Here is a 144,179-nt window from a genome sequence, read left to right as displayed (position 1 = left end):
GGTCTCAAAAATAGACCCGGTCATTGTTTCGGGTCGGGTCCGGGCCATAGTTTGGGTCACCCGAAATCGGCCCGGTGGCCCGGTCATCATACACAATTAATATTTTGTGTTATTAGTGATAGATCATGACTATTCTTATGTGGAATTTAAGTATTGTAAACCTTAATATTTTGTGTTATTAGTCATTATAAGACTATAAATTAATGTTTTATATTTAGAATGCATAAGACTTTAGACTAATACATAAGATTGTGTTATTTGTATTGATTTAAATATTTGGTATTATTAGACAATATTAGTATTGATTGTGGTTATGCTTTAATTTTGAAGAAGGGTTGGTTCTTGTTATATTTTTCTAAGTGAATTTTACCATGTTAACTAATAGTTGGAGTCTTGAAAATTTGAATTTTTTTACATGCTAGCTTATAAGAAGGTATCAACGTAATGTAATGTTAACGGCCCGGTTTTTATCCGGTTTTCACCTGGTATAATTGTGGCCCGAAAGTGTATTGGTTTCATCGGGTCTAGGGCTGGGTTCGGGTCTAATAAATAGACCCGGTGTATATTTCGGGTCGGGTCTGGGTCACATCAAACCCGACTTCACCCGGCCCATGTGCACCCCTAGCTCAATGTTTCAAATCCTGCTGTTCTTGACATTCCTGTTTGTAAATTGGGGGGTGGATATTGGAATTATATATTATTATACAGATTGCCTAAAGACTAGGTAATACCATTATGAAAACAAGTTTGTTAGGTACTCATAAAGATTTTTTATGCCTTTGATAGATTAATTTAAATTTTTAATTTAGTCAAAAGAAAAATACTGCAAAAGCATTATGTTATTCTTTTACATGTCGTCAGATAGGTATATCCATGATGAGGAAGGAAGTTGAGAACGATGAGTCTGTAAAAGTAATTCGTTTCCGTTGCTGTTTCCATATATATTTTTTAACTCAAAACAAATAAACAAAGGCCATACTTTTATATCAGCTGGATTTGATTTGAAGAAAATGATTTAGGTTTGGAAATATTTGAAAATTTTCTGTGGTCAATTATTTGAGCTGGAACCAACATACGGACTTAAGAAATTTTTGTTTAAAGGTTTTTGTTCTGATTTTTTGCAGGAATCTTCATCTCTTAGAAAAATACCAGTGGTATCTTTTGGCCGTGATCTTCAACTTCCTGCACATGGTAAAAGAAATTCAAAAAATATAGTCATATTGAATAAGCATACAAATTAGAAGTTTTTTACAATTGTTGTATTTGTGAGCAGGACACTATTAGGATTTCATTATTAGAAATTCAGAAAACGAGTAAAATTATAAAGAACTTTATTCATATTTTTAGAGTTTTAGAAATATACTAAACATGTTACCAATGAGATGTTATTCATAAGAAATCTTATTTGAATGGTTTTTACTCATTACAATATTGTGCAGTTAGTTGGAGATGATCTCTTGATGTCTAATGCAAAATGCATTGAGAGAGCAGTACTAGAGTATGCATGTAATGCTCTTCTTCTTAAGGTAAGTGATTTAAATGGACTTTGATGGGTTCTTTTGTTTAGTTCAAAATTGTTCTCACTTTTTCTTCATAAAATTAATCATATTTCGTTAATAGAGATGTTTGGATATCCAGAGTTTGAAAAAAGTTGCTTCTTTATGCAATACATTAGAAGATAGAGTTTATAAGTTTTTTACCCATATTAAAAAACTGTTGCATGAGCTATTTTTGATAAATTAATTTTTTTAATTGTTATTTTTCTATTTTTTATGTTGTTCTTCCTTTGCCATGGATTTCTATAGTATTTACTTATGCATTTTGTTTTTGTCTATCTTTAAACGTGCATAAATTTAATTTAATTTTTACAATAATTATAAATACAGAGCAAAGTCCAAAAACAGCCAATTAGACAGAATCCAGAAGTTACTCTTTGCTATGATGTACGCTGTAAGATTGTAGGAAGAAGTGAAGAACCCAATGTCTAGATAAGCAATGAACAAACCACTGCGGCTGCAACGCTTTCATTCATTCAAACTTCAATTTCATGGTAATAGCTACTACCTCTGTTGATAAGTTCATTTTTTAATTGATTTTTTGCTACTTTTTCTTTCTGTTCTTCCATTGCCGTTAAAAATCACGACATAGAAGTGCAAGTATGAACTTATTGTTTTGTTAAATTTACATATAATCTTTGATGCAATTTCTGATCCTCCTATAAGTTTGTGACTTAAAAAAATATATATTAAAAGGAGATTAGAACATGAAATTAAGAAAGAAAACAAAGCTCAAACAGATTGACCTTTGTTGTTTTTTTTTTCTTTTTTTATTCTCCATTGACCTTATTTTTATCAAGTCTATAGAGACTGAGATACATGCAATACCAGTCTTATGATAGTGATAATTGCTATGGTGACCAAAAGTACATATCGTAATATTCACTTCTAAAGCTCATGCATTTTATATACCCCATTGTAATGTAGATCAACCAAGTTGGAATTGTTATAGAGATCATTGAGGTGGTGAAGTAGGCAAAGGAAGTACATTGGGGAGTGGTAACTTTTCATAGATTTGGGAAAACTATAGACTCTTTCATTGTTGCCAATGGAATTAGGTAAATCAGACAGTTTGTATGATCTTCTATAAAATAATTCTTTTGTCTTCATATGTTTATATGTTATGACTTCATTCAAGTAAATTTTATTGAGAAAAAAGTTTACTATATTTGTAAATTGGTTTCTTGAAACTTATTACTCTTTAAAGGTATTGCATCTACCGTAGAATATTAATATTTGTTTCTCAGTATCTATTAATTGGACAAAAGCGCTTCTGTTTTTATGAATTTTTTTAGATTTTATATTTGATGGGTTGGTAGTGATTTGAGTAAGGTGTATGCAATTCTCACCAAGGCTTTTACTGGATTTTAACATTCTTTTAAGTCTAATGCATTTCTTTTGATTAAAATCTCAATTGCTGACATTTTTCTATCATTCAATAAACTTGAAAAATATATATTCCATAATTTAAAAGAATTGATAAGAACTAGATGAACATGGAGCAGTTTACTTTTTGTTTGCGGCTTAACCATATAATGCTTTGATGAGATGGTTTCATTGTGATTTTAGAGTTTGTATATTGAAAACTTTTAATCAATATGCATGCTCAGGAGAAATCGCTCGAACTGTTGTCGGCATCTTAGGTCTCGCTCACGTACTCTAATTAATTAGTTACTTCAATTGTATCTACTATATCATCATTGATCTTAATTACTTTCTTTTGTCTTGCTTAGGAAACATAATTTCTGCCTTCCTGTTCTTGTCCCCGGTGTAAGTTTGATATATTTCACCTTCATTCTTAACTATCCCTTTTTATGGGGCCATATTTTTGTCATTTTTTATTTGCATCTGATCTTCCTAGAATAAAAAGGAAACAAGTGTCTTAATTAGGATGATGCAAAACACTAATTTAGTATTGCTTGTGCTGTTCTATCATTGGGTTTTAAGGTTTAACGGGTTTCATTGATATTTAATTTGATTGTATGGTAATTAGCTAATTTTAGGTACTTAATTACTTTGGTTAGATAAAGATAACTCTTTAATTATTTAAGATTAATTATTAATTTAAGACAAAAATATTCATTTTTCTTTCGTGTTATTTCGATCTGTTTTTGCTTTCCTGGTTGAAGTGTGAAAAATTGTGTCTTGATTTCCATCTGGATTGTTGCAAGTTGCTATGATATTCCTTCCCTTTTTTATGATGTATTTTCTCTATTTTGTGTTTCAGAGAAATCCAAAATCCTGTGAATAACGCAATCCAATGTGCTCGAAGCCTACATCAGCCTTCAAAAAGTCGCGAAGTAACCCTTCTTTACCTACTTCCTTCATTTCTTTATTCTAATTTTTATCTCATTGAAAAGAGCTGGTTTGTTTCTTATAAAACTATTTAGTGTTCTTGTGGGGTCCATGTTGAATTTGCAGGTATCATTAACATTTTATTTCATCCCCCCAAAGATTTGGACACAAAGGAATTGAGAGGCAAATTTGGTTTTGTTGCCTTTTTTTTTTGTCAGTTACATGTTCTTCAATTGTGCAGCAGTTTTTGGGTTCAGAGATAAAATACTTTTGGGTAAGTTACGTTAAGACCACTACTTGCTTATTTTTTATATAAATTATTTTTTTGTTTTCTGTTGTGTGGGTTTATAAATTTTACCTTTTTATGATATGTGAAAGTTTATAGGTGTGTAAAAATAAGTTAATGTATTTAGAGGGTGCAATTGTATTCACTGGTTTATTGTTTTTTTTTTCTGGTTTTCTGATTTTATGGTATTTTATCTTCTTGATTATTTACTTTCTAAATACATATTTTGTTTGCCTCTCTTATGAAATAAAATTAGTAAGAAACTTATAGTTATTTGTTTCTCTCTTTTATTTATTTCTTTTTTCCTTGTCTGAATCTTTTTTTTCCCTTCTGTTTTCTTGGGTGTTGAACTAAATAATTAACAAGTGTTGCTGTTTTGTCTTTTTTTTTTTTTACCATTTACTTCAGATTGTAGCTATTTATCTCTTATATTTCTAAATGTTGAATTATGCCTTTTTATGCATTCAATTTTGAAAAACTATTGTGTTAAAACAGTGAAAAATTCTTTAAAAATCTGTATGGTGTAATTTCAACCACTGGGTTCCTTTATTTTATTCTGTTGTTTCTCTGATCTTTTGATTTTTATCTTCTTGGGTACTTATTTTATCAATGCATATTTTGTTTCCCTCTATTCTGACGTGTTATGAGTGATAGGCGTGATGGATGACGATTTGCTTTTGATGGTCCGCTCTGGTTTTGCAGTGGCGGCGGTGCCAGTGCTAAATATGACTCTTCATTCATATTACTTTGTTTTTTGTTATTTTTCATTTTATTTTTCACCTTTGTGCCTTATTATTTATATATAGGCGTGCATCACGATTTTTATTTGGAACCTGTTTAAAATACTCTCTCACTTTTTAGGAGGTCTTGGTTTTTCTCTTTTTTTTTTTTTAAATAGGCCAATAAGATTATAATAGATTAAGTCCTTTAAGCTATTGTGGAGCTAATGAAAATTAAATGTGATTATTATGCTGAAATTATGCCATTTAAATATTTTCTTTGGTTTAGACAATGTATCCATTCCTGCGGTGAAGAAAACAAAAGAAGTTTACTGAATGAGAAAAATAGTAGGCTTATAATAAGAATTGTTGGATATTAAGTTTGTTTTTCTAATTTCCTTTTGTTGTCACTCAAAGGGTACGAGATTGAAACCATTCTTTTTAGATGTCATCATATGTTGTTACTAGGATTTAGAATGTTGATTTATATAATTGGTTGATAGATATTTAGCATTGCATAAGGGATCAATTCATGTTACTACTTTGTATTGTAATTATGTCAATGTACTACTCATTTGATCAGAAAATGTCCATTGATTTGGGAAAAAAGAGATTTCTAGATTTTTTCTCATCTCATTAAACACCATAAAACGGTATATGGTATTCTTACTGAGTGTACTAATATAAGTTATGTTACGTATTTATCACATGCCATTACCAAATAGGCAAAATATGAAATTTATGGGGAGAAGGTAAGGTACATTATTTAGTTGTTCGAATAAATAAATTTTGTTCTGTGTTTATCACATACCATTTAGTTGTTTGAATTGGGTAGTACTTATTTAGTCACATGACATGCTTTCAAATTAAAGCCAATTCCTAACCAAATACATACCATGAATGCCTTTAAGCCAAGGGATGTTATTACAATTGAGTTAAAGAACTGAAATTTTATTTTGTTCGTTTTGATTTTTCATTTGTCTTTTGGAGGTTATTTGTGGAGCTGAAAATACTAAAATATCTCCAATTATATGATGAGCTTCCAAATTTTTTAATTTTATATTCTTTCCATTCCAAGATCTCAGATGTTTTTTTGTTCTTTGTTCTCAGTCTTGGTGTATTATTTGGAGCTTTTATTTTTTTTTCCGACTTCTTTATTTCTTTATTTAATTATACATGATTCTATGTGAATGATTTTTTTATACCAAGCATCTTCACTGTATTGTTATCTGTCTCGAGAGCTTTTCATTTCATTTTCTCCTTATACTATGTATCTTGACTGTTATTTTTTATTGGTTGGCAAGTATTCTATTGTGGACTTGTGGTAACTACTTCATCACTTGAAATTGTTTGTATATATTTTTAGTAGGCAGAATAATTCAGTTAGAGATGAGTGAATAAATACAGCGGCATACGGGGAGCAAATTGATAGGATTGCCAACTTACTTATTCTCAGGTTTGTGAATGTAGCTTTGGAGCTTAATTTGTTAAACATTTTTACATGAATCTCCCATTATTTCCTTTCCTGCTTCTTCTCCAAGTAATGCAGTAAAAATGTTTGTGAAAGTGGATCTGATAGGGTCAATGAATTTCATTTAAAAATGCAATGGTGGTGAAAAAAATCTAAAGTTGTTTCACAACTATAAGACTTCTTTTAATTTAAAAAATTACTAAAGTTTATAAACTAGGAAAGGATATGCTGTCTTTCAAAATTTTAAAATCACAAATTATTCATTTTATACAAAATTCATGCATATAAAGGGGAGGACTAATATGTTGGCTTTTATTTGATATCTTCTATTTCTTTATGGTTATTTCTTTGTTATATTTTGTGGGCCTTCCTCTCTTTTGTTTAGTTCTTTCTCTCTTGATTGAATCTTTTATTTTTTTTTTTTTAGTTTTTTATTTCTATTGGGGTAAATAATCGGGTTGTTATTTCTACATGATGTCCATGCTAATTTTATAGGTATCATAAATATTTTTTTTATTTTTGTTCTGAAATTTTGGACAGAAAAGATTTGAGAGTGAAATTTTGCTTTGTGCCTTTCTTATTTTTTTTCATATTAAAATTATTTGTTGTTAGTAACCAGATTTCATCTGTATAAAATTAGTAAGAATTTGAGATCCATGTTGATTTGACAAATATCATGAACATTTGATTTCATTTTTCTTTTTCTGAAATTTTGCACACACGAATTGATAGTCAATTTTAGTTTTTTTTATTTTTTTTTAAATTCTGATTAACGCTACGTGTCGTAGGTTAGTAACCATATTTGATTAGTATAATAAGCGCTGCTGTTGTGAATGTGGTAACTGACATACGCTTATATACATAATTGTACACCACTTAAATTTTACTTGGATACTATTATATACTTTTTTTCCTGACTCGCCTGTTCTTTAATTGTGGAGCAGCTCTTGGTTTGGGAGAAAAGGCTTTTTGGGCAAGTAAGTTATACTACTACTTACTTATTTTTATATGAAATTTAAGGCGTTAAATATTTATATTTGGGTGTCTCGTGCTATTTGATGATGTTTGTGTGTTGTCAGGTTTGCTGGGACTAAGAAAAGAATGAGTGTCTTCAAAGGCAATGAAAAAGATGGGAAGTGAAAAGTGTCAAAAGATCCTAATAAACCAAAGAGGCAACTGAGTGGTTTCTTCGTTTAGTCCGAAAGGGTAAATCATTCTTCAGTTTTTACTTTTTTTTTTTCGCTATAGCATGCTAATTCTAAATGCATCTTGCTGGTTGTCTTGTGCTTTATTGTGCATGATGCATCTTGCTTTGATTCTTTTAATTAAAAAAATTACCAAGGTTTAAAAACTAAGAAAGCATAAGCTGTTTTTCAGAATTTTAAAATCATAAATTAGTCATTTTGTACAGAATTCATGCATACACAGGAGAGGACTAATATCTTGGCCTTTATTTGATATCTTATGTATCTTTAGGGTTATTTCTGTATTATTTTTTGTGGGCCTTATTCTGTTTTGTTTACTTTTTCATTTCTTTATTGAATGATCTATTTTTTTGTTTTCTGTTTCTACGGGATAAATACTCGGAATTGTTATTAATATGAGTTCCATGTTGATTTTATAAGTATCATAAACATTTTTTTTTTCTGATTTTTGCAGTGAAAGGAATTCATACTTAGATTTATATTTTTGCCTTTTTATTTTTTTCTTTTAACTAAAATTTTGTTTTTTTAACTTAGTAATTATTTGTATAATTAACACTACTGTTGTGAATTTTATAACATGCTGGCTTTTATTTGATATCTTCTCTCTTTAGGGTTATTTCTTTGTTTTTTTTGTGTTGGCTTTACTCTCTTTTGTTTATTTTTTTATTTCTTGATTGAATGATCCATTTTCTTGTTTACTGTTTCTGTGGGAGTAAATGCTCGGGATTGTTAATATATGAGCTCCATGTTGGTTTTATAAGTATCATGAACATTTTTTTTCTGATTTTTTGTATTGAAAAGAATTTATAGTCAGGTTTAGATTTTTGCCTTTTTATTTTTTTTTCTTCTAATGAGGATTGTTATTTGTATGAGGTCTATATTGATTTTACAATTATCATCAACACTTTTGCCATTTTTCTTCTTTTGAAATTTTGTACACAAAGGAATTAAGAGTCAAATATAGTTTTCTTTCCTTTTTTTTTTAATTCTAATTAACGCTGATTATGTTTTTTTGTGTGTTTTTTAATGTTTATTTTTAGAGAATTTTTGAAACATTTTTACAAGTGATACATTTTTATGCATTTAATTTCAAAAAGCTCCTGTGTTAAAAAAGTGGAATATTCTATATTTCGTTGTCGTATTTTTTAAAATCAAATTAGTAAGAAGGTTATCCTTGTATGTTACTCTCTTTTGTTTATTTCTTTATTCCTTGATTGAATCTTTCATGTTTTTGTTTTCTGTTTCTGTAAGGGGTAAATAATAGGGGTTGTTATTTCTATATGATGCCCATGTTGATTTTATAGGTATCATAAACATTTTTTCAATACAACTACTTGCTTATTTTTATAAAATTATTTTTGTGTTCTTTTAAGTGGGTTTATAATCTTTATTTTTTCTAATATATGAAAGCTCATACGTGAGTAAAAAATAAGTTAATAAATTTATTTTTAGTTTTTTATATTCTTGATTAGTTACTTTATAAATACATATTTTGTTTCCCTCATTGTTGGAATAAAATTAGTAAGTAGTTTATCCTTATTTGTTACTCTCTTTTGTTTATCTCTTAATTTCTTGATTGTATATTTTATTGCTTTCCTTTTAGCATAATTTTCTAAGTTTATTGATGCCCTATCTCTTGAAAATTTAGTTAAATAAATAATTAGCTTGTGTGTATCTTCGTTGGAATATGATATATTTTTTTATTGAAAATCTAATTATATAGAAAGCCTACTAAAATCATGATATTTAAACAAAAAGGTGTGCTCATTACCTAAGTCTGTCATCCCCTAGATTTATGCATAGCAAAAAGGTGTGCTCATTACCTAAGCCTGTCATCCCCTAGATTTATGCATAGGCTTTTTTGTTTTGATTCTTGCTTTTATCGTTATATTGACATCGTGTTGTTTTTGTTCTCTTCCTCTTCTCTCTCTTCTCTCTCTTTATCTATGCATTAGGTTAGGGTTTAGAGGGAGCCGTGTTGATTTACGTGTTATTTTTCACACTTTTTTGCTGTATTTTTCTCCTAATATTAGGTTAGGATATAGGGTTCCAAGTCTGTCCTTCTCATTCTTCGATGTGAGCAGTTGTTCTATTTATATTTGCTGTATTTCTCTCCTAATATTAGGTTAGGGTATAGGATTTATAGCAGTTTCGCTATTTTATTCCATTTTGTCCCTTTTTTTGAGCCCGTTCAAATTCAAACTATTCTTATGTGCTATAATAGTGTCCTCTCAACAGAAAGTCTATTCATGCTGTGAGAGACAAGTTAAATGAATTAGATCATTCTAAAAATTCATGTGATGAAGTTGATGAAAGTTAGGAGGTGAGTAATGTTAAATTATTTTTCTGAAAGGGTATTGACTTTTATTTTTGGATTCTTTTGACTACGGCTATCTGTAATTATCTCTATAATTTGGTTTCAATTTTCATACATTTTTTTAAAATTAGGAGTATGTGGTTGATCTTAAACCAATGCTCTGTGGAGGAAAGAGAAGCATCTTCCCTTGGAAGAGGTTGAGAAGATCCTTGATGTTGGAATTTGATGAGTCTCATGGCTCTGGGGATGAGTCTGCGTGTTAAATGAGATGACTGCCCATGCCAGTTAACTAGAGCTACTGATTAGGACTAATAGGGCATTATATATTTTAGTTGTGTCCATGTAAGCATTTTATATTTTGAGTTGTGATGTAGAAGATGTGTGGATTAAGATGTTTTTATTTTCTGTATGGAATGCTTTGTGCATTTGTATTGGACTTATTTCTCATGTAATTAATAAAATGTTAGGGTGTGGAGTGTGGACACAATATCATTAGCCGCTAGGCAAATTAATTGTGTAGTCTTTTATGTTTGTAGTTCAATTATTTCTTTGAAATTCAATAAAGTGAAGTAGCTCCTTTATGATGTTAAAATCTTATTCCACATTTTAGGCTATTGCTTCATCTAATTGCTTTTGGCAAGTGAATATTTTATAGGATTTAGATGAATGCATGTGCATGCTTGAATTCTTATGCAATTTCTCTATGAAACAATTTGTAACTGATCCTTTGTTAACTGTCTTTTAGACGGATTTTCTTAGGTACATGTTGGCCAAATTAGTTAATTTAGCCTAAGTGACAAAATAGTATATTTTTTGTTTTAACTTTTTATATTGACACTTTTTTTTAATTTTACCATAACTCTGTGAAAAATGTTTGATTTCTGAAATGTTTATTCTGCTCGAATTTAGAGATTTTGACTTTATTTTTCATATGTTCCACTTTTGCTGTAAGACCCAGAAATTTTAGAAAAAATCATATTAAGAGCTAATTTTGATTTATTTATTCATTAAGTACCTTAACCTCAGAAATTATTTCATTAAAAATAAATTAAAGCAAATTTTGATTAATTGAGTTTAAAGTAACTTAAGGTTTTATCTGATTTTATAATTATCAAATTATTTTCTATATTTAGATAATAAAATTTAGCAAATGTAAAATAATAAGAATTTTATATGATTTGGTTTAAATAATTGAGCTTTCGAAATTTAATACTAATATTTTTATAAATAAAGAAAATTAATTATATTACCTTATAATCTCAATTAGAGTATTTGATTTCAAATCAATTAGTATTTTGATATAATAAATAATATTTTAGAGTAATTTTAGAGATTTAATTAGATTTCAGATTAACTCAAAAATCTCCAATTTTATCATAAAACCCTAAATCCCCAAAAGGCAACCCTGACCCTAATTTTCCTAGCCTTAACCGCTATACCCTTTTCCCAAAATAACCCAACCCACAGCTTCAGAAGACCAAAAAGAAAAAAAATGGAAAGGGAGAAAGGATGAAGAGGGATCCGCGGAAGAGGTGAAGGGGAGAAGGAAGACGACGCCGGCGGGCGTCACTGCCGCCGCCCCGTTGTGTCGCCACCAGGAGGGAAAAAAGAGAGAAAGCTGAGGAAGGAGAGGAGAAGAAGCCGCCATTGGCGCGCGTCTGTTGCCGTCTTCGCGGGGTCTCTGGCGCCGCCGTTGTCCTCGCCTTTTTGCCTTCGACGTTGAGCCCCGACCGCCGCCGAACCGAGTTGAAAAGAGAGACCAGATCTGGTGGTGCGAGAGAGCAACCCATGCGAGGGAGAGGAGGCGCCGTTGCTGCTGCTGCCTCGCCGTCGCCAATTCGATTGGAGGGGGGAAAACGCGTGACTGAGGGAAGCACCCAGGAGGGGCCACGGTCGCCGCCGACGATGGGAGGAAGAGAAGAGCCGCCGCGCTCTGCCGCAACCAGCACCATTGTTTCCTGCGCCGCCGCTGAGTCAAGACGTCGCCGCCGCTATTCGCCGTTCTGAGTTGCGCCGCCGCGACTGTGGTCGCTAGAAACAGTGCTGTGGCCGTCAGAATTGCTTGGGGATCCCCGCTGCCACCAAAAACCGCCGCTGATGTCTAGGTCTGCTTGGTAAACTCTAAACCTTGCTTCAGCTTCTTTGTCTATTAAGTCGATTTTCACCGTTAGAGTGGTTGCTGAGGTTGTCTGTGTCAGGGGTCACTGCGAGTTTCTCTGCCGCCGCAGAAAGTCCATCGCCATCTCGTTTCTGCCGCCGCCTGAACCACCGCCAAACTTTCTGCAGTTTGGTTCAGTCATTATTCCTTCATTACGGTAAGAGTTTACATTTTAGAACCTTTCAAAATCTGTTATGCTCCTAGTTTGTGCCACTATTCTGATTATTGTTGGCATCTCCGTTGCCTTAATCACATGGAGTGAGGCTAATGCTGCTAGGACGGGTGTCTAGGTCTGATTTCTGTTCTTCTGCTGCTGAGAGCCAACACCAGAGCTATTCCTAATGATTCTGGTCGGATATCTTTTTCAATTCTAGGCCATTTACATGTTTTACTATCTTTGTCATGCTTGTTCTGATTCGATTTTTGATACATGTCCTTTGTCTTGGGTTTCTTGAAACTGTTTCAGTCACTGTAATTGCAATTTATATTAACACGGCTGTTGTAAGAGGCGTCGGGGCTGTTGCTGTTCCCGTGGGGGTTATTGTTATCATTGTCGCCATGAATTGAAAGAAAAGGAAATTATCACGATTAGTTACGTGGACTCAGCTAACTGAGGTAGGGGTTTTCTTAAAATTCATTTTATAATTCAGAGTTGTGATAAATAGATATTGATGCAAAAAGATATATTTATGTGATTATATTTGTCTTGTGGATGTGATGGTTTGTTGGACTGGATTATTGGATGCTTGATTGCGTGAGTGATGTATGGTTGTTGATAAAAACCGGTTTGAAATGGTATTTGCTTGATTATTATGAAAAGTGGATTTTTTCTTGGTTTTGGAGTTTACTTAGTAAAATAAATGAATCGATTCTGGGGCCTGGTCTGATTTTATAAATGGATTACTATTTGAGCTGATTTGATTTTAAAAAGAGTTTTACTATTGGAATTGGTTTGATTTAAAAATAATTTGGTATCGGAACCGGCTCAACTCTGGAAAATGTTTGAGATTTGGAAATGGTTGAAAAAAGATTTGAGAAATGTTTGGATGGGACCCGAAAAGGGTGGCAGTATCCGAGTTTTAGAGGAGATGCTGCCGAAATTTTATAAAATTGGAAGTTCCACTTTAAGTATTATCTGAAAAGATTTGGTTTTAAACATTACATGTCTTAAGGTTAATTTATTTATCAAAGAAAGAAATATGTTTTGAATTGGGGTTGTCAATGAGCGGAATGGAGAGAAGGATGATAAAGATTTTCTTTGAAATATGATTTTTGAATGAATTTGAAAATGAGACATGGATTGGTAAATGATGATGATGTTAAGGATGTTGAGAATGTTGATATATGGATTGAGAATGTTACATGAAGGTGAATGCCATGGCTTGATAAATGATTATATACTGATTATGAGAATGAAATGGCTTATGAATGATGATATCTGAGATACGAGGTTCCCTGGATTAAGTTCCGTGGCTTGCCACCACGTGTACCAGGTTGAAAACTCGATACTCTGTTGACCCTACGATGTAAGTGTGACCGGGCACTATATAAATTCCCGGGAATGTTACCCCCATTGAGCAATATTGATTATTTGAGAAAAAGCTATACATAGACTCTTGGGGATGCACGTCGGGGGACAGTCTAAGTACAATTCAGACTTGTCGGGTTGGCTGGATAACCGACAGATGAGCCTCATCAGCCATAGGACAGGCATGCATCATATGCATTTGTATGCTTTGCTTGAGTTTGAACTTGTTTGGGTTTGCCTAATTGTTAAACTGTTCTTAACTGCTACTTGAACTATTTGCTGTAACTGCTATCTACTTGTGCTTTCCTTGTATGTCTTGTCTGTGTTTGTCCTGGCGTGCTACATTTGAGAATGAACTTTGGTGCTGAATTAATGATTGTGTTGTTTGGTTGCGTGGTTGATTTCTGATTGAGATTTTCTTATAGGAAAAGGAAGATTTTGGATTTCTGAAAGATTAAACTTTGTTTCATCGAAAAGGTTTTGAATGATTGCCTATTGTTTTTTTAAAATATTCATAAGGCAATGATAATCACTAAGCTTGAAAGCAGATTTCTTATTAGATATCTTCTTATGACAACTTTGAAACTTCGTGGTGAGACCGTGTGGTTAGGTTCTCACCCCCCTACAGCTTTACCTTTTCAGGAACCAGATGAAGAGGCATAAAGAAGAGTTATACTGAGTTTGGTTTATATGCTGTTGTGTTAATTAGATTATTTTCTTCCCTCGTCTTTGTTATTACAAGTTTGTAAGAGGGATAGGAGTTGTATGTTCTATATGTATATTATATTATGAGATATTATGTAAGGAGTCTTGTATATGAATCTATGCCTGCTTGCATTTTTCTTAAGATAAAGTATTTATTTTCGATTTTCAAAGAAATCAGCGATACAGTGTCGAGTCACAGGCTCTTATTTTAATAGTTAGTATGTAAAGTAGTCGTAATACCTCTTGCTATCAGAGTAGCGCAGCCGGAAACGTGACTTCTGATAGTGAGGGTGTTACATTTGCTCTCAATTTAAGATTGAATTCCTAATTTAAATATATACATCATATCTCAATTTTGTGATAGGAATATTATTGATATTTTAATTTTCTTTATCCCATGTTAGTAAAATTAAAATTTATTTTCTAAGATATTCTTAGGAAGGCAATACGAATACACTTCATGTTTATTTTATATATGTTTTATTATTATATTTCAATTTATGCCACAAACTAATGATTATAAACTTATAAAATTAGTTGTTAATTACGATGACTATATTTTTCATTTTTTATGTTTATTTAATATTTTATAGTTTTTTAAATTGAATTCATTAGTTTTTGAAACACATGATTATATATATGTTAAATATTATGTTGGCATAATTATACAAAAGAAAAAGATAATTTAAATTTTGAATTGGTATGATCATAAAAACAATAATCTTAATAATTAATTAGTTAAAAAAAATTCAATAGTTACTTTTATTTTTATATTACAATAAATGTATTTATTTGTTTTTAATTTTAGTTAAAATTTTTCTTAAAATTGTCAATTCAAAAAGATAATAAAAAGATACAAATTAATGTTGAATTATTTAAAGACATAGGTATTTTTTTTTTGTTATAATTTTTCGGGAGAACATATGACATATGGAAATAATCTAAATACATAACTAAAATGCGTTACTAATATTTTAGTTTCTATTTACAATAAAAATTTGTTTCAAGTCAACTGCATCATTGGCTTTAAGTCATGCCTTTTTTAAGAAAATTATTCAAACAACAATATTTTGGTAAGTGTCGAATTTTATCGTGTCTTTTATTAAAAATGATATAATTAAAATATTGTTTATTTTTTGTAAGTCAATATATATTACACATATTTTTTAATAAATAACAATAAAAGGATAATTCCCATTGTTCTATTGAAATGTCAGATTCCATCCATATGGGGGAAATCGTCGCAGAAGGAAGAATCCATTGATGATCCTGTATTGGAAGAATTATTGAGGCAGATAGAGAAAGATGCCATGGAATGTAATAAATCATATGGTAAATTGAAGGCATCTATTACTTATACTAATGAAGTACTAGCAATTTCGGATGAATATCTGCTGGAAGCAACGTATATGAGAGCACATGAAAATATGGAAAATGAAGTCATGTCAGAATGGGGAAGGTTAGAATTCGCATTATGTGACATGTTCAAATCAAGAATGCGAGGATCACAGTCTCGTTGGATGAAGCCCGTGACGACTCCTGGAGATAGAACCAAGAAGACGCTTTATGGGACAATAAGAGTGACAGACGAAGATCAAAACAGTCATCATGATAATAATCGAATGCAACATAAGCTGCGGCGGACCCAGCTTCCAGAGTCCTTTAGAAGGTCTTTTTTCTTATTTTTTTATTTTCTCTTACGGTCTTTTTATTATACTTTTTTGTTTTTTGTGCGGTGCTGTTCTTATACATTTTGGTGTACTATTTTGGTTCTTTTACCGTCTTTTTTGTCTATTTTTGTTTTTTTATTTACTCTTATTGTCATGCTATTTTCTTCTAATTTCTTTTTTATCTTGGATTGTGTTGTTTTATATTTTATTTTCTTTTGTCTAAGGTACTTCTTTTGGTAATTTGGTACGAGGTACTTTGGATGGTCTTAATAAGTTGGTGTATTTGGAAATGTAATCTTCACTGGGACTTTGAGCATTTTAGATCTCTCTACCCTCCTTCGGTTCTTCCCTCTTCCATTGGCACTAGAATTCTATCTTTCAAATCTTTAATACGGTTTAATAATATAAAATATCATCCATCAAAATCATTAATTTATTTTATACATTTTTTCCTAATATAATAAACTTTTTAACTGTTTATACAATTATGAAATTGGATAATGTAACAACTTCTGTTTAATAATAAAACATTTAACAATACGTAATAAGTTACCATGTAATATGAAATCCTTTTATTTTATAATAAATATTAAATAGTTGGTATATATTTTGTTTTTTTATTTAAAAAAAACTAACAATAAATAAATAAATTATTCCGTAATATATAACAGAAAGTGGAGACATCAAATTTGATCAATCTAATGTTGACACAAAAGTAGAGTTAAACTCTAAAATGGTCTCTGAAATTGGCATCATACACTAAAATTGTCTCTGAGATTTCAATTACACTAATTACGTCTCTGAGATTGACAAAAATGCACAACGTTAGTCCTTGACCAATTTTTCGTTAACGACGTGATGACATGGCATGATGACGTGGGCTGTTAGTGACACGGGTCACTCCATGATTTGACCACGTGTAATAGTATGATGATATGTTGACACGTGACATACTGACACGGATGGTTGTGCCATGTGTCATAGTACTATTTGGCCACATGTTTGTTTGTGCCACGTGTCGCAACAGTATTCGTCCACGTGTCATCCATTATGTTATCATTGTCGATGCACCAAATTAGTCTCTTACTTTGCGTTAAGTGACTCATTTTAGATTTTTAGTCCCTGAAATTGAATGCCGTGCATCAAATTAGTCCCTTCACCAATTTTTTCTCATTTTTTTAAATATTTAAAATTTTCAATATATTGGATGCACTAATTTCAATTTTATTTTTTCACATATCGTTTAATACAAGTGCTTTTACCAAAATTTTTAAGATTTTAATTTTAATTATATAATTTTGTAATACATAAGTATGTTATTATAAAAAAAGAATTATATAATTGATTAGACATATTTTTCATTAAAAAATGTGTTTTTAACAAGAAATTAAGAATTAAAATACACAATTTTTTTGTTCTTATGAAATACACGTTTTCGTTGTGTGTAAATGGGCTAGACTGAAGGCACTTCAAGCATCCTCACTACTATCTCCGACCTCTTCAGTCTAGACGAAAGAGGTCGGAGATGGTAGTGGAGGCGCTTGAAATATCTTCACGTCAACTCCAAGACGGCGGTTAGGGGTACTCGCAAGAAAAAAAATATTTTATAAAAGCACTTGTATTTAAATAACATATGAAAAAATAAAATTGAAATTAATGGATTCAAAGATATTGAGAATTTTGAATTTATTGAAAAAAGGGAGAAAAAATTGGTGAAGGGACTAATTTGGTATACGACATTCAATTTCAGAGACTAAAATGAGTCAGGACTAATTTGGTGCATCTATAATAATGACCTAATGGATGACACGTGGACGAATACTGTTGCGACACGTGACACAAACAGACACGTGGCCAAATAGTACTATGACACGTGGTACAACCATCCATGTCAGCATGCCACATGTTACTAGTCAACACATCATCATACCATTACACGTGGCCAAATCATAGAGTGACCCGTGTCACTAACAGCCCACGTCATCATGCCATGTCGTCACGTTGTTAATAGAAAATTGGTCAGGGACTAACGTGGTGCATTTTTGTCAATCTTAGAGACGTAATTAGTGCAATTGGAATCTCAGGGACGATTTTAGTGCACGACGCCAATCTCAGGACCATTTTGGGGTTTAACTCCACAAAAGTACCATATTATACTACATCCATGTTCAAACGCATCTCAAATGATTTCATTTTATTTCGTTCTTCCATACAAAAACATCAATCCTAAAAACTGATCTACAAGTTATATAAAAAATAAGGTTAGTACGATTTTGATCTATAAGGTAGGGGTTAAAATTTTGTTTCGTCCCTAACTTTTTTTATATTCAAATTCGTCTCTAAGGTTTAACTTGATTTGAAAATAGTCATTCGGACTAAAATACTCTTTTTCTTTCCCTTCTTTCTCAAAATCAACCAGAAGCAGAAGCAGAAGCAACAATGAAACAACAACAACCAAAAGTACAAAAACAACAATACCACCAGCAGTAACAATAATAAAATCTGAAGCAAAATCAATGTAATCAGAAACATAAACAGAATCAGAATAAAACAGAAGCATAAATAGAATCAGAATAAAATAAAAACAGAAGAACAATTAGAAGCAAAATAAATCAAAATCAGAAGAACAATGAAATCAAAGAACATAAAAAGTAGAAGCAGCAAGACTCTTCGAGGGATTTGTCCCTGAAAAATTAATTAGAGGGATTTGTTGCTAGATTTCATTGGTCCAATCCTGTCCTCTTGAACAACAATAACAAAAGCAACTAGAAGCAGAAGAACAACAACAATAAAAGAACAATAATAACCGACGAGGAGGACGAGGAGCAACGGCGACCGGTGACCAGCGAGGAGCAGCGACGACCGGCAAGCGAGCGAGGAGGAGAAGCAGAAACGGCAAGCGGTGAGCGATGTCCACCCTCGTGCAGCAGCGAGATCCAGCAATCGAACGAGGAGCCACGACAAGTACCAGTGACTAAACGACGACGGATTCTCTTCCCCACCTTCCCTTCTCCCTCTTCTTCCCTGAAAAATCCATCCCCTAGCATGATTCCTTTTCTCTGTTCTCCAACCCTTTAACTCTTTTTTATATATATATATTTTTTTAATTAGGAATAATTTGGTAATAAAAATTAAAATTTTGGTAAAAAGAATGATTTTAAAATTAAGTTAAATTTTGGAGATGATTTTGTAAACAAAAGAATATTAAAGACAAACAAAATTTTCAATCCGTACCTTAGGATCAAAATCGTACTTAACGCTCAAAAATACGAAGCCCAAAGTGATTCACGGGATCTTGAAAGTGCTAATTTAGTAGAATAAATGAAAACTCTTCCATTTTGGGATGGTGGAGGATGCTATTTTACAATTTGCATCAACCAGGTCATTCTTTAACCTTTTGGAACTCAGAACACTAACATGTTTTGTATCAAGAGGAATCATCAAATTAGACATCACCGGAATCTTCTGCATCTGAAACATCACCAGAATCAATCATCTTCTCAAGTGCATCCATACTGCCATGATCAGAGACGGTATGTATCCGGAGTTTATCGGCATCTTCACTGAGAAAAGAAAGGAAAACCAAGGAACAATATTAGATTATATTTAATAAGTGTTTCGAAGATTGGATACAGATTTAAACAGAAGTGGCAAACCTGTTTCAGAAGAAAACAAGGGTATGGTTAAAACCCAAATATTCTACTTACTGAAAAACAGCGATGTGGATTATATATTGATGAGTTTGGAAAACTCAAATTTAATTTTGATGATGAACAAACATTATTAAAATATTTAATTAACAAAATTATTAATTTGATTTTCATTTAACATATATTAATTAATAATTTTGAAATGCAAGTTTTAATTGGGCCGAAAACAAAAAATTCTGATGCAAGCCCAATTACATAAAAAATATTCAGCCTTTGGTTTGATACAAAAATATATGATGAATATGGCTGAGTTAATCATTATGTTACTTGGGTCAAATTAATCCATTATGGTTACAAGTCCAAGTTAAACATGCTTTCCTATTTGCTCAATGCATGATCCGAAAAAAGTTTTATCAGGAAAGCAAATGTTATTATTGGGCCAGATTAAATGTTGTTGCAACTAAATCCCAATTTTATATTTGATGAAAGTTTCTCATGCATGATCCGAAACCAATGAAGAAAGAAAGCAAAATTGCTTCCAACGGATCCAAGAATTCAAACATGTGATGGATTCCAAAATTCATTCAATTGCCATTTATTGCATGGGAACTATGAGAAAGAATTTGACAAGTTGACAGGATGGGGATTAGCATTGCTACACGCTACTCCACCTAAGGGAAGTAAAAGCAATTCACTTTAATTAATTTACTCAGATACACTCAATTGCTTTTCTTCATACTTTCTTCTCTCTCATCTCTTTCTCTGCTTCGGTCATTACCCAAGAAACCATGAAAGCAAGATGGAGCTACCGAAGTGAAGGAAGAACACTCTACAAGACCATCACAATGATGGCAAGAAAACATACCAAAATAAAAGTATGCTGTGGCTGAGATTTTCACCAAATATGGTTAGATTTGGTGAGGTATTCTCGAGCTCTTCATGCTCAAAAAGGAAGAAGAAGATTCGGCCAGCAAGGTGAAGATCCTTGGAGGGATGGCTTGTCTCTGATTCTGCTCAACCACTATAAAAGGTAGCTAGGGTGGCTACGTGATGGAAGAGGTAGAGATTGGAGCAGATGAAGCCATCATCATCATGAAGCATCAAGGGCCAGAATTTCATCTTGTAGAGCAAGCCAATGATGGAGTGCTTGGATTGATGTAGGATGATGACCAAGGAAGGACTAAAGGTATTTGCATGTTGGGTTTTATATGGGTTACCTCTTCTCTTTCTCTAGCCGAACCGGTTATGTGTGAAGGAAAAGAAGTTAAGCTTGGTTTTTGTTTCAATTGTGGAAGCTTCCCCCTTCTATAAAAAGGGTGAACAACCACGGTTTGATTCAAGGAGTTAGAAGTAAGCAGTGAGAGTGCAAGACACAGGATTCTCAGAGCTACCTAAGCTTACAGATTTTCTTCTCGTTCAATGTATTCAGTTTTGTATTTTTCTGTTTAATTTTGTCATGTCTTGAGTCTCATGGAAAAAGGCAAACAGTGAGGTTTGTATGAAAAAGCCATAGAGCGGAAAAAGGCAGAGAGTGCAAAATTAAAAGAAAAAGCCATAGATGTCCTTAGAGTTCCTTTGTTCATCTATGTTATATTTCATGATTCTGTGGGAATCCCCTTGTAAGTTAGATTAGCACTTTACAATTTGTAATCAGATTGATTATAGTGAAGTTCCATCATTGTTGTGATTGAGACTGGATGTAGGCTGCATGGCACTTAGCAGCTGAACCATGATATATCTGGGTGTAATCTTCTCTCTCTACTTTGCCATTTCTGTTTTCTACTGCACAGGAGCTAAAACCAAAAATAGCTCGTGCCAAGTGACGAGACAAAAGTAAAAGGTCTCGTGGCTAGGGACGAGATAAAAACAGAAAAGTCTCCTCAAAGCTCAGCAAGTGTTACCAAGACAAAAAGGGGGCTAAGATTCAACCCCCCTTCTCTTAGCCACTGAAACCATCAATTGGTATCAGAGCCTGGTTTCAAAGAGATCAAGCTTTGCAACTTGGAGAAAAGATCCAAATGGCAGAAAGCAGTGGCTCTAATCTGGTGTCCTACAATCTTACAGAAGGACAGTCAAGCAACAGACCGCCTCTTTTCAATGGGAAAAACTATACCTATTGGAAAGAGAGAATGAAGATCTTTGTGCAAGCAGTAGACTACAGACTTTGGAAGATCATCTTGGAAGGCCCTCAATTTCCAACTAACACAAGTGCTGAAGGAATAGTCACTCTCAAACCAGAAGCAAGCTGGGCCGAGGAAGATAGGAAGAAGTTGGAGTTAAATGCCAAGGCAATAAACCTGCTCAACTGTGCTATCAGCTTCGAGGAGTACCGACGGGTATCACAATGCACAACGGCAAAGGAAATCTGGGACAAATTGCAAATCACTCATGAAGGAACCACCATTGTAAAGAAGACTCGGACAGATATGTTGAACAGAAAGTATGAAATGTTTGCAATGAAGGAAGGAGAGTCTATTGATGAGCTGTTTGAACGATTCAACATCATCATTGTTGGCTTAGATGCTCTAGGAATTACATATCTTGATTCTGTGCTTGTGAGGAGAGTGCTGAGATGTCTCACAAAAGAGTGGGAAACAAAAGCTTTAATTATCTCTGAGGGCAGTAGCTTAGACTCCATGACTTGTGATGACTTGAGAGGAAATCTTCTTGCTTTTGAAAACACCTATTTGAAAAAAGATTCAAAAAAGAAAGGAATTACTTTTTCTTCTATGACTAACCCTCTGGATGATGAATCCAGTGATAACTCCTCTGAACATGAATTTGTGTTATTTGCCAAAAAATTCAGGAAAATGATGAAGCTCAAAGGCAAAGGCAGCAGCTCAAGGAAAGTAAAAAAAGACCTTAGCAAAGTAACCTGTTACAACTGCAAGGAAATGGGGTATTTCAAATCTGATTGTCCCAAGTTAAAGAAGGAGGAGAAGCCGAAAAGAGGAAAGAAGAAGGAACTGATGGCTTCATGGGAAGACTTGGAGAATGACTCAGATGATGATGATGAAGAAACCGAGACCAAGTCACAACCATGTCTTATGGCAGATCACATAGATCAGGTATGCCTAGCATCCAAAAGGAAGGAGAATATGTGGTATATGGACAGCGGATGTTCTAGGCATATGACCGGAAAGGCAACCTTCTTCATAAAGCTTGATGAGTATGATGGAGGACTTGTCACTTTTGGTGATGATGCAAAAGGAAAAATAGTGGCTGTTGGGAAAGTTGGTAAAAATTTTTTATCTTACATAAATGATGTTCTTCTTGTAAAATCCTATGAAGGAATGTTTGTTGGATATTCCACCACAAGCAAGGCCTATAGAGTTTATCTCAAAGAGTATAGAACTATAGAGGAATCCATACATGTTACTTTTTGTGATTCTAACTTAATTCCCAGTACTGTGATAGATAATGATTCAGATGGTGAAGAAGCTGGAACAAGCAAAGAAAATCCCACATCTGTTCAACATGAGGAATCTGTCAGCCCAGTTTTGTCTCGTCAGATTGGAGGAGACATTTCCATTTTGTCTCCTGAGTAGGCACAAGAAACTGAAACAGTGAGACCACCAGAAGTTCATCAAAGCTCAACACCTGTCCGAAAGCCTAGAGAATGGAAGTCTATGAGGGGTTATCCTCATGACTTCATCATTGGTGACCCCTCTCAAGGTGTAACAACAAGATCTTCCACCAAAAGGCAAACCGAACCTAACAACTTTGCTCTCTTGTCACAAATGGAGCCCAACAATGTCAAACAGGCTCTTGAAGATCCATCTTGGGTCAAGGCCATGCAAGAGGAGCTTGCTCAATTTGACAAGAATGAGCTTTGGACACTAGTACCTCATCCGGATAGTAAGAAGGTAACGGGTACTAAGTGGGTCTTTAAAAATAAACTTGGTGAGGATGGACAATTTGTTCGTAACAAGGCTAGATTAGTGGCCCAAGGTTACGATCAAGAAGAGGGTATAGATTTTGATGAGTCTTTTGCTCCGGTAGCTAGAATGGAAGCAATTAGATTGCTTCTTGCCTATGCTGCCCATAAGGGTTTCAAAATATTTTAAATGGATGTTAAATGTGCTTTTCTTAATGGCTTTATTGATAGAGAAGTGTATGTGGCTCAACCCCCCGGTTTTGAGGATAATGAGTTTCCAAATCATGTTTTCAAACTAACTAAGGCTCTTTATGGTCTTAGACAAGCTCCAAGAGCTTGGTATGAAAGGCTTAGTGCCTTCTTGTTGGAAAATCAATTTCAAAGGGGTACCACCGACACTACTTTATTTATTAAAACATCTAATGATGATATACTCCTTGTTCAAGTTTATGTTGATGACATTGTATTTGGATCGGCCAATGTTTCCTTGTGTGAAGAGTTTGGAAAACTCATGACTAGTGAGTTTGAGATGAGTTTAATGGGAGAGCTAACTTTCTTTCTTGGCCTCCAAATTAAACAAACTCCTAGTGGTACTTTTATTCACCAAGAAAAGTATGCAAAAGAACTTATCAAAAAGTTTGGCCTAGAAAATTCTAAATCAATGGGTACACCAATGCATCCTAACACAAAACTTGAAAAGGATGATGATGGCCAAGATGTGGATGAAACAAGGTATAGAGGAATGATAGGTTCACTCATGTACCTTACCTCCTCTAGACGAGATATTGTTCAAAGTGTGGGTGTATGTTCAAAGTTTCAATCTCACCCAAAAGAATCCCATCTTACGGCTGTTAAACGCATCATTAGATACATTAAGGGAACTTGTAATTATGGGTTATGGTATCCTAAATCTTATGACTTTTGTGCAGTAGGGTTTTGTGATGCAGATTATGCGGGAGATAGAGTGGATAGACGAAGCACATCCAGCATGTGTTGCTTCCTTGGAAGCTCACTCAACATGTGGTCAAGCAAGAAACAAGCCACAGTGGCTTTATCCACAGCTGAAGCAGAATACATTTCCGCATCTGCATGTTGCTCTCAATTAATTTGGTTAAAAACACAATTAGAAGATTATAAATTAAAGATCAATAGTATACCCTTATTTTGTGATAATATGAGTGCCATAAACATTTCAAAAAATCCTGTTTTGCACTCAAGAACCAAGCACATTGAGATAAAATATCATTTTATTAGAGAACATGTGCAAAAGGGTACTATTGATATTCAATTTGTAAAATCTGAAGACCAAATTGCTGATATTTTTACAAAACCCCTCTGTGAAGACAGATTCTGCACCTTAAGGAAAAGTTTGAAAATGTTTGATTTAAGTTTCATTGATAATTTGTGAAAAGTTGATTCTGTTCAGTTTTGTCTCGTAGGTTTGGACGAGATAAAAATGCGGATGAAGGCAGAGCTATGATCAAGGGGGAGGCAACGCAGATTTCAATTTCTATGGGCCCCACCTAATAATTTTTGAACCCACCTTGACAGTTTTGTTAGTTCCTCATTTTTTAAATAAATTCACAAAATCTCTTGGTTGTCTTATCAAATCTTGTTGGAAGAAGAAGAAGCGTGTTGTCAAATCAAATCTTTCCTTCCAACTAATCCCTTGATTCAAGGAAACTCCCTTTTCAGTTTTTGAAACTTCCTTTGGTTAATAACCGTGCCATAATGGTCATTAACTTCCCCATCATCTCTTTCCAATCAACATTTAATGCTCTCTAACCTCCCTCCACTCACCACACCTTCGGTCACCATTTCATCTTCCTTCCCCATTTTTTTCACCATGAAAAGAAAACGGCACTTAGAAGAAGTGGCCGAACTCCCATTCCAAAAAATCCACCTTTTTCATCACCTCCAACTCACACCCATATCCATCTTCACTCTACATCCTCTTCTACTCAAACACCCCCCTCCAAAAGGACCGAAACCATGCGCCGAAAGGTCGTTGCTCAGAAAACCTCAGGAAGAGGCAAGACTGGAAAGAACAAGCAACCCAGCGTTGAAGAAGATGAAGAAGAATCACATACCTCGCTCCCTCCATCACCACCGAAAAGATCTACTCCACATACAAAAAGCTCTCAGAAGAAGCAAAAAAGCTTTGTGTTACATGATACTAGAGAGCCTGCAAATTTGGAGTCACTCGAATTCAAGAACAAGTTTCACAAAGTTCACTCACATTTTGATCCCTCTCGGTTCTACTCATGTGCTTTCTACGAATTTCACAAAGATGTTTTGTTGAAACGTCATCTCTGCCCCTCATACTTGGTAAATCTTGAAAATCTGGCCACCAAAGGAATCAACTTCTCTTCTCTGTTCGATGCGCTGAAATGGACCCCATTGGTTCACAATCAAAAACTTGTTTACCCGGGGCTGGTCCGGAAATTCTATGCAAACATGCGGTTGATTGATGGCTCAATCCATTCTTACGTCAAGCGTGTTTACATGACTCTCAATCCTCAAACCATAGGCGCTGCTCTTGGGTATGAAGATGAAGGACCAAAGGTCTACATGATTGATAAGTGGGATGACCAAGTTGGAGTTGCACAACAAACTGTCTTGCAACACATCTGTGCAAATCTTTCTGGATTAGATGGATTAATCCCAACCCATAAAGCACTCGGCCCTGAGAACTCTCTATTGCACCGTATCATCACTCACATCCTCACTCCACAAAGTGGTTCTCACCATAGAGTAACAGTTTCTGACTTCATTATTCTCTTTGCTCTTATTACTTCTTCTCCAATTTCATTTGCTTATATTATGATACGTCATATGTGGGAAGCAGTTAAGAGTACTAAAAAGGCTAATCTTCCTTATGAAATGTTCCTCACATGTATCTTTGAGTATTTTAAGGTTGATTTATCTAATGAAAGTGTTGAGAACAAGGTTTCAATGATTAAAGGAGGAGAAGTTTCGGGTAAGAAAAGTAAGCGCTCCATTCCATCCGAACCGTCTCTCAGCGATCTTGAGAGTTGGCCCCCTGAATCCTCCAATGTGACTGCATCAATCAGGGAGGTTCTCAATGAATTTCGCAACATGTCAAAGTTGATGTTTAAATCTCACAAGGCTGCCCGGAAATTGGCATATGAAAATGAAAAGGCCTGGAAGAAATGTCACGAAAGGGTTGGCTTCATGATTCAAAGCTTTGAGGATGAGATGGGGACAGGGGATAACGAAGATGATTCCGGTTCAGAGTTCAATCTTTCTGATGATTGATGATTGTTTCTTTACTTTTATTTGATATTGGCTCCATTAGGCTCAATTTTTTTTGTAGAGCATGACTTGATACTCACTGCTCTATGACACTTTGATACACTCTTGTTACTTTGTTATGGATATTTTGTTATGCTATCAATACCTTTCTTTGCAGGTGCCCCTTGATGACAAAAGGGGGAGGAAAAATTGGTTCCAAAATTGAAACTGGAACAGGGGAAATTGAAACCGAAACAGGAGATGAAATTTTCAGTTGAAAATTCATAATCACCCTTATTAAATAGATGCATGATTAATATTGCATTTGTTTCACTAAGTTTACTGCTGCTGGAAATGCATTTGGCATTTGGTTATGATATATGTTTGGCAATACATTTGATTGTATGAATGTCTGGTTGTTGATGAATATGCATGTCATTTTGAAGATTCTGAATTATCTTGGTAAAATATGATTACTGTGCTTATAATACATTTTATTTACCTTGATAAATTGATTTATGTTGGATTTATTTTTGGCAGTTCCTTTAGTTCTTAATGTTAAAAATTGCTGTGTTTTGAAAAATTAAAATACTTTTCCTACCAAGTGTGCTCTGATTTATTGGAAAATATTTTTGAACAGCAAGTCTTCTGCCAAAAACATATTTTGTTTGATTATGGTGTGTTTGAGCAGACAATCAAATTATTGATAACAAATGAGTTTTGTATATCATTCAAATCTGCTCATAAATCAAGCATTTAGCATCATGTAATAAAAATGCTAAATAACATTGTTACTTGAAGCTTGATTAAACTGTTACAGATTAGTACTTCCCTTGGAAAAAATGGCATATATTAAGGGGGAGCCATGTGACAATTTGAAAGGGGAGAAATTCAAATTCAAAGGGAGTATTCTTTACTCAATCTTTTAATTTCTTTCCATTTCAATTTTAATAATGTTTGTCATCAAGGGGGAGATTGATGAGTTTGGAAAATTCAAATTTAATTTTGATGATGAACAAACATTATTAAAATATTTGATTAACAAAATTATTAATTTGATTCTCATTTAACATATGTTAATTAATAATTTTGAAATGCAGGTTTTAATTGGGCCGAAAACAAAAAATTCTGATGCAAGCCCAATTACATCAAAAATATTCAGCCTTTGGTTTGATACAAAAATATATGATGAATATGGCTGAGTTAATCATTATGTTACTTGGGTCAAATTAATCTATTATGGTTACAAGTCCAAGTTAAATATGCTTTTCTATTTGCTCAATGCATGATCTGAAAAAAGTTTTATCAGGAAAGCAAATGTTATTATTGGGCCAGATTAAATGTTGTTGTAACTAAAGCCCAATTTTATATTTGATGAAAGTTCTTCATGCATGATCCGAAACCAATGAAGAAAGAAAGCAAAATTGCTTCCAACGGATCCAAGAATTCAAACATGTGATGGATTCCAAAATTCATTCAATTGCCATTTATTGCATGGGAACTATGAGAGAGAATTTGACAAGTTAACATGATGGGATTAGCATTGCTACACGCTACTCCACCTAAGGAAAGTAAAAGTAATTCACTTTAATTAATTTACTCAGATACACTCAATTGCTTTTCTTCATACTTTCTTCTCTCTCATCTCTTTCTCTACTTCGGTCATTACCCAAGAAACCACGAAAGCAAGATGGAGCTACCGAAGTGAAGGAAGAACACTCTACAAGACCATCACAATGATGGCAAGAAAACATACCAAAATAAAAGTATGCTGTGGCTGAGATTTTCACCAAATATGGTTAGATTTGGTGAGGTATTCTCGAGCTCTTCATGCTCAAAAAGGAAGAAGAAGATTCGACCAGCAAGATGAAGATCCTTGGAGGGATAGCTTGTCTCTGATTCTGCTCAACCACCACAGAAGGTAGCTAGGGTGGCTACGTGATGGAAGAGGCAGAGATTGGAGCAGATGAAGCAATCATCATCATGAAGCATCAAGGGCCAGAATTTCATCTTGGACAGCAAGCCAATGATGGAGCGCTCGGATTGATGTAGGATGATGACCAAGGAAAAGGTATTTGCATGTTGGGTTTTACATGGGTTACCTCTTCTCTTTCTCTGGCCGAACCGGTTATGTGTGAAGGAAAAGAAGTTAAGCTTGGTTTTTATTTCAATTGTGGAAGCTTCCCCCTTCTATAAAAAGGGTGAACAACCACTGTTTGATTCAAGGAGTTAGAAGTAAGCAGTGAGAGTGCAAGGCACAGGATTCTCAGAGCTACCTAAGCTTACAGATTTTCTTCTCCTTCAATGTATTCAGTTTTGTATTTTTCTGTTTAATTTTGTCATGTCTTGAGTCTCATGGAAAAAGACAAACAGTGAGGTTTGTATGAAAAAGCCATAGAGCGGAAAAAGGCAGAGAGTGCAAAATTAAAAGAAAAAGCCATAGATGTCCTTAGAGTTCCTTTGTTCATCTATGTTGTATTTCATGATTCTGTAGGAATCCCCTTGTAAGTTGGGTTAGCACTTTACAGTTTGTAATCAGATTGATTATAGTGAAATTCCATCATTGTTGTGATGGAAACTGGATGTAGGCTGCATGGCACTTAGCAGCTGAACCAGGATATATCTGGGTGTAATCTTCTCTCTCTACTTTACCATTTCTGTTTTCTACTGCACAGGAGCTAAAACCAAAAATAGCTCGTGCCAAGTGACGAGACAAAAGTAAAAAGTCTCATGGCTAGGGACGAGATAAAAATAGAAAAGTCTACTCAAAGCTCAGCAAGTGTTACCAAGATAAAAAGGGGGCTAAGATTCAACCCCCTTCTCTTAGCCACTGAAACCATCATATATAACTGTAACTTCATATTAACAACTTTTTCAAATTGAAGTCAAGCTCATGCTTCAAAGAACCAGATAGCAAGGTTATAATAAAGGACGCAAAACGGAATACTAAAGCCACTACGAGTCTAAAACTAATTATCGAAACCTAGTTGCACTAAAGAATCACTTTACAGAACCAAATTGTGGTATGTTGAAAATTACACCCATGACAATTAATAAAGGGAATAAAAATAAAGGAAAATAAATTGTAATGCTTAAAGTGAACATAAACTGCAGACAGGTTTGACTGAGCAGGACTACCTCAGTTTGGCATAATAGAAAGCGATTCTTTTTTCATGATTCAAGCTTGGCTCACTCCAAGCTTATTACAATTTGCTTGAGCTCAATCAACCAAGTTTCACCAATTTAGACCTCTAGGCTCAATGACCTGAGCTCATTGACTCGTGATCTTAGTTGATTGAATAAGGGGTCATGAGGCAAGCCCCGAGCAACTCAATCACAAGCCAGTTGAACTCATTGAAATCCGCAGATTCAGTGAAGACTGATGCGAAAATTCAATGTGGTTTTGACTTAACCCTCAACCAGATTAAGCGTACCCAAATGCTCAGTGAATTAGTTATATTAAGAATAGTGATGGAATTTCTGGCCAAGAGGAAAGCTATTTAACTCTTGTATATCTAGGGAAGTGTATAATTTTTTACTCAAAAATCGGTCAGTTAATTCCTATTAAGAGCTATTCACATCTATGATATAAGAATTATCTTCAACAACAAAAAATTATAATTTTATTCAATAATGTTTATAAGTTTATGTTTATGCAGGAAAATGGGCTGGCTTGGAATCGGCCAAGGTTACGTGAGTTTATGCAAAGAGAAAAGATTCATCAAGGGATAAAGAGGGGAATAAAATGTATAAAGCAAGAGACTAAATAATGATGGAGGTGAAAGCCTTCATTCTCAATAGAAATTCACGTATATTTATCTTTATATAAAGTTGATAATTAAAAATTAGTAAATGACAAATTGTCAATAAATAATAACTCATATGGCATAGTCTCTTCATACTCAATTAAAAGGTTGCGAGTTTGAATCTCATATCTTTAATAAAAAAAATGACAATTTAATTAAATATATTAAATTATTTAATAATTTTTAATTATCAATTTCACCTAATAAAAATAACTCTACAAAAATTTCCACCTTAATCCTTGTGCTTAAATAAACTGGCCAGCCTGTTTCCTTTTTGCTCCCCCAAGTGTGGTAGTATGGTAGTAATTATGGTACTACATAGGTTTCAACTTTCAAGTCTTTAGGTAGTTGTTTTTTATGTGTTTATATGTCTCTTAAAAAATTTTCCATAAACCTATTTGTCCTATTATTCCCCGAAGTAAAAACACCCGCTCCGTCCAATGAACCTAATATATTTTAATTAAAAGAATATCTTCAAAAGACATAATTGTCATTTGATAAAGACAGTGATTATATATATATATATATATATATATATATATATATATTTTTTTTTGTTAGAAACTTTTAAGTATATCAGTACATCAATATTTCAGTAATTTTTAATTATTAATTTTAATTATATGTAAAAAATAAAATAAGATCTTTTATTTTAGAGGATAAAATAAGATCTTTTATCATTGAATATTTTTTTTATATTTTTTTTAATTTCACCTATAAAATAAATAGTGATAGATCATATTTTACTCTTTAAAGTAAAATTCAAAATTTTAAAAATCTAAATCCATATATATATATATATATATATATATATTGTTGAAAACCTTTTAAGTATATCAATACATCAATATTTCAGTAATTTTTAATTGTTAATCTTAATTATATGTATTATGTATATTTTTTCTGAGTTAAAGTTTTTCTAAAAAGTGTACCGCACACTTGAAAATTTTTCTGTATTTTGTTCCACTAGCGGCATGGTGGTTGGTGGATTATTAAACTAGTCTATAGTAGGTTTAGCTGTCTGAAAAGTGTCATGTGATATACTACGAACTATTAATAAGAAAAGAAGAACAATGAATAACCGGTGACTTTCATTTCCTAGTTAAGTCTTTTTAAATAATTGTTGGAAGACTCGGTGGTATTGTAGTACGAAGTTTCATTCCAATACCAAGTAATATATAACTAAGCAAACATTTGCTTTGCCATTGCAAAACCTAATAACGTTAGCTTCCTCAAACTCATTACCAAACTAGTGTGAATTTGTGATGGCGGCAAATGATGTATTCCTGAGTTTTAGAGGAGGGACGCGCTACCGATTCTCGGATCATCTCTATGGTGCTTTGCGGCGAAATGGAATCGACACGTTCAGAGATAATGAAAATCTGAGGGTAGGGGATGAACTGGAACCTATTCTCATGAAGGCAATCGAAAATTGCGAAATGGCAGTAGTGGTGCTGTGTGAGAACTACGCATCTTCGACATGGTGCCTTCGTGAACTAGTCAAGATCATTGACTGTCACGAAAAGCAAGGGAAGCAGGTTCTGCCAATTATTTACAGAGTGAATCCTTCAAATGTGTGGGATCAGAAGGGTTCCTATGAAACAGCCATGGCTAAACATGAGAGCAGAGAAGACCCTGAGAAAGTCAAAGCATGGCGATTAGCTTTGTCCAAAGTGGAAAAGCTAGGATGGATGCGCTGCACGGAGGACTTGTAAGTTCATTATCATTACATTCATTTTTTCTTTAAAATAGGTGCAGAAATTTATTTGCTCTATAAGTTAAATTATTGCATATTAGTTTTATCTTTCAATTTATTAATTATAATATAAAAAAATACAATATAAAGTGATAATTGATTTTTTAGGAACTAAAATAATACTTATTCTTGAACTATTAAAATGTTATTCAAAAGTTTATACCGTTAACAAAACTAAATTTTAAAAATACAAACAACAAATAAGTCCTAATTTAAAATATGACAAAAAAAAATTTTATATTTAACAAATGCTTTATTAATTTTGATCCAAATTTTCGTAACCATATTTGAATAACTATTTAAAAGGTGCAAACAAATAATTAAAGTAAAATTTGATCTCTAAATTTTTTTTTTAAATTTTGGTCATTTACCGTAAAAATTTTTTTAATAAAATTCACTTAATATAAAATTACTAAATTTTAAAAATAAAAAATTTTTATTCTTCTAAAATGCTTACAAAAAAAATTATATTAAAATTTAATATTTATTTTTTTTAAAATATATATTTAATATTTAATTATTTTGTCACATTTTTTAATTTTTTAAACATTTATTTATTATTTGTATTTTTTAAAATTATTTTTTATCTACGATATTAATTTTTTGAGTACTATTTTAATAGTTTACACTTTACATAAACTACGAGATTAAATATCACCAATGCTTAAGATTGCAATTGAATTTTGTGTGTAAGAGGAAAAGAGTAGACAGACAAATATATTTGTCTCTATTTTCAAAAATATAGAAAAATAAAAAACAAATTTGTTTTCAAGACCGAAAATTTTATATATATCAGTACGAGGAGTGCTATACATACAAGTCATTTTTGTTTACAAGTCTTACAAGTTGGGCCTAACACGCGCGTTACTGAACATCTTCGTGTGTTTTATCTTCGTTTCCTTTTTACGAAGAAGAAGAAGAAGGCGTGAATATAAATAACTTGTATGATTTGTATGAAAAAGCGTTATCTCTTTGCCTTCGATCTCCTTCTGTTTTTTTCGATTTTCATGGTTTCTGAAATCAAGTTTTGAAATTGTTTTGAAGATGATGGAACTTCAGAAATACACCCGAACGATTACAAAAATACACCCAAACGATTACAGAAATACATCCAAAGGATTACAGAAATACACCCAAACAGTTACAGAAATAAACCAAATGATTACATAAATACACCCAAAGGATTTAAGAAATACACCCAAAGGATTACAGAAATACACCCAAAATTCGTTGAAGTACAGCTTATGCATAATTCAGAACACTCTCTCTTTTTTTTCCTCATCTTCTGCTGCTTCTTCTTCTTCAAAAACGATTTCAGAGCTTAACGTCAAAAAACAATAGAAATCGAGAATAACGAAGAAAGAAAACAAAGAAAAAAGCACGTAAATGAAGAAGAAGAACAGGAAGAGGAAGAAGAACGTGCAGCAAGAAGAAGAAGGAGAAAGAGAAAGCAAGAAACGTACCTTGAATAATGTTTATTCGTTTTTTCTGGTGATTTTGATGAAGGAGAAAGAGAAAACGAAAAGAGGAGAAGAAATTTCAATAAAAAAAGAGGGAGGAAGAGAAGAAAAAGAGACACGGAGAAAGAAGAAAAAGAAGAAAAAGAAGAAGAGGAAGAGGAAGCACGGAAAAAGAAGAAGAAGAAAAAGAGGCACAAAAAAAAACATGAAACAGCGTGAATATAAATGACTTGTATGACTTGTATGAAAAATCACTCGTACGTGGAGAATTACTCCATCATCAGTATATCAGTGTCTTTAACACCAAATGAATTTGAATATTCACTAACATTTAATTACGTTTTTTTCAGATAATATCTTTATTAATTTTATTGCGATGTTAGTTATAGTGCACTTCATTTTTTGAAACCTTGTAGATATATCTTCATACCTAGTTCCTATTAAAAGTTTATGTTTAAGATTTTACTTATTGCTTACTTTTTTTTTTTGGTGGATTGCTTATATATTTGATAATTGTTGTTACTAATCTACCAAAAAAATTGTTGTTATTACTTATTACTAACTCTAAGGGTAATTTTTGTTATTTTATATATTTATTTTATGTAGCCACCAAAAAATATATTTATTTTATGTAATAATTAAATAAAATAATTAAAATGATAATTATTAATTAAATTATAATATTTTAATAAAAGTAGATAATGAATATATATACATATATATAAGTCAATTAATTTTTTATCCCATATATATATATATATATATATATATATATATATATATAAAACAGCACAACTATGATTAAATTTCTGTTCTGAACAAACTTGAGAGGGAATTATTTTTGTGGATAATAAATAGAGTACAAATTTCATGTGTAATTTAACAGATTATCATTATTGATACTTTAAAATTCATTAGTAATATTATATTAACTAATTATTGCTAGTAGTTTTTTCCATTTTTTAAAAACGAAACTCATCGGTCATATTTTTTTGTAGGGAAGATCATTTGATAAAATATCAGCGATGTTATTTTTAATAATTAATATATTTTGAGATATTGATAATATCTATACTCTACAGCAGCACTTAAGACTCATAGATACTACGCTCAATCCAGGTGGTGGCTTGTAATTGTAATTAACCTTGTGTCAGTTTTTGTTTAAAAATAGAGTATTCTAAATTAATTTTAGACATTAATTTGGGCCAGATTCAAATTTTATTCCCGTTAATATATAGTTGGAATGTTAAATTAACACTTAGGGTCTATTTGGGAATTTTAAAAATAATTTTTTTAAATTTTTAACTTATGAAAAATAGTAATATTAATGTTTTGTGTAATTTTTAAAACTAAATTGTGGCTTCCTAAAAAACTATTTAGGAGTTTATAGAGAAGTTAAAAAAATGACTTCTCTCATAATACTACTATTTTTTACTATATTTCTATAAAATAAGCACTTTTACATCTAAAAATCCAAACACAAACTAATTTATTTATAAGTTACTTTTAATATAATCATTTATTTTTTTTTTACCAAAGATAGGAGACTCGAACCCGCAACCTCTTAATTGAGTATGGGGAGACTATGCCATTTGAGAAAATTTGGAAAGATATGTGACTCGAACCCGCGACCTCTTAATTGAGTATGGGAAGTCTATACCATTTGAGCTATAACTCTGGCTAATATAATCATTTATTGTTTAAACTATTTTTTTTAAAAAAATTTAATTAAACTGTTTACCCAACTAGATCTTAATAATATACATCAATACAATTTAAATTTAAATGTCAGCTCAGGATGAATATGAATTTATGTTTTTTAATTTGAGGGATCAATTTGATCGTTTACAATAGTTAGAGATTTAATTTATTAATAAGTCTCGCACAGTTACTATGAGTGAAATAAAATTGATCCTAATGGTTGTTAATAGCAATGCCAAAAATAATCTTGAATTGATTTTTGTTTTTATTTCTCTGTTTTTCTATTTGTTTATTAGTTCTTTTGTACTTTTTGTTATTTCACCTAATTGTGTTGGGCTCCTCTCTTCAAAAAAAATTGATGCCCACTGAAAATTTTAAGAATCAAGTTAGACACTACTTCTAATATTAACTATGATGATTCAATCAAATTTCTCCCATAATCGTGAAACATGTTATAAAAGATAATAAATCCTTGTCAAGAGAGGGAATTGGGTAGAATTTATCATATATATATATATATATATATGGTGCAATATTGCTATAAGTAAATAAAGTATGAAAAAACATCATGTTTGTGCAGGCATGAACCGGAGTTTATCAAGGTTATTGTTAGAGACACCGCTGGAAGATTACCGTTGCCTGAACCAACTGATCATGTAGTTGGATTGGATACTCGCTGTGAAGAAGTAAAATCACGGCTAGATATTGAATCTAATGAAAATGTTTGCATGTTGGGAATTTATGGGCCTGGTGGAATAGGCAAAACCACATTGGCCAAATGTCTATTCGACAAGATCAAGCGGCAGTTCGAAGCTTCATGTTTTCTAGCCAATGTCAGAGAAAAATCTGAAAGTCGTGAAAGTTTAGAAAGTCTGCAAAAGACACTTTTAGATGACATGGGTGAGGAGACAATAACTGAGTTTGGAAGTGAATTTAAGGGAGGATCTGAAATCAAACGAAGGCTTCGCCACAAAAGAGTACTTCTAGTTCTTGATGATGTTAATTCAATAACGCAACTGGAATCACTGGCTGGAGGGCATGATTGGTTTGGTTCAGGCAGCAGAATCATTATAACAACAAGGGATACTGATGTGATAGACAAGCATGTGATGGGTGATGTTGTCACCAAGAAATACAAGATGGAGGAGCTAAATGATGATGATTCCTTGGAACTCTTTTCTTGGCATGCTTTTAACAGCAAAGAGCCTGCAGAGAACTTTGAAAATGTTTCAAGAAATGCAATAAGTTATGCAAAGGGCTTTCCACTGGCTTTAGAAGTAATAGGCTCCCATTTAGGGGGTTTTACAAGTGTGGATAGCTGGGAAGAGGAACTGCAAAAGTATAGAATTGATCCAAGTATTCAAGGAGTTCTTGAAAGAAGCTACGATAGCTTGTATGAACTTGACCAGAAAACTTTCTTGGACATTGCTTGTTTCTTCAAAGGAGAGAAATGGGAGTATGTTAAAAGGGTGTTGAAAGCTTGCGACTTCTACCCAGTTGTTCGAGTTTTCATTAGTAAATGTCTCGTCACTGTAAATCAAAATGGTTGCTTGGAAATGCATGATCTAGTGCAAGACATGGGCAAGGAGATTGTAATGAGTGACTCACCAACAAACCCTGGTGAACATAGTAGATTATGGTCTCATAAAGACATTCTTCAGGTTCTCAAAGATGACACAGTAAGAAATTCAATCAACCCCCTATTTTTTACACCTACAGATGTTATAATACTTGAGTAATTGTTGCTAATTCTCTGCATGTGTTTTACAGGGGAGTAGTTCAATTGAGGGAATAATGCTTCACCCCGCTACCCATGAAGAAGTAGATCATTGGATTACTACTGCTTTTGACAAGATGGAGAACCTTAGAATTCTAATTGTTCGGAATACAATATTTTCAACAGCGCCAAGTTGTCTTCCAAATAGTTTGCGACTATTGGAGTGGAAAGGATATCCATCAGAGTCATTCCCACTTGATTTTCATCCCAACAGAATTGTTGACCTCAAGCTACCTCACAGTGCTCTTAAATTGGAAAAGTCATTTCAGGTACACACCTCTCTAATTTGCACACCAAGGCACTTGTCAAGGAATTAGTAACATAAAAGTGGGTCTTTTTTTAATTCTTTGTTAAAGCAAGCATTGAATAAAACTTAGTATTATTGAACATGCTGATGATCAATTTATTCATCTTTCATTGCAGATATTTGAGGATTTGACATTTATCAATCTCTCCCAGTGTCAGTCCATTACACTAATTCCCAATGTGTCTGGAGCAAAAAGCTTGAGAGTCTTCACACTAGACAGATGCCATAAGTTGGTAAAGTTTGATGAATCTGTTGGGTTTCTGCCAAATCTTGTGTACTTAAGTGCCTCAGAATGCAGGGTGCTTCGTAGTTTTGTGCCAAGAATGTATTTGCCATCTCTCGAAGTGCTTTCATTTTACTTTTGTAAGAAACTTCAGAACTTCCCAGATGTCATGCAAAAGATGGATAAGCCCTTAAAGATTTACTTGGCAAATACTGCTATCAAAGAGTTCCCAGATTCCATTGGTAATCTTATAGGGCTTGAGCATATAGACATTTCAATATGCAGAGGACTCAAAGATCTACCAAGTAGCTTCTTCAAGTTGCCGAAACTTTTCACATTAACCGTTGAGGGATGTTATCATCTTAGAAGATCATTTAAGAGGTTCAAAGAGAGCCATTCCACATTAGATGACTGCCCAAATATAAAGAGACTGAACTTCACTGGTGCCAATCTATCAGATGAAGATCTTCATCCAACTATTCAGGTTCTTCAAAAGTTGGAAGACGTCAATGTATCACACAATGATTTTGTATCCCTCCCAAATTGCATCCAACGATCTTTGCACATAAAATGTCTTGATGTGAGTTATTGTAAGAATCTTAAGACAATTCCAGAACTGCCATCAAGCATTCAAAAAGTAGATGCAAGATATTGCTTATCCTTAACTTCAGAGTCCTCAACCGAACTGTGGTCTAAGGTATCTTTCCACTCCCCATAACCTATTCAGATGAATTTTTCAATGTGCAGTTCCTTTTAGACTGATTACTGGTTATATTTGTCTTCTGATATCACAGGTCTTACTAGAGACCGAAAGAATTCAAATTGTGATGCCAAAAAAGGAGATTCCCAATTTGTTTGACTGCGATTCCAGTGAAGGTATTCCTCTGTTTTGGGCTCGCGGAAAATTCCCTGTTGTTGCTTTAGCATTCATGTTTGGGAGATCCACTGTGAGAAACAGTGTTGCTGAGACAAGGACTGACATCCTGGGTTTCTTCCCTCAAATTGGTTCATCCATGTCCGCCATTGTTCGCCTTCACTTGTTCATAGGTGGCAAACAAATATTTCCGAAGGATTCCAAGTATTTCAGTGTTGGGGAAGATCACGTGCTACTTTTTGATCTACGAGCTTTGTTCAGTGACGAAGAGTGGCATGGTCTTGATGCGTATCTTGGAGTTGGAGACGATGGTTGGAAAGCCATTCAGGTTCAATGCGAATCACCATTAACTCTCAGCCATTGGGGTGTGTATGTGTATAAGCAAGACACAAACTCGGTTGATATTCAATTCAAGAATCCCAATCCGAATCCCAATCCCAAATCTCCGTTATCCGACTTGGTTCCAAAAAGAAGTCCGCATGAACCCCAGGAAAGTATGATGAGACAAGTGGCAGAAAATTTGAATCCAAGAGAATTACTTGGTGACTATTTGCCTCTTGTGGAGTTAACAGAAGTTCCCTCTTTTACATCGGCATTGCTGAGATCGTTGAGGACTGGTAAGGCTGAAACAACAAGGCCGGAATCTTCGGCCTATGGTGCAAGCTTAAAGCAGGAACATGAAGAATCTAATTGGAATGTTTCGAGGGTGATGGACCTGATAAAGGATGATGTGCCTAGACATATTGCTGATGCATACTCTAATGAAATACGAGAAGCACGGCGATTTGTAGAAGAACTGATGAGGGCACGCATGGAATTGTTGAAGGAAAAGGGCCAAGAGAGGATGGATATTGATATGGCAATCGTTTTAGAGCAACCGCGTTCTGGAAAACCTCCGTGCCGTCGTTATTGGGGAAGGCTGCACATAAAGCATGAAGAGATAACCGCCAAAGCAATTTTGAGGAAGACAACGCAACTAGCATGGGGATTTTGGAATCCCGGCAGAACAACGATAAAAGAGAAGGCAACCGCTGTTGTGTTGAAATGCCATGCTAGAGAGGAAGCTTCAACCTCTACGGGCCAAGGGGAATCGTCAGAAGAAGAAAATAATGATCCTGTGTTGGAAGAATTATTAAGCCAGATAGAGGAAGATGCTATGCGCTTCAATACGTCATATGGGAAGATGAAGGCATGTATTATCTTAACTGACGATGCTGATGATCTCATTTCTGAAGAATATACAGCAGAATTCATGCTTATCAGAGGAAAAGAAAATGCGGAAATGAGAGGGATGTCGCAATGGGGAGGGTTTGAATTGTTGCTATATGAAATGATGAGAGCATCAGGAACAAATATGTTTGGATCCGTAGAGTCCGAACCTCGCTTCGAGAAGACATCTTACGGGAAAATAAGGGTGGAGAACTAAGCTCAGTGGCTCAGTGCAGAAGCGAGATGATGTTCAAGCTTCACAGGTTGGTGTATTTATGAGTATTTCTGTTTTGGAGCATTATTTTTATACTTATATCAGCTGTTGTTGTCTTATTCGCTGGTTATAAGTGTGTATGTTGTGTGTTGTTTGCATGTTGAGTTTCTTTTATAACTATTTATTGAGTAGTGCTAGGGAGCCAATGGTCTAAGCGTACAATGTGTACAATGGGCTAAATCTTTGGTTTATGAATAAAAGAACTCTAATACCATATCCTGAAACAACACATCCCAAAAACGTAATCTGACAGGATAATGTAACACTAATAATCATATCTCTAATACTTTTTAAACCTTCATTATACACATTGTACGCTTAGATAATTGGCTCCCTATAGTTTCTCCTATTTATTTTGGTTATGCTCATTTGTGGATTTTAATGTTTTTCCATCAATGTAATGGACCTCGTGAAGACGTGTATCAAGTATGAACTTGGTCTCTTCTCTTTCTTTTAATCATTTTGGTCTCTTCTCTTTATTTGTTTATTTTTTGGATTTTCTTTCTGTAAATATATGTGTATGCATAAACTCAAATATTTTAGGTAGCGTTTGTTTTGAAGTATTGAGATAAATATAGAGAAACTGAGACTCAATATTATGTTTGTTAGTTAAAAGATGAGTACTAAAATTTCTATCTCTATCCCCAAAATTTCAGTATTTCAGTATCTCCAAAAAGTAAGGACACAAGGAACTAAAATTTTTAGAGATGGAGTCTAAAATTTTAATAATATTTCAATCTTTGTCTCTTAGTCTCAGTCTTTCTGTCTCAATCTTTTTATTTCTACCTCTCCACCAAATACTATCTAGAGGTATTTTGATAAACAACAATAACAGAAATTTGAGGATCATACAATAAAGGAAACAAAAATGTCAAAGTCTAGTAATATCATAAAGAGTTTAGTATATAAGACTCAGTTAATTCTTTTAAGAATTATAACTTAAGTATCTCTCATATAAGTGTTAGAATACTTTTTTTAAGTATAAGATTTCACAAAAATGTATTGAAAATTGATTCATAAACAAAAGTTTTGAAAAATACTGGTCTAAACGTTTTTAAAACATAGAGAATGTCAAAAGTAAAGGAAAGAATCGATTGTATATTTAGTGTTTATTTGGACATCATTAAATCGATAAAAAATATCTTTTTTTAATAAAAAAGATTTTTTTAGTATATTTGACAAATTTTTAATAATAAAATTAAAAGTACTAGAAAAATAAAAAAAAAACATTTTTTTAGAAGTTACAATTTACATTTTTTTTAAAAGATTTTTTTTCTAAAAAAAAGTTTTCTACATAATAAATAAAAAAAATACTTTTATCTTATTTTACCCAAACATAAATAATAAATAAAAAGATATTTTTTTATATGAAATATCTAAATATAAAATTACTTTTACTTTTGTAAAATATCTTTTAAAAACGACTAAAACCCCAAAGTGGTCCTTGAGATTGGGCGAGTTACCCATACTTGTCCTTGACTTTCAAAATTCCCTAACAACATCCCTGACATTCAGCTCCGGGACCCATAGTTGCCCTGCAACCCTTTCCGGCGCCAAGTCAGCAAACGGAGGGATGATCTGGCACCTCCAATGCCACGCTGGAGCCAGCAACGGCTAGCTGACGTGGCAAATCTGAATTTTGTACCCAATCTGGTCCCTGGTCCCATTAAAACCCTAAAAGCTAAGATCATCTTCTTCATCGCCTGAGCTTCAAACTGCTGCTGCTGATTCCTTCTCAGATCATCCTCTTCATCGCCTCCAGCTCCAGGTAATAACACATACAGATCACATGCCTTCCATTTCGATCTGCCATTTCTCTGTTTCCTGATTGCTAGCTGCTGCTACCATAATATGAATGTAACTTGGCTAAATTTCAGTTTCCTCTAAAACTGTAATCACTCAATACTAAAAACTATAAGCTGCCGCTGCTTTTGTCAGTTTGCAATTGTTTGATGTAGCATTGCATTGTGTTACTTACTGTAGACATGTGCTGCAAATGCAAATGAAAAAGGTGACAATGCTTCCTTGATTCCTCACTCCAGACGGCCTGCACTCCCCTCTCTGCAAATACCCCCATGGTCATTAGATGCCGCATTATCTTCTTTCGCAAAGATGGATGGTCCTTCCACATCCACCTACTTTAAGGACCCTCTCTCTTAATGGTAAAGGTTCATTCTCTCCATTGTCAAAGGTTGCCCACTCATTACCGGTTACTCCAATCGCATCTTTGGGTCAAGAAAGTGTACATGGCAAACATCTGGGATGTGCTTCTGATTTAAATGTATGTCTCTTTTCTTCAATCAAGGCAATTGTTTTCATACAACGCTTGCTAAAATTTTTTACATTTTGTATGTTAAACTGGTATATGATTTTAAACTATGCTGCATTGATGAATATTTCCATTCTTGTATAGACAATGGTTGTCAAGCAGCATATAACTCGATCACTTTCGGTTCCAGTTGATGCCAAAGCCAGCAAATTAAGGTGCACTCAGTCTAGGGTCTTGATTCGTATCATTTCAGCCAGGCGGCATCTTGCAACTGTTGATGGAACTTCAACTGGTGATTCTTCAGTCATGGAGATTAGTAATTGCTTGAAATATACGTAGAGCACATAATTTCTTGTAGGTTCCCATTTTACATTTCTTGATCAAGAATCACAATCTGAAATATTCAGTTATGAGTTCTGACTTTCAAGAACTATTAAATATTTGGCACTTAACCATATATAACATGATATTGGTAACGCTTTGCATCGTTTAATAGACATTATAGATGAAAGAAATTTGGTGGCTTCTAGGTGATATAATCTTTAGTGCGTCTCTCATAGACAATCTTAGAGACTATAGCCTTTTATAGCCCTTCCATGTCAATTGCTGACTAACTCTCGAAATTAAAGGCTAGCAAATTAAATAAACTTTACATTGAAGTTAACTTATTCATTTCTATTTTCAATCATCAAGTTTGTCAATTGCAGATTGTCTTTAAGTTAGGATTCCTAGGTATTTCAGACTATAGCCTTTTATAGCCCTTCCATGTCAATTGCTTACTAACTCTCCCCTTTCTAGCTATTGAGGATACTACAGCAGATATTCCAGAGGAAGAAGCAGTTTGTAGGATTTGTTTGGCAGAGCTCGGGGAAGGAGAAAATACTCTTAAGATGGAATGCAATTGTAAAGGTGATCTTGCACTTGCTCATCAAGACTGTGCAGCAAAGTGGTTTAGTATTAAGGGCAACAGGACTTGCGATGTCTGCAAGCAGGATGTTCAAAACCTCCCGGTAACACTATTGAAAATTTATGATCGCAAACTCCCTGCCAGACAGCCACCAAATGTGCCACAACCAAGGGAAATAGCTTATTACCAAATGGTTCCTGAAGGAGAGAAGAAGAGATACTAGTTATAATAACGATTCTTAGCTTTTAGGGTTTTAATGGGACCAGGGATCAAATTGGGTACAAAATTCAGATTTGCCACATCAGCTATCCGTTGCTGGCTCCAGCGTGGCATTGGAGGTGCCAGATCATCCCTCCATTTGCTGACTTGGTGCCAGAAAGGGTTGCAGGGCAACTATGGGTCTCGGAGCTGAATGTCAGGGATGCTGTTAGGGAATTTTGAAAGTCAAGGATAAGTATGGGTAACTCGCCCAATCTCAGGGACCACTTTGGGGTTTTAGTCTTTAAAAACATATCATTTAAAAATTTTTTTTTTTTAAAAATGACGTCTAAACAAGTGCTCATTAGTGAAAGAAGTGATTCTCTTTTGATTACAAAATGGGAATAAATTTTGTAAGCTTAAAGAATTGATTCTCCAAGTTAGAAAACGATTCTTAAGACTACGAAATCAATTATTAGATAAAAAAAAAGGTTTTAATTATTTATATAACAACTAATAATAAAGAAATCAATTGTTTGGTGAAAAATCAATTATTTTTGTTCGGGTTGGTAATAGTTCCAAAGTATTTTTTATTTTAGAGAAAATTAAGTTTGTCTCTTTTTTTCCAAAAAAGTTATACTTTCGCAAAAAATACAAAAAATGAGTACTTACAAAAGATATTCTAATACTGAAGTCAAAAATGTTTAAGAGGCATATAATAAAATGAATTCTATTATGACTATATACGGTGGCTATAATGACTATGCAAGTATTATTAAAATTAAACTCACACCTTTTTATACTTTGATAACACTTTTTTAAGTAACACTTTTTAAAAAGCGTTATTTAATAATAAAAAAAGTGTTTATTTTAATTTTAACAACATTTTTGAAACATCATAGCTATCGTAGTCACCGTAGCATAGTCATACTAGAATGACCCATATAATAATTCTATAAATATAGAATGTTAGATATGAAATAGAATTTATAAAGCTTATCATATCATCTTCTCCTTGAGATATAAAAATAAGTGTCTTTTTATAGGCATAGAATTGATGAATAAAATTGATATTATGACGGTTGGTCATTAAGTCGAAAATAATTATTATTAAGATCGTCCGTTACAAACTTAAAATTATGACAAATAAAACCAAGTTATGACTCATCATGTATAATAAAAATTGAGTTATAGTGTAACAGATCACAGTCCCAAGCTTTGTCCGTCGATCCAGGATAAGCTTAGAAAATAAAATGAGTTATAACTTGGTTTGATACGAGCTCTGTGGGACAAACTGAAAACTGTCATATGTCAATTGGTCCAATTATAAGAGTAACAACTAAGAGAATAAAAGAAAATTTTGCAAATATGGCTAAATCATTTGTTCAGGAGATGCATCAAGAATTGACCAAGACAATGGTTAACGATTATAGAAAGCCAAACACCTTACTATTTACAAATTACATTGAAAACTCTCGTTAGTCAAGTTTAATCATTTAGACATCACTTTATTAGTATTTATTTTAAGACTGTTAAATCTAGTAAACAATAATAATATTTTTGGTATCACAGACATGATTTTAGTTGGGTTGATAGTCCAAAAGTGCCCTTGATGAATTATTTAGTATTGCAAATTCAAGTCACTCTTCATTGGTGAAGTCCAAACAAAAAGAGCAATCAGCCCATTGTGTTGCTATTTGGACAAAATCATCAAGGCTCCTGACTAGTGGATCAAACCTATCTCCAACCATAACCGAATTCATTAGCATCATGAAAAACAAAAGGTAATAAGCTTCTGCTGATGCATAATTTGGGTAAATCAATGAAAGAAGAAAAGAGGTGCTTCACTTTTTCATTAAGCCCCAAATCAGAAGAAAGGAAAGCAAATTTTGGAAACTATATCAAATCAAATAGGAGCCGAAAGTAACTTGCTTAAGTTAAGATAAATAAGAAGAAAAAGGTATGATTGTAACACCCTACCACACTGAGCTTTACGCTTAAGTCGTAAAACAGAGGTGGTGTGGTATTACGACCTCTAAAATAAAATGTGTACATGTAATAGCAGAAAGATTATAATATACTAGGAGCCTTGAAGAATAGAGGAAATAAAAATCGCAAAATAAAAGCGCAACGCTCAAGAAACGAGTTAACTTGCGTGCTAAGAAAGCTATAGTTGTTAAGTGTAAAGTAACCCAAAACAGGAACAGAGAGTCAAAGATACAAAGTAACAAACTCCTAACTCAGCCTGCGAAGTCAAGACTGGCTGGAGAACACACACACACACAGATATATATATATACATACATATCCAAAACCCAAATGTACATAAACAAAATCCTGCCTCTCCATAAACCTCTAGGAGAATAAAAAAGAATGTGTTATGCGGAGAGAAAGCTAAGTACATATATATACATCTCTGTACAACAAAATAACCTAGTAACCACTTCACTTCAGGAGCCCAAACGCCTAACGAGATGCCTCTTGACCTGCATCTGAAAAATAACAACATAGTATGGAATGAGAACCGGAGGTTTTCAGTATGGTAAAGGTGCCGCACACATAATATATAAGGTCCTGGAAATGCCAGAGGCAATCCTAGAATACCGACACTCAGATTATAGAGCTTAAAGTATTAAAAAGAAGTCATAAGAGGTGGTTTTCTAAGAGTATCTAAGCCTAACCTAACTTAACCTTAAATCTAAGTCTCATTCTGCCATTCCTCCATACCTCCATCTCCGTCAGCATTTCACAGACAAATAAACATATAAAGGCAAGCACAAGAAGGTTACAAATACTGTAGGTAACAAATATACATTTAGCATGGCAAGTACACATAGGCACACCCAGTTAATGCACAAACAAGTAATTCAAGTAGTATACATATGATGCACGCTTGTCCTATGGCTGATGAAGCTCATCTGTCGGTTATCCAGCCAACCCGACAAGTCCGAAAACCTTAGACTGTCCCTCGACATGCATCCCAAAGAGTCTATGCATAGCTTTTTCTCAAATAATAAATATTGCTCAATGGGGGTTAACATTCCCAGGAATTTATAAGTGCTCGGTCACCCTTACGTCATAGGGTCAACAGAGTATCAAGTTTTCAACCTGGTACACATGGTGGCAAGCCACGGTACTTTACCCAGGAAATCTCGTATCTCAGATCATTTAATCATTCAAGCCAAGTATCATACATGATCATTCATTTAATTATCCAGCCAAGTATCATACATGATTATTCATAATATTTCATAATCAAATCATCACTTTTCAGCTTTACTTCATCTCCAAGTTATTCCCATTTCCTAACTTCATCTGATTATCAGGTTTAACACTATTATTTATGACTAAAGGAATGAAAATAGAGATTTAGATGTTTGAAATACAGTTTAAAATGTTAAAAATCATGTTTGCTGAAATAGGTGCCACGCGTACGCGTGGAAGTGTAAGAATTGCAACTCGCGCGTGCATCCTCTTGTCACGCATACGCGTGAACATGCTTATTGGTCCATCACGCGTACGCGTAGGGTTCCTCGCGCTCGCGCAGCCAAAATTTTATCCCATGCGTACGCGTGGACGTACGTTTCTTTAAAAAAAAAATTGACAGATCAACTAGAAAGCTACAAATCCATGGTAAATTAGCAGCAAAGTTACATATTCCACATCCAAACTTTCGACGGGCATAACTCAATCATTTTAAAACATTTTTTCTTCCGTTCTTCGAACGGCATAAACTTCACGAATTCAATTTTCATTTAAAACAAGTTAAAATCAATCTGGGGTTTCAGAAACCAAGTTATAGCCCGCCGAAGTTCGGCACAAAACCAAAATTTTGCAATTCTCTTCCAAAACTCATTTTCAATTCAAAGTTTCATTTTAAACACTTTCAAACCTTCCACTTCAACACCATATACCTTTCCTTATTACCATGACAATGACCACAATAATCATGTTTCAAATCATCAACAAATTCACCAAATCACCACTAATTCATCAAGCATCATCAACTATAAACTTACATTCTCAAATCCATAATCAACAAGCTATTCAATTCACACTTACACCAAACCAAACTAACTAATTTACAAGATGCTAAGCAATAATCATATACACATTCGTTCCAACCTATCCTATGGTCATCTAGCCTAAGTTTTCACAGAACATTATATATTAAATGCAAGAAACCTAAACCATACCTTGGTCGATTCCCACGTAACGATCAAGGCAATTTAATTAAAACAAACACAGCCCCTCGAAATCTAATAAACACTAGGCTCGGCTTCCTCCAAGTTCTAATATTCACAATTTTAAGCTCCAATTATTTATTCACAACCAAATACACATTCAAAACACATATATACCCAATTTAATATCCAAAACTCAAATTCAGTAAAATTAAAATAGAATTATGGTATCCTCACATTACCCAAGCTTCACATAAGCAAGAGTAAACGTTTTTCTCAAGCTAATTGGATCCTAAAACATCAAAGAGTAAAGAAATTCAATATCTCCACTTAATTTTCCAAAAATTGGGGAAGAAGAGGCTGAGGTGAAATAGCAGGCTACCTATGAAATTGTTCCAGTAGAAACATAGAACTCGACGCGGTGGTCGCGTGGCCGTAAACTGTAAGGCCCACATCGGTTGGGGAGGGGGAACGAAGCATGCCTTATAAGGGTGTGGATACCTCTCCCTAGCATGACGCATTTTGACGAGTGAGTGTGGGGGGCTTTGGCCATCATCCCTATCGTCAAAGGCAAAACCGTGAGGCCTTGTGTGCCAAAGCGGACAATATCGTGCTAGCGGGTGGTCTGGGCTGTTACAGATGGTATCAGAGCCAGAACCCAGATCGATGTGCCAGCGAGGGCGCTGGACTCCCTTAGGGGGGTGGATTGTAAGGCCCACATCGGTTGGGGAGGGGAACGAAGCATGCCTTATAAGGGTGTGGATACCTCTCCCTAGCATGACGCGTTTTGACGAGTAAGTGTGGGGGCTTTGGCCATCATCCCTATCGTCAAAGGCAAAACCGTGAGGCCTTGTGTGCCAAAGCAGACAATATCGTGCTAGCGGGTGGTCTGGGCTATTACATAAACGGTGCGGTGATCGGAGCTCGAACGGAGGAGTTACGGCGACTTGAATTTTGCCGTAGCGTTGGGGTTTCTTCCTTCTTCTCCCCTGCTGATGGCTTTCAGCATTTTGCTGAAATGGGGAAAAGAAAGGATTGTGCTCACTTAAATGAGATGAGCCAGTTGGGCCCACGGGCCCAGTTTGGATCCGGTTCAATCGGTTATGTCCGTTCGGTCCAATCTTGGTCCGTTTTCTTCGAAATTAGTGTCAAAATTCTCGTTTTGATGAGTTCTATCCTAATTTAATATAATATTCATATTTCTAGTCTTCTTTATTAAAGACTTATCTATTGACTAATTATTTACTAATTTAACGGGGTTTACAATGAGATTTTCTATTAACATACAAGTCAATTTCTTGGTGAATCCTATTTTTTTCTGCACATGCAATTTTGGTAACAAAAGGAAAATAGAGTTTACTTTCTTCTTTTATAAATCAATGGATAATAATAAAACTTGGGACTAAAGCATAAGATTAAGGATTTGAATTTGGCAAACTCATTAAGGAAGCAAGTTGCTGCTGCTCATCTCTCCTCTATTGTGTTTAACTTTGATATCTAATCCCTGATTTTCGGGTCTGATTGAAGAAAAAGAAAGGGGGACTTCAACTGGTTCAATATTCAAGGAGCTGACTTTGAAAAATAAGCCCTAGCTGTAGAAACAGTACTCAATACAAAAAGGAGAAATTAACTTCAATTTGGAAAGGAGAGTGAATAAAATATTTGAGTTTTATTGAGAGCTTCTCTACTGTTCTAGTTCAACGTTTTGGACAGTGTTTCTACATCAAAAGAATATTCTACAAAAATAAAGAGCTTCACATATACTACAAGAAAATAAGCTTTCTGCCACGCTTTAAAAGCGTGCCAAAAAGTGCAAAAAAGCGTGCCGATAGCTTTTCGCCACGCTTTTTGAGCTATCGGCATGCTTTTGAAAGGGTCACATCTGCCAGCGTGCCGGTTGCTCTATCGCCACGCTTTTGTGGATCTATCGGCACGCTTTTTTGTTGGCACGCTTTCATCTCTTGCCACGCTTAAAAAGCGTGGCCATAGGTCTTAACCTATAGGTATGCTTAAAAAGCGTACCAAAAAGTGCACATATCGCCATGCTTTTAAAACGTCCCAGAATGTTTACTTTAGGTACTCTTTAAAAGCGTGCCGATAGGAGAAGATATGGCTACACTTTTTAAACGTGCCAATAGGATAAACATATGGCTATGCTCCAAAAGTGTGGCTATTTATAAATACGAAAAGATACGGCTACGCTTAGAAAACGTGCCAATAGATGAGGATATGTGTACGCTTTTAAAGCGTGCCGGTTGCCAAGTTATGGCCACGCTTATTAAGCGTGCTTGTTGAGCCCAAAATTAAGATATAGCCACCCTTTTTAAGCGTGCCCATAAGTTTGGTCATAATTTTTTTTTCATTAATCTTCTTAATATTTCGTGCAAAATATATAATTTTAAAATCATTGACCAAAATAAAATTATTTATATTGAACTAATCCAACAAATATATAAACTTTTCCATAAAAAAAAGACATACATATAAAACTTGTCACCACAAAAGTAGGCTTTGATGACAAAGTACCAAAAAGTAAAGTCATAACAAGTAAATAAGAATTTCAATTCCAACAAGTGTCACATATCTACCTCTTTTATATACTTAGTTACAAAATATCAAATTTCATGAGTAGTGTGATCATCCATTATAAGCTTCATTGTTTTTATCACTGCCCTGCAGAATTTTAAATAATCTTGTGTTAGTGCATGTTATAAAGGCGACTTCAATTATGTCCAACAAATCCAATTCCAAATCCAAATTAATTAAACATGAAAATGGCAAGACAACTTTAATTAGGTCCCGCAATATTACATATTCAGCCATTAGAACAAAAAACACATATCAAATACAAAAGAAATAGTCCCTATACAAGGTCACAACCATATATGCTCCCCTTGGCACTTTTTTATCTAGCACCATTGATAACATACCTATATCCTAATTCAACAGATACTTTATTTGAATAGAAACTAAGAAAAATAGAAGGTCAACTCCTGCAATAAATTGAATTGAACACATATACTTATTTCATTCTATTTATCTACGAAAATTGAAAGAAATAGAAATAAGGTGGAAAACATGCCAAGGCCAACAAATAGCTGAGAAGATAAAGCATAGAAAACCACATCAACAAATAGATGAGAAGATAAAGCATAGAAACTTGCCAAGGCCATCAATGAGTAACATCCATATTAGCATATTGTTAGCCATGCATGTCATCCTCTTAAAAAAAATGAAGACTGTAGAACTAGAGCATATGTCACTCTAAAGATCAGGCTGAAGCTCGAGTAAATATTAGTGTTAGTTTCTTAAGTCCAGAAAAAGTGAAATTGTAATATATAGTAATTGCCTAGCCACAAGACAATATACGAAGAAGCTTCAAAATCACAGTTGGTAGCTTTTCACTTTTTTCTATTTCCAATTTCTAATGATCAAATCAAACAATTAACACAAGCTTCAACTAGACAAAAGCGGTGGTCTTCCTTCAATATACATACAATATCACATGATCACGTGGAAGTTATCAACTTATGGGTTGTGTAGTCTTTATAATAACTCAAGTGTTGTTGTAGCAATTCAAATCAGCTACCTTTAACAGCCTGGTGCAAGACACAACATTTTTATAATCATCCACTCATAGCTAAACATAAATCAACAGTACATATTCAGCCAGAAACATAAATTCAACATGAAAAATAAAATTCTATAATCTAAATCAAGGGAATGACAATCATACGAGGTTGGGATAGTTACTTACATCATCAGTTGGTAGAATGTGAGTTCCTTCGGAGGAGTGACAATAATACGAGGTTAGGACAATAATACTACTTGAGGCATCCAAAGGAGAATTTTGGGCTGCTTGTACTAAGGCTGCTACCTCTTCGTCACTCATTCCAGGATTATGTTGGTGCAACATCACCTTTAATAGACCACAAACACCGTCCATCTTCTTTTCTAATGATAAGATCTAATCATTGTATTCAACCTTCACTTGGCGAATCTTCTCATCCTTTCTAAGAGAGCTTCTTGTAACTGAAGTCCTATAACAACGAACTCGATCTGGTTGGTCCTTTCCTAGCACTGCTACAAATGCATCCTCATAATTTTCTCCTGCCTCTATGCGGCTTTGAAGTTCATTCTACCAAAAGTAACAACAACAAAAAAATTACAAAGTCACATTAACTTAATATAAATACAAATCTATCTAGCATTTATATTGTACAAATCCAAATACAAATACAAAACAACTCACAATTGTTGTTTGTGTTTTAGCATAAATTTTTTTTTCCATTTTTACTGGTGCGAGTTGCTGCGAAAACTTCAACCCTTGATGGATCTTCATTGTTCTCTTTAGAGTCACGCTAGAGTATGAAGAGAAAAATTTACAGGAAACATACTAACTAGACAATATAACATGGATATAAAGAAGAAATCACAAAAAAATAAGTTGTTACCAGCTGCTTGCGCACTATTGCAAAATTTGTGGATCCCATTCGGTGTGGACATGTTTGCTTTGACTTATTTTCAGTATTCTTAACAGACATAGCCTAAAAGGCATATATGTAAGGTAAAAGGCATATATGTGAGGCATTAAAAAAGTAAAAGAGAAAAAAAAGGCAAAGAGAAGTATTTGAAGAGAAAAGCCAAGATTTATTTCATTTTTCTTTTGATTGTATTTCTGTTTTGTATCTTGTATTTGAGATAAATTCTTTACTAAGTTGGGTGAGCACTTAGTGTGTTGTGAGTCTAGGGAGTAAACATAGCCAAGTCAAACTTAGGTAGAAGTTTGATTTGTCCCTAATGGGATTAGGTTGAATCCTTGGAAATTGGTGTTTGTAACATTTGAAAAGATAGTGAAATTTCTACCACAAACTGGATATAGGTTACATGGCACAAGGTAACTAAACCAGGATATATGGCTGTGTCATCTTCTTCTTTCCTGTTCTGTTTCTGTTATCGAACTTTATGAGACAAAATAAAATTGTCTCCTGCATAATTAATCTCGCAGACTAAACAGAAGCAATATTTATATTACTGATTTGAAGATTAATTAATCACAATTAAAGAAAGGTCCTAAATTCAACCTCTCTTTTTTTAGGCCATCAAGAACCTTTAAAGATTTATTTTATATTTATTTTATTTTATTTTGGACCTAATTATGATTTTCCTTTAGGCCATCAAGAACCTTTAAAGGTTGATCTTCCTTCCAGATTCCACCCGTGCCTCTTTGCTCTCATTTTTCGATCTGTTTCTGACGCTTTGTTCGTCACCTTCGGCATCATTGTGATATTCTCTTCGTCCGCTTTCCAACGCCGCTGACATCGCCACCAGACGCCGCCAGACGCGCCGCCATACGCCACTCAAAGTTGCCTGTCTGGTTGCAGGCGTTCTCCTTCCAGAAGCATCCGTCGCCGTTGGATCAGCGACCTAGATCAACGGCTCAGCAACGTGCCACATGTCAGCCAGAAGGGAGACGGACCGTGATCGACCCGCGCGCCCGACCCGACCTGATTTTCAACCCGCGTTCCACCTCGCGCCCAATCAACCGCTGACGTGTCTTGCGTCCCCAATCACTCCGTACCACGTGTCATTGCTGTTGACGTGGCATCTGACGTGGCAGACAGTGGGACCTTTTCTAAGGTTTTTTGGTGAGCTCTTTCCGATTCCGGCCTCGGATTTCTCATTTTCTGCTCTGAAATTGCAGTTTTTCTCTCCTCTCCTTAATTTGTGTGTCTACTATTATGGAAACATCAGCTGTTTTTGCTGCCACAGATAGGCAGGGTACTTTTTGTCGAAACTGTAACCGCTCCGGGCACCTCTTCTCCGACTGTCCTTCTATTGAATGTCGCACATGCCACAAAAAGGGTCACATTAGCTACCATTGTGCATAGCTGTTCTGCCGTTACTGCAGGCTCTCGGGACATTTAATTACTGCCTGCCCCACTCGCCCACCACGTCCTGATCCACTCAACCCATCTCCTGTCTCTCTATCTGATATTGCATCTCTTCTTCAGCGTCTTCTCTCCGTTTCTGGTAATACCCCTGCTGCTTTTTCGACCCTTCCAGGTAATTCTAAATGGTACTTTGACTCGGGTTGCTTTAATTACATGTCTCTGTTGCGTAATATTTTTTCATCCCTGTCTACCACTACAAATGGACCTTCTGTCAATACTGCAAATGGCTCCCTCCTGCACGCAACACACAAGGATTCTATATCCCAGTCAACTCTTAATCTTCCTGATACTTTTTATATTCCCAAATTAAACTTTAATCTTATTTCTGTTGGTCAACTTGTTGATCTGGGTTTTGAAGTCACTTTTTCCGTTTCTGGTTGTCATGTACAGGATCCTCGAATGGGACAAATCATCGGGACTGGACGTAAGGTCGGAAGGTTGTTTGAACTCAAGAATCTTCATATTCCTCCTGTACCAAATCTCTGTGCTGCTTCTTCTCCCTCTACCCTTCACTTATGGCATCAACGTCTTGCCCACACCTCCTTAGGAAAACTACGTCCTCTTGTGTCTCAGGGTGTTTTAGGTCAGGTTCCAAACGAATCTTTTGATTGCATTTCTTGCCAAACTGCCAAACAACCTGCTTTATCTTTTCACAATAATTCATCTCTTGCTTGCTCTCCTTTTGATCTCATTCACTCTAATGTTTGGGGCCCCGCTCCCACTGCCTCCATGGGTGGAGCTCGATACTTTGTCGTTTTCATTGATGATTACTCCTGTTTTACTTGGGTTTATTTGATGACTAATCGCCATGAGTTACCTCAGATCTATATCAACTTTGTTACTATGATTAAAACTCAGTTTTCCAAAGTCATTAAGATTTTCCGACGTGATAATGCTATGGAATACCGTGATTCAAAACTCTTAACCTTTCTTGCAGAACAGGGTACTTTGTTTAAGTTTTCTTGTCCTGGTACGTCTCAGCAAAATGGTAGAGCTGAACGCAAACACCATCACATTCTTGACTCCGTTCGTGCAATGCTCCTTTCTTCTTCGTGTCCTGAGCGTGCTTGGGGTGAAGCTGTTCTTACTGCTGTTCATGTTATCAATAGACTTCATTCTTCTGTTCTTGGTAATGTTACTCCCTTTGAGCGTCTTTATCATACCTCCCCAGATTATAATTCTCTTCGAGTTTTCGGTTGTGTATGTTTTGTTCTTCTTCAGCCTCATAAACATAGTAAACTTGAACCTCGGGCTCTTATGTGTTGTTTTCTTGGTTATGGCACTGAACACAAGGGTTATCGTTGTTGGGATCCTCTCTCTAAATGTATTCGTATATCTCGTCATGTTGTCTTCTGAGAGCATCACATGTTTTCTCGGTTCTCATCCTTTGAGTCCATTCCTACTACTCAGTCACCTTTGTTTACTAACCCCAATGTTGATCTTTTCCCTAGTGATGATTCTACAGATTCTATCTCGAGTGACCCTCCACAGCCTCCTGTTCTTCCGCCTTCTCCATCTCCCGATGATTCCAGACCGGACGATGATTCTGCTCCTACCGTCATGCCTCCTCCTCCCGCTCGTTCTTCTAGGGTAAGGAATCTACCTCCTCATCTTCTTGATTATCATTGTTTTTCTACTATCATTCATCAACATGAACCTAAGTCATTCAGAGAAGCCTCCACAAACCCAAATTGACAACAAGCAATGCAGAAAGAAATACAGGCACTTGAAAAAGCACACACTTGGGATTTGGTTGATCCTTTTTCTGATCAGAAAGTTGTGGGCAGTAGATGGGTATACAAGATCAAGACTCACTCTGATGGTTCTATTGACCGTTATAAGGCCCGCTTGGTTGCTCAAGGTTGTACGCAAGAGTATGGTATTGATTATGAAGAGACTTTTGCTCATGTCGCTCGTCTTACATCTATTAGAGCTCTTCTTGCCATTGTCGCGGTTAAAAAATGGTCTCTCAGTCAGATGGATGTGAAGAATGCATTTCTTAATGGGGATTTGAAAAAGAAAGTCTATATGAAACCACCTCCGGGATATCCTTGTCCTTCTAGTAAGGTTTGTCTCCTTCGCAAGGCACTTTATGGACTTTAGCAAGCTCCTCGTGAATGGTTTGACAAGTTCAGCACTACCATATGCAGTCTTGATTTCACTTCTATCCCTCATGAGAATGCCCTCTTCATTCGTAAAAGCAAACGTGGAGTTGTTCTTCTACTTTTGTATGTTGATGACATGATCATTACTAGAGATGATGTTGATGGTATCTCTGATCTCAAGGCCTCACTTTACCGTACCTTTGAGATGAAAGATCTTGGTTCTCTCAGCTATTTTCTTGGTCTCGAGGTCATCTCCATCGGTGATGGCATCTATCTTTCTCAGGCTAAGTATGCTTCAGATCTTCTTGCTCGCGCTGGGATTATAGATAGTCGCACTGAGTCTACTCCTCTTGAGCCTAATGTTCGATTTACCCCTATGGATGGCACTATTTTGGATAACCCAACTCTCTATCGACAGTTAGTTGGAGGTCTGGTCTACTTGACTGTCACCCGACTAGACATCGCCTATCCGGTTCATGTACTTAGCCAGTTCTTGTCAGCTCCTTGTACTACTCACTATGCGGCAGTTCTTCGCATTCTTCGCTACATCAAAGGCACTCTATTTCATGGCCTTTATTTTTCTGCCCATTCCTCTTTGTCTCTTCAGGCTTACTCCGATGCTGATTGGGCTGGTGATCCCACTGATCGTCATTCTACTACTGGTTACTGTTTGTTTCTTGGCGACGCTCTCATTTCTTGGCGTGCTAAGAAGCAAACGTTCACTACTCGCTCAAGCACAGAAGCTGAATATTGAGCCTTCGCTAACGCCACTGCTGAGGTTATCTCGGTTCGTTGGCTTCTCGAAGATCTGGGTGCTCCTCAGTCGTCTCCTACTGATGTCTTTTGTGATAACTGCAGTGCTATTCAGATTGTGCATAATGATGTGTTTCATGAACGCACCAAACACATTGAAATTGACTGTCACTTTGTTCGGCAACGTATCCTCATTGATGCTGTTCGTCTCATTGCTGTTGAAACACTGGATCAAACTGCTGATATCTTTACAAAAGCTCATTACCCGACTCGTTTCCGGACTTTGTTATCCAAACTCAAGCTGGTGTCCTTAGCTCCCACTTGAGTTTGAGGGGGGATGTTAGAGAATCATTAGAATCAATTTAGATCAATTAGTATCGTTTATATTCATATAGCATATCTGTATATTAATTGTAGGATTTTATGCCTTTATTACTTTGATTCATTTAGCACCTATAAATACCCCTTGTATATTGAACTTTTCATAACCTGAATAATACACAAAACACTTTCTCCAATTTAGTCTCTTGTTTCTAACATATTAGAATTGAATAATTCGTTTTTGTAAAGTTTATACTTTAAGAACTCTACATGAGACCATATATATTTTTGAAGAAGTTTTACATTATTCCAAAATGTTTGATTTTGCTGAATATCTTTTTTTGAAACATTAAAGTATTTATTGGTACTCACTTATTTTAAAATTGTGAAATATATTTGAAATTTTTTTTATTGAGAAAGTGTGATTGGAAAAGATTTCTGATGAGAAAGAATTATCTGATTTGATTTGATTTGATATCTTATATATTAGAAATATCAAAGATTTGTTGTATTTGAAATTATATATTTTGAATTGGTTTGGGAGGCTCGTATTAGAAAACCATAGTTAACGGCGGTTATGACGTTAACTTAGATGCATCTAACTCAGACTCTAGCTAGCAGGGGTGTTGCTAGCCTAACGTGTAGGCTACATGTTAGATCTGTTATTCTGTTAGGACACACAAGAGGAAATGGCTACCCATAGAGGTGGAGCCGCCCAGGTGTGAACTTTTGATTTGATTTCTATATGAGAACTCCCTTATTGATTCACTTATTGTTATCAACTATTATTTTCTAATTAAAATTACTTTGATAATAGTATTTATATGGTCTTATGTCGATTATAGATGTATTGTCTAGTCACTGAGTTGCAAAACTCACCCTATTTTTCTAAAAATATTTTTCAGGAGTAAATATTTAATTATGTGAGCCTTTCGATTCAAGAGTAATGATCTGCAATGGGTATCTGTTCTTTGTTGAGTTCTTAGACGTTATCTGCTCCATATGTCACAGGTAGGATGCAATCATATTTATTTTTTTTTAAATATGTAATGATTCATTTTAGAAACTGTAAATTTATTTTAAATATTTGTAATTTTTTTTATTCAACTTATATTTGAGTCGGTTAGGCTTGCTTGGGGATTATTTTCCTGAGCACCGGTCATGGTTCATTTTCGACCGTGACATTCCGCTTGATTGCTTGAGGCTGACTTCATAAAATTTGACCTCGAGAAGGGGCACAATTGATAAAGCAACGAAATCTGATGGCTATAAAGATGATCTAATACTAGTAAACAAGTTGTACTTAACACAAGTTATGAAGTCCTAAAAACAGTTTGGATTTAAACGAGTTGTATGAAATCAGATCAAGAAATAGTCACGTTTTAATTAAACGATTTGAAATGAAACAAATCATAAAACCTTAAAACTACTCATATTAAACGAGCTAGACGAGGTTATACTCAGAAATAATTACGAGTTTTGAAATAAACAGTTTGTATCAAAATAAGTCATACAAAATCAAAACTATAAGTTTCAAAAATGATTTGTATTAAAACAAGTCATTAAGCTGCAAAACAACTCGAACTAAGCGCGTTGCATAAAATCTGATTAAGAAATAATCATGTCTCAAAATAAGTGATTTGTACCAAAAACAAAGTCGTGCAATAAATCTACAATCTTCAAAATAACTCGGTATAGAACGAGTTGTACAAATTAGTTCTAGAAAAAAGATTTGGCGAAAAACAAGTCGTATAAAGAGAGCAAACATAAAAACAACTTGTAATATCATATTACAAAACGATAAAGTAACAACTACACTACAACAAAATGATAGCACACAAATGGTTATGAAGTAACGTTATGAAAACGCTACATAATCTAAATCATGTTAAGTCGACCGACTTTCTTGGCTTCAGACCTCCAAACTACTAAACAACTTCTCCACAGCTCAACATTTCGACTTGGTCATCTAATTGCTCAAGCTCGACTTTGTAAAGCTTGACCTCGAGCAAAGGGCACTGTTCATGTACTGGCCCACAATTTAGTTAGGCCCAAAATGAATAAAACCCAATCTACAGACATCGTTCCGATCTACCCCTACCCGACCTCATAGAGGTCGAAGACAGTGACATGAGTTCAGTCACACTTATTTAAATAAGTAACTAACTTCTAAGATATCTCTTACTAATCTAGAAGGGAGATCTCAACAACTCCCTAACAAAAAGGAACGGTTATCTACCCTCAAAGGTGGGACTACTCTAAAAGGTGGTTATCTATTCTACTATAAATATAATGACATTCTCAAGTATATTCAAATCTCAATCTACTAAAACCTGCTTAAAACCCTTGCTAACTTAAGAATTGAAGTTTCTTGCAGGTATCACCCCCCACCTCCTCCAGAGAAACTCGGACGGCGGTACCTCGACACCAATACAAGTTGGACGTGAGTCTAGACCCAAAAACAACCCAATTTCAAGTAACCATTGGAACAGTTACTATTAGAAGTGTTATATATTATGTTTTTTTAATATATTATGTAATTATATATTCTATTTTTTATTAATATATATAATTTAAAATATTTAATTAAATATTATTATATAATTATTTAATTTTTATTTTTATTTTATATTTATTTTTTAATTATATAAAATTATTAAAATAAATATTAAAATTTTATTTTCAAGTTTTAAATTAAAAAATTTAACTCTAGAATCAATTAATTTTAATTAATGAAACGCATAAAATTTGTTTACTATACATATCATAAGGGTACTAATACTTTGTGATTTTATATCCTACCTTAGTAATCCACTTTGTGTCTTACTGTCTTTTCTAATTCAAAAATAAATAAATAATTGTAAAATAACTTAGAGTAAGATTCGTTTGCTCCATATGCAATCATCTTCACATGGCATATCAGCAGAGAATGACGGTCATTGAGTGTGAGACTGACTCAACAGTCAACAGATGCATTTTATTTTGTGAACTACTATAAAATCCCAGATGAGCATGAGGAGAGGGATTTAGTTAAGAAGATTTTTTATTTGAGGCTGAAGAATACTTCGGTAATTCGGTTCTCCCTAATTCAGCGGGACGCCAATCGAATTGCAGATGCAATGGGATTGCCTCTGATTGTATCCCTGCCCTATTTTCTTTGCGTCTTTTCTCTTTCTTCTTTTTTCTTGCTTTTAGTTCCACGACATCAAAAAAAAATTCACGCAGTAAACACCAAAGAACAATCTCATCCACACAAAAAAACACCAATAAGTCTAAAAATGTACTCTCAACCAAACAAACAAATTTAGGAAGGAAAAAAAAAAGGCTAAAAGTAGTTCAGTTTCCGAAAGATTTGAGCAGAAATTCGAAAGCTTCTGGAACCTTGTTATATCTGTCCAATTCCATTTCCCATTCGTCTAAGCTACGGTCCTTCAATCTAGAGCCCAGTTTTTTTAAGGCCAAAGGAATACCCTTTGCAATACTTAGTGCTTGAGGAACAAGATTTGCAAAGTTTTGTGCCGGTTCGCTATCATCGAAGGCATACCAACAAAAGAGTTTGCGAGAGTCATCATCACTTAGCTCTGTCATTTGATATCTCTTAATTTTAACACGATGTCTATTCAACAAAGTTGCATCCCTTGTTGTTATAATAATTTTACTGCCAGGACCAAACCAATCACACCCCCCAGCCAGGGATTTCAACTGTTCTATTTTATCAACACCATCCAACACTAAAAGAACCTTTTTAACACTAAGTTTGCGTTTGATTTCTCTGCCTCCACCATCTGTATCGCCCTTCCTGCTCTCTCGATTCTCGCCCATCTCAGACAACAACGTCGACTGGAGATCTTCCACTTTTGGCTTATCTCTGATGTTGGATATAAAACTTGCAGCAATATATTGGTTGTTAATCACGTTGTTATAAATATACGCAGCAAATGTGGTTTTGCCTATGCCAGGAGGTCCACAAATTGCTACCATTTGAACCGCATCATTGTTGCCTATATCTAGATGCGATTTCACCTCCTCAAAACGAGAATCTAATCCAACTACGTCTTTCATTTGTAAACGCAAAGGAGGCAATCTAGCAGAGACGCCTTTAACAATCATACTGATAAGTTCAGTTTCATACCTGCAATTTCATAATAATATATGAAAAATAATTACAAGTCCTAAATTATCCTCCAAATTTTTAAATTAAAGAAGTTTTGAATTTTGTATTTTTTTTTTAAATTAACATATAAATTTAAACACTTTACTCTTTTAAGTATTAAGAGAATAATTAGTTAGGCAAATGAATTAAGAATCACAATCATTTAGTATATAGTCTTTTAATAAAAAGTTTTCCACCAATTCGAAAACTTTGACTCACATTATAAACACAAATTTAAGTGACGTTTTTTATTTACGAAAATTTATTTGATCCATTTAATTAACCAAAACAAACATTATTAATAGGATAATAAATTGACCAATAATATTGCAAAAATAATAACCTAGAATCACTTTATTTAATTTAGCATTTATAATTTCATATATATAGTATTTATTATTCATAATTTTTTTTTTAAGTTAGGAATTAGATTTGAACCCAAACCTTCTAAATAAAAATAGGAAAATTATACCCTTTGAGTTAGAGTTGATTGGCTTATAATTTATAATTATTACATCTAATATTATTCAACTATTTCATCAGTAATTAATAAACATAAGAAAAACTTAGAGTAATTTGTATAGTCTCCCATACATTTTTGATAAATTAACAAGAAGTAAAGCCATTGGTAGTTGACTAGTTGGTTTCGGGTGAAAGGTAGAAGCAAATTAAACTTACTTTTTGTCGCAATTTAATGCAATGAGGTCGCATACTCTAGACAAAGCAGACCGCCATGTTTTGATCTTGTCCGATTCTTCTCCCAATCGCAATCTCTCTTTATGTTGAGTAATGGCTTTGCCATATGCCGTATCTTCCTTCTGCCAACGTACATTTGCAGCTATCACGCCGTCATAGAAAAGTCCCACAACCTGCATCGTTTTTTTGTCATAACACTCCATGATCTTCGCAACTTCATCGAGGCACCTTGTGGAAAATGGAAAGTCTTTACACAGCACAATCACTGATATTCTGGATCTTTCGATTTTCTCGATAAGATCCGGATTGGTTTCTTCCTCTTCCGTCGTCGATTCTTCCTTGTCGTCGTCTTTGAAGGTTTTGATATCTATGCAGTCCAAAGCTTTATAGAGATGATCAATGAACGCGCGGTGGACTCCGCGTCGAAAGCTCAGAAAAACATCATACGTGTAGTCAAAGGATGCTACGCCATGATTTGCCATTACTATACACAACAAAAGAATATTAATGATTTAGTATGTGTTTAAATTGGTGTTTTGTTAAACTGAAATTTGAATGGATTTGATTTTGTAAAATTAATTTTGAATAGAAGTGAGTTATTACACCATGATTTTGGTTCAGAAAGTTTTCACATGTGACGGGGAAATTTCCTTATATTGATGAAGTCGCAGTCTAAGAAGATGGGGAAAAGGTGTTCCTCCGATCCGTCAAAGTTTTCAAGAAAGACTTTCATTTATTCCAAAGTCTTTTTTTTTTTAATAATTGGTGTCACGTTCACACAGGCACAGCCGTAGACTAAAGTTTAAATGTTTAATAATCCGCCATAGTTTCGAAAATCACAATTGGCTCGTTTCAAATTATTACTTTTCAAAAGGATTCTTTAAAGGATAAGTATGTTGAATTCTTTTACAATTTTTAATTTTCTTTTCGTATGAATATTTATTTAACTCGAGAGTAAATCACCAAAAGTGTTTTATAATGATAAAAATACTTTAAAATATAACAATAATACTAAAAAAATTAGTTATTCTAAATGACAAATAATGTTTATATTTAGTAAGTTATTTGTATATTTAATATAAAATTTTGTAGAATTATTTAAATAACTATTTACAAAATAAACACAAAAATTGAAGCCAAAATTTTATCTTTAAAAATATTTTTAGTCATTTACATAAAAATGCAAAACACTATCACGCACGCACACGGGACATGACACGACACGAGACACGCCGACACGCACATTTTAAAATTTTATAAGACACAGGGACACGCATACATATAAAATATAAAGTATTTTTTTAGATAAATCGTAATGATATTTTAATATTTTATTGATATTAAAATATAAATTAATTTTTTAATAATTTTTAATATCTTACTTTAATTATATCAAGTATTTAAAATATCTTTTTATTTTAATAAATAATAATATATACTATATCTAAATTTATTTCAAAAATATATATTAAGAATAAGAGTGGACACGCTGACACGTGATGGTATTTAGGTGTGTCCAAGTGTGTTCGGAGAAGAATTTTTTATTTTTTATTAAGACAAGATTGGATACAGCCGTGTCGGACGAGTGTCGGTAAATGTCGTGTCCAAAATGTGTCCGACACGCAGACACGACAATTCAGCAAGTGTCCGTACTTCATAGGCAAAACATATTTATTTAATATAAAATCATCAAATATTAAAACTAAAAATATCTTATTAATTTTTTTTTAATTTATCAAAATTTAATATTAAAGTCTTTTTAAAAATATATATTTTACCGCTAAATACTTTTGTTGCATTTGAAAAAATATTTTGTAGGTACTATTTTCCAACAAATTAATAATTTGAATAAATTGAAATACAAAATAATTCGCAGGGCCTAAGCCCATACGCAACACAAATGATTCTTTTCAACTGTGTCAATAGGCTAGTTTTGCTAGTGACTATATATGTTCTTCTTTCTCGTCCATCTAGCGCGAAACTTTGTCAAAAACCAATTGTGTCAATGACAACCTACACTTGACCAGTATTAATGGTTATGATTCCTGATTGAACCTCTGAATAATCATTAAAAATTTAAAATTATCTATCTTCACAGTTTTGGACTCCTTTTTCACTGAACAATCCGATTTAATCAATATTTTTCGCAATTCTAAATTCTTTATTAGAACAGGTGGTTTTTCAATTGCCAATATTTCTACCACAATTTTTTTTTTTTGCTATCTCTGACCACTAAATTTGTGGTTCCTTCTTATTTGAATTTTTAATTTGTGTTTAATTGTTTTATGAGTTAAATATTACATTGGTATTCAAAAGATTTAAGTGTGGACAAAAATATATCTAAAAAACGTATTTGTCAAAATAACTTTTGAATAATTTAAAAATACAACAAAAATAACTAATAAATATTATATTTAATTTTTTATAAGTAACAAAAAATAACTTTTGTATTAGCAAATGGTTTATTAATTTGAACCGAATTTTATGACAGTATTCGTGTGAACTTGGTTGTAGAAGTCCTGCAGAATCATGAACTGAGCTCAGCAATGCTCAGTTTCCTTTATGCTAAGAAAGATAGAGAAAAAGAGTAGTACAGAGAGAAGAGGGTGAAATGTGTCTGATACATTGAGAATATATGGTATTTAAACTGAATTAGAGTTCTTTTTGAACTGAATACCATGATCAACCATACCTAAGAGATAGCGAAGAATTCTCTTGACAGCTAGCCAATGTTGTTGTTGTGGTTGGTGCATGAATTGGCTTACTCTATTCACAGAGAAGGCAATTTCTGGGTGAGTAAGGGTGGCATACTGTAATCCACCAACTAAGGGCCTATATAAGATGGCATCTTCAAAGAATTCTGAACATTGTTGTGTCAATTTTGTAGTGTGTAACATAGGAGTAGGGATAGAATTTGAATTATGCATGGTAGCACGTTGTAATAGATCACTAACATACTTGGATTGTGAGATATGTAAATCACCAGAAGGAAGAAAATTGAACTCTAAACCAAGGAAGTAATGTAATACTCCAAGATCTTTAATTGAAAACAAAGAGTTCAGTTGATAAATTAAAAATTCAATATGATCATTGTTGTTTCCAGTAATAACAATATCATCCACATAAGCAAGAATATATATAGTAGATGATTTATCAGTTTTAACAAATAATGATGGATAAGATTTGGTGTTGTGAAAGCCAAATTTGTGAAGAGTGTGATTGAGAGTTTGGAACCAAGCACGTGGCGCTTGTTTAAGGCCATAAATAGCCTTATCTAATTTGCAAACAAGAGTAAAATCAAAAGAAAACAAGAGTGTGAGAATTAGAAGGAGGAGTAGGGGAGCATGGTGGAAGGGGAAGAGGAGGTGGAGTATGATGCAAAGGAGAAGAACTGATTGAAGAAAAATCACTATCAGAAGTGAGTGAAAGAGTAGGAGGAATTATAATTGGAGGTTGAGAGAGAGGTGAAGAAGATGGTGGATGTGAACCTGAAACAGAAGGAGAGCTTAAACCAACATCATGCAAGAAAAACATTAGCAGAATTTGAAACTCAAATGAGTAGAGGCCATGTCTAAGAGTTCCTCTAAGTAGCACTTCTTCTGTCACCTGAGATTTTATAAGGCAATGGAATGCATGAAACTCAAAAAATAAATTATTGTCAAGGCAGAATTTAGGCACACTCAAAAGATTCTTTGCAATATCAAGAACATGAAGAAGATTTTTAAGAATGAAATTAGTATTAGTGATAGGATTATGCAGATAAGAATAACCATGTTTGAGAATGGGAATACCTGACCCATTAGCAACATAGAGCTGATCAAGAGCAGTGTAATCTGAGGCTATGATCTTCAAGGTTCTGGCCTTTGATGACAAAGAGAGCATGTTATTGCCAAGTTATAAAGTTCTTGTCATCAAGTTTATCCAAGATTGGAGCCAGAAAATTCTTGGAATTGGTAGAGGAAAGCGTGATAGCCATGAATGATCAAGAAAGCTCTTGATACCATGTGAACTTGGTTGTAGAAGTGCTGCAGAATCATTAACTGAGCTCAGCGACACTTTGCTAAGAAAGACAGAGAAAAAGAGTAGTACAGAAAAGAAGAGAGTGAAATGTGTTTTATCTGAGTATTGAAATTGTGATTATTCTGTACATCTCATACATTGGGAATATGTGATCTTTATAGAGTTATACTAGTGAGAATAAGCAAGCTACACTATTAATACATCTTAACCTTTTTTCTTACAGATATCCGAATCAATAATTTGAATAAATATTTAGAAGTTCTATAAAAAAAATTTAGAACAAAATTTTTCTTTTTAGATTTTTTTTAAAAAAAAAAATTGATCATTCACAATAATTTTTTTAAAAAAATTTACTTTACATAAAATTGTCAAATTTTAAGAATGAAAAATTCTTATTTTTTTAATGATATTTGCAAAAAATTTATTAAAATATGATCTGTAAAGTATTTTTTTTAGAATATATCTTTAATATTTAATTTTTTTGTCATTTTTTAAATATTTTAAAATATTATTTATTGTTAATATTTTTTGAAATTATTTTTGTTAATATTGTGAAATTTCAGATATCATTTTAATACTTTACTCTTAATTTATTGAAATTAGTTTTGAAAAAGTTTGTTTTGATGACAATTAGCCATGGGTTTGGCTCTTTACTTGAAATATTAGTTGTTTGGTTTTTAGCTATCTAAATCTTCCATATAAGATAACCCACCTTGTTCATTATCTTTTGAGCTCATTCTCCCCCGACCGATTTTTTTTTTTTTATAGTGGTCTTTAACAATCAATTCACTAATGAAGTTACTTTCAAAAGTATACTACACATGAGCTCTAAACATTTTTCAAATTAAGGGTTAAAATAATTGGAACACCAGTATTTTCAGTACACTTGAAATTTTTTCTATAATTATTTTATGAGTGAATATCTCATTCGACCCCTAACAATTATCTCGAAAGGACAACGAGACTTCCAAGAAAAAAAACACCCAATTCGACCCCTGATCTTTTTTTTTTGGACAGATTAGCCCCTGTGCCAAAAAAAAGAACATTGGGGTCTCGTCCTTTCGAGGTAATTGTTAGGGGCCGGATTGAATTTTTTTTTTTCAAGAACCTCGTTGTCTTTTAAGATAATTGTCAAGGACTGTTTTAGATTTTTCTCTTATTTTTATTAGACAAACAAATGAGTTTTCGTTAAAGACTGCTAATATTTTTTTTGACGGTTTATTCTCTCCATATTGATTTATGGGATTTTTGCCTCTTTAAAATTTTTTTTGTCTTTGAAAAATATCTTGTTGGCTTTGTACTTTTGATATAATAAAAAAATTTAAAATTGTATATTTCTAAAATAATTATCAAAGTTGTAATTAAAAAATTCTCAAATTTAAATATATGTTATTTTTTAAAGTATAAAAAATAAAACATACAAAAAAAATTTTATAAATAAAAAAATAAATTAAAATTCTCAATTATTTTTTATTTTAAATTATTTAGTAAGTATCTAACCTACTATTGCAAACTATTTTGATTGTCAGAAATTATAATAAATTATTTTAAAATTTTATTAGATTAAAATCAAATTATAAAAAAGATAAATATAAAAAATACATTATACGAATTGTGTGAGAAACACCGAGCAGAGTAGGTCTATATATGAATTGTGTGAGAAATGCTGCTATAGTTACATTATTTTGGGGTTATTATTAGGCGAGAGAAGATGAGTGACCACAGGCGAGAGAGAGTAGGGTGGGGAAACACCGAGCAGGGTAGGTCTAGGCTTTTTTCCAGATTGGAGAAGGACCCAAGAGTTTAGAATCGAGAGGAGTACGTTCGTCTAGAACGGGATTCATTCAGCGTCTTTGTGGACAAATTACCGTGTGACATTTCGAAACGAGAGTTATTTGACCTGTTTTCTTTGACGGGGAGGATTAACGATATTTATCTTTCAAGGAAGATGAGGAATTGGATGGTTTACCTCTTCGCGTTCATACGGTATGCTACGAAGGGAGGAGCGCTGAAAGCAATCGCGGAAATGAATCACATGCGACTAAGGGGTCAGAGATCTTTGTAGGAGAGGCCAAATATAAGAGAGACGATTCTAAGGGACGGAGAGCTACAGCTACGGTGGTGGCTGGGAGGAGGATCCAGCATCAGCAGCCGGGGGTCAATGCTGACGTAAGGGAGTGCGCAGGTGAAACCAGAGACCATGGGAAAGGACTGACATCTTTGGCCACTTCAACACATACGCTCGAGGAGGGTCCGAGGTTGGTGGAGACGAAGGAGCTGGAGGTATCTGTAGCAAAGGATAATTTGGTCTGGCTGAATGGGAGTGTTGTTGGGAGCGCCATCAGAGCAATTGACTTTCGATCTTTGAACGACTTCATCCGGAAGGTATGGTCGCACGTTGTTCAAATCTGTGACTTGGGGAGGTACAAAGCCTTGTTGATTTTTGATAGTGCCAGGAGCGCGGAGGAGGCGCTGGAAAGCTATGAGGATGGACTCCGACAGTTTTTTTTATCGTGTGTGCCACTAGCATGAACAGGAACGGTGTGACAAGAGAAGAGTGTGGATTGCGTGTTATGGTGTCCCGCTGCATGCTTGGACTGCGGATACGTTCCGTGCAATTGGTGCCCATTGGGGTGAAGTGGTGGATTGTGATGATGGAACACGCTCAGCCACGTCGTTCTGGGCTGGACGCGTGTTAATCGATACATGGAGTTTTGATTCTATTTCTGAAAGGCTCTAACTAACTGTAGGTTCGTTTGGTTTTCACGTGTTTGTTATAGAGGTGGAGGTGGGCAAGGATGCGTATGGTTCCTCGGGGGGCATGACTCATGATGCTGTGGAACGGCAGGATGAGAACATTGCTAGTAAGGCTGGCCGTCATCGAACTCTTATGAAGTTGGGGGGCTGGGACACGACGGCCCAGATGGTGGCCCTGCCGAATAGGGTGGAAAAGATGCAGGAGGGTAGAGCTGTAATTCAGTCTGAGATTTTGAACGAATGGAGCAATGGTTTTTTGAATTTGAAAATTGCAACGGCAAGGAGTGCGAATTTTTCTCCTAGAAAGGAAATGGCTGATCTTGCCGTAGATACGTCAGAAAGGACTCAGTCCTGGGATTATGATAAGGATAGGGTGCTGGCTGTGGGTGAGATCACAAGCAAGGTTCAGGTGGGGTTGAGTGCTAATGGGGCTGGTGACAAGTGTAATAGGCCCAGGGCCCAAATGAGGTTACCTAAGGCAACTGAAGACGGTTTGGACCCAAATACCCAAGGCCCATACGCTAAGACTAATGCTGGGTTGGGGTTGGGTCTCACTAATGGATCTGAAATGGAGCAGAATGGAGGCAATGAGAAGGGGAGATCTCGGTCGGGTCGGGTTGGGGAAAGTGACGCCCAGGAGATGTGCTGTTTTGATAGCGTGAGAGACCTTGGCAGCGTCGGCATCCTCATCGCGGGAAGAAGAAGGGAGGCCTGCGTAACCCTCGGGTCAGAGAATGCGGCGCACCCATATGGTACGGGTGGATGGCTCTCAATGTTGGAGGGTGTTAGCGCGATGGCGACTCCTACAGCAGGAGGCCAAGCTCCGTCGGTGTCTCGTCCTGGAGGCGGTGGGGTCAAGCTAGGGTCGCTGGGACTGTTAACTTGTACCTCAGGCAGGAAGTCTCGAAGGGTTGGGATGGGGATCGATCGAACTGAAACGGGAGAAGAGGAGCGGGGGAACGGATCTGGTGGCGTTGATGCGAGGGGAACATTGGAGATGGATGGTGGGTTGGTGGCGATCCTCTCTGGTGGGGGAACGGAATCGGCGGTGGCTTGTGCTTGAACTGATGCTGGCTGCCATACGGCTATAATGTGCAGTCAGATGGAAGGGGATGGACTAACTCTGGGAGACCCGCGTGTGGAACTAACGTTGAATGGTGGTGGGTTAGGAGAGCGGTGGAATGGTCCGGAAGAAGAAGAGGGTTTTGCGGAGGATAATGGCACAGGGGGCTATAGGGGGATTGTAGATCCTACACCGAGGGATACGGGGGAAGCTTCAGCGGATTTGTGGAATGACCCCTGTGATGTAGGGAGCGAAGCCGAGCCGGAAACGTCCAATAACAAAAGGGCAGCTGAAATGCAAGAAAACCGGGAAGCATGGAAGCTTGCCGTGGAATCTGGAGCTGTGCAGTATGATGAGGAAGATGACATAATGGCAATACTGCAGGCACAGAACGAGGCACTTGCGCAGAAGAAAAAACAGGCTAAGAAGAAGGAGAAAGCACGAAGGAGTAGACCGAAAAATCAGAAAAAGGTGTGTATAAGTGCTTTAAAATGATTTTTAGTTCCTGGAATATTAGGGGGTTGGCGGGAGTTGGTAAACTGAGCATGCTGAAGAACTTTCGGAAAAAATTTAAATTACATATGCTAGGCTTGATAGAGACAAAGAAAGAGGTTGTGACAAACTTTGATATAGTGCAACTGTGGGGTAATGGTGCTGTTAAATGGGAGTCTGTTGGGTCGGTTGGTACTTCAGGAGGCCTGTTATTGATGTGGGATGAAACGGTATTTAAGATGAATAATTGCTATAAAGGAGGTCATTGGTTGTGTGTGGAGGGTGTGTTGCTTAAAAATAATTTTTCTTGTGCTTTTTGCCTAGTTTATGGTCCGCATGATAGGGCGGAAAAGCTTGTTATGTGAGAAGAGTTGAGCTTCCTATCTGGGTTATGTCAAGTCCCGTTTTGCTACCTGGGGGATTTCAATGAGATAACTCATATGGAGGAGAGGAAGGGAGCTAATTCTTTGACGGTGTCTGCAGCAGAGTTTAAATCATGGATCTAGGATATGGAACTAGTGGACTTAGCAATCACTGATCGTTTGTTCACCTGGTTCAGAGGGCAATCATGCAGTCGAATTGGTAGGGTTTTGGTTAGTTTAGAGTGGTTAGAAGTGTTTCCTGAAACCAGGCTGTGTAACACCCTAATTAGCCTAAGCCTTACCAGCCTTACCTCGCGTCGTAAAGCCAAGGTCAATCAGAGATTACGACAGTTTTAAACTCATACATAATATATATATATATATAGAAAGAATAGTATAATCTAGAAGCCCGATGAAAGATATAGCTCAAAAACAGAATTTCGAAGCACAAACATACTAACGGAGCTACTAGCTTAAGGCATAAGAAACAGAGAAGATATAACAAAAGATAAGTATATAATATCATAGGGAACTAGTCACGACTCGCGGAGTTTAAGCTGGCTAGCCATATGCTGATATACAAAACCATACAATGAAAACAGCTTATACAAGTTTTGTTCTCTCAAATACATGCCTCTAGGCAAAACAAAATACAAAAGGAGAGATGTATAAACAAAATAAACCAAAAAGAACTCCAAAATGATCCAAGATTCTCCGCTCCTGTCACCAACCAAAGCAACTCACTGAGGTGGGTTGCGACCTGCATCTGAAAAACACAACAACAATATGGTATGAGAACCGGCGGTTCTCAGTATGGTAACAGTTCCCAGTGATATAGGATATAAGACCCCGGGACGCCAAAGGCAATCCTAAGCTTCATATCAATCACAAGATTCAACTTAAAGCATTCTAAAACATTTAAGCATAATATACCAACTTGACTTAAATAAACCAGGTTATCTATCTTAAGGGATTTCTATTCTAACCAAACACCGTTGTCCCACAGCCTTCACCAACCGATCCTCCATGCGATTCCATCTTCCGCAACACCCGTCATGGTTATTATGCTTTTATCCGCTAGGACAAATCTCGCCGTCGACCTTTTTAGTGGTGGTAGCTTCAATACCCGGTAGACGGAGAGAGGCATGATGCTAACACATGCTCCGAGGTCACACATAAAATCTACGAATTGAACTCCATTGACGGTGCAAGTGACCATACAAGGGCCCGGATCATCACACTTCTCGGGCAATGCTCCCATTAAAGCGGAAATAGAACTCCCCAATGGGATGATTTCCAATTCAAGAATTCTATCCTTGTTCATGCATAGATCTTTAAGGAATTTTGCATATCTAGGAACTTGATGGATAGCATCAAAGAGGGGGATGGTTACTTCAACTTTCTTGAACATTTCTACCATTTTGGGGTCGAGTTCTATGCGCTTCCTAGCTTTCTTTGCAAGTGTTGGAAATGGGAGTGGTTGAGCAATTTCTTCTTCCAAGGTTCTTTTAGTCTTGGGGGTCTCTTTTGTTGGTTGAGTTTCATCCTCAACTATGACTTGTGGTGTCTCCTTTTCCACTACCTCTTCTATATCTATTCTCTCCTCCTCTTGAGTGATTGTGATGGGATTTGAATCCTTTGCTCCCTTCTCTTTTAATTGTGTTCCGGATCTCAAGGTGATGGCATTGATGCCCCCCTTAGGATTGGGTTGAGGTTGAGAGGGAATGACGCTTTGGATTGGGGGTTGAGGAGTGGGATTTGATGATGTGTCCATTCGTGCAAGAAGAGCTTGTAGTGTAGAGGTGAGGCCGGTGAGACCGGAAGCAAGTGTGTTTTGTAGTTCTTTTTGGCCTTGGATGATGGTCCGGAGTGTTTCATCTTGGTTGGAGGGGGCGGTTGGATATGTGAGTTGAGGAGCTTGTGATTGGTTGGGTGGTGGTCTTTGATGTGGTGGTTGGTATGTTTGGTAGTTTCTTTGTGAGTTTTGTTGGTTGTATGGTGGGTTGTGTTGGTTGTATGGTGGCCGATTTTGTGAATTGTTGTTCCATCTTTGATACACATCTCCATTATAGTCCTCATCACCTACAACATAGTTGTAATCACACTCATAGCCAAAATGAGAATTCATAATGGAAAGAGAAAACAAAAATCAAAAGATAATGGAAAATAAGAGAAATAAAATTCTACAACTAGCAAATAAAGCAAAAAGCAAGATATTCACACTATTCACATATGTACAATGACCAATAACATAACACCATTGCAATTCCCCGGCAACGGCGCCATTTTGATAAACAAAATTTATCATGCCGATATAGAATTCAATAATGGATATAATCGTGAGTATAGTCTAATCAACATTCAAACTTCGCATCAAACAATCTTACAATCTATAACCGAGAGTACTAGTCCCCCGAGTCGTCCTCCCTTGGAATTGCTAGAGCATGCATCTTATTGATTAGGAAGCCTTGTTGTGGTTCTTTTGAAGGTTTAGCAAAATCAATGACAAACAAGCAATCAATTTTTTTAGAAGACTTGGCCTAGGGTTGGCATTAGAAATTCTATCCTTATAGTCCCTTCAATGATGACAACAATTAGGCCTTGCTTCATTTAGTCAACCCCTAGGTATAGAGGAAAGTCAAATGAGAGTAACTAACTTGAGTCACAAGTCCTAGTTTTCACCTTAGGGAAATCTAGCTTTAGTGAACTCCAAGTCAATTAGCAATTTCTAATTCCAAATCAACAATTGACATAAACTATTCAACTCTTTCTAATGACCCAAACCCTATGCCAAGTAAGAAACTTTTACTCCATAACTAATGTTGGCATTTTATCAAACAATTGATGAGCAAGGATAAAAGGCATAGTAAAAATGAGAAGGAAGTAGAATTGAAAGTGCTTCAACACAAGGAACTAACAACAATTAACAAAGAACAACAATGGAAATGAACTTCTCAAGAAATTGAAGAAAATCCAAAACTACAAAGTTGAATCTAGGATCTATGAGGATTGAGCAATTACAAGCACTAATTGAAATTGGAGAAGAAGATCTATAACATGAATAAGTAAATTGAGAATTGCAATGGATCTCACCAAAGTGTGATGGAAAATTTAGAAAAATGGATGAAGATGAACCCTCATGAGAGCTTAGAATCTCCCTCTCTCTCTCTCTCTACCCAAGAGTGTAACTAACAATAGAAAAAAAAATCTAGAACCATCTAAAAATGAGCCAAAAGTTCTTAACCCTTCAACCCTTGGTCTTCTTAAGCTCTTCCCGCCAAGGCACTTCCCCCAAGATGAGATCTCCAACTGTCTCCACGCCTAGGTCACGTGACTTCTAAAAAAAATCATGTTCGAGCATCGGCGCGCACGCGCAAAGCACGCGTGCGCGCCACTGGGGCATCTTGCAATGTGAGCGGAGGCGCAGCGTACGCGTGCGCGCCCATGGGGGGTTGTGGCCTAGCCGCTACACAAGCCGGCTCGTGGCTTGGGTTCTGGCTTTGACTCCTAGCTGCGCAATCCACGCGGGCGCGCCAAGTACGCGCACGCGCCCTTGCTGAAGTTTCCAAAGCTCAATTTCTCATGCTCCTTTCCTTCGCGCCCATTCTCCTTCCATCTTCCGGTTCATCCCTGCCCTATATTCTGAAACCACTTAACACACAGGTCACGGCATCGAATGGCACCAAGAGAAGATTAGAAATGTATCTAATTTAGTGCAAAATAGGCATGTTTTCATCCATGAGGCAAAAGTTAGGAAAGGAACACAAAGTCTTGTATTTTCATATGAAAAGCGTGTGGAATCATTGATAAAACCCCTGAAATCGATACAAGATAAACCCTCAAAATGGGGTTTATCAAACCCCCGAGATATAGTGCCCGGATCACTGTCCAGGTACCGGCGCCTGCTCGCCCTATAGATCCGAAGGGATGCGGGCGGGATATTCTTGCCTCAGACCTCACATCTCAACGTAAGCGGGATTAACCACCGTCCCTGCCAGGCGCATAGCGTCTCAAAATATCATGTAAAAATATTATTTCAATGGTTTTCAAAAGTATTTTCAGCATACATAGATCCATCACTTAAATCCGAGTCCCCGACTCATCTCAACCACTGTCCCTTTATAACTCAGTTTCCAAATACCAAAAGTCTATCATTCCTCATCTCATATACCAATCATCCTTCACCTAACGTCAAACCATTCTCAGCACGCCAGAAACCTAGGCCTCCGTTTTCTAATTTACCTTAAAATCATGTACTAGAACCCTTAATTTATATCCCATGTTCTAATACTCAAAACTAGGCCCAATCGTCTTAAAATGCTGTTATAGAAGCTTAAAACCTTGTTGAAAAGGCAAAATAGTTGAAAACAAATAAAGTTTTGAGAAACAGGACGTGTGCACCCGCACATATCAGAAGTAATGAAATTCTGCAACTTTGGAAAATTTCAGATTTTTAACACCAACTTTGAATGATCATAACTTCCTCTACCAAATTCCAATTTTTTACAAACTTTATATCGATTCGAACAGTTTTCAATAAGCTTTAATGCTAAACTAATTTCAATAGATTTTGAAAACCATGGCATAAGTTATGATTAGACAAAGTTCACCAAAAGTCAACTTTTACCAAGACTCACAAGAATCTCAATTTACCAACTTTCATAACCCAATCCAACCAAAACCACATCAATTCTATCACATATCAGAATTTACCATTTTCCATATCCAATTTACCACTCCACCATATATAATCATCAATTCTCACTATCAAATACATAATAATACCCTTACTAACCATCATCATTATTAATTTCAACATCAAACTCCAATATCATACTATCAACATCAATATAACCATTTATCAACAATCCCAACACTCACCTTCAATTACCAAAAATATCAATATTTATCATCCATTATCAACCACATCAACAAACCCTCATCAACATATAAATCATACATCCCTCATCAACCTGTATAATCATTAAATTCCAACAACATTATTCATCATCAATCATTAAATACCAACAACCTCATCAACAACACTAATCATCAATACTCATTAACACCAACAATTCCCCATAATCATCCTTAATCACAATATTCCAAGGATACCAACAATTAACATCAATTTACACATAATCATTCATACACCAACAACATTCAATCCTATCTTAGGGTCAACTAGCCTAAGTGTCCATGAATATTATATACTGCATAGAGGAAACCGAAACCATACCTTGGCCGATTCCCTTTATGCACCCAAACTCAAAATGAGCACCAACAAGCATCCAACCACAATCCAAGCTTTCAAATCCACTCCAACAAGCACAAATAAGTTCCAAAAGCTCCCAAAGCCACAATAATCAAACTATATACATATAAATCACCACAAATCAACCTAGGGTTCAACATAAGCATAATCTCACAAGGGTTTAAGAGCTTTTACCTTTCCCAACAGATTTGATAACACAAATTCAAAGCTAAGCAAGGATTAGAGCAAAGCTAAATATCCAAAATCACAAAAACCCATTTAACCCAAAACTCTAATAAAACCCGAAATTTTGAAGAGAGAAACTGGGAAGATTTCGTGATTACCTTGAGGGTTTCTTGGGTGGGTTTTGTAGAGCTCTTCACAAGGAACGCGTAGCCGCAAACGGTGCGGCGATCGGAACTCCGTAGCTCAAGATATGAGCTTTGGAAGTTTGAAGTGAATAGTAACAATGGTGAAAAGCTCTCACCTCTCTCCTCACTTCAGCTGCTGTTGTGTTTAGGTTATGAGGGTGAAAGTGGATGAAATGGGTTCATTTAAGTATATTTATATGTTGGGCTTGGGCCCAACTTGGGCCCGGTCCAATCTGTTAGCGTTTTTAGCCCGTTTGGCCTAACTTCAGGCCAAATCTTTAAATTAAAGCCCGGTTTTCCATTTCTAATGTTTTTCTAAGGTTTTTTTACGGTTTTCACTTTTCTCGTGCGGTACCAGGCAGACTTGAACCGGTTCAACCGGTTCAACTGTCGGTTCGCAATTTTTCACGGTTTTTCGTAGAAAGCACATTTTCTGACTCAGAAAGACTCACTGAGTCCAAAAATCACCTTTAAATTCCCAAATTCTCTCTCTAACTTTTTAGAATCTAATTTGGGCAATTAATCACTTAATTAACCGGTTGATTAGTTGCGCTTCTTACATTCTCCCCACCAAATAAGAAATTTTGCCCTCAAAATTTGAATTACCTGAGAAAAGCTCGGGATAATCCTTTCGCATCTCAGGCTCCAATTCCCAAGTGTGCTCTTCTACTCCTGCTCGCTCCCAAGCAACTTTAACCAATGGGACATCCTTTCCTCCCAGCTTCTTCACACTAGTGTCATCGATCCTCACTGGTGTCACTTGGAGAGTCAAGTTCTCTTTCAACTTGACCGATTTAGGCTCCAACACATGAGCCGCATTCGACGTGTATTTACGGAGCTGTGACACGTGGAATACGTCATGCAAGTTAGACAGATGAGGTGGCAAAGCTACTTGATATGCCACCGGCCCGAATCTCTTCAAAACCTCAAACGGTCCTATATATCTTGGGTTCAACTTCTTGGTCTTGATTGCTCTTCCAATCCCAGTTGTCGGTGTAACCCTAAGGAATATGTGTTCTCCCACTTCAAACTCTAAGGGTTTCCTTCTCTGATCCGCATAACTCTTCTGTCGACTTTGGCCAGTTAAAATCCTTGCACGAATCTTCTTAATGTTCTCAGTAGTCTCTGCTATCAAATCTGGACCCAAAACACTTACTTCTCCAAATTCATACCAACAAAGTGGAGACTGACACTTTTGTCCATACAAAGCCTCATACGGAGCCATCCCAATGCTTGCATGAAAGCTATTGTTATATGCGAACTCCACCAATGGCATGTAACGATCCCAACTCCCGGGTTGATCCAACACACATGCTCTCAGCATATCTTCCAACGTTTGAATAGTCCTTTCCGATTGTCCATTTGTTTGTGGATGATACGCCGTACTAAGACATAGCTTCGTACCGAAAGCTCTTTGGAAAGCTCCCCAAAACCTTGATGTGAATCAGGGATCACGGTCCGATACTATGCTTGACGGCACACCATGCAACCTCACTATCTCCTTGATGTATAATCTTGCCAATTCCTCCATAGAACAGTTTAGTCAGATAGGCAGAAAATGAGCGGATTTGGTTAAGCGATCTACGATCACCCAAATCGCATCAAACCCCGACCTAGTCCTCGGTAAACCGGTAACAAAATCCATAGCAATTCCTTCCCACTTCCACTGAGGAATCTCAAGTGGTTGTAGCATTCCTGACGGTTTTTGATGTTCTATCTTCACTTTCTGGTAGGTCAAACATTTGGATACCACTGTAGCTACACCACCCTTCATCCCCGGCCACCAAAATATCTTCTTCAAGTCATAATACATCTTCGTGCTCCCGGGATAAATAGAAAACCCACTGTTGTGAGCCTCCAACAGCAAGTCTCGCCTCAAACTCCCAACATCTGGTATGCAAATCCTTCCCTTGTATCTCCATAACCCTTCATCATCCTTAGTGAATTCTTCGCGTCTCTTATCACCAACTGGTTGAAACAATTGCTGAAACTTCTGCTCATCTTGATGCGCCCTTTGTATTTTTGATTTAAACGTGCTTGAAATCTGTAACTGGTTCAAACAAGCTCTTCTGGCAACTTCACTAATATCCAGCTTAAGATCTACAAACTTATCCACTAGTTCTTCTTCCTTGATTCTCATCCAAGCAATTGTTAAAGATTTCCGACTCAAAGCGTCTGCTACCACGTTCGCCTTTCCAGGGTGATAACTCAACTCGAAATAATAATCTTTAAGCAACTCCATCCACCTTCTCTGGCGCATATTTAGCTCTTTCTGATCAAAGATGTACTTGAGACTCTTATGATCAGAAAAGACGCTAAACCTTACTCCGTATAAGTGGTGTCTCCAAATCTTCAATGCAAACACAATTGCCGCTAATTCCAAGTCATGAATGGGGTAATTCACCTCATGCGGTCTCAGCTGACGCGATGCGTAAGCCACCACATTCCGGTGTTGCATCAACACGCAACCCAAACCCTTCAAAGAAGCCTCACAATATACCTCAAACGGTTCACGCGGTTCCGGTAGGATTAGAACAGGTGCTGAAGTTAATCTCTGCTTTAACGTTTGAAAACTTTCTTCGCACTCTGACGTCCACTCGAACGGCACTTCTTTCCTTGTCAACTTTGTCATTGGTAGCGCAATCCGGGAAAATCCTTCGATAAATCTCCGGTAATATCCGGCTAAACCCAAAAAGCTTCTGACTTCCGTCACAGTCGTCGGTCTTTCCCATTCCATCACCGCTTCTACTTTAGAAGGATCTACAGCTATTCCTCCCTTACTTACCACGTGGCCTAAGAACTTTACTTCCTCCTTCCAGAACTCGCACTTTGACAACTTAGCGTACAACTTCCGCTCCTTTAAGATTTGCAGTACAATTCTCAAGTGTTCCTCATGCTCCTTTACCGTCTTAGAGTAAACTAAGATGTCATCTATGAAAACCACCACGAATTTGTCCAAAAAGGGACGAAACACTCTGTTCATGTAATCCATGAAAATAGTAGGTGCATTCGTTAACCCAAAAGACATTACCGCAAACTCGTAGTGTCCATAGCGTGTTCTAAAGGCAGTCTTAGGGATATCATCTTCCTTCACTCTTATCTGGTGGTAACCGGATCTCAAATCAATCTTGGAAAACACTCCAGCTCCTTGCAATTGATCCATCAAGTCATCTATCCTTGGCAGCGGGTACTTGTTCTTTACTGTCACTTTATTCAACTGTCGGTAATCCACACACAAATGCATCCCTCCATCTTTCTTCTTCACCAATAAAACTGGCGCTCCCCATGGTGATACACTCGGTCGAATGAACCTCTTATTCAGAAGCTCTTCCAACTGAGTCTTTAGCTCTGCCAGCTCTATAAGAGCCATTCTATACGGTGCAATCGATACTGGTCTGGCTCCCGGCACCAATTCAATCGTAAACTCAATTTCCCTTTGAGGTGGGAACTCAGGGATATCTTCCGGGAACACTTCTGGAAAATCTCTAACCACCGGAATTTGATCTAAGTTCTGGGCATCGCCCAACGCATTAGCAGCCAACAGAATATAACCCTGACACTCCTCCCCACTATAATGCACCATTACAGAGTTCAGGTAATACCCCGTAGCTACCACTGCTCCATTTTCTCCTTCCGGCATAAACCGAATTGTCCGTTCAAAGCAATCCAACAAAATCCGGTTCTTCGACAACCAATCAAACCCCAAAATCATCTCCAGCCCCACCATTGGTAAACAGATCAAATCGTGTACAAAGTCTCTACCCTCAAGCTTGAAACCTACTTGTCTACAACCTGACCTAGTCATAACTGTTTGATGCGGAGTATGTACATGTAGATCAAAAGGTAACTCTGATACTTTCAAGCCTAATTCCTCAACTTTAGCAAATGAAATAAACGAATGCGAAGCTCCAGTATCATATAATGCAACTGAGGATTTATCACCAATTAGACATATACCTTTCATCAAAGGATCCGCCTTGGAAGCATCCTTGGCATTCACAGCAAAGACTCGACCTTGATGCTGACTCTGGCCCGCATTCTGATTCCTCCCACGAGGGCAATCCCTCGCAATGTGGCCAGGTAACCCACAGTTGAAGCAACCACCTAAACCAATCTTACATGAGTCATAAGGGTAAAACGTCTACAACGATCACAAGCTAAATCCGGAGAACTCTTACTCTGATTTCCTCTGCTTTAGCATACTGAAACTGATTCTGATTGTTCTTTCTGAAGCCCCCTTGGCCTTGAGGAGTATATCCCCCTCTTTTGAAGCTTTGTCCTCTAGGATGAAAATACTTGTCACGCCTACGACTAGAGCTCCCTCCATGAGTGTCCTTAGATGCCGCCACTGTCTTGGCATACTCCTCAACTACCCTTGCTTTGTTCACCAAGTCAGAGAAGACACGGATCTCCATAGGAGCCACAGCAGTCATAATGTTGTCCTTCAAGCCCCTTTGGTACTTAATGCACCTCCAGCTCTCGAAAGTCTCCAGGTCTCCCTGACATACCCGAGAAAACCTACAAAGCTCTTCGAACTTGTTGGTGTACTCTGCCACAGACATGGAACCTTGCTTCAGCTGCATTAGCTCCATCTGCTTTGCTTCCCTTGCAGACTCAGGAAAGTATTTATTGTAGAAAGCCGTTTGGAATACCTCCCATGGAATGTCGGCGTTCTGAAGCTGTAGCAAACGACACTCAACTTGCCACCAGGGCTGGGCCTCTCCCGCTAGCTGATAAGCGGCAAACTCTACATATTGATTTAGAGGAACATGCTGTGCTTGTAAAGCACGCTCTATAGCCTGGAACTCCTCCTGTGTTATCGCCGTTACCCTCAGCATTATCATTGGTATTCCCTTCGCCATTCCCATTTCCGTTGCCATTTCCAGTTGGTTGGCCCAATCTCTGCACTGCTTGCAGAGTCGCAGCAGCATTAGCTTCCATGGTGTTAGCGAGATTCGCCATCGCCGCCATGAATTCGGCGTGATTGTCAGCTAGTTGCTCATTCCTACTTCCCCGTGTACGCGTTCGACCTCGCCCGCGAGTAGCCATGTAGGATTCCTGTCTACACCAAACAATAGATATCAAGGTAATCAGTCTCAATATCAAAAGTTTAGTGCTTTAATTATCCCAAACAAGCACTCACAAACAAGCATGTTATGCATATATCAAATCGATAACCTAATAGCATCAAAGAAAAGACACACAGAGTATGCAATGAAGCACAATCGGTCCATCCCTCAGGCTCACGAGGACGAACCGCTCTGATACCACTAAGTGTAACACCCTAATTAGCCTAAGCCTTACCTCGCGTCGTAAAGCCAAGGTCAATCAGAGATTACGACAGTTCTAAACTCATACATAATATATATATATATATATATATATATATATATATATATATATATATATATAGAAAGAATAGTATAATCTAGAAGCCCGATGAAAGATATAGCTCAAAAACAGAATTTCGAAACACAAACGTACTAACGGAGCTACTAGCTTAAAGCATAAGAACAGAGAAGATATAACAAAAGATAAGTATATAATATCATAGGGAACTAGTCACGACTCGCGGAGTTTAAGCCGGCTAGCCATATGCTGATATACAAAACCATACAGTGAAAACAGCTTATACAAGTTTTATTCTCTCAAATACATGCCTCTAGGCAAAACAAAATACAAAAGGAGAGATGTATAAACAAAATAAACCAAAAAGAACTCCAAAATGATCCAAGATTCTCCTCTCCTGTCACCAACCAAAGCAACTCACTGAGGTGGGTTGCGACCTGCATCTGAAAAACACAACAACAATATGGTATGAGAACCGGCGGTTCTCAGTATGGTAACAGTTCCCAGTGATATAGGATATAAGACCCCGGGACGCCAAAGGCAATCCTAAGCTTCATATCAATCACAAGATTCAACTTAAAGCATTCTAAAACATTTAAGCATAATATACCAACTTGACTTAAATAAACCAGGTTATCTATCTTAAGGGATTTCTATTCTAACCAAACACCGCTGTCCCACAGCCTTCACCAACTGATCCTCCATGCGATCCCATCGCCACCGCCTTCCGAATCTCCTCAATCCCAGCAGAAAACACAGATAATGTTCAAAGCAAGTAAAGCACAAGTAGTAGCATATATGGCAAATAATTCAAATAGCAAGTAAGCATGTTATTCAATTAGGCAAACCATTACAAGTAGACAAAGCAAACAAGCAGATAGGAAATGCATATGATGAATGCCTACCCTACTGGCTGTGATATCACATTGTCGGTTCAACTGCCAACTCGACACATCTCCATGGAGACGTCGCCCTTCGGATTTCTCATATGGGAACCCTGATAAATGAAATTTATCATGCCGATATAGAATTCAATAATAGATATAATCGTAAGTATAGTCTAATCAACATTCAAACTTCGCATCAAACAATCTTACAATCTATAACCGAGAGTACTAGTCCCCCGAGTCGTCCTCCCTTGGAATTGCTAGAGCATGCATCTTATTGATTAGGAAGCCTTGTTGTGGTTCTTTTGAAGGTTTAGCAAAATCAATGACAAACAAGCAATCAATTTTTTTAGAAGACTTGGCCTAGGGTTGGCATTAGAAATCCTATCTTTATAGTCCCTTCAATGATGACAACAATTAGGCCTTGCTTCATTTAGTCAACCCCTAGGTATAGAGGAAAGTCAAATGAGAGTAACTAACTTGAGTCACAAGTCCTAGTTTTCACCTTAGGGAAATCTAGCTTTAGTGCACTCCAAGTCAATTAGCAATTTCTAATTCCAAATCAACAATTGACATAAACTATTCAACTCTTTCTAATGACCCAAACCCTATGCCAAGTAAGAAACTTTTACTCCATAACTAATGTTGGCATTTTATCAAACAACTGATGAGCAAGGATAAAAGGCATAGTAAAAATGAGAAGGAAGTAGAATTGAAAGTGCTTCAACACAAGGAACTAACAACAATTAACAAAGAACAACAATGGAAATGAACTTCTCAAGAAATTGAAGAAAATCCAAAACTACAAAGTTGAATCTAGGATCTATGAGGATTGAGCAATTACAAGCACTAATTGAAATTGGAAAAGAAGATCTATAACATGAACAAGTAAATTGAGAATTGCAATGGATCTCACCAAAGTGTGATGGAAAATTCAGAAAAATAGATGAAGATGAACCCTCATGAGAGCTTAGAATCTCCCTCTCTCTCTCTCTACCCAAGAGTGTAACTAACAATAGCAAAAAAAAATCTAGAACCATCTAAAAATGAGCCAAAAGTTCTTAACCCTTCAACCCTTGGTCTTCTTAAGCTCTTCCCGCCAAGGCACTTCCCCCAAGATGAGATCTCCAACTGTCTTCACGCCTAGGTCACGTGACTTCTAAAAAAAATCATGTTCGAGCATCGGCGCGCACGCGCAAAGCACGCGTGCGCGCCACTGGGGCATCTTGCAATGTGAGCGGAGGCGCAGCGTACGCGTGCGCGCCCATGGGGGGTTGTGGCCTAGCCGCTACACAAGCCGGCTCGTGGCTTGGCTTCTGGCTTTGACTCCTAGCTGCGCAATCCACGCGGGCGCGCCAAGTACGCGCACGCGCCCTTGCTGAAGTTTCCAAAGCTCAATTTCTCATGCTCCTTTCCTTCGCGCCCATTCTCCTTCCCTCTTCAGGTTCATCCCTGCCCTATATTCTGAAACCACTTAACACACAGGTCACGGCATCGAATGGCACCAAGAGAAGATTAGAAATGTATCTAATTTAGTGCAAAATAGGCATGTTTTCATCCATGAGGCAAAAGTTAGGAAAGGAACACAAAGTCTTGTATTTTCATATGAAAAGCGTGTGGAATCATTGATAAAACCCCTGAAATCGATACAAGATAAACCCTCAAAATGGGGTTTATCAACCTCCCCACACTTAGATTCTAGCATGTCCTCATGCTTAGAGAAATGCAAGAGAAACGCAAAAGACCGAAGGATCATAAAGGCATAAGACTCCTGAGGTGCAGCCTACTTACGTGAATGCAACTACGACTAGTGCTACCATCTACTTGGTTAGGAACAAATCAACCTTCCTAAGATATATGCAAGCATATAGGGCACGGTGGCGGTCAATATATGGGATTCACCAATTTTTGAGCATCAAGTGCAATATATGCAACTTTGCATGAAGCATGCTCGTGAGAGCCGGGAATCATGAATTAGAGCCATCGAACCCTCACCGGAAGTGTTTACACTCTATTCGCTCGAGTGTCTAGGGTTGATTCTCTCAATTTCCTCCTAATCATGCTTTCCAAGATTTGTTCCTCATCTAATCAATCAACATATATTTCCTGCATGCATACATCTATCATGAGGTCTTTTCTTTGGTTGTAATGGGGCTAGGGTTAAGGTAGGATGCATAAATGGTTAAGTGAGCTTGAAATTTGAATCTTTGATAAGCTTTAAGCTTTCCACCTAACCTATGACATCCTATACAATTGAGTTATATTCTAACTACCCATTCTTCACTTTTTCACATACTCATGTATTTTATTTTATTTTTTTTTCCATTTCACAATACTTATGCATTGATCTTATTAAGTTGCACTTTGCTTTAGGGCATTTTGTCCCCTTTTTATTTCTTTCTTTTCTTTTCCTTCTTCTCTTTTTTTTTCTTTCTTATTTCTAATTTTTTTTTCTTTCTTTTCATATTATCTTTTCTATTTTCTTCTTCATTTGTTTTTTTTTTCATTTTTTTTTTCTATCTACAAGAGCATCAATGCATAAGGTTTTACATCTGACCAATACATGAGTATGTACCCACTTCCCAAAAACTACCCCTTGTATTCCCCCAATGTCCCAAGGTTCCCACACTTGAATGCTACTCACACACACACTGGCCTAAGCTAATCAAAGATCCAAATGAGGACAATTATGGTTTTCCGCTTTAGGCTTGTAATGTGCTAATTTAAAGAACAAGTGGGTTAAGCGTAGGCTCAATTTTGGCTAACAAGGGAAGATAGAGGGTAAGGCTATTTGGTAGGTGGGCTAATGAAATGATGGCCTCAATCATATAAATACATGAATACACGGAATAATGGACATATAGACTCAAACAAAGCAAGGATTATACTCATAGAGAGGAAACAATTGCACACAAGAAGGAAAATAAGTGACTATACGATGTAGCCACAAAACAAGGCTCAAAGCTCACTAGCTTGTGTTCTTAACTCAAAATTCATGTTCCAAAATACAGTTCTTGAAGCAAGTTTGGCATCAAGATATTCAAAATTAGCAATGTCAATGTTGCCCCAAAGTATTAGTTTCCTAAGAGAGAGTTTCATTGTTCCAACCAAGTGACTTATCATGCAAATGATATCAAGGAAAAACTAATCATGCAACATATCCTACTACAAAGGAGTTTAGAAAACGAAAATTTATTTGGGTGTTACCTACGGAGATCGGTCGGCCGACCTCCCCACACTTAAAACTTAGCACGGTCCTCCGTGCTAGAGGTGATGCGCAATGGTTGGCAATGGCCGACCCCCAAGTGTCCTTCATCTCCGTTGTCATCGCTACTTCCGCTTGAAGTTGCGGTGGATGTGGAGATATCTGGTTCCTCCATAGGTGGGGTGACAATGCTCAGAAGTTTCTTCACGTGAGCATATCGGCGTTGGTTACGCCTCTCATAACGGTCCAACTTCTTGTGAAGGTCTTCAAGGCGTTGGGTGGCAGATTTTTGTGGCGTGAAAGATGTAGTGGTGTTGCGAGTAGGAGTGGGTAGTCCAATGTCCTTGGTGACTTCCGGAGGCTTGAGGCACCTCTTGGTCGGAATAATATCACCCTCGACCGGGATTGAGGTCCTCCTATCCTTAGCCTCTCGGTGGACGCCGGCTGCCGCCACTAATTCGGTCACCATAGCGGGGAATGGTAGATTTCCCTTGGCATGAATGCGCCCCATGGATTGGCGAATGGCATGCGAAATGTCGATCGGTTTCTCGGTTAAGATGCACCATATCAATAAGGCAAGCTCGGCGGTAATGGATGACCCATGAGTGCTTGGGAGCACGTAGTGAGCTAGAATTTGGGCCCATGCCGTGGCTTCTTGAGTGAGGTAGCGTGCATCTAAACCTTTTGGTCATTGCTTTATGGTCCCCCGAATCCAACATGCTTCGGGTGAAGCAATTACGCGGAGGACGGCGTTCCAATCGAACTCACGGTCAGCGCATGCTGTCAAGACTTCTTGATAGGCATCATATCCATCCGCTAACGGCCCAATCCCAAGGACTCCTCGGATGGCTTCCACTGTGATTGACACTTGCTTCCAGCGCACAAAGATTGATGTGAGAAGGGGTGAGTGGTAATTGGTGTAGAATTCCACCACCCACGATAAGTTGACCTCCTTGGGTTGCCTCAAGAGGAACCTCCATTGCCTCCGGTTAATGTGTGGCATCACTATCGGAGTGAGGTGAGCCGGTAGGACCAGAAGGGGCTCCGGATGATAATTCCTTTCAATCATCCTTGAGTAAACAAGTTCGCAGTAGCGGTTAGGGAACTTGTTTGGATCCTTCGGAGGGTTGTCCTTCTCTAGAACATCAACGGGGCCCTTAGCCTTCTTTAGGAGTGGCTTGGCCGTTAGTTCCTGGCGTGCGCTATTGGATGCTGGCTTCTTCGGGGCCTTCCCGTTGCTCTTTTTGATGACCATCCTGTGATAGTAAGAAAAGGAGATAACATCAAACCCAAAGAAGCGTAATTGAATATGATTATGCAAATGAGAAATTGTGCCTTAAGAATATGGGTATCCTTATTACATGACAGCTGCAACATGTAACGAAGATAACATGTGATGAGCAAGGCAAATCATTGGCATGTGGTATAGGGGTAGTGTAGGCATGCACGGAGAAGGCATGAGAAGCATACACCCTCAAATACCAAAAGTGGGAAGCAGTTTATGAAATGGTGAGTGGGTGGATTGTAGAATGTGAAGGTGCACCCAAAAGTGACTAGTTAAGAAGCAATGAGTCATAATGAGGTCAAAAAGTGTCATGTATGCATTTCTTCAAACACTTGGGGTGCATCCTTTAGTAGTATGTAAATAGATGGGGGGGAGCAATGTAACATTCTACAAACCAACATTAATCACTACAATGCACAGTGGTTATAAGAAAATTATGCAACACATCTCATCCATCAATGCAAGAGAAGTTATGACCCAAGTGCCCATGAAGAATTAAATGGAAAAGGAGCTAAAAACACACCCCAAAGAAAGGAGGGGCTCAAAAGAGAGGGGAAAAAAAAAGACTACCTAAAAGAGAATGAAATTAACTGACTAAGAAGCAAAAGGGAGAAGTAGAGTAAGAGGGGAGCCTAGTATAGTACCTCGAGAGAGATGGAAAAGGGGTATGGGGGGAAGGTTGTGGATTGGAATGATGGAGAATAGAGGGGGCAATGTAGGGGCCACCGGAGGTAGGTGGTCGCCGGAGGTGATGGTAGGGGGTGGTTGTTTGGGAGGAGAGGTAGTAGTAGGTAAATGGGTAGTAGAGGAGGTAAGAAGAAAAAGGGGGAAGAAGAATGAAGGGGGCAAGTGTGCTCCCCATTATATTGACGTCGGTCATCAGACGCGGGCGCGCACGGGGTGCGTTAGCGCAAGGAAGCGGGGCGGAGCGATGGCGCGCGCGCGCACAATGCGCTCGCGCGGCACTGTGATTATGCCCCAGGCTTGAGATGGGCTTGGGGTTGGCTTAACTCTCTGGAATATGTACCAGGCTTTCACAGGGGCAAGGGGCGCGTGTGCGGCACGGGCGCGTGCGCGTGCCTCGCGTTGTGGGCATGTGGGCGCGTTGGCGCCTAGTGCGCGCACGCGTCAGAGGTGGTGGGCTGGTGGCTTAGTGCAGGCGCGAGAGTGGCCTAACTCTCTGGAATATGTACCAGGAGTGCACAGGGGCGATCGGCGCGCGCGCGCGAGGTGTGCTAGCGCGTCGATCTGAGGATTTGTCAGGGAGTTCGTACGCGCCCTGTGCGCGCACGTGTGAGCAGCCTGTGCCTCAGGCATGGTGCGGGCGTGAGAGTGGCCTAACTCTCTGGAATATGTATGGAGGGGTACTTCTTGCAATCCGCGCGTCCGCGCACATCGCGCGTCCGCGTGGGTGGTCGGAAATGCTTCATGGGCGCGTGCGCGTTAGGTGCGCGCACGCGCAGAAGGGTGCCTTTTTCAAATTTGCATGTTCTCGCACTACCTTCAGCATTCCAACCCTCCAAACAACCATTTTAGGCACTATAGAAGGATGTATTGACATGATAAAGGACCAAATGAACTCTACAAATGAAACAAAATTTGAAACGAAATCTAACTACAACTTCATCGATCACCTAGCTACCCAACATGAAGTCAAGTAGTAAACAAGTATCAATCAAAGAAGAATTCGATGGTTATGTACAAATGGTAGATCTTACCATGGTGGGGTGTCTCCCACCTAGCACTTTTGTTTACCGTCCTTAAGTTGGACATCCATTAGCTCAAAGTTCTTGTTCAAGAGATGCATCCCTCAAGAGGAACACTTCAAATTCCTTGGAGTTCTTTCTTTGCTCACCATGGTACAATTTGAGACGGTGCCCATTCACCTTGAAAATGTCCGGACTTGATGGGTGGCGCAAGTGATAGACCCCGTAAGGTTCTACTTTCTCTACTTGGTAAGGTCCATCCCATCTTGATCTAAGCTTTCCGGGTAGTAATCTCAACCTTGAGTTGTAAAGGAGCACTAGGTCACCGGGTCCAAATTCCCTTCTCCTAATGTTCTTGTCATGAATGGCTTTCATCTTTTCCTTGTAGAGTCTAGAATTGTCATAGGCTTCTAATCTCAAGCACTCCAATTCCGCCAATTGAAGCTTTCTCTCTACTCCGGCTCCACCCAAGTTCATATTGCATTCCTTTATGGCCCAATAAGCTTTGTGTTCGATTTCTACCGGTAGATGGCATGCTTTACCATATACAAGTCTAAAAGAGCTCATGCCAATGGGTGTTTTATAAGCCGTTCGATATGCCCAAAGTGCATCGGAGAGTTTAGTGCTCCAATCTTTCCTATTCGGTTTCACAATCCTTTCCAACACATGTTTAATTTCCCGGTTAGACACCTCGGCTTGGCCGTTTGTCTGAGGGTGGTAGGCCGTGGCGACTTTGTGTATGATGCCATACTTTCTCATGAGGCCGTCCATTTTTTTGTTGCAAAAATGGGATCCTTGATCACTTATGATTGCTCTTGGGGAGCCAAAACGACAAATGATATTATTCCTCACAAAAGAATAAACAACATGGGCATCATCCATCCGGGTGGAGATTGCCTCCACCCATTTTGACACATAATCGACGGCTAACAAGATGTAGAGAAAGCCATTGGAATTTGAAAATGGTCCCATGAAGTCGATTCCCCATACATCAAAGATTTCACAAAAAAGCATATTTTGTTGGGGGATTTCGTCCTTCTTAGAAATATTTCCAAACCGAATGCATTGGGGACAAGATTTGCAATAGAGGGAAGAATCTTTGAGAAGGGTTGGCCACCAAAATCTGCAATCAAGGACCTTCCTTGCCGTTCTTTGGGGGCCGTAGTGGCCACCTCCTTCGGAAGAATGGCAAGCGTCTAAGATTGCTTGGAATTCGGTTTGAGGTATGCACCGTCGCACTATTTGGTCCGCTCCACACCTCCACAAATAGGGATCGTCCCAAACATAGTATTTGGATTCGCTTTTCAGCTTATCCTTTTGATGTTTGTTGAGATTGGGAGGGAAGGTGCGTGAAACCAAGTAGTTTGCTATCGGGGCATACCAAGGAACTATTTCCGAGATTGCGTGCAAACTATCTAGAGGGAAGGAGTCATTGATAGGAGTGGTGTCGCCTTTTGTGTGTTCGAGGCGACTTAAATGGTCCGCCACTAAGTTTTGGGAACCACTCCTATCCTTGATTTCCAAGTCAAATTCTTGTAACAAAAGCACCCAACAAATTAATCTCGGTTTTGATTCCTTTTTGGCCAACAAATACTTTAGTGCCGCGTGATCCGAGAACACTACTACTTTAGAACCAAGAAGATAGGCTCGGAACTTGTCCAGAGCAAAAACAATAGCTAGGAGTTCCTTCTCGGTAGTAGTGTAGTTGGATTGGGCTCCGTCTAATGTTTTTGAAGCATAAGCTATGACATAGGGAGTCTTACCCTCGCGTTGTGCTAACGCGGCCCCTATCGCATAATTCGAAGCATCACACATGATTTCAAATGGTTGAGCCCAATTCGGTCCTCGCACAATAGGGGCTTGTGTCAATGCCACTTTAAGTTTGTCATATGCTTCCATACATTCCTTGCTTAGCTCAAATTCAGTGTCCTTTTGCAGTAGCCGAGAGAGAGGTAGGGCTACCTTGATAAAGTCTTTGATGAATCTCCGGTAGAATCCTGCATGTCCAAGAAAAGAGCGGACTTCCCTCTCGGAGGAGGGGTAAGGTAAACTAGATATGACATTTATTTTTGCCGGATCTACGAAGATGCTTTCTTTTGAAACTATGTGCCCCAGAACAATGCCTTATTTGACCATGAAATGACACTTTTCAAAATTTAGGACAAGGTTTGTTTTGGTGCATCTCTCTAAGACTTTTTCAAGGTTACCTAAGCAATGATCAAATGAATCACCGTACACGCTAAAGTCGTCCATGAATACTTCCATACATTGCTCTAGAAAGTCCGCAAATAGGCTCATCATGCATCTTTGAAACATTGCCGGTGCGTTGCATAGGCCAAATGGCATATGTTTGTAAGCATACGTTCCAAAGGGGCAAGTAAATGTTGTTTTTTCTCGGTCCTCTAGAGCAATGTGTATTTGGAAGTATCCGGAGTAACCATCAAGAAAGCAATAATATGATTTACCGGCTAGTCGATCAAGCATTTGATCGATGAACGGTAGTGGGAAGTGATCCTTCCTTGTGGCCGCATTCAACCTCCGGTAGTCTATGCATACTCTCCAAGAATTTTGCACTCTTGTTGCTATAAGTTCACCGCTTTCATTTTTTATTGTGGTCACCCCGGATTTCTTTGGCACCACTTGGACCGGGCTTACCCACTCGCTATCCGAGATAGGATAGATGATGTCCGCTTCAAGTAGCCGAGTGACCTCTTTTTTCACCACCTCAAGAATGGTTGGATTAAGTCTCCTTTGAGGTTGTCGGACCGGTCTTGCTCCTTCTTCAAGGAATATGCGGTGCTCGCATACCTGGGGGCTTATTCCCACTAGATCCGCCAAACTCCACCCGATTGCCCTTTTATTTTTTCTCAATACCTCTAGCAACTTTTCTTCTTGTTGAGGAGTTAGCTCTTGTGCGATTATCACGGGGAGCTTTTGGGCTTCATCAAGATATGAGTACCTTAGGTGGGGGGTAGTGGCTTCAATTCCATCTTTTTGTCATGATTTGATGTTTGAGTTTCCGGATGGTTTGTATGGTGTGTGGTGTTTAATTTGCTTGGATCTTCATTTGCTTCTTCAATCATGTACTTCTCATCTAACTTTGCAAGGTGCACTTCGGCAACAATGTTGTCAATTGGATCACACCGGAATAGAGAGTGATTTTCTGGTGGATGCTTCATTGCTTCCTCTAGGCTAAAACTTACGACTCTCCCATCTATCTCAAATGAGTATGTTCCCGAGTAAGCATCTAGCTTAAATCTAGAAGTTCTCAAAAATGGTCTTCCAAGTAGTATGGATGATGCTCTCTCGGTTTCACTTGATGGCATTTCAAGGACATAGAAGTCAATCGGAAATACCAACCCTTTGATATTCACCAATACATCTTCCGCAACACCCGTCATGGTTATTATGCTTTTATCCGCTAGGACAAATCTCGCCGTCGACCTTTTTAGTGGTGGTAGCTTCAATACCCGGTAGACGGAGAGAGGCATGATGCTAACACATGCTCCGAGGTCACACATAAAATCTACGAATTGAACTCCATTGACGGTGCAAGTGACCATACAAGGGCCCGGATCATCACACTTCTCGGGCAATGCTCCCATTAAAGCGGAAATAGAACTCCCCAATGGGATGATTTCCAATTCAAGAATTCTATCCTTGTTCATGCATAGATCTTTAAGGAATTTTGCATATCTAGGAACTTGATGGATAGCATCAAAGAGGGGGATGGTTACTTCAACTTTCTTGAACATTTCTACCATTTTGGGGTCGAGTTCTATGCGCTTCCTAGCTTTCTTTGCAAGTGTTGGAAATGGGAGTGGTTGAGCAATTTCTTCTTCCAAGGTTCTTTTAGTCTTGGGGGTCTCTTTTGTTGGTTGAGTTTCATCCTCAACTATGACTTGTGGTGTCTCCTTTTCCACTACCTCTTCTATATCTATTCTCTCCTCCTCTTGAGTGATTGTGATGGGATTTGAATCCTTTGCTCCCTTCTCTTTTAATTGTGTTCCGGATCTCAAGGTGATGGCATTGATGCCCCCCTTAGGATTGGGTTGAGGTTGAGAGGGAATGACGCTTTGGATTGGGGGTTGAGGAGTGGGATTTGATGATGTGTCCATTCGTGCAAGAAGAGCTTGTAGTGTAGAGGTGAGGCCGGTGAGACCGGAAGCAAGTGTGTTTTGTAGTTCTTTTTGGCCTTGGATGATGGTCCGGAGTGTTTCATCTTGGTTGGAGGGGGCGGTTGGATATGTGAGTTGAGGAGCTTGTGATTGGTTGGGTGGTGGTCTTTGATGTGGTGGTTGGTATGTTTGGTAGTTTCTTTGTGAGTTTTGTTGGTTGTATGGTGGGTTGTGTTGGTTGTATGGTGGCCGATTTTGTGAATTGTTGTTCCATCTTTGATACACATCTCCATTATAGTCCTCATCACCTACAACATAGTTGTAATCACACTCATAGCCAAAATGAGAATTCATAATGGAAAGAGAAAACAAAAATCAAAAGATAATGGAAAATAAGAGAAATAAAATTCTACAACTAGCAAATAAAGCAAAAAGCAAGATATTCACACTATTCACATATGTACAATGACCAATAACATAACACCATTGCAATTCCCCGGCAACGGCGCCATTTTGATAAACAAAATTTATCATGCCGATATAGAATTCAATAATGGATATAATCGTGAGTATAGTCTAATCAACATTCAAACTTCGCATCAAACAATCTTACAATCTATAACCGAGAGTACTAGTCCCCCGAGTCGTCCTCCCTTGGAATTGCTAGAGCATGCATCTTATTGATTAGGAAGCCTTGTTGTGGTTCTTTTGAAGGTTTAGCAAAATCAATGACAAACAAGCAATCAATTTTTTTAGAAGACTTGGCCTAGGGTTGGCATTAGAAATTCTATCCTTATAGTCCCTTCAATGATGACAACAATTAGGCCTTGCTTCATTTAGTCAACCCCTAGGTATAGAGGAAAGTCAAATGAGAGTAACTAACTTGAGTCACAAGTCCTAGTTTTCACCTTAGGGAAATCTAGCTTTAGTGAACTCCAAGTCAATTAGCAATTTCTAATTCCAAATCAACAATTGACATAAACTATTCAACTCTTTCTAATGACCCAAACCCTATGCCAAGTAAGAAACTTTTACTCCATAACTAATGTTGGCATTTTATCAAACAATTGATGAGCAAGGATAAAAGGCATAGTAAAAATGAGAAGGAAGTAGAATTGAAAGTGCTTCAACACAAGGAACTAACAACAATTAACAAAGAACAACAATGGAAATGAACTTCTCAAGAAATTGAAGAAAATCCAAAACTACAAAGTTGAATCTAGGATCTATGAGGATTGAGCAATTACAAGCACTAATTGAAATTGGAGAAGAAGATCTATAACATGAATAAGTAAATTGAGAATTGCAATGGATCTCACCAAAGTGTGATGGAAAATTTAGAAAAATGGATGAAGATGAACCCTCATGAGAGCTTAGAATCTCCCTCTCTCTCTCTCTCTACCCAAGAGTGTAACTAACAATAGAAAAAAAAATCTAGAACCATCTAAAAATGAGCCAAAAGTTCTTAACCCTTCAACCCTTGGTCTTCTTAAGCTCTTCCCGCCAAGGCACTTCCCCCAAGATGAGATCTCCAACTGTCTCCACGCCTAGGTCACGTGACTTCTAAAAAAAATCATGTTCGAGCATCGGCGCGCACGCGCAAAGCACGCGTGCGCGCCACTGGGGCATCTTGCAATGTGAGCGGAGGCGCAGCGTACGCGTGCGCGCCCATGGGGGGTTGTGGCCTAGCCGCTACACAAGCCGGCTCGTGGCTTGGGTTCTGGCTTTGACTCCTAGCTGCGCAATCCACGCGGGCGCGCCAAGTACGCGCACGCGCCCTTGCTGAAGTTTCCAAAGCTCAATTTCTCATGCTCCTTTCCTTCGCGCCCATTCTCCTTCCATCTTCCGGTTCATCCCTGCCCTATATTCTGAAACCACTTAACACACAGGTCACGGCATCGAATGGCACCAAGAGAAGATTAGAAATGTATCTAATTTAGTGCAAAATAGGCATGTTTTCATCCATGAGGCAAAAGTTAGGAAAGGAACACAAAGTCTTGTATTTTCATATGAAAAGCGTGTGGAATCATTGATAAAACCCCTGAAATCGATACAAGATAAACCCTCAAAATGGGGTTTATCAAACCCCCGAGATATAGTGCCCGGATCACTGTCCAGGTACCGGCGCCTGCTCGCCCTATAGATCCGAAGGGATGCGGGCGGGATATTCTTGCCTCAGACCTCACATCTCAACGTAAGCGGGATTAACCACCGTCCCTGCCAGGCGCATAGCGTCTCAAAATATCATGTAAAAATATTATTTCAATGGTTTTCAAAAGTATTTTCAGCATACATAGATCCATCACTTCAATCCGAGTCCCCGACTCATCTCAACCACTGTCCCTTTATAACTCAGTTTCCAAATACCAAAAGTCTATCATTCCTCATCTCATATACCAATCATCCTTCACCTAACGTCAAACCATTCTCAGCACGCCAGAAACCTAGGCCTCCGTTTTCTAATTTACCTTAAAATCATGTACTAGAACCCTTAATTTATATCCCATGTTCTAATACTCAAAACTAGGCCCAATCGTCTTAAAATGCTGTTATAGAAGCTTACAACCTTGTTGAAAAGAAAAAATAGTTGAAAACAAATAAATTTTTGAGAAACAGGACGTGTGCACCCGCACATATCAGAAGTAATGAAATTCTGCAACTTTGGAAAATTTCAGATTTTTAACACCAACTTTGAATGATCATAACTTCCTCTACCAAATTCTAATTTTTTACAAACTTTATATCGATTAGAACAGTTTTCAATAAGCTTTAATGCTAAACTAATTTCAATAGATTTTGAAAACCATGGCATAAGTTATGATTAGACAAAGTTTACCAAAAGTCAACTTTTACCAAGACTCACAAGAATCTCAATTTACCAACTTTCATAACCCAATCCAACCAAAACCACATCAATTCTATCACATATCAGAATTTACCATTTTCCATATCCAGTTTACCACTCCACCATATATAATCATCAATTCTCACTATCAAATACATAATAATACCCTTACTAACCATCATCATTATTAATTTTAACATCAAACTCCAACATCATACTATCAACATCAATATAACCATTTATCAACAATCCCAACACTCACCTTCAATTACCAAAAATATCAATATTTATCATCCATTATCAACCACATCAACAAACCCTCATCAACAACAATAAATCATACATCCCTCATCAACCTGTATAATCATTAAATTCCAACAACATCATTATTCATCATCAATCATTAAATACCAACAACCTCATCAACAACACTAATCATCAATACTCATTAACACCAACAATTCTCCATAATATCCTTAATCACAATATTCCAAGGATACCAACAATTAACATCAATTTACACATAATCATTCATACACCAACAACATTCAATTCTATCTTAGGGTCAACTAGCCTAAGTGTCCATGAATATTATATACTACATAGAGGAAACCGAAACCATACCTTGGCCGATTCCCATTATGCACCCAAACTCAAAATGAGCACCAACAAGCTTCCAACCACAATCCAAGCTTTCAAATCCACTCCAACAAGCACAAATAAGTTCCAAAAGCTCCCAAAGCCACAATAATCAAACTATATACATATAAATCACCACAAATCAACCTAGGGTTCAACATAAGCATAATCTCACAAGGGTTTAAGAGCTTTTACCTTTCCCAACAGATTTGATAACACAAATCCAAAGCTAAGCAAGGATTAGAGCAAACCTAAACATCCAAAATCACAAAAACCCATTTAACCCAAAACTCTAATAAAACCCGAAATTTTGAAGAGAGAAACTGGGAAGATTTCTTGATTACCTTGAGGGTTTCTTGGGTGGGTTTTGTAGAGCTCTTCACAAGGAACGCGTAGCCACAAACGGTGCGGCGATCGGAGCTCCGTAGCTCAAGATATGAGCTTGGGAAGTTTGAAGTGAATAGTAACAATGGTGAAAAGCTCTCACCTCTCTCCTCACTTCAGCTACTGTTGTGTTTAGGTTATGAGTAGGAGTGGCAGGCGGGGAAGCCCGCCCCGCCCCGCCCCGCCCCGCCTAATGGCGGGCCGGCGGGCTAAGCCCGCCAAATATCCTCTTTTTTTTTACTTTTAACTATTAAATAATATATATAAAGATATAAAAAAATCTCTTTTGTTTTTTACTTTTAACTATTATAATTTCTAAAAGTATAAACAAATTATAATTTTTGTATTCACAAATATTAAAATCTTTGTAATTATAAATATCTAATAAACATAATTATAAACCAAGTTTTCATCCAAAACATAATTATAAATATTGTTTCCAAAGCAAAATAAACATAATCCAAAACATAATTAACAATATTGTCTCTAAAACAAAACAAACATAATCTAAAACACTCAATTTTTATCTTCATTCTCTTGTAAGTTGGGTTGGGAGAAGTTGGGTTTTGGTAAAAAAATTGTAAAAATACCCCCTTGCTAAAACAATACTAAGCCCGGTGGGGAAGCCCGCCCCGCCCCGCCAAAGCCCGCCAAAACCCGCGGTTTAAGCGGTGCGGGTTAAACGGGCTTTTGCTTTTTGGTGGTCCCAATTTTCCAGCCCAGCCCGCCTTTTTTGGCGGGTTACGTGGGCCGGCCCGGCGGGTTTAGGCCCGTTTGCCACCTTATGAGGGTGAAAGTGGCTGAAATGGGTTCATTTAAGTGTATTTATATGTTGGGCTTGGGCCCAACTTGGACCAGGTCCAATCCGTTAGCGTTTTTAGCCCGTTTGTCCTAACTTCAGGCCAAATCTTTAAAATTAAAGCCCGGTTTTCCATTTCTAATGTTTTTCTAAGATTTTTTGACGGTTTTCACTTTTCTCGTGCAGTACCAGGCAGACTTGAACCGGTTCTACCGGTTCAACTGCCGGTTCGCGATTTTTCACGGTTTTTCGTAGAAAGCACATTTTCTGACTCAGAAAGACTCACTGAGTCCAAAAATCACCTTTAAATCCCCAAATTCTCTCTCTAACTTTTTGGAATCTAATTTGGGCAATTAATCACTTAATTAACCGGTTGATTAGTTGCGGTTCTTACAGGTTGCGAGGTGGCTCAAGAGGGTTATCCGACCATTGTCCATTGATTATGGAAGTCTCACGATTTAGAAGGGGGCCAAGACCGTTTCGGAGTTTGGACTCCTAGTTTACTCATGATGGTTTCCTGAGGATGGTAAAAGAGGAATGGAGGACTTTAGGAGAGGTATAGTTCATGGACAAATTAAAGGTTTTGACGAATCCGCTGAGCAGATGGCATAAAAAGAACTTTGGGGACATAGAAAAAAGGATTACACAGTTTGAGGATGAAATAAAGAAAGTGGATGACATGGTAGGTACTAGAGTGGCTGATGGGACTGTTGAAGCAAGGAGAAAGGCACTTGTGAGCTTCTGTAAAAAATGGTATATCAGACAGGAGCTACACTGGAAGCAGATGTCAATATCTCGACATGTAAAGGAGATGGATAAGAACACACGCTATTTCCACAATTTAGCCTCAGCGCGAAAAAGGTCCAATCAGATTGATGCCTTAATGGTTAATGGGAGATTGGTAAGGAATCAAGCAAGGATCAAGATTGCTATCCGAGACTTCTATAAGGAGCTGTACCACCAGGAGCCCTCGCCGATTATTGGTTTCAGGGATGGACTAGTAAACCAAATTCTTGAGGAAAAGGCAACAGAGTTAGAGATGATGCCAACTACCGCAGAAATAAAGGAGGCAGTTTGGGATTGTGAGTCAACAAAGGCACCAGGAAGTGATGGGTATAATATGAATTTTATAAAGAAGTGTTGAGAAGAATTAGGCGGAGAGTTCACTGGAACGGTGATAGGGTCCTTCCAGTCAGCTAAACTACCTAGCGAGTTGAATGTCACTTGGGTGGCGCTGGCGCCGAAGTTTACTGGAGCCAGAAAAATAAAGGATCTCAGGCCAATTAGTATGGTGGGTTGTGTCTATAAGGTCATTTCTAAGATTCTGGTTCGGAGGATGCGGAAGGTAATGCTGGGTCTTGTAGGTGAGACTCAGAGCGCTTTCGTGAAGGACAGAAAAATACATGATGGGGCTTTGATCGCCGGTGAAACTGTGCACTGGCTGAAATCACGGAAAAAGAGCTCCGCGATAATAAAGCTGGATTTCCAAAAGGCTTATGATAGAGTCAAGTGAGCCTTTGTGGATATTGTTTGCAGAAGATGGGTTTTGGCCAGAGATGGAGGGGCTGGATCAAGGAGTGTGTCTGCTCTGCATCTATGTCAGTACTTATCAATGGATCACCTTCGAAGCCATTCAAAATGGAGAGGGGTTTGAGACAAGGAGACCCGTTGTCTCCATTCCTGTTTGTTTTAGTCGTGGATGTTCTTCATAGGATGATTGGAAAGGCGGTCAGGAACAGACGTATTTCTCCGCTTTTGGTTGGGAAGGATAACATTGAGTTGTCTCACTTGCAGTTTGCGGATGATACTATTCTTTTCTGCCCACCTGAAGAGGAGACCATCAGAAATTATCAGCGACTGCTCCGGTGTTTTGAACTGATGTCTGGGTTGAGAATCAATTTTGAGAAGTCCAACATCATCCCGGTCAATTGTGATAGGCTGTGGGTCCGTAAGATGTGTCTGTTATTAGGTTGTACGGAGGCGTCATTACCAATTAGATATCTGGGCATCCCCCTGGGTGCAAATCCGAGACTGGTGAAAACATGGAAACCAGTGATTGATAAGGTAGAGGAAAAGCTAAGTTTGTGGAAAGCAAAGACCCTTAACAAAGCAGGCAAGCTGGTCCTAATTAAATCGATTCTTAGTAGCCTACCTATTTACTACCTCAGCTTATACAAGATGCCAAAGACAGTGGCAGAGAAGTTGATTTCCCTACAACGACAGTTCTTGTGGAGTACAGAAGAGGGGAAGCAAGGATTACCGCTTGTAAAATGGGAAGTAGTAATGGCTCCAAAGAAGGCAGGTGGGTTGGGAGTTGGTGATGCAGTTATTCGAAATACAGCACTACTGTTTAAGTGGTGGTGGAGGTTCTCAAAAGAAGACTGTCCCTTATGGAAGAAAGTGGTTTGCTCTTGCACCAATATGGATCCTGCTGTGATGCTGCGCGACCAGCCTGTCCCCACACGAGGAGGTCCTTGGAAGGATATCTGTCAGTTACAAATCAGCGAGCCACAGCTGAGAGAAAAGATGATAAACGGGTTGTCTATGGATCTCGGGAATGGCAGAACGATCCGGTTCTGGGAGGATAGCTGGTTACCAAATGGGGTATTGAAAGATATGTTTCCTAGGCTCTTCTCGGTTTCAATCCTTAACGGCGCAGTTGTAGGGGATTGTGGGTTTTGGGATGGGTTAGACTGGATTTGGAGCTTCCAGTGGAGGAGGAAGTTGTTCCAGTAGGAGCTGGATTTAGTAAACCAACTTCATGAGACCTTACAGTCAGCCAAGCCTACAAATGAAATAGAGGATAGAGTAGTATGAAAATTTGATAAAAACAGGTATTTATTCAACGAATTCCTTTGTCCAGGCGCTGCAGGTGGAAGTCCTACCGGAAGAAATCACAAGCTATAGTTTCACGCGTGTTATATGGAAAGGGTTCGTTCCTCCAAGGATTGAGCTCTTGTCTTGGTTTGTGTTGATCGGAAGGGTGAATTCTAAGGATCGACTATGTAGACTACGTGTTCTTGATCAAAATAACAATTTGTGTATGCTATGTTGTAAGTCTGAGGAAACTGCTCTTGATTTGTTTCTTGGTTGTGATATCACATGGCAGGTGTGGTGTGCTTGGCTGCTTGCCTTTGGAAGGAGGTGGTGCTTTTCAGTTACTCTAAAGGACCACTTCGAATGCTGGACGAACTTATCAGCAGGGAAGGTTGAGAGAAAGAGGTGGTTCATTGGGTTCTTTGCTGTTATCTGGACAATCTGGCTAGAAAGGAATGGCAGGCTATTCCAAAATCATGCCTCAAGTATGCGGAAAATTATAAACAAGTCGTTTGTGTATGCCGAGGAATGGATTGGAGGTGAGCCCTTTGGTTGATGGCCATACCGAAGATAACTAGGAGTTTTTTCGTATATGGAGTATTCATGATCTTGTAGCTCTTTTTATTGCTCCACTATGTTGTGTTGAGCTCCCTTTAATTCAAAAAAAAATACATTATACGAGAGTATTTGATAACTCAGTCAAATTGTATATTTTAAAAATTTAATGAGTAGATTACTCATAAATTAAAGTTAAAACTTAAGAATTAATAAAAAAAATTCCTTAACATTCCTCATTTAAAACTTCTAAGAAGAGAGTATTGCTAAACAAAAGAGTTGTCTCTGTCATTTAAAGGTTTTCTTGATACATATTGCTTTATCCTTTGGTGCTAGTTCGTAAAAGAGTTGGATGCAATGATGCATGGTGGTATTATTGCATATAGAAGATACAAGTTTTTTACATTGGAAACTGTTTAGCAATACTCTCTTCCTAAAAGTTTTAAATGAGGAATGTTAGGAATTAATTTTTTTTATTCATTTTAATTATTTTTTATTAATTCTTAAGTTTTAACTTTAATTCATGGGTAATATACTCATTAAATTTTTAAAATATACAATTTAACCGAATTATCAAATACTTTCCTATAATGTATTTTTTATATTTATTTTTTTTATAATTTGGTTTTAATCTAATAAAATTTTTAAAAAAAAAATATATTATAATTTTTGACAATCAAAATGGTCTGCAATAGTAGGTTTGGCTCTTTACTTGAAATGTTAGTTGTTTGGTTTTTAGCTATCTAAATCTTTCATATAAAATAACCTGCCTTATTCATTATCTTTAGAGCTCATTTTCTCCCGACTGATTTTTTTTTTTTTTTTTGTTATAGTGGTCTTTAACAACCAATTCACAAATGAAGTTACTTTCTTTGTAAGAGTATACTACACATGAGTTCTAAACCTTTCTCAAATTATCTCAATCTGGAGGTAACTCTTTCTTTCTCATTTTAGATAAATAAACGTCACTCTCTCTCTCTATGTGATCTCGGCCTTTTTCTTTTTCACTTAATTCATCTATAAATTCTTGTTCGCGTTTGGTTATGTAGAGAGGTTTTAAGATAAGGTGAATTTTTTGGTGTGGAAGGAGTTGTCTTTTTACATGTATAAAAATGTAATGTATTTTATAACCGTATAATATGTGTTCTATTAAGAGAATAGAATCTATCTTTGCTAAGTCTATGTGTAGACATGTTATAGTATATTCATGTGATAAGATTGATAACATATATATTATTAGCAGTAATTATGTTAGTATAATTGTGGGCTTATAATTGTTTTATTGGACAAATAATATTGAAAAAATAAACCGTAAAAAAAACATTAGCAGTCTTCAACGTAAACTCATTTGTTTGTCCAATAAAATAATTATAAGCTCACAATTATGCTAACATAATTACTACTAATAGTATATATATTATCAGCCTTATCACGTGAACATATTATAACATGTCTGCACATACTTAGCAAAGACAGATTCTGTCCCTTAGAAAAACACGTGTCATACAATTATAGAATATACCGTATTTTTACATATGTAAAAAGATAATCTCTTTTACATCGAAGAAGTCACCTTAGGTTAATTTAGAGTTATTATACACAAAAAAAAGTCAAAGAAGATAATAGAGTAAACGGCTCATCCTTAAACGCTCCTTGCTAAGTATGGAGTGCTGCACACCTTGTAAATTCGTAAATCTGAACTCTTCATTTATTATATTTTATTTGAATAGTCTGGATTTAAAAAGGTAACCTGTTAATCAGGTTAATCATTTTTTGATAAGTTTTAGATTTTTTTGTAAGTCTCAGATATTGGGCTGAAGTTCAAAATAAAAAAATAGTATATAAATATTAAAAACAACATGTCTGTAAAAAAAATTATTGGACTTTAGAATTAAAATAAATAATACATAAAAAATAAATAAAAAATTCATGTACTAAATCTAGAAAAAAAGATATATTAGAATCTTAAAAAAAATAATATCAAATATATATTATGTATATAATATTAAAATTTAAATAAAATTTACTTTGTGTGAAATAAAATTATAATATTAAATATAAACACAATGCTAAAAAATTTTGTGTTATATATATATATATATATATTATGTATATAATATTAAAATTTAAATAAATTTTGTTTTATGTGAAATAAAATTATAATATTAAATATAAACACAATGATAAAAAATTTTGTGTTATATATATATATATAATTTTATTTTGTGAGAAATAAAATTAAAACATTAAATATGAACAGAATGATAAAAGATTTTGTATTATACTAATTTAATTAAAAAAACATATATTCAACGTAAAAAGCAAACAAACATATAATAATTTTATTTTGTGCGAAACAAAAATTCATATAAGTTTTTATTAATAATTTTTTTATTAAAATATGTCATTTTACTATATTTATAATATATTATTTGGGATAATTATATTATTTTAGTTAATATATATTATTTAAAAAAATATTTAAAATTTATTATTTTGTATTAAGAATATTATTAAAAATATATTATTAGTTTTTCTTAAAATAATACTTTTTTTTTTCTTTGGTTCAAATACTATGACAATAAAATTTTTTTACGTAACTGCGTCTACTCAATAAATATTATATTCATTTATTTCTATATTGTATGTAAAATAAATAATTAATGTTTAAAAAAGTTAATAAAAAAAAAGTATTCTTTTTTTTACCAACTCTTAGGTGAATATAGAGACTATGTCATTTGAACTATAACTCATTAGCAAAGAAAGGAATACTCTTAATTATATATTAAATAAAATAATTATTTATTAGGCTCATTCTTATACAAATAAAAATTTTTCTTAGTTTTATATATATAATATTTTATACCAATTAGCTTCAAAATTTAATTATTTTTTTAATAAATTAATAAAAATAATACAAATAATTGTTTAAATATAATTGTATTTTAATTTTTCATTCTATTACGTACACGTTGAGGATAATTTGAAATAAAAGATAATGGACTTGTTGTAACTGTCATGTATTTTGTGCTTTGATTGCGTTGTCATCTGAGAATCATGGCGCCTTCATGGAGACCGGGTTCTTCTACAGAATCAGTTTTACGTTTGGAGTTAGCCAACCAGCAGCGGTGACAGATAGCGTCTTCCTTTTCTATAGTAGCAATTTTTCGGGCTTTGAAGGTCCATTTATGGTAGATGTGGAATGGGGTGGGTTCAAGAGCGTGAAAATCTGTGACTAGACAGAACAATAGTGGAAGCACCTGCTAGCAAACAAAACAGTGAAAATGCTTGAAGACATCACATTAACAATAACAGAATAACAGAGAAAGTCGATCAAAATTTTTCTGAGTACTCTTCTAGTATAAAGATAGTCCTGTGTTAAACGAGTGAATTAGTTTTTTTTTGTTAGTGTCGGTTTGTTTGTTCAGCCCATGACAAAAAAAATAACAATAATAAATAAATTTAATTTACCTAATTACTTTTGATAGCAAGTTAACTTTTAAAAAGTGCTGCACTCCCTACTTTGCCTGGAGTGCACTAGCTTTCGCCTAGAGTAAACGGTTGTTTATATATATTCACGAAAAAATGAAAATAATGTTGTATCTATGAAAAATAGATTTCGATAGATAAAATTATTCAAACTAAAAAATTATTTAAACATAAACTATTCATTCCAACTCAACCTATCTCCAAATTTCCAACGAAAATTCTAATTTTATTCCACCTCAATTCTCAACCACTCAAAGTGTATTTGGTTTAGCGTTTGGACTAAAAAAAAGTAAGTTTAAAAAATTTTAGAGTGTATTTTTTTTGGTGACTTTAATTTTTTTGGTGATTAGAGTGTATTTGGTTTGTATTTTTATTTTTTTTTATTTTTAATATTTTTTATTTTTTAATTTTATAAACAAAAAAATAAAAACAAGGTAAAAACAGAAAATAAAATTTTATTATGTTCACTACTATTTTTATTTTTTCTTTCAAAAAATCTAAAAAATAGAAAATACTAAAAATAAAAATAAAAAATAAAAATAAAAATAAAAATGCGCACCAAACGTACTTATAACGTTTTAATTTTTTGTTTGATTACTTTCTTTTTTATTCTACACTCTGAACCAGATTCACTCAAAACTACAAATTTTAGCTTATATATTCACTTTTTGTTGAGATTTTAGTTGAGAAAAATTTAATTATTTATTATCAATTTTACCCTTTGTTTTCCTTTTTTGCGAGAGGCACAAAGAACAATTCACTTTAAGAATTATCAATCCCACTAGAAAAGGTAAATTAAATAAAAAAATTAACAATAAAATAATAATAGAGCTACAAACAGTAAAAAATTATAGTCTAAACTAATATTAAATAAAATAATATTGAGAATACCAAAAAAATTATAAATTTTTGTTTTGTAAAATTTGTCATTGTAACTCTTATGTACGATTTTATTATTGCAATTCTTTTATAATATAAATTATTAATTTTATTATAAATGGTAAATTAAATAAAAATTAATTATAAATAATAATAAAATTATAATTAATAAAAATTATAATTTAAAACAATACTAAAAATAAAGAGTGCTGAAAATATTAAAAAATATTATAAAAATAATATAAAAAATATAAAATTAACATTCTTATGTATATATTTAACATGAAATAATAAAATAATACAAAAAATATTTAAATTTAAAACAATAACTTATTTTTAATCAAAATTTTAGTTTGTAAATTTTAATTCAAACACACATCTAAAATAATTTTTTGATAGTTCATAAATGTGTGGTCTTTAAATTTTTTTTTTTTACATGTCACTACTCCAAGACTAAATATGCAGTTTAGGAACAAGACTTTTAACTAAATGACATACTCGGTTAATTTTTGTATGGGGTAAGTGAATTATACCTGATGCAATTAAAAAACAACTTCATACAACTATATTTATAATGATCATGTTTTGGAAATATACACTTTGAAAATTCATAATTAAGACTTTTAGAAACAACTAACCTATCAATGATTCTTGCACCGAATAATTGAATATTCAACTCACCTAGGAATATTGTTTGTTTTTATTTTAGTTATATATTTAAAATATTATTCATATCATTTTAAATAAATATCTTATTAATATTTTGGTAACATATTTATTCTCTTTACATGTACATTAATTATAAAATATTTTGGCTCTTATATTTATTTTATAATAAATAATTTTAATAAAATTAACTAAAATAATAAATATTTAATATTTTAACAAAAACAAACAATAAAAATAGTACTCTGTAGAGTACATAAAAAGTATTTTAACTAAATTTAGTTTTAAATAATTTAAATATATAAAAAAATTTAAATTATGTCACAAAGTATCTTACATAAATGTTTTAAATATATATTTTTAGAATGTCCTAGAAGGTCCCAAAATACTCACCAAAACATATTGGATGGGGTGAGAGAGGCTCGAACTCTCGACCTCAGGATAACTCTTAGCTATGAGACCTACGCGCTAGCCAACTGCGCCATCACCCCTTATTAATTTTATAATAAATAATAATTATAAAATTAATTTAATTAATAAATATTTAAGATTTTAATAAAAATTAACAAAATAAATAATACTCTATATAATACACAACAAAATATTTTAATTAATATCAATTTCAAATTATTAAAATAAGTAACAAAAACTTTTAAAATATTTGACAAAATATTTTACATAAATGTCTTATTATTATTTTAAATACATATTTATTCTCCCATAATGTATATAAATAGTGGAACACTAACTTTTTACATTTGTTTTGTAATAAAAAAATAATTATAAAATTAACTAAAATAATAAATAATTAAAAAAATAATTAACCACACAAATAGTACTCTCCAGAGTACACAAAAAATATTTATTAAATAAATTATCAGTCCAAACACAATCAAGCAACAAAAAAATTCAAAATGCATGACTAAACTTTTTTCTTCATTCTTATCAAATATTTGGTTAACAAAAACAGGTTTAATTTTAGGAAAGTTCTATGGTGCTGATTAAACTTTTTTTTTTCATTTTTATCAAATATTTAGTTAACAAAAATAGGTTTAATTTTAGGGAAGTTTTATGGTGCTGACAGTCAAAATAAGCATAGCATGTTGAACATACATGTTTAAAAAAGAGAGTGACCCGTTGGGGTTTTAGTTTCTTTATAAAAATCTGCGATAAACGCCGTTTCATTCTATTTCCCTTATTATAAAGTTAATTATTAATAATTAATGTTTTGTGTAATTCTTGGGCTGTTGGGCAATATCTGCTTTTGGTATTGAGCTGAAAATTTATTTGTAAATGACTAATAGATGCTGAAAATTTCCTTTCACTCACTGTGATTAGTAAATACTAAATAGGCAATTATACTTACGATTGCCAAAAACAAAAATATAGCTATGCTTGTTAGTAATATTTAATTAAGTTTTGGACTATATTATGATATCTTATATTAATGTTTTGGATTTTTTTAAAATAAATAAATTAAATATTTTATTTATCAAATATACAATTTAAAAAATATTTATTATTCTATGTAAGATTTGGTGTTGTGAAAGCCAAATTTGTGAAGAGTGTGATTGAGAGTTTGGAACCAAGCACGTGGTGCTTGTTTAAGGCCATAAATAGCCTTATCTAATTTGCAAACAAGAGTAGAATCAAAAGAAAACAACGGTGTGAGAATTAGAAGGAGGAGTAGGGGAGCATGGTGGAAGGGGAAGAGGAGGTGGAGTATGATGCAAAGGAGAATAACTGATTGAAGAAAAATCACTATCAGAAGTGAGTGAAAGAGTAGGAGGAATTATAATTGGAGGTTGAGAGAGAGGTGAAGAAGATGGTGAATGTGAACCTGAAACAGGAGAGCTTAAACCAACATCATTTTTTATAAAATTATCATCAAACATAGAAGAATAAGGAAAGATATGCTCATCAAAAATAACATTGTGTGCAATAAAAATCTTACCATCAGAATTTAAACATTTGAAACCTTTGAAACCTTTAGATTGTGGAGCATAACCCAAGAACAAGCACTTATCAGATTTAAGTTCCAATTTAGATTTGTTGTAGGGTCTTAAGTGAGGAAAACAGCTACAACCAAAGACTTTTAACATCAAGTAATCAGGTTTGATATTGTGAAGAAGCTCATAAGGTGATTTCATCTTTAAATTCTTAGAGAGAAGGCGATTTATCAAGTAAGCAGTTGTTAAAAAAGCATCTTCCCAAAAAATTTTGGAAAGTTTGGCAGTGGCAAGAAGAGTAAGACCCATTTCGATAATATGCCTATGTTTTCTCTCAACCACACCTTCTTGTTGGTGTGTATGAGGGTAGAAAAGTCTATGGTTAATGCCATTTTGCTATAAAAATTGCTTGAAAGTGTGTAACAAGAATTCTTTTGCATTGTCAGTTTGTATTGCTTTCAGAGTGCATGCTGTTTGTTTTTCCATTAAACTTTTATATTGACAAAAGAGATCAAAGGCTTGTGATTTAGAAGTAAGAAGATACAAGTATGTATACCTAGTATATACATCAATTAAACTCATGTAATATTTGAAACCATTTCTGGAGGAAATAGAAGCGGGCCCCCATAAATCAATAAAAACTAATTGCAAGGAAGCATTATATGTAGTTAAGGAATCAGAAAAGGGAAGGGAATGCATTTTTCCTAAATAGCAAGGCTCACAAAATAAGGGAACAAAATCAGCTTTATTTAAGCATGGCAAGTTACATTGTTTGATTACATCTTGAACAATCTGAATTCATGGATGTCCTAAACGCCTATGCCAAATTTCAAGACCAGCTTTACTTGTAGCAAGAAAAACATTAGCAGAATTTGAATCTCAAATGAGTAGAGTCCATGTCTAAGAGTTCCTCTAAGTAGCACTTCTTCTGTCACCTGAGATTTTATAAGGCAATGGAATGCATGAAACTCAAAAAATAAATTATTGTCAAGGCAGAATTTAGACACACTCAAAAGATACTTTGCAATATCAAGAACATGAAGAAGATTTTTAAGAATGAAATTAGTATTAGTGATAGGATTATACAGATAAGAATAACCATGTTTGAGAATGGGAATACCTGACCCATTAGCAACATAGAGCTGATCAAGAGCAGTGTAATCTGAGGCTATGATCTTCAAGGTTCTGGCCTTTGATGACAAAGAGAGCATATTATTGCCAAGTTATAAAGTTCTTGTCATCAAGTTTATCCAAGATTGGAGCCAGAAAATTCTTGGAATTGGTAGAGGAAAGCGTGATAGCCATGAATGATCAAGAAGGCTCTTGATACCATGTGAACTTGGTTGTAGAAGTGCTGCAGAATCATGGACTGAGCTCAGCAATACTCAGTTTCTTTTATGCTAAGAAAGACAGAGAAAAAGAGTAGTATAGAAAGAAGAGAGTGAAATGTGTTTTATCTGAGTACTGAAATTGTGATTATTCTCTACATCTCATACATTGGGAATATATGATATTTATAGAGTTATACCAGTGAGAATAAGCAAGCTACACTATTAATATAGCTTAACCTTTTTTTTTCTTACAGATATCCGAATCAATAATTTGAATAAATATTTAGAAGGTCTATAAAAAAATTTAGAACAAAATTTGATTTTTAGATTTTTCTTTTTTTTTTAAATAAAATTGATCATTCACAATAATTTTTTTAAAAAAATTTACTTTACATAAAATTGTCAAATTTTAAAGATGAAAAGTTCTTATTTTTCTAATGATATTTGCAAAAAATTGTATTAAAATATGATCTGTAAAGTATTTTTTCTAAAATATATATTTAACATTTAGTTTTTTTTGTCACATTTTTAAATATTTTAAAATATTATTTATCGTTAATATCTTTTGAAGTTATTTTTGTCAATATTATAAAATTTCAGATACTATTTTAATAATTTACTCTTAATTTATTAAAATTAGTTTTAAAAAAATTTTTTTATGACAATTAGCCATGGGTTTGGCTCTTTACTTGAAATGTTAGTTGTTTGGTTTTTAGCTTTCTAAATCTTCCATGTAAGATAATCCACCTTGTTCTTCAATCTTTTCGGTCCTTTTTAAATTAACGGTTAAAATAACTGAAACATTAGTCTTTTCAGTCCACTTAAAATTTTTTCTATAATTATTTTATTAGACAAACAAATGAGTTTACGTTAAAGACTGTTAATAATTTTAGTTGAGAAAATTTTATTTATTTATTATCAATTTTACTCTTTGTTTTCTTTTTCTACGAGAGGAACAAAGAACAATTTACTCTAAAAATTATTAATCCCGCTAGAAAAGATAAATTAAATAAAAAAATTAACAATAAAATAATAATAAAGCTACGGACAGTAAAATATTATAGTCTAAAATAGTATTAAATAAAATAATATTGAAAGTACTAAAAAAATATAAATTTTTTTTATAAAATTTGTCATTGTAACTCTTATGTACGGTTTTATTATTGTAATTCTTTTATAATATAAATTATTAATTTTATTATAAATGGTAAATTAAATAAAAAATTAATTATAAGTAATTATAAAATTATAATTAATAAAAATTATAATTTAAAACAATACTAAAAATAAAGAATATTGAAAATATTAAAAAAATGCTATACAAAAAAAATATAAAAAGAATATAAAATTAACATTCTTATGTATATATTTAACATGAAATAATAAAATAATACAAAAAATATTTAAATTTATAACAATAACATATTTTTAATCAAAATTTTAGTTTGTAAATTTTAATTCAAACACACATCTAAAATAATTTTTTGATAGTTCATAAATGTGTGGTCTTTCAATTTATTTTTTTTACATGTCACTACTCCAAGACTAAATACACAGTTTTTTTTTGTGATTTTTTTTTTTTTTTTTGGTGACAGACTAAATACACAGTTTAGGAACAAAGACTTTTAACTAAGTGACATACGCGGTTAATTTTTGTATGTGGTGAGTGAATTAGACGTAATGCAATTAAAAAACAACTTCATACAAATATATTTACAATGATCATGTTTTTGGAAATATACACTTGAAAATTCATAATTAAGACTTTTAGAAACAACCAACCTATCAATGATTTTTGCATAAGTGAATATTCACCTCACTTAGGAATATTGTTTGTTTTTATTTTAGTTATATATTTAAAATATTTTTTATATCATTTTAAATAAATATCTTATTAGTATTTTGAGAACATATTTATTCTCTTTACATGTACATTAACTATGAAATATTTTGGCTTTTTATATTTATTTTATAATAAATAATTTTTATAAAATTAACTAACACAATAAATATTTAATATTTTAACAAAAATAAACAATAAAAATAGTACTCTGTAGAGTACATAAGTATTTTAACTAAGTTTAATTTTAAATAATTTAAATATATAAAAAACTTTTAAATTATTTCACAAAGCATTTTACATAAATGATTTATTAATATTTTGAATATATACTTATTCTTTTTACACATGTGTTAATGGTAGAATAGTTTAAAGGTTAATTTCATAATAAATAATAATCATAAAATTAATTAAATTAATAAATATTTAAGATTTTAATAAAAATTAACAAAATAAATAATACTCTATATAATACACAACAAAATATTTTAACTAATATCAATTTCAAATTATTTAAATAAGTAACAAAAACTTTTAAAATATTTGACAAAACATTTTACATAAATGTCTTACTATTATTTTAAATACATATTTATTCTCCCATAATGTATAAGATTAATTGGTATTATTTATAATAATATATAAAAAAAAAATTATTGTCTAATCTCCACTTTTTCATCTTAACCCTATTAATAAATAGTGATTAATATAACTATTATCTTAAAAATCGATCAAAAATATAATTATCAGTTAATTTTTTTTTCATTAGTGATTTTGGTTATCTCTTTATTTTACACATAACTTATACTTATGTTTTCTTCTTTCTTATTCTAGAGAATACATGTAGTACTTTCTTCTTATCTTTCTTCCATTTAATCATATCACTCTCTGACATAATTTTCTATAATTTTTTTTTGTTGGGGGCAACATTTATATTTTTTTCTTTTTTTTTCTATTTTTGGATCAGTTAAGTTTTAATTTATTATTTTTTGATAAATATCTTTTTTTTTAACCATTAAATTTTATAAAATTTTTTATTTAATTATTTTATTTTTTATTTATTTTGAATTGTTGAACATATATAAGACTATCGTACAAAATTTTCTCAACATTGTAATGATATAGAAAAAATTTATTGACTCTTGAGTCTTAGACTTTAGAAAGAGATATGATTCATTCTTAAATGTAATCGAAATAAATATGAACTTATTCAATTTTTAAAAATTTACATTAACTATTAAAGTTATGATGTAATAGATACATTCCTATAAAAAATAAAAATAACTCGATAAATATTTTTTTTATCTAAAAAATGCATGACTCAATAACACTAAAATTTAATCTAAAAACCATAGATAACTAAAATAAGTAATAAAAATTAGATATAAATTTTATTTTTTTGTGATGTGATACAACAAAAATATATTATAATAAATTATACTGTTTTTATGCATAATAACATAAAATTCACATTATTCTTCTCTAAATGCCTCTATTTTTTTTAGTTTTTATCCTTATTTTTTGTGTTTTATCTTAATTTTATTAAACTAAAAAGTATTAATGTCGTTAGCATTAATTTTTAACTTTATCATAAATAAAAAATGTAACTTTGTATGCATTAGATAATAAAAGAAGTTAAATTTACTTCTTTATTATATTTATAGGAGTGTAAATAATTTAGTTAAGAGTTATGAAATTATTTATTTATTTATTTTTAAAGTAGTATTTACTTTTGAGTATAATAATTATAACTTAATACATGGTAGATTGGTAGTGATTAATTGCGATCGAAGAAGAAGAGAAGGCGAAAGGAAAATAAGAAAAGAAAGAAGGAAGAGAGAACAAGCCAATATAATAATTTGTGGTAAAAAAATGATAGATATGTATATGGAGAATGGTAAAAAAAATAAAAATAAAAAATAAAAATTTTAAAAAATAATAAAATTAAAGATAATTTAAGATATTGAATATAAAATAGAATAAAAAATTTTTAGTAATTAAATTCTACAAAAAAATTCTTTAAATTTAAATTTTTATATCTATTTTAAATAAAATAAAATTAAAAAAACAAATAAATTTACAAACATTTATAAAATTTTATCTTAATTGTTATACATAATAATAACCTATATATAAATAAATAAAACAAAATGATTATTCCTTTAAATACGCATGAAAAAAATTTGTCACCAAAATAATATGTTAATTTTTAACGAGAGTTGGTGTCAACAAAATGGTAAGGAACGCAAAGGACTATGTATTTTACAAATCTCTGTTCAATTAGTCTTCTGTAGGCCTGTAAACATACCTTTTATTTAGAAAAAATAATAAATAAGTCTCTAATTTTTTAACTTAAAAATAAATAAATTTTTTATTAAATTTAATTATAAATAGGTTTCTAACTTTTATAAATAGAAAACATATAAATTCCTCTATAACATATTTAAACCGTCACGAGAGGAATTATGTATCTCCCATTTATAAAAGTCAAGGAATTGTATTTTAATTTGGTGAAAGATTTGTCTTCTATTATAAAAAAATTAAGAACTTATTTATCATTTTCTTTTATTTCAGATCAAGCAAACAAATTCCTAAAATTGGTCCGTGTGAATCTGTGATGCTGTGATCGAATAGATGGAGTTATTTTTCAAGTCACGTTTTTGTTTTTGACAAATTGATAAAATTTTTACACGGCCCATGAGAAACAAACTAAAGTATTTTGCCTAATTTAAAATGGATTTTTTGTCCCAAACTTTTCTTTCATTTTTCATTAGTCAATTTAGATGGAGTTAAAATCGCCGACAAGTTATATTCAAATAGCGTTTTTCATTAGTCAATTTAGATGGAGTTAAAATCACCAACAAGTTATATTTCAAATAGCATAATCTCTTTCTTCCCATCTAGAGGTCTCGGATTTGAGTCTCACCAGATATAATTGATAGAAAAAAAAAAGAATGCTGGTGTAACTCTATGTAGGATTTTGTGTGTTCTCATGCTGGTGTTATCTCTCCACAGGAGACCATGGAAATTATAACGTTATTTAAAAGGATTTGTAATAATCGGGTATAAATCGATAAATTGTTTCACACACTCCCCTCATGCAAATTTCCATGGCCCATTTGGAAACTTTTGATCAACACAACGGTTGCACAGGAGAAATCATTTGCTGCTCGTGAATGAGTTAAAGCATTCATTTGTGTAAGACAAAAAAAAGGCATCCATTTGTCAAAATAACATTTCTGTTAAAAATTAATGTTTTAATACCATTTTTTGTTATATATATATATATATATATATATATATATATATATGAGAGAGAGAGAGAGAGAGAGACAGAGATGTCCAACCAACATTTATTTATTTAAGAACAAAAAGAGCGTAGACTAACCAAATCTTGTCTGAATTTTTTACATTTAAAAGGCATACTATAACCATGAGACAGAACATGGCTGCTATAGTGGAGTAAGAGATATATATTAGAATGATCATAGTGAAAGAACATGCATGATGGATAAGGACTTATGTTTTCACATGATGCTCTATGTAACCATACAGCAACATGGATTGAACTCAACCTAATTTTCATTCATCACATAATCCCATGCAACCTTATTGTGAGAAGCACTACAAAGGTGGCGCCTAATAAAAATACTCGAGTCTAAAAATGCATATCTGCTCTAGTCTCTAGCCTCTTCACTTCATGATATCACCTGCATGATGAAGAAAAATAACGGGTTAATCATTCAAACTTGAAGCATTATCACCAATTTTTTCATTAAGATTTATAACAATTGTTTATAAGCTAATTATTTGATTATCTAGATAATGTATCTGAATGCATGTGCAGACGTGTGCACGAAAGAGGGAATTTACATGGCTCGAAGTTTGCAGCGCACTTCTCTGGAAGCTGCAAAGCCATGTTCCGGTCTACACCAGATATCGGAGGGCCATTCACAAGAAAACACAAACACGGTTGACCTAATGCCATGACGGCATTACAGCAGTCGTCGGAAGGTGGGATGGGGCTGAAAGGAGCAACTGCTGTCCTGCAAGGTAAGAGCTGCACTAGGGCAGAGAAGAAAGTGCTTGTGCAAGGTGTACTTTGGCCTTTTGCCCCCAAAATTGTGATGCAATACAAAACCAGAAAGAACCAGGGAACCTTTGATTCAAAAAGCTTCATCCTTTAATTGCTCTAGCCCTTTCTATCAGTGAGAGCTTCCTTCCTGCTATTACTAGCAAAGCAATCAATTAGACGTATTTTGAATTTATACATGATAAATAACTAAATGTCATGCATTATAGCTGTTCTAACTAAAGGTCATGCTTATTACAAGGTATAGTCCTAGACTCCTAGTAAGAGATTAACATCAAATGCTATTGGGGCATGGTTACCAACAGTTATAGGGTTCAAATGATGTGAATAACATTTGTAATTACCTTATTAATTAACAAAACATTAGGAATTGCATAGTAAGATGTATGCAAGAATCATAAATAGTTCACTACATGGTTCTTAATGTTTTTTTACATATTTTCTGAAAAGCTTTGTACACTATAATGTATGAAAATTACTACAATAAGATTGATCAGTGCAAGCTAGCATGCTCTCCTGCTTGACAAAGTGGTGAGAATTGGTTTGCTTGTAGCGATTCTACAAGATGTCCCAATGTCTTCAGAACTGCATCTTATGCTATGTGTAAACAATTACATGTGGCAGACAAATGTTACAAGTCAATATAACCCTCATCAAAGTCAATTTCATTAAGCTCTTGATTTTGGTAGAGTATAGAAGGTAGAAACAAAGAAAAGCTAGAAGCTAAAACAAATAAGCATCAACTCGCAGAAGTTGCGTAACCACTGAGGAAACGCAACGATTTGGAGGTCATTCCTTTGCGCTGCACCACCACAAGTTAAAGCATTGGCACATTTGTTTGCATTCCTAGAAATCAAGACACAACAAACCTGCCAAGCACGCCTTAGAAGCCTATGAATTGCAAAAATCAGCCACTGAGCATATGGACCCATTTGCCCGGTGACACTGGCGCAAGAAAAAAGCCTCCCAGAAATCCATCTCGTGCACAATATTACGGAAGCCATGCTTTCAGGTTACCTCCCAACAAATCCCAGCACCCAATTTGCACCAACAATTCTGTTAAGAGGTACCATCACCAAACAAACAACCATCAACATTCAACTTTATTGCACCTAAAGGAGGAGAAAGCCAACGATCCACGAAGCTAGTGAGGAGTAACTCAGCAAAAACAATATGAATATCAAAGAAAGACTTAAGAATGTAATGAAGCAAAGATGGAGAGACTAGTGCCATGATCATTAAGATCTTGCTTATTCCTATTAAAGATTACATCTTTCTATCCTCACTCATCATTGAAGAGACTCCCCATAAGCTACATTTTTGCTCTTGTGCTATTCTGAATGCATCAATAATAGCATTTTTGACAATTACATCATGCACGCCAGCTATGCAGTCCCCTTCGGTTAACCAATCTATCCATATTTTGGAACATTAAAAAAAGGGACAGAAAAGGCCATTGGTAATGTCAAGACACTTATCATAGAAAGATTTCAAATTATTTGCTCTCACAAGAGGCAATGACGATAAAACTAGAGCCTACAACAGTTTAAACTTTAAGGGTTCTTGCTATTAAGCGCCCTTAAGGCCCTTGTAAAAGTTTCAAAAAATAGTAAGATTTTAACATTTTGAAGACTTCAATGCATTCAGTGCACTGAAGATTTAAAAACATACTTTTTATTAAGCCTTAACAAGTGCCTTACTCATTAGCAAAACCCAAAGTTTAAATATTCAATCTAACAATTGATAAAAACTTGAGATAGATGCTCACTACTTGATTCAGGTAAAATTGGCTTTAATTCTTTACGTTGAAATTTTACCAGCAGATTCAGCTAATTTTCAAAATACCCGCTTTCCTGTCTGAATAAGGAGACTTCGTAATGAAAGCTTCACTTCAACCTTTTGTCCATTTCTTAACCAGATGTTCAAACCAGGAAACCTGCCTTCACTATGAATTGTTACGAAGTTAACATCATAGTGATATCCTGCAAGAACAGTTCCTTCTTGACCATAATTTTGAAGGTCTGTCCCTGCAAGAGTCTCATGTTTCATTTTCCTCCATCAAAATGTTCATGGAGGTTTAGCAGAACATTTTAACATATGCAAGAGAAACTCTTTTGTCAACTTTTGAAGTGCAGCAAACAATGAGATCGGATTCTATACTAGTCTACATCACAAAATGCTACCAATAATCTCCACAAGAACATGAACCTTCTCTGAAACAATGGAATCTGTTATTATCCCTAATGATTATCTCTCTCCCTGTAACTTTGGAAATGAGTTTTATGGCCTCATGACAATCACCACATACGCGTAGATTTTTAACAACACGAATGATGTCATTTTCCCCAGTATTGATCAGGGCAAATGCAATGGCTAATTTCTCACTATGACAGCCAAGGAAGTACTCCTTCTCCTCTTCCTCTATATCAAAGAGCACAAACTCAGTAGTCGGACTATAACCGACTTCTCTCAATTCCTTAAACAAACTTTCAAGTTTCTCATATATCTTCTGTGACATAGGATGGGAAGTATCTCCTACAAGGAATTCATGAACAACCCCATCCACTTCAACCCAACTACACCCAGGTAATTTTTGCATTCCTTTCTCGTTCAGCGTTAACCTAACCCTTTCTGCTTCATCCCATCTACGACTTGCTGAATATATATTTGATAAGAGAACATAATGTCCTGAATTCCATGGTTCTAACTCAATCAGCTGCTTTAACACGGGTTCTGCCAATTTAGTATCACGATGCAACCTGCATCCTCCCAATAATGCCCCCAAAACAATAGTATTCGGTTTCATTGGCATACTCTTGATCAAATTATGTGCTTCGACCAACAAGCCTGCACGGGATAGAAGATCCACCATGCATCCATAATGCTCGATAGTAGGACTTAAAGAAAAGACATGACTCATGCTATCGAAATATCGTCGACCATCATTAACCAAACCAGCATGGGCACACCCGCAAAGTAAGCCAACAAAAGTATTCCCATCTGGCTGAATTCCATACTTCTCCATTTGTCCAAATACCCCAAATGTGGCCCGAACATGTCCGCTCATAGCCAGTCCAGAAATTATGGCGTTGAACACCACACGATCCTTTCCCTTCATCATTCTGAAAATATCCACCGCTTGTGCAATGCTTCCACATTTAGCATAAAAGTCAATTAAGGCAGTGCCTAGTACAGGATTCGACAAAAACTCATCAGCATCCAACAATCCCTTAGCCCAATTCCCCAACTCCAGTGCTCCCAACCTCGCACATGCAGAAAGAACTCCCACCATGGCATAGCAATCAGGCCTCAGATTCTCCCTCTGCATCTCAAAGAACAAGTCAAGTGCTTCCTTAGGAAGCCCGTTGGATGCATAGCCCTGAATCATGGCACTCCAACAAACAATATCCCTCTCAACCATTCCATCAAAAACCTGCCGCGCCTTCTCCATGCTCCCGCACTTGGCATACATGTCAACCAAAGAAGTCAACACAAACACATTTCTATGGAAACCACTCTCAGTTATATACTTATCAATCCACTCTCCACTGGCCAAGTCCCCTAACTGAGAACACGAATACAAAACCCGAACGAGAGTGAAATTATCTGGCTTCACGCCCACCTCTAACAACTCTCTAAACAAACCAACTGCTTCCTCGTGAAGGCCACACCCAATATACCCACAGATAATAGCGGTCCACGAAACAACATTCTTCTCAGGAATATCATCAAACACCTTCCGTGCATCCTTTAAGTACCCACATTTCGAATACAAACAAACAAGACTTGTCTTGACAAACACGTCACAATCGAATCCCATTTTCACAACAAGTGAATGGAGCTTGACGCCAAACGGAAAATCCGCCAGCCTGGCACACGCTTTGAGTACAAAAGTGAACGTGTAGTTGTCTGGCAAGAACCCGGCGCTGCGCATTGAGTTGTAAAACAGAACGGCGTCGTTGAAGGAGTCGTTGGAGACCGTTCCACGGATCATAGTGTTAAAGAGGTATATGTTAGGGTTCTTGGATTGGGAGAAGACGCGCTTGGCGTAGGTCGTGTTGCGAAAGAAAAATGAATACTGGAGGATGATGTTGAGAAGGTAGTTATCGTGGTCGATGTAGAGGCGGAGGAGGCGGCAGTGGGCAGTCCTGAGGTGGTTGAAGGAGTTGAGGCCATGGAGGAGGCAGTGCTTGAGCTCCATAGCCGCCATGGGAAGTCATCAACAGGAAGCAATTTCAAGACAAGAGAGAGAAACAGGCCAATGATAGCATGTGCGGTGGTGCAACGATGCCGAATGCAGGTTACGTCTCTGAACGTCGTCGCCGTCTGGAGCAGCACAGTTTCCCGAAGCATCAACTCTGTACAGTGCCACACAGCTTAAGCCCTGTACTGCAGTTGCCAATACCAAGTACCAACGGATTCAGAAAATAGTAGCAGTGAAGTAATACTCAAGTTGACCCAGAAATTTGTTTCGAGCATCATATTGGCCATTAAAATTTTAACTGTTTCGAGTTGTATCCAAGGTTCTGAAAAGTAATCGGTTATCAAATCATTCTAATCACTGATTTACTAATTCAATTGATTTAAATGTGGTTTTCAACTAAAAAAATTATTTTATAATAAAATAATAAATAAAATATAAATAAATATATTAAACTATAATTATAATTTAATATAAATTTTAAAATATCATCTAAATTTAAAATATTATTAACTAAAATCTTATAATTTTATCAAAATACAAATTCAAAAGTCAAATAACAAAAAAAAATTCAAAAATTAACAAAGTTTTAACATAATTTTAACGAAGATTAATAAACTTTACTAAAGATTAACAATCAGCAGTAATAATGAACACAATTTCAGCATAATTTTTACAAAGATTAATAAACTTTTTAAAAAATTAACGATGAGCATCATTTCAGCATAATTTCAACAAACATTAAAAATTCCTCCAAAAATTAACAATGAGCATACTTTTAGCATAATTTTAAAAAATATTAATAAACTTTTTCAGAGATTAACAATGAAGAGTAGCAACAAAAATAAGTTCAGCTAAATTATTTTCAAGCAACAAAACAGAGTCCAGCACAACACAATTCAACACAACACAGTAGCAATGAACAGAGCTAACCAAGTAATCATTCAACAATTCAATCTGAACAACACTAGCAGCAGCAGAATCCTAAATCGACGAACAAAGAACCAAGAACGAAAAATTCAAACCAAAAAAAATAAAGAAACCAATATGAGTAGCACTAGCAGAATTGTAAACCTTCGTTCTGACTTCTGAGCAGTCTAAGCATAGGGGCAGAAGCTCACTGAAGACGGAGGGCAGGCGACGGTGGATTGGAAGAAGCTGCGGCTGACAAACGAAAAGCAGACTCCAACGCGTCGAGCTCGAGGAAGATGTTGCTATTGGTGGGTTGGAAACTTCAAGCACCACGGCCAGACGAAGATGGTGGTGCTTGAGCCCGACGGAGCAGACGAAGACCAGGGACTGATGCCGAGCTCGAGGAAGGGGGTGCGATTGTTGAATGAAGAAGAAGGGCGGATGACCAGACGAGGAAGGTGGTGCCTGAGCTCGACGGACGGTGGTGGAGAAGCTAGGGTTTCAGGTGGCAGCTCTCTGAAGTCTCAACTGAAGAGAAGGAGAAGAAAGGGTAGCTGGAAGCCACGCTCTACTTGCATGTATTCTATGTATTTTCCAATGGGTAGATAGGCTAAAAAATTTTGATATGAAAGCAAAATGATTGATATACTTTAATATGATAATTTTTTGTGTTTTTTAAAATTGTGAGAATACACAAATCAGAGGAAAATTCAGAGTACACAAATCGGAGGGTTCGATTCGCATGGTCCGATTTGCAGCGTGGAATTCGGACTCTCCGCTTTTCTTGTTCTGGGTAATTTTTTTTTACATTTTGAAGGTCCGAGTTCTGCTTCCTCTTATCCCACAACGAAGTGAAGTTCCACTTTTTTCTCCTTATTTTAATATTTTTACATTTACTACAATTTTTTTAACTAAAAATAGAGTCTGCGACCTCTTAAATGAGTATAGATTATGGAAAAACTATATCATTTGATTTATAATTTATTCGCTACTACTATTTTGCTTTTGCACTTTGAATTGCGTGGATTTTCATAGCACTTCTCTTTCCTGATATCTTTGTACTTACTGTATGCTTTAGGGTGACGAAAAGCTGAAATATAAAGAAATTTTATGTATTGAAATAATTTAGTTGCATTGGAACCACAAATAGTTTTTCCTTGAGACAATGAAACCATAATCTGTACCAATCATAATTTATCCCAATTTTATTATGAAATTATTACAATTGTCGAACATGAAAAGCTGTCATTTTTGTCCCTTAAGATTGATCACTGCAAGCTCTTGTTCAACATACTCTCCTGCACAAAGTGGTGGATATTTGCTTGCCAATGGCGATTCCACAAAATGTCCCAATGGCTTCAGAACTGCATCAGAAGCTATGTGGGCAAACAACTACATGTACCAGAGAAAAATGTTACAAGTCAGTATAACCTACATCAAATTCTTTTTTCAATGAGCTCTTACAATCAAAGATTTCATCTTTCTATCCTCACTCACCGTTGAAGAGACTCTCCATAAGCTACGTTTTTGCTCTTCTGCTGTTCTGATTGCTTCAACAGTTCTATTTGTGACTACTACCTCATGCATGCCAGCTATGCAGTCCCCTCCAGTTAACCACTCTATCTGAAATTTGATGTCACGTGGACAAGGCCATTGATAATTTCAAGAGTCAATATCATTCATCATGGAGGGATGTCAAATTATGTAAATGCTTGTGCTCACAAGAAGCAACAAGAATACAATTAGAGGCTAAAACAATATAAAATTTAAGGACTTTGCTAACAAGTGTCTTTAGCGCCCTTGTCAAGGTTACAAAAATTGACAAGATTTTATTGAAAATTAAACTTTTAGAAGCTTTCAATGTATCAAAAACTAAAAAGACTATCTTCTATTAACCGTAACAAGGGGCCTTAGGGTCCTCAACTCCTCATTAGTAAGACCCAAAGTTTAGATACTCATTCTATGATGTGATAGAATATAGATGTTAATTGAGTCAAGTAAATTAAATAGTTCAAGAATATGTAAGTTGGCTAAGTAAATGTTTCTTGTTGCAATATAAACTTTGAATTCTTTCCATTGAAATACCAGTAGATTCAGGTGATTTTAAAAATTACCTGCTTTCCTGTCTGAATAAGGAGACATCCTAATGGAACCTTCACTTCAACCTTTTGTCCATTTTTTAACCAGATATTCAAACCAGGAAACCTACTTTTACCATGTATTGTTAGGAAGTTAAGGTCATAGTGATATCCTGCAAGAACTGTTCCTTCTTGACCATATTTTTGAAGATCACTCCCTGTGGGAGCTAACAAATGGGGGCCCTGGTACATGACAATACAAGAGATTTCAGTGAATAGAAATCACAGATAATTGTAAAAAAACAAATTAGAAAAAGATGAAGTCATTGCTGAGTTTGAGAGTTCAAAAACTGCCAAGCAGGAATCATTCGATTATGAAACAATTCGAAAATATATCTATGCCCACAAGAAAACCATCCAGCTCATTTTGGAGGTTCAACAAAGGTCTATGTGCCTTTCTTTGCATATGATAGATAACTACAGATAATAGTGGATAAATATCAAAGTATGCTTTGCTTGCAACTCTTACAGTAGAAGACTGCCAAAATAAGGGAGCATTTTGAAACTTGAGGATGTGTAATTGCAAGTGAAGTGTTGATTCGATAATCTTTATTCTTACTAGTTGGCATTCAACATTATTTCTTGTATGACAAATAATTCTTTTATCAACTCATTTTACTTAATTTTGCTTTTAATGCGTTGTCTAGTGTTGTTGTCAATGGTTCATCTAACAGGCCAAAAAAAAAAAAAAAAAGATCCACCAGGAAGCAATTTATTGGGAAGTGTGCAGAAAAGGGTTCGCTAATTGTCAAACATACTCACCAGCTTCATAAGAGAAGTGAATGCATCCTTCTGAAGACCAAACCCAATAGCTGCCATTTCAGCAACCACCTAAGATAGAAATATCAAAATTTAGATAACTCACGTGAGAAATAGTATGAAAGAACACTTAAACAACTCACTTCAATTGCTGCTATCATTTTGTTTCCCCAGGAATCCATGGTTTCTTTCCATTCAGAGAAACCTTCAGGTATGACAGGCTCAGCATTGAGTTCCTGCAAAATTCAGATAGCATTAGGAACAAAGAATCAAAGCTAACAACACATAGCTTTTATGGGAAATAAATGATAGACATGACACCTTAAAACGGGTATTTGATGGTCGAGGACCAATTCTCCAAAAGTATCTCCATTTGAGATCAGGCCCAACAGGAGCATGTGGCTGGTATTCTTTAGGCATTGCTTTCAGTTTTTCTTGCATTTCTTCATCGACCAAGCTTCTTGGAACCTCTACTTTTTCCGGTGTAACCCCAACCTAACAAATCCATTTGTAAAAAGTGTTCATGATTATCATGCATCCAGGATATATTCTCTTTGCCATCAAAATTCAAAACTATCAGACGACAATAAAGAAAAGCAAATAAAATTGAGGCAATGTATGAATCCTATTTTCTCCAACCTTAAGTCAACTATCAGAAAGTTAGCAGCACAATGCTTGCTACTACAACAGTGCTGAAGTGATAATGTTAATCATCAAATATATAGATTCTCATCAGAAAACAATAAACTCATACTTGAAAAGTAATAAAAATATTAAATAGCATCAGTCATGTTAGCCAATTAGAAAGCTTCTAACATCATCCTTTAAAATTACAAATATTTATCATATCTTGTCTAGTTCAGAGATTAGCATGCCACATAGCTAAGCAAAGAATTTATCAAAATTCTGAAGGATCACGCAAGGAATTTTCATTTTTGAGAACTGCAAGACACTTTACAACTATAATTGCTCACACGTCAATAACAAATTATCAAACATTCACATACAAAAATCTAGAAATCTCTGGAAGGTTTATTCCACAAAAGATGACGGTCAATGCATTTTAACAAACATCAAACATCTTTTAATATTTTGGCGGTCAGGGCAAATTTCTTTAACGAATTTAATTTTCATACATTAAGTAAAAGAGAGTTTCCCGCATACCAAATCACCATAAATTTACCTATTTTCAAAACCACTAAAAAATTCATGAATCCAATTGGATGACCGTCTAAACCCTAAACTCTTTTCACTAATATCAAAGTGAAAATCTTTTGTGCCAAATTGGTCATTTAACCTTAGAATTAAAAATTAAACTTAAAAAAAAAAAGTTGCATGCTATGGCAGAGAGAAAAAATGTTGAAGAGAATAAAAATTCTCTTTTGATAGATAATTAAATACCTATTTATAAAAATATATCATTTTATTTTTATTAATATTTGAAGATAGATTACATACTAGTCTTCATTCTCTTCCCAAAAAAAAATTCTTCATCGTAGGGAGCATTACCTGGTAATGCAAGTAGGGGCGCTCGTGACGCTGCTTGAAATCCTGAGGGCTCTGAAAGTATCTCTCCATCATGTCTATGAAGCGATCATTGTCTTCAACGGAACACCGTGGATCCTTCACAAGAAGCGCTCCCGTCTCCCTCAGGCTCCGGCTCACTTCGCCGCACAGGGCGGTGAGTTCGGGACTGAGTTGGGCGGGCGAGGCGGCGAGGTACGGAGAGAGATCTACGACGGGAAGGTCCATTGCTTTGCGTGTCGTGGGATTTGTGAATTAGTGAATTGTGAGTGTTTAAAAGGCGGGAGATTGAGTGGGGTTTTGGATCTCCGCTTGTTTTTCATTGTGCTTTACTTATAGGGCGTGGCGGGGCTTGATGACTGTGCAATGGCCATACAATGTTCAACTCTTTTCTTATTATTGGGGCCCCACGCTACCCCAAAAAGAAAAAATAAAAAGGAAGCTACCCACTACCCACTTGCGTGTATAACTGTATATACAGTTAGTATGCGTAACTGCTTTTGTTTACGTGCAAATACTAAGATAAAATTACGAAAAAGATAAAATTGTATTTAGTAAATAAAATATAGACAAAAATATTTTTTTTAAAAATATTTAATTAGTATATTTTATATTTATTAAAAATATAAAAATATTAATATATAATTTATTTTTTATTTTTTATTAGTTTATTTATTTTTAATAATGATATTTTTATTATTATATTTTTTTAATTTTTAAATTAAAAAAATAAAATAAATTAAATTTTTATAATTTATTCTAATTTATTATTAAATAAAATAAAAAAAATATTAATTTTTGTATTTTGTTTTCATGTCATGTTTTATTTTGTTTTAAAAATTAAATTCAATCTTAAAAAATAGTTCAATTTTTTTAATGAATAATATGAAATATAATTTTTTATTTTTTATATTTTTTATATATTTTTTAATTCTACCTATAAAATATATAATAAAAAATTATATTTTATATTCTCAAATAAAAAAAAATAAGAAAGAATCCAATTTTATAAAGTTGCATTCTGGTTTGAAATTGGATGCTTTTAAAACGAATGACTGGAAACATATAATATATATTGACTAGATTAATTTTGTTATAGAATCATTAGAGAATTAGTAGAATAATTTTAGATCAGTTAGTATCGTTTATATTTATATAGCATATTTGCATATTAATTGTAGGATTTTATGCTTTTATTATTTTGATTCTTCTTGCACCTATATATACCCATTGTACATTGTACTTTTCATCAACCTGAATAATACACAAAATACTTTTCTCATATTTCTCTCTTATTTCTAACATGGTATCAAGAGCTTAGGCTTTTTTTTTCCAGGAACACTTGGTTTCTAGCTCCTTTATCTTGTTTCACCGACAGTACTTCATACTCAGTTTTCAACTTCCTCCCGACGCCTTGGTTTGTCACCGCCATTACCCTCACCTTCTTTTCGTTGCAAGCTTTCCAACGCCACCACACTTGCCGCCTGTCGCTACTGGACGCTCCCTCACGCGCCGCCAGAAGACCATATCATTGTCTTCGTCTCATTCTCACGAGTACAAGGAACTCCGCCACGCCGCCAGAAACGTCCACATGCGCTGTCACGCGCCGCCAAAATATCACTGGCCACACCCATTCTTCTCTGCCCAGAAGCTTCAGCAGCCGTTGGATCTTCGTGCAGATCGCACGCTCCGCAAGCCTCCACGTGTCACACCGTTAGCCTCCAGCAACACGCCCCGCGTTCCACCCAGCCCGACCTGCAACGCCGACCCGCGTCTAGCTCAGCGCCAGCGTGCCTCCTCTCTCCAGTCAGACGCTGCCACGTGCCACCGCTTTGCTGACGTGGCATTGACGTGTTGCTGACGTGGCAGACCAGTGGGACCCTCCCTAAGATTTTTTGGTGAGCTCCTTCCGATTTTGCCCTCCGTTTTCTCATTTTCGGCTCCCAAGTTGCAGTTTTTCTCTCCTCTCCGTGATCTTTGTATCTGCTATTATGGAAAAGTCAGTTGTTTTTGCTACCACACACATAAAGAATAAATTCTGTCGAAATTGTAACCGTTTTGGGCACCTCTTCTCCGTCTGTCCCTCTGTTGAATGTCACACATGCCACCAGAAAAGGTCATATTAGCTGCCATTATTGTCAGCTCTCGGGACATTTGATTACTACCTGTCCTACTCGCCCACCACGTCCTGAGCCTGCTTCTGCTGTTGATGCTACTCTTGAATCTACCACTTCTGCTCCTCTCAACCCGTCTCCTGTCTCTCTATCTGATATTGCGTCTCTTCCTCAGTGTCTTCTCTCCCTTTCTGGTAATACCCCTGCTACTCTTTCGACTCCTCCAGGTAATTCTAAATGGTATTTTGACTCGGGATGCTTTAATCTCATGTCTCCACTGCGTAATCTCTTCTCGTCTCTGTCTACCACTACAAATGGACCCTCTGTTAATACTGCTAATGGTTCCTTATTGCACACAACACACAAGGGTTCTATCTCCCAGTCGACTCTTAATCTTCCTGATACTTATTTTATTCCCAACTTAAACTTTAATCTTATTTCTGTTGGTCAACTTGTTGATCTGGGTTTTGATGTCACTTTTTCTATCTCTAGTTGTCGTGTACAGGATCGTCGGATGGGACAAGTCGTCGGGACTGGACGTAAGGTTGGAAGGTTGTTTGAAGTCGAGAATCTTCATATTCCTCTTGTACCAAATCTTTGTGCTGCTTCTTCTCCATCTACCCTTCACTTATGGCATCAACATCTTGCCCACAGCTCCTTAGGAAAATTACATCCTCTTGTGTTCCAAGGTGTTTTGGGTCAGGTTCCTAATGAATCTTTTGATTGCATTTCTTATCAAACTGGCAAACAACCTGCTTTATCTTTTCACAATAATTCCTCTCTTGCTTGCTCTCCTTTTGATCTCATTCACTCTGATGTTTGGGATCCCACTCCCACCGCTTTCATGGGAGGAGCTCGATACTTTATTGTTTTCATTGATGATTATTCACGCTTTACTTGGGTTTATTTGATGACCAATCGCCATAAGTTACCTCAGATTTATATTAACTTTGCCACTATGATTAAAACTCAGTTTTCCAAAGTCATTAAGGTTTTTCGCCGTGATAATGCTATGGAATACTGTGATTCCAAACTCTTAACCTTTCTTGCATAACAGGGTACCTTGTCTGAGTTTTCTTATCCTGGTACATCTCAACAAAATGGCCGAGTTGAACACAAACACCGTCACATTCTTGACTCTGTTCGTGCAATGCTTCTTTCTTCTTCGTGTCCTGAGCGTACTTAGGGTGAAACTGTTCTTACTGCTGTTCATGTTATCAATAGACTCCCTTCTTCTATTCTTGGTAATGCTACTCCCTTTGAGCGTCTTTATCATACCTCCCCAGATTATAGCTCTCTTTGAGTATTCGGTTGTGCCTGTTTTGTTCTTCTTTAGCCTCATGAACATATTAAACTTGAACCTCGGACTCGTATGTGCTATTTCCTTGGTTATGGCACTAAACACAACGGTTATTATTGTTGGGATCCTCTTTCTAAACGTATTCGTATATCTCGTCATGTTGTCTTCTGGGAGCATCACATGTTTTCTCGGTTCTCCTCCTTTGAGTCTATTTCTCCTACTCAGTCACCTTTTTTCACTAACCCAAATATTGATCACTTTCCTAGTGATGATTCTACAGGTTCGATCTCGAGTCACCCTCCACAGCCTCCTGTTCTTCCGCCTTCTCCATCTTCCGATGATTCCGGACCGGACGACGCTCCTACTCCTACCGTCATGCCTCCTCCTTCTACTCGCTGTTCTAGGGTGAGAAATCCACCTCTTAATCTTCTTGATTATCATTATTTTTTTACTATTCTTCATCAACATGAACCTAAGTCATTTAGAGAAGCCTCCACAAATCCAAATTGGCAACAAGCAATGCAGGAAGAAATACAGGCACTTGAAAAAGCACATACTTAGGACTTGGTTGATTCTCCTTCTAACCAGGAAGTTGTGGGAAGCAGATGGGTATACAAGATCAAGACTCGCTCTGATAGTTCTATTGACCGTTATAAGGCATGATGGGTTGCTCAATGTTATACGCAAGAGTATGGTATTGACTATGAAGAGACTTTTGCTCCTGTTGCTCGTCTCACATCTGTTCGAGCTCTTCTTGCCATTGCTACGGTTAAAAAATGGTCTCTCAATTAGATGGATGTGAAGAATGCATTTTTTAATGGAGATTTGAAACAGAAGGTGACATGATCATTACTGGAGATGATGCTGATGGTATCTCTGATCTCAAGGCGTCCCTTCAGCATACTTTTGAGATGAAAGATCTTGGTTCTCTTAGCTATTTTCTTGGTCTAGAACTAGAAGTCATATCCACCGATGATGGCATCTATCTCTCTCAAGCTAAATATGCTTCAGATCTTCTTGCTCGAGCCGGAATTACAAATAGTCGCACTGAGTCAACTCCTCTTGAGCCTAATGTTCGATTTACTCCTATGGATGGCACTGTTTTGGATAATCCTATTCTCTATTGACAGCTAGTTGGAGGACTCGTCTACTTAACTGTCACCCGACCAGACATCGCCTATTCAGTTCATGTACTTAGTCAGTTCTTGTCAGCCCCTCGTACTACTCACTATGCGGCAGTTCTTCGCAATCTTCGCTACATCAAAGGCACTCTATTTCATGGCCTTTATTTTTCTGCCCATTCCTCATTGTCCCTTCAGGCATATTCCGATGCTGATTGGGCTGGTGATCCCACTGATCGTCGTTCTACAACTGGTTACTGTTTGTTTCTTGTGACGCTCTCATTTTTTGGCGTGCTAAGAAGCAAAAGTTCACTGCTCGATCAAGCACAGAGGCTAAGTACCATGCCCTTGCTGACACCACTGCTGAGATTATCTCGATTTGTTGGCTTCTCGAAGATTTGGGTGCTCCTCAGTCGTACCCTATTGATGTTTTTGTGACAACTGCAGTGCTATTCAGATTGCCCATAATAATGTCTTTCATGAACGCACCAAACACATTGAGATTGATTGTCACTTTGTTCGGCAACGTATCCTTATTGATGTTGTTCGTCTCATTGCTATTGGAACACTGGATCAGACTGCTGATATCTTCAGGAAAGCTCATCACCTGACTCGTTTCCGGACTTTGTTATCCAAATTTAAGATGGTATCCTTAGCTCCCACTTGAGTTTGACGGGGGATGTTAGAGAATCATTAGAGAATTATTAGAATCATTTTAGATTAGTTAGTATCGTTTATATTTATATAACATATCTGCATATTATTAATTGTAAGATTTTATACTTTTATTACTTTAATTCTTCTGGCACCTATATATACTCCTTGTACATTGTACTTTTCATCAACCTGAATAATACACAAAATACTTTTCTCAGATTTCTCTCGAAACAAATTTATTTACTCTTGGAAAAAAAAAATAAAAGTAACTTAGGTTAATAAAATAGATGAATAAATAAAAAGAACTCATTTCATATACACAAAACGCTATTTAAGTAGATAGAAGAAATGCATCAATAAAATAAGAGTGATTTTAAATTGGTCTCAGAATTAATTTGTATTAGATCAATTAGTTTCTAATAAAACAATTTGACAAATTGTTCCTATATTTTTATAATATTAGATAAATTAGTTTTTTATCTTTTAACATTTTAGAAAATTTAATTCGTTTACTATACTATTTTTAAACAGTTATACTATATATACAAGTTTTTTTGTTATCTAATTCTAATTAAGTTGGCCAAAATCTAATAAAAGCTAGCATCGGATTAAAGAGCGTATAAACACGCACCCATTCAATTGTTCAGTAGCACAAAGGTTAATATGAAAAATGCTTCATCTCTCTCGATCAAAAGTCAAAACTGAAACAAACTTATTTAAACATTGTTCAAAATCTCTAAATAATCTCTCAAAATCTTCGCAAAAGTTCAAGAAAATCTCAAAGCTACATTTAAAATCTTCACCAAAAAACACAGAAATAGAATATAAAAAGATTATTGAAGGTAGTGTTTACTAATCGTTCATTTTTTTTTTCAGTTTTCTCTTTCGCATTTTCAATCGTGAAACACTAGATAGTCATATTTTTGTTTATTTAGTAGATTCATTTTGTGTTCTTGCATTAAAGTAGATATTACTGTTCTCATATACTGTTCATTTGGTGATAACTGTGTTAAGTCGATGTAAAAATATTATTGTAGTATTTTTCGTATATTTTAACCTATATTTGCATGTGTTTAAGGAATTTAAATATGTTTTCATACATGTTTGAGTGTTTGCATGTTTTGAACTGAGTTTGTATGTAGTAATAGTAACAACTTTCGATGCATTTTGCCTAAATAGATGTGCAATTGGCAGTTAATACTCAAATTGGCCCCTGAAATTTGACCTCGACTCAATTTACCTCTCAAGATTTCAATTGACTCTAATTGTACTCTGAAATTTTTATCCGTACCTCAATTTGGCGCTTACGTAATTTTTCATGACTGGAAAGCTGACCTGACAATTTTAAATGACACCTAGCACTCTCAAAACGACGTCGTTTTACTCTTGGCGCCGAAATAATTTAGAAACGATATTGTTTGACACGAGAAATGGGTTAAATGAAAACCCAAATATTAACCACTTCACAAGTGAAACCCCAATTGACCCTTCTTCTTCCTCATCCTCCCCTCGTATACATTCCCATCAGAGAAGAACCATGGGAGTCGCTGTAACGGAGGTTTGGAGATTTCCTTACGTGTTCCCCCTCCCCCCCGCCATTGTGAAGATTAATTACCTGGGAGTCACCATCTCTTCAAAAATAGGTTAGTAACAAAATCGTTGCTCTCAACATACCATGCTCTGTTTTTTTTTTCAAAATGTTGGTTGTGGGTTATTTTTTGAGTTAATAGTCAAAATCGTCCTTGAAAGATACCCCGATCTCCATTTTCATTCCCGAAAGATAAATTTAATCAAAATCATCCTCGAAAGATTTAAAATTAATCACGTTAGTCCCTCCGTCTATTATGTCACTAACAACGTTAAGTTTGCTGATGTGGCAGTTAGCTTGACAACACAACCCAAAATAGATCCGGATCATACCCGCTTCCAATCCAACCCAAACCCAAATCCAGCAAGAAACAGCATTCCTTCTTCCCACATTCAACAGCTTCTTCATCTTCTACCTGAAGCTCCACCATGCCGCCACCCTGCAAGGTGTTCCACGTCGCCGTCAGTCCCTATACGTTCCTCTACCACGATTCTGTCGGTGCTTGCCCGCAGTTCTTCTCTTTGTTCCAATCCCAGAATTCCTTTTCTCCTCCTCTTCCCTCTCTTTCTATTATTCCTTTTGCCACCAATACTGAAACCCTTATTCTCTATAAATTCCTGATTTAGATGACCATACACACTTGCTATTTTATACCCATTTCTTGTTTTTTGATATTTCAATCCCAGAACCCAATTGCTCAAAGATTGAAATTTTGATATAATATATGGAGGTCTTTGTTTCAAGTCTCCCAAGGGTGGTGACAAGGTGGTTGCTGATGCGTGAGCATCTTATCTATCTTTTTCTAGTGAATTTGTATCTAATTTGTTGAGTTTAATTAAGAATTAATTATATTTTAGCCACTATGGATGCTATTTTGAGTTTTGTGCAATACTGTTTATTTTGGGTAGCATTTGGCGGAATTTGATAGAATTTCTGCAGAGAAAGAGAAGAAGCCAAGGAGATGACCAGCGAATACCGACGCGGACGCATGGCTCACGTGACCACGCGGAATGGAGAAAATCGCAATGACGCGATCGCGTGCCTGACGCGATCGCGTGGACTGGAATATGCACAAATGACGCGAACGCGTGGACGACGCGAACGCGTCACATGCGCCACGTGCAGAAAATGTAGAAAAACGCTAGGGGCGATTTCTGGGCTGTTTTAACTCAATTTTCAGCCCAGAAAACACAGATTAGAAGCTGCAGAATGGACAGAACAAGTGGTCCCCATCCATCAACTGAAGATCTGTTAATTAGTTCAAATTTAAATTCAAATCTTAAATTAGGAAAAGATATTATTTTAATTTTAATTTTAGAAATTTGATTTTTAATTAATTAGGATTAGTTATAAAAGGAATCCCAATAGGGTGGTTCCAGAACAACAATTTTCACAACATTGTTCCATACAAATTTACATTTCATATTCCATGAGCAGCTAATCCTCCATTGTTAAGGTTAGGAGCTCTGTCTATTGTATGGATTGATAATATTATTTTTCTATTTTAATTCATGTTTTGATTTATATTTCAATAATTGTTTTCGTTCTTTATGTTATGACTTTGGGTGGAACGGAAGTATGACCCATGTTCTATTTGAGTTCTTGTAAAACTTGGAAAAGCTCTTTACTTGAAGAATAGCTTGAAAATACATTATCCTGAATTTCTAATTGTTTGTATTTAACGGGATACGTGACATATAATCCCTTTATTTTTGGATAATTAGGATTCTTGTGGCATATAAACTAGAATTTGATCATCACCCTCTAATTAGAATTAATTGACCAATGAATTGGCAGTTGATGAATTTTAGAGGAGACTAGGAAGGTCTAAGGAATTAGGGTCTAGTCATAAATAGTTTGCCATGAATTAAATCTTGCATGATTAAAATAGTTAATAAGAAAAGTCCATCCAAAAAATAGATAACTCTGAAACCTTAACTGTCTTCTCCATATATTATTCCCAACTTAATTACTTGCCCTTCTTTAATATTTTTGCTATTGTTTAATGTCTTTGAACTCCCAACACTATTTTTTGTCTGTCTAACTAATCCTATCAAACGCTATTGTTGCTTAATCCATCAATCCTCGTGGGATCGACCCTTAGTCACGTAAGGTATTACTTGGTACGACCCGGTGCACTTGCCAATTAGTAAGTGTGGTTGTGAAATACCGCACCAGTTGCCACCACAGATGGAACCAAAGAAAGCCATAAGAGCTAAAAGACCACCGTGCCTTCTGATTTGGCACATGCGCCTCACACAAAGGAGGACATTAACAAGTAGAAACGTGGTGCTGAGAATGCTGCAGGGACTGGTGTTGTTGGTAATCAAAATATTAGTTAGTTTTAGGTTTAATTACTCTGTTGGTCCCTATAGTTTTGCGAAATTTTCAATTACGTCCCTATACTTTTTTTCCTTTTAATTGGGTCCCTATACATTAATTTTTTTTCAATTAAGTCCCTACCGTGAGTATAACGTTTAAGATAACGGAATATTCTATTTAAAAAACGAATATTCTTATGAATTAGTTAAAATAGCTAGTTGACCATACATCTATTTTTTTAAAATACCAAAAGAACCCTTCTTATTTTATCCCAAAGAAAAAAAGCCCTATCCAGCCCTAACTTGCTCTTTGAAGGTCGTGTGCACTGCACTTCTTCTCCATCGGTCCGTAGTCTTCATCCATAGTCGTCGTCGTCCGTGGCGGAGGCTTAGTGGTCGTCCGTCTGTCGCATCCTTCTCCATGTGCTGCTCTGTTCTGCGTTGCTCTGTTCTGTGGTCTTCTGCGTTGTTTGCCCGTCGAAGCCCTCACCGTGCCTCGCCTCGCCTCGCGTCACCTCACTGCGCCCACTACAGGAAATACGGAAGATAGCAACGGCAAATTACTTGCGATTTCTCCGTTTGCTGCAATTTGTCAAGATAGCTGCAATTGACATCTGATCTCTTCAATGTGATGCAGAATCAACTTTGATTAGCATCAATTCCATGAAGCCCCGCTGTTAACCCTAACCTAATATAGTGATTTCACCCAAAATCAGTTCAGATTACCCAAAATCTGAAAGAGAGGAACACGTGAAAGGAGAATGGAAGTGGCAAACCCCTAATCCCTCATTCACAGGGTGCATAACCCACCCCTGTTCTCTGCTCCCCGTGCTGGTTACTTCACAACAGGTGTGATATTAGTTTTCACTTTTCAGCATCATGATTGTAAAGAAATTTGAGTCTATCGTCAATTGCATATGTTTTACTTCATGATTACTTGAATACTTGTTTATTGTTTGTTTCTATCTAGGGTTTGATGATCAGTATTCAGTAACATAATTCAAAACTTGATTGTACTACTGATTTGTTTTCAATGCTTGATTCTCTTTCGGGATGACCTTATTGCTTGGCCCTCCAGGAAGTGGCAAAACAACACTATTGTTAGCTCTGATAGGAAGACTTGACCATTCTCTCAAGGTTCTGAATCTCTAGCATTTTTTCTTGTAATTTTTTCTTGACTAATTTTCTCTATAATAATTGGTGTTTGAAAGTGACATCTGCATGCCATGCCATATTGAATCTTTCAAGCATTGCTGCATTAATTTGTCATAGCATTTTTTTGTTTGCTAATATATAGTACCACAAAGGAATTAATTATGAATGAGGTGGAATGAAACTCAATAGTTGATAGTTTCTATTTAATTTATTTGACATTTCAAAATGTGATAACTTGTTTAAATTAAAATGGATCTTTTGCATGCTTGTTCCATTTTCACATGCATTCTATATCTTTTTTAATAGGTAAAAGTGAAAATTTTTTACAATAGACACACACTAGAAGAATTCATTCCTCAAAAATCCTCGGCTTATGTAAGCCAATATAATCTTCATATTCCAGAGATGACAGTTAGGGAAACACTTGATTTAGTTAAATTGGCTTGAGTGATGTTTTGTTCTCTTTGTATGAAAGAGCTTTTGAAGGAAGTAAATAGAAGAGAGAAAGAAGCAAGAATAATGCCAGACCGTGATTTAGATGCATATATGAAGGTACAACACCTCACATCTTTAAGCTTGCATTTACAGTGACATATTCATATAATGTAAACTTAATTTTTATTTTTCTTGTTATATGCAGCCATCTTCCCTAACTACTCTCCAAAATTGTGTATATGGCATTGATATTCAAAACTTTGATATGATCATATATGGTTGCATATATTTACTTTATGCAATAAATTGTTGGGACACCTGATGAACTGAAGTCTGCTTTCTCAGAATCCTTCTCAGCTCAAAATCGTCCGTTATCAATGTTATTATTGATCTCTATGCTAGTTCAGGGAGTGGGAGGCTGCAACACAAGAACTGATTTTCAGATTTTAAATTTCAATAACACAAATTACATAGTCTTGTGGTTTTTATTGTGTACCATGATATAATAAATACACAAATTATATTCTATGAATTCACACAAATATAAAATGTTACATTATCATAATAAATACGAAGGATGAAAACTGAATTTTATATATGCTTATTACTACTATTTCTATTTCATTTTATCCATTCTTTTTTTTAGGTTCTTAAGATAAGGTATTTTGAAAGTAAAAAAAAAAAGAGAAGGTATTTTTGGTACAATTTGTATATAAATAAGCAAAAGAATGATAGTGACAAAATAAAAAGGATTATAGGAATATTTTTCATGTCTTAGAATCATTGAATAGGGATTATAGGAATATCTTTCATTGAATATTTATAGTTTTACCGAATTTTCAATTAAGTCCCTATATTTTTTTTCTTTTTAATTAAGTCCTTAAGGGTATAAAAGTAATTTCACAATTCACTAACGTTTTTTTGACGTTTAACGTTAATAGGGACCCAGTTTAAAAAAAAAACGTATAGGGACCCAATTAAAAGGAAAAAAAGTATAGAGACTTAATTGAAAATTTCGCGAAACTATAGGGACCAACAGAGTAATTAAACCTTAGTTTTATGTTAAGCATTTGATTCCGATTGAAAGGTTGGCATTTTGGGAATAGGTAGCTGCTGCTTTGCGGAACACCCTCCACCCAATGATGCAGAGATCGCCATTGCTGCACCCTCTAACTCCTCTCTGTTCTCTTCCTCAATCATCACTGCTGGCTTATGGTAGAACGTGGTCTCTTCCTCCACTGCAACTTGCACCGATCTGCTCTGCTTGTGTCGGTCTTTATCTGTGCTTTTCCATGGACACTGCCAAGCTGGAATAAATACCATTACTTGAAGAACGGCATCGATGAAGAGGCAGCAGCTATTGGAACTGGCATGGAGGCTGAGACACGTAGAGGAGAAGGAAAGTTATTGGATCGTTGGGTTGGGGGTCTAATTTAATGCTGTTAGTGATAGAATGGACGGAGGGATTAACGTGATTAATTTTAAATATTTCGGGACGATTTTGATTAAATTTATCTTTCAGGGATGAAAATGGAGATCGGGATATCTTTCAGGGACGATTTTGACTATTAACTCGTTATTTTTTATTTTTTTCACTCTACTTCATCAATGAAACTTTGGATGAATGTGGTTGATTATGGTTGTTGATGATGATAGAGTTCTTATATATTAGGGTTTAATTTTTTTGCATGTATGTGACTTTGATCAATTGAATCTTTCAATTCTTTGTCCGTTTGAGTAGCATTGATTCTTCATATTCTATTTTAAAATGATAATTTTACTCCTTCATATCCCATTTTAATTTAATTGTTGACTACCTAATTTCTTGTAAAAATAAAGTATTTCACAACAATTTTAGTAAAGACTAATAACTAACAAGTGCTAGAACACTCAAGTGTTTTTTTTATCATAAACAGACACAAATTAAATATTGAGTCATTCTAATATTTTCATTTAGTGTTTATATTGCATCCATTGATTTAGAGATCGAACATGAATAATTGTCTTGTTTATTTTTTTTATTTTTCTTTATTTCTTCCCGTTCTTTTTACTTAAAGTACAAGAATGAAACCTCTGCTTCACTGTGAAATCTGTTATAAACGGAACTCTTTAATATTTGTCCAGTATTTTTCGGTTGAAATTACATATATTTATTTATTGGAGCAACCATTGTTAGAACAATTGTATTACTCCTTCATCAATTTAAAAGGACAATCTTATTCTTTCATGTTTCTCTAATAGTATAACTGTACAACTACATATATTTAGACAATTGTATTACTATAGCAACTCTTTAGTTTAGTGCTTATGAGTTTTCTAATACTTGATAATAACAAAACAAGAAAACCTGTTATTACTATAAGGTTGCTTTTTTAGGTTACTCGATATACAGTGACATTGTTAAATTTTCTGATAAATTTTCTGATGCATTTAGTGGTCATGAAAATATTATTGGTAAGGTAAAAAAATGGAGAACAATTTTCTGAAGTTGGGGACTATTAGAACATACTTTAATTTTTCATTTATACTTGATTTGTTGAGTCCAAATTGTAGCAATGTATCTGACTCTTGGTATATGGATCTGTTCTTGCCAATTGATGAGTTAGAACTTATATAAGATAAATTTGTATCAATATTCAACTCTGTATTTTAAGCTCCATTGGCAGCAAGTTGTAAATTGTATTGGTAGAATTAATTTGTGTTAGAATGATTAAGGATTGCATGAGACAGATTGAACTTAAAAATGGACACCGATTACAAAAAATCTGAAAAGAATCTAAAAAATGGACACCGATTTAGAGTGAAGATGAAGAGTATCAAAGATTTGAGATCTACGGTTAGCCTACCAACATGGCTGTTGACTTAGGAAAGAGCATCTGTACTTGTAGATTTTGGCAAATAACAGGTACTGAAGTAGCCAATAATTGTTTCTATTTGTTTATCATTTGATTAAACATAGTTTAGATTAGATAGTGACTGGTTTGTATTCATTTAAGTGTTGTTATTTGTTTAACTATTTATTGGTCTCTAGTGATTGGTCTCTATTTAAATAGAATGTTAGATACTATTTCATAACATCTGTCTTTGTAGGCATGCCGTGTGTCCATGCATGTGCAGCCATCTCAAGGATAAATTGAAATCCTGAGAATTTCTGTCATTATTGGCTGACCATGGAAGTCTATAGAGATACCTACAAGCACTCTCTCAATCCAATACCAGGCCAGAATCTTTGGAAGAGAAGTGAACACAATAGGCCTCATGCACCCAAAATGAAGAGAAAGCCAGGGCCAATAACCAAAAAAAGACGGAAGGACGCTGATGAAGAGTCATCTAGTGTTAAGAAATCAAAAACTAAAACCAAGTTGAATAGAAAATACAAAGAATTTACATGTACTTGCTGTGGTAAGAGAGGGCATACAAAGAGGAGTTGCGCTCATAGGAAGGCTGATGATCTTGCTAGTGCCCTTGCTAATGCAGCAGCAGTTGTTGTTGCAAAAGAAAAAGGTTCTAAGGCTGGAGAAACTACAGATCCAGCAAATGTTACTACTGCTAACACACAAGTTGATGAGATTAATGAAAATACTTCATTAGCACCGCTTCAAGCGGTTGATGATGCACACGCTTTAGAGATTGTACTCACCCAACCCACTTACTCACAGCCAGAAAATTAAGAACAGGTAGTGATTGGTTTCTAATATTTGATTAACTATTAATTAGTTTGCATTGGTTTATAATACACGAGTAAATATTGGTTAGATCCAATTGATTGATACTATTTGATTATATATTGATTGGTTTTTATTGAGTTGTATTGGTCACTAATTCTATTAATAATTTCACTAGGTCCCTCCATCAAACCCATCTCCACCTTCACAATAGGTGACAAGGCCTGACAAGCTGCAATCTAAGAGGAAAACAACTTTTAAGGTAGACCCAATGCAAGGAGCAAGTTTTGAGACAGCTGCATGCTTGACAGAGTTTATGAAATTTATCCCCACCCCGAGCTTCAAACCACCAACAACCAAATAGAAAACAATTTGCAATGTTGACTGGAAGTTGTGCAAAATATATTTTATAGAGAGCATTTGATCAAACCATGCTCTTTTGATATTTTGATACTCTGTTATGTAGAGTAATCTATTTTGGTTTAGGATATTTTGAAACTATGTTATCTATGATATTTAAAGTATGATACAGATACTGCTATATATTGCTAATGATGTGATATTGACAATGATTAATGACTATGAATTACTAAATGAATGACTATCTTTTGATTATGGGATTTTATTTGTGGGTCTTCTGTCAAGTGCAAGAACCACAAAAGGGACTATTAGATTTTCTTGTCATAACATCTTTTCTATCTTTGTTTTCATGGGAACAAAGAAGATAATCATTGAGAGCCGAAGTTATTATTTTATATTCAATGTTTTCACAAATAAACTATACACTTAAATTTATTCACTAATGGAAGTGCATACTACATATATAATTATTAGAGCCAGCTCCTGATCTTGTCTTCATATACGGACTCATAACCGCTTGACCAATTTGATCAAACTATGCTCTTTTGATACTTATTTGGTCATAAGTTATACCTCCTCTTTCATATAATCTCAGTTTTAAAGAATTTTTACATGATATATTATTACCAAGAGAACATAATTTGTCATCAAATACATAACAATGCTTCATTCACATAACTAATATCACAGTTACATATATTTCATCTCACCTAATCCATAAGCTACAATCACAAATCCAAAAATAATAACAAACACATACAATATAATATTTCACATTTTTAATATTCTAATTTCAGCTTCAACTGCACTAATTTTTCATCCAAGAGATATTTTTCAATGGTCTTCACTAACTGAACTTTCATTTCTGTCAACTATGTCTTCTTCTTCTACAACATCTGCCCATTTAAAAAAGCTGCACCATCTCTTACCGGTAGTCTACAACACTAAAAATCCAAAAAAATTGAGAGGAAGAGCAACTACAAAACCAACAAGAATTTGAGAAATAAGACATACAATGAACTTGCAACAATTCAACTAACTCACATTATAGTTAGAGCATCCATAAAATGGTCTTTCTGGATTGGAATCCGTCCTAGACCATGGAAGAATAGGACGCAACCCACAACTGCACCAATGCAGAACCTTTCCACCTCTGTCACGGTGTGCGTTCTTCACTCAGCCACCATGCAAACGAGCTCTACTAGAGCTACCTGAGTCTTGGCTGCTACTCCCTAACATTCTTCTTAACTCTTGGAGATACTCTTGTGATTTGGGAAAATTGGGGCTGCTAGGTTTTATTTGAAATTTGTAGGGGTTAAATTGATGCCTTCAAACATTTCACCACGTCATATAACTGCTACGGTGCCAGGTGTCATTTAAAATTACCAGGTCAGCTTTCCGGTGACGAAAAACAACGTAAGGGCCAAATTGAGGCACGTGTCAAAATTTCAGGATACAATTAGAGTCAATTGAAACCTTGAGGGCTAAATTGAGTTGGGATCAAATTTCAGGGGCCAATTTAAGTATTAACTCGTGCAATTGGTATTGTTATCCTCTTTTGTTGTAACTAGACAACAAAATATTAATGTAGTGCTTATGGTATCATTTTGTGCATGTTTGAGTGATTTGCATATATTTTTGTCCATGTTTGAGGGATTTGCATGTTTTGAAACTAAGTTTGAGGGATTTGTTCATGGATTTACTATAACTATCCCATAGAATAATGCTATTGTAGTGCTTCTGGTGTTATTTTGTGCATGTTTGATTGATTTACATGTCTTTTTTAACTGAGTTTGTGTGATGTAATCAAGAAATACTTTCGGTGCATTTGATGTAACTTTCAGTATATTTCATGTGAATTAAGGTGCACTTGGTGTTGCTGTTACTTATTAACCTATTTTTTTATTCCTTACAGAAAAATGACAATCAAGAGAGTTGCTGAGAGAAAAATCACAAAGAAAAAAGGACCAAAATATCAAGTAAGCATATATATGTTAGAACAATCCATTTCTATTTTATAAATATAGTTATGTAACATAATTTTTATTTATTTACAAAAAACTCATGATTTGAGGTACTCCACAAAATTTATTTCCGATTTGTTCAACAAGATGAGCAATGACAAGTAAGTTATTGTCGAAGAATTGGGATTTGTTGCTATGAGGCATATCTCAACTTTGAATGTGTCCTATAAGCTCCTAAAAAAATTGGCATATTTATTTAATTTGTACAAAAGCACACTGGACACGCAATACAGTGTAATTTACATCACCCTTGACAAAATAAGAGATGCCCATGGCTTAAATGCATATGGTGAAAATCCATTTTGTAATCTAATTTGTAAATCAAATTTCGGTATTTTTTACATTATTTCTGTGTTATTAAAATATTTTTGTTGCTGTTATAAGAGAGTGTTATCCAAACAAAATTGTAAATAAATAAATTAATGAGGAGCATAATAAAGTTATTGAAAACTTCAAAGACTTTCTTTTTTTACTTTTAACAAAGTCTTTGATTGACATGAGTGTTGAACCCCTTGGGGCGGGGACATGCCCCCTGCCCCCCGGTCCCCACCACCCATAATCCATCTTTCTTCCCGCGACGAGTAACAGGGACCCCATATCCGCTGGGGATCGGAGTCTCCGCAGATATTCGCAGATTCTTTAAAAAGTAAAAAAATCAGAGAAATAAAAAAAATCCTCAATTATCATTACAATCATAATCTTCATCACCAACAATATTTAGTCATAACTCATAAGTTTATAATCTATACCCAAACCAAATCAATCAAACACCAAAAATTACTCGAACCATAAAAATATTCATATTCATGCTTCCAATTTGAAGGCGGTGAGAGTGGACGACGGCGATGAGACAATGACCTTGAGTATGAGAGGTGGAGCCGTTAAGGCAGTGAGAGTGGACGACGGCGGTAAGCAACGGTGAGCGTGGAGGAGGAATGGAGAGGGAGAAGGAGAATCTGAGTTTTGAGAGGAGAGTAAGTGAGTGACGGGCGGTAGAGAGGAGAGGGTTAGGAATTAGGGTTTTAGAACTAATATATATATACTAAGGATATTTTGGTCATTTTGTATATGCAGGTATTATACGAGTCTCCACGGGGCAGGGACCTTGCTCCCTACTCCCTAGTCCCTACCCCCCGCCCCATTTATTTTGCGGATCTCTGTCCTCGCCCTCTACGGGTGAAAAAATGTTCACATTCCCGTCCCCTGGCGGGTAAAAACCCGTGGATACCCGCCCTGTCGGAGAAAATTGCCATTCCTAGTGTTGATTGAACAGAAATTTGCAGTTGATGGCTGCCTCTTCGCATTGATGATCATATATTTCATGAATACACGTACAAGAATAAGTTGGTGGATAAAACTCTTGGACCACCATGGATGCAACATTGGACTAGGAAGAAACTGATTAAAAGAATAGAAAGTGAAGCAAAACATGAAATGGTAACTCAATAGAAATCTTTTTCTTTAATTTTAGTTCATTTATTTTAAATATATTATAATAAATAATCTTTTATCTATTTCAGAGCCATGTAAGAAGAGCATAACTAACTTTAAACTAGGCATTTAATGAGCTGATTTATTTTTTTACCCAAATATTTTATACAACATATTTTCAAAAAGAATTTTTTTAAAGCAAGAAATATATTGGCTCTTTATCTTTAATGTCTATCATCCCAATAGACAAAAAAAAAAGTTATATCTTAATTTTGATTCAATTTGTATCTATAAATAAAATATGAAGAGCTAGCTAAAACTCTTTGATCTAGAATTATTTTTTTTTTTTACCAAAGATAGGAGACTCGAACCCGCAATCTTTTAATTGAGTATGGAGATACTATACCATTTGAGCTATAACTCATTGGCCTTTGATCTAGAATTATTGAATGGCATAAATTGTTATAGTTTATCTTTACACAATCTAATACTTACTTTTGGTGTCTAGAGATGTTGTTGATAAATATTGAACAACCCATTGATTTTTATAATGACAAGGCTATAAATTTAAAGGTTTGAAAATCATGTTATAAAATGTAAAGTTTTAATAGATAATAATGTGGGCAAAAAACATAAATAAGCCAAAAAAAAAAAATTTACGTGAATAAGCCAAAACAAAAACTGTTTCATGAATCCACCAATGCACGTTTATATGTAGTTCGAATCAGCTTGGTTCGAACTCTATTTCTACATAATTTGAATCAGCTTGGTTCGAATTATACACAAATACATGCACACACTAATTCAAACCAGCTTGGTTCGAATTACACACAAACACACGCACACACTAATTCAAACCAGCTTGGTTCGAATTACACACAGTAATTCATGGTGTAATTCGAATTATACTGTTAAAAAATTAATAATTTATTAAAAAAATTTTATTAAAAAATTTATTAAAAAATTACTAATTTAAAAATTAAAAAATATATATTTTATTTCATACGTTAAAAAAAAGTTAACAAAATATTTAATTACGAGACTTCTTTAAAATATTAATGAGCTATCAATTCGAATTCCATACAATACTTTTCTGTCCATTTTTAATAGCTCATGAATATTTTTTAATAAATTTTTTTAATAATTTTTTTTAAATTATACTACAAAAAATATTTTATCCTATGCAAAACAATTTTAAAAAAATGGCTTAAAAATGTTAGGAGTACTATAAAAATTTGTAATGTTATAATAACTTAGGTAAATACATGCATGTACTCAAATTTTAAATAAAATATTCTACGTAGTCAATAATAATTTAGAAATAAAAGAAAATATTTTATTTCATACAAAATAATTAAAAAATATATTTTATTCTATACAAAATAATTTAAAAAATGGCTTAAAAGATGTTATGAGTACTATAAAAGTTTGTAATATTCTAGTGATTTAGGTAAAAATATGATAAAAATATTTTTTCTTTAATTTCTAAATTATTAGTGACTATGTAGAGTATTTCTTTAATGTCCTAAGTCATTAGGACATTACAAATTTTTATAGTACTTCTAACATTTTTTAAGCCATTTTTTAAATTATTTTGCATAGAATAAAATATTTTTTGTGGTATAATTTAAATAAATTTATTAAAAAATATTCATGAGTATTGTATAGAATTCGAATTGCTCACCATATAGTTTGAATCA

General features: G+C 35.3%; 8 protein-coding genes, 2 long non-coding RNA genes and 1 other non-coding gene across 25 annotated transcripts; 4 read left to right on the top strand and 7 right to left on the bottom strand.

Moving 5' to 3' along the window:
• The first annotated feature begins 3,989 nt into the window (after positions 1 to 3,989).
• LOC148549899 (uncharacterized) lies at positions 3,990 to 10,220 on the top strand. 2 transcript variants are annotated; one of them, XR_015896152.1, is made up of 6 exons: positions 3,990 to 4,125; positions 6,226 to 6,312; positions 7,272 to 7,304; positions 7,407 to 7,533; positions 9,771 to 9,855; positions 9,981 to 10,220. It is a non-coding gene; the product is annotated as an uncharacterized LOC148549899 (long non-coding RNA). The 2 variants fall into 2 exon arrangements; XR_015896151.1 differs by having other exon boundaries at positions 6,223 to 6,312.
• Positions 10,221 to 31,726: 21,506 nt separating this feature from the next.
• On the top strand, positions 31,727 to 40,575 carry LOC107611496 (TMV resistance protein N). Its single transcript, XM_016313412.3, has 5 exons — positions 31,727 to 32,209; positions 35,996 to 37,094; positions 37,186 to 37,461; positions 37,616 to 38,419; positions 38,517 to 40,575. Exons 1-5 carry the CDS (start codon positions 31,764 to 31,766, stop codon positions 40,020 to 40,022), a joined length of 4,131 nt encoding a protein of 1,376 aa, XP_016168898.1. The 5' UTR covers positions 31,727 to 31,763; the 3' UTR covers positions 40,023 to 40,575.
• A 1,355-nt stretch (positions 40,576 to 41,930) lies between these two features.
• On the top strand, positions 41,931 to 43,478 carry LOC110265370 (uncharacterized). Its single transcript, XM_088495839.1, has 5 exons — positions 41,931 to 41,936; positions 42,063 to 42,197; positions 42,229 to 42,360; positions 42,493 to 42,664; positions 43,147 to 43,478. Exons 1-5 carry the CDS (start codon positions 41,931 to 41,933, stop codon positions 43,476 to 43,478), a joined length of 777 nt encoding a protein of 258 aa, XP_088351965.1.
• Positions 43,479 to 59,995: 16,517 nt separating this feature from the next.
• On the bottom strand, positions 59,996 to 62,312 carry LOC107612061 (TMV resistance protein N-like). Of its 2 annotated transcripts, XM_088496333.1 has the most exons (3): positions 62,223 to 62,312; positions 61,602 to 62,103; positions 59,996 to 60,902 (listed from the first exon to the last, which is right to left on the bottom strand). In XM_088496333.1, the coding sequence occupies exons 2-3, from the start codon at positions 62,099 to 62,101 to the stop codon at positions 60,107 to 60,109; spliced, it is 1,296 nt and encodes a 431-aa protein (XP_088352459.1). In that variant the 5' UTR covers positions 62,102 to 62,103; positions 62,223 to 62,312; the 3' UTR covers positions 59,996 to 60,106. The 2 variants fall into 2 exon arrangements, with proteins under 2 accessions (XP_088352459.1, XP_016169384.1); XM_016313898.3 differs by having other exon boundaries at positions 61,602 to 62,304.
• An 8,537-nt stretch (positions 62,313 to 70,849) lies between these two features.
• On the bottom strand, positions 70,850 to 85,890 carry LOC110269698 (uncharacterized). Its single transcript, XM_088495838.1, has 10 exons — positions 85,428 to 85,890; positions 81,086 to 81,116; positions 80,768 to 81,000; positions 80,117 to 80,685; positions 79,330 to 80,052; positions 78,970 to 79,155; positions 78,439 to 78,795; positions 77,546 to 78,210; positions 76,609 to 77,371; positions 70,850 to 70,885 (listed from the first exon to the last, which is right to left on the bottom strand). The coding sequence occupies exons 1-10, from the start codon at positions 85,888 to 85,890 to the stop codon at positions 70,850 to 70,852; spliced, it is 4,026 nt and encodes a 1,341-aa protein (XP_088351964.1).
• A 10,130-nt stretch (positions 85,891 to 96,020) lies between these two features.
• LOC148549898 (uncharacterized) lies at positions 96,021 to 96,342 on the bottom strand. Its single transcript, XR_015896351.1, has 3 exons — positions 96,317 to 96,342; positions 96,168 to 96,223; positions 96,021 to 96,089 (listed from the first exon to the last, which is right to left on the bottom strand). It is a non-coding gene; the product is annotated as an uncharacterized LOC148549898 (long non-coding RNA).
• A 1,378-nt stretch (positions 96,343 to 97,720) lies between these two features.
• LOC107611497 (uncharacterized) lies at positions 97,721 to 98,299 on the top strand. The gene has a single exon (XM_016313413.1). It carries the CDS (start codon positions 97,721 to 97,723, stop codon positions 98,297 to 98,299), a length of 579 nt encoding a protein of 192 aa, XP_016168899.1.
• Positions 98,300 to 105,968: 7,669 nt separating this feature from the next.
• TRNAM-CAU (transfer RNA methionine (anticodon CAU)) lies at positions 105,969 to 106,052 on the bottom strand. The gene is given in 2 exon segments: positions 105,969 to 106,004; positions 106,015 to 106,052. It is a non-coding gene; the product is annotated as a tRNA-Met (tRNA).
• Positions 106,053 to 114,020: 7,968 nt separating this feature from the next.
• Positions 114,021 to 120,911, bottom strand: LOC107612977 (uncharacterized). Of its 7 annotated transcripts, XM_088496889.1 has the most exons (6): positions 120,733 to 120,911; positions 120,050 to 120,497; positions 116,592 to 119,163; positions 115,254 to 115,886; positions 114,555 to 114,913; positions 114,021 to 114,391 (listed from the first exon to the last, which is right to left on the bottom strand). In XM_088496889.1, exons 5-6 carry the CDS (start codon positions 114,859 to 114,861, stop codon positions 114,375 to 114,377), a joined length of 324 nt encoding a protein of 107 aa, XP_088353015.1. In that variant the 5' UTR covers positions 114,862 to 114,913; positions 115,254 to 115,886; positions 116,592 to 119,163; positions 120,050 to 120,497; positions 120,733 to 120,911; the 3' UTR covers positions 114,021 to 114,374. The 7 variants fall into 7 exon arrangements, with proteins under 7 accessions (XP_088353015.1, XP_016170271.1, XP_020965562.1 ...); XM_016314785.2 differs by lacking the exons at positions 115,254 to 115,886; positions 116,592 to 119,163; positions 120,733 to 120,911 and having other exon boundaries at positions 120,050 to 120,190; XM_021109903.2 differs by lacking the exons at positions 115,254 to 115,886; positions 116,592 to 119,163; positions 120,733 to 120,911 and having other exon boundaries at positions 114,555 to 114,904; positions 120,050 to 120,171.
• LOC107612975 (putative pentatricopeptide repeat-containing protein At3g08820) lies at positions 115,192 to 120,463 on the bottom strand. 7 transcript variants are annotated; one of them, XR_015896440.1, is made up of 3 exons: positions 116,543 to 118,984; positions 115,644 to 115,830; positions 115,192 to 115,359 (listed from the first exon to the last, which is right to left on the bottom strand). XR_015896440.1 is itself a non-coding variant. In XM_088496887.1 (1 exon), the coding sequence occupies exon 1, from the start codon at positions 118,982 to 118,984 to the stop codon at positions 116,954 to 116,956; it is 2,031 nt and encodes a 676-aa protein (XP_088353013.1). In that variant the 3' UTR covers positions 115,979 to 116,953. The 7 variants fall into 7 exon arrangements, 1 of the variants encoding a protein (XP_088353013.1); XR_002352990.2 differs by adding an exon at positions 120,050 to 120,463 and having other exon boundaries at positions 115,341 to 115,886; positions 116,592 to 119,163; XR_002352991.2 differs by adding an exon at positions 120,050 to 120,461 and having other exon boundaries at positions 115,341 to 115,830; positions 116,592 to 119,163.
• A 74-nt stretch (positions 120,912 to 120,985) lies between the features above and the next one.
• Positions 120,986 to 124,650, bottom strand: LOC107612976 (2-oxoglutarate (2OG) and Fe(II)-dependent oxygenase superfamily protein). Its single transcript, XM_016314784.3, has 7 exons — positions 124,294 to 124,650; positions 123,106 to 123,279; positions 122,928 to 123,020; positions 122,788 to 122,856; positions 122,002 to 122,208; positions 121,385 to 121,510; positions 120,986 to 121,279 (listed from the first exon to the last, which is right to left on the bottom strand). Exons 1-7 carry the CDS (start codon positions 124,534 to 124,536, stop codon positions 121,133 to 121,135), a joined length of 1,059 nt encoding a protein of 352 aa, XP_016170270.1. The 5' UTR covers positions 124,537 to 124,650; the 3' UTR covers positions 120,986 to 121,132.
• Between the last annotated feature and the right edge of the window lie 19,529 nt (positions 124,651 to 144,179).

This window comes from Arachis ipaensis, chromosome B8 (assembly GCF_059453495.1).
Source record: "Arachis ipaensis isolate K30076 ecotype BB chromosome B8, ASM5945349v1, whole genome shotgun sequence".
Taxonomy (NCBI): Eukaryota; Viridiplantae; Streptophyta; class Magnoliopsida; order Fabales; family Fabaceae; genus Arachis; species Arachis ipaensis.
This window is presented reverse-complemented; position numbering and strand designations above follow the sequence as displayed.

Bases quoted from the DNA above. Each gene is read 5' to 3' on its own strand.
- LOC107611496 (XM_016313412.3), top strand. From the start codon at position 31,764: ATGGCGGCAAATGATGTATTCCTGAGTTTTAGAGGAGGGACGCGCTAC. The intron at 32,210-35,995 runs GTAAGTTCATTA...ATGTTTGTGCAG, and splicing joins ATGCGCTGCACGGAGGACTT to GCATGAACCGGAGTTTATCA. The intron at 38,420-38,516 runs GTATCTTTCCAC...CTGATATCACAG, and splicing joins CAACCGAACTGTGGTCTAAG to GTCTTACTAGAGACCGAAAG.
- LOC110265370 (XM_088495839.1), top strand. The intron at 42,361-42,492 runs GTATGTCTCTTT...ATTCTTGTATAG, and splicing joins GATGTGCTTCTGATTTAAAT to ACAATGGTTGTCAAGCAGCA. The intron at 42,665-43,146 runs GTAATTGCTTGA...TCCCCTTTCTAG, and splicing joins TTCTTCAGTCATGGAGATTA to CTATTGAGGATACTACAGCA.
- LOC107612061 (XM_088496333.1), bottom strand. From the start codon at position 62,101: ATGGCAAATCATGGCGTAGCATCCTTTGACTACACGTATGATGTTTTT. The intron at 60,903-61,601 runs GTAAGTTTAATT...ATGAAATTGCAG, and splicing joins GCATTAAATTGCGACAAAAA to GTATGAAACTGAACTTATCA.
- LOC110269698 (XM_088495838.1), bottom strand. From the start codon at position 85,890: ATGGGGCGCATTCATGCCAAGGGAAATCTACCATTCCCCGCTATGGTG. The intron at 81,117-85,427 runs GTGCTAAGTTTT...TGATGCTATTAG, and splicing joins CACCTCTAGCACGGAGGACC to GTTATCGATTTGATATATGC. The intron at 80,053-80,116 runs GTAAGAGTTCTC...GACTCATGTAAG, and splicing joins CTAAAGCAGAGGAAATCAGA to ATTGGTTTAGGTGGTTGCTT.
- LOC107611497 (XM_016313413.1), top strand. From the start codon at position 97,721: ATGGACAAATTAAAGGTTTTGACGAATCCGCTGAGCAGATGGCATAAA.
- LOC107612977 (XM_088496889.1), bottom strand. From the start codon at position 114,861: ATGAAGCTTTTTGAATCAAAGGTTCCCTGGTTCTTTCTGGTTTTGTAT.
- LOC107612975 (XM_088496887.1), bottom strand. From the start codon at position 118,984: ATGGCGGCTATGGAGCTCAAGCACTGCCTCCTCCATGGCCTCAACTCC.
- LOC107612976 (XM_016314784.3), bottom strand. From the start codon at position 124,536: ATGGACCTTCCCGTCGTAGATCTCTCTCCGTACCTCGCCGCCTCGCCC. The intron at 123,280-124,293 runs GTAATGCTCCCT...TGGATTTGTTAG, and splicing joins GCCCCTACTTGCATTACCAG to GTTGGGGTTACACCGGAAAA. The intron at 123,021-123,105 runs GTGTCATGTCTA...TGAATTTTGCAG, and splicing joins CATCAAATACCCGTTTTAAG to GAACTCAATGCTGAGCCTGT.